General features: G+C 39.0%; 5 protein-coding genes and 3 long non-coding RNA genes across 9 annotated transcripts; 4 read left to right on the top strand and 4 right to left on the bottom strand.

The window, feature by feature from the left end:
* The first annotated feature begins 1445 nt into the window (after positions 1-1445).
* On the top strand, positions 1446-19774 carry LOC128202699 (uncharacterized). Its single transcript, XM_052903767.1, has 4 exons — positions 1446-1881; positions 13076-13219; positions 14736-14788; positions 15074-19774. The coding sequence occupies exons 1-4, from the start codon at positions 1807-1809 to the stop codon at positions 18384-18386; spliced, it is 3585 nt and encodes a 1194-aa protein (XP_052759727.1). The 5' UTR covers positions 1446-1806; the 3' UTR covers positions 18387-19774.
* Positions 19775-20695: 921 nt separating this feature from the next.
* Positions 20696-33548, bottom strand: LOC128202700 (sperm-associated antigen 7 homolog). The gene is made up of 7 exons (XM_052903769.1): positions 33396-33548; positions 32689-32756; positions 32474-32562; positions 32103-32187; positions 26243-26332; positions 22258-22408; positions 20696-22032 (listed from the first exon to the last, which is right to left on the bottom strand). The coding sequence occupies exons 1-7, from the start codon at positions 33472-33474 to the stop codon at positions 21902-21904; spliced, it is 693 nt and encodes a 230-aa protein (XP_052759729.1). The 5' UTR covers positions 33475-33548; the 3' UTR covers positions 20696-21901.
* A 4524-nt stretch (positions 33549-38072) lies between these two features.
* On the bottom strand, positions 38073-41524 carry LOC128245934 (collagen alpha-2(I) chain-like). Its single transcript, XM_052964155.1, has 5 exons — positions 41489-41524; positions 41011-41245; positions 40274-40912; positions 39124-40151; positions 38073-38087 (listed from the first exon to the last, which is right to left on the bottom strand). Exons 1-5 carry the CDS (start codon positions 41522-41524, stop codon positions 38073-38075), a joined length of 1953 nt encoding a protein of 650 aa, XP_052820115.1.
* A 35-nt stretch (positions 41525-41559) lies between these two features.
* On the top strand, positions 41560-44564 carry LOC128245933 (collagen alpha-2(I) chain-like). Its single transcript, XM_052964154.1, has 4 exons — positions 41560-41645; positions 42202-42418; positions 42687-43803; positions 43858-44564. The coding sequence occupies exons 1-4, from the start codon at positions 41560-41562 to the stop codon at positions 44562-44564; spliced, it is 2127 nt and encodes a 708-aa protein (XP_052820114.1).
* Positions 44565-62593: 18029 nt separating this feature from the next.
* Positions 62594-67358, bottom strand: LOC128245720 (uncharacterized). Its single transcript, XR_008263230.1, has 3 exons — positions 67230-67358; positions 66203-66276; positions 62594-65300 (listed from the first exon to the last, which is right to left on the bottom strand). It is a non-coding gene; the product is annotated as an uncharacterized LOC128245720 (long non-coding RNA).
* Positions 67359-72549: 5191 nt separating this feature from the next.
* On the top strand, positions 72550-87908 carry LOC128246482 (uncharacterized). The gene is made up of 3 exons (XR_008263260.1): positions 72550-72662; positions 83193-83386; positions 87773-87908. It is a non-coding gene; the product is annotated as an uncharacterized LOC128246482 (long non-coding RNA).
* Positions 87909-109182: 21274 nt separating this feature from the next.
* LOC128203213 (uncharacterized) lies at positions 109183-111244 on the top strand. The gene is made up of 3 exons (XR_008255895.1): positions 109183-109339; positions 110618-110791; positions 111120-111244. It is a non-coding gene; the product is annotated as an uncharacterized LOC128203213 (long non-coding RNA).
* A 261-nt stretch (positions 111245-111505) lies between these two features.
* LOC128245678 (uncharacterized) lies at positions 111506-143082 on the bottom strand. Of its 2 annotated transcripts, none has more exons than XM_052963901.1 (6): positions 143052-143082; positions 136632-136843; positions 136312-136390; positions 125062-125720; positions 116714-116923; positions 111506-115675 (listed from the first exon to the last, which is right to left on the bottom strand). In XM_052963901.1, exons 1-6 carry the CDS (start codon positions 143068-143070, stop codon positions 115340-115342), a joined length of 1515 nt encoding a protein of 504 aa, XP_052819861.1. In that variant the 5' UTR covers positions 143071-143082; the 3' UTR covers positions 111506-115339. The 2 variants fall into 2 exon arrangements, with proteins under 2 accessions (XP_052819861.1, XP_052819860.1); XM_052963900.1 differs by lacking the exon at positions 143052-143082 and adding an exon at positions 141902-142266.
* Positions 143083-144059: the final 977 nt, after the last annotated feature.

The following is a 144059-nucleotide window of genomic DNA, read 5'->3' as shown; positions in this document are numbered from 1 at the left end:
TGCATTCGCTTATATCTTGAAATATTGGAGCAATAGTTCAAAATACTAGTACTGGTCCGATTTGTCCTGAAGTTCTTGTGATTACTTAACAATTAATGCGTATATAGTGAAAACAGACCGTATTATCCACATACACCTAGGAGATAATTTGTGATGACACCCGGGGTTCCAGAGTTGTTGATAAGTGACCACTTGACCACCTGGAAATCTCTTGAACCCTGTTAGGGGCCCCAGTGTGACCCTTTCTGGCCGGAACAAATACCACATAATTGTGATTGTTATCTAATAATGACACATACATATGAAATAACATCATACACTGATTTGACTATACATGTATAGTAATGCTATGGTTCACATAAAACTGTGATCTAGAGATTGAGTGATTTTTGCTGTGATAAAACATCTGTGTTTTACATTATTTTGGTTTATTCTTTAATTCTGTTGTTTGTCCCTAAGAATTCATTTTAACAGAAACACACCATATCGACGTGACTTTAAATTATTCCAGTAATGCTCAGAATATTAGCAAACTACCTACAACCAAGTGGAAATAAACTTTGCAAATACTTCGGAGCACTTTTACAAAATTGTTAGCTGTTCTGTTCGTTTTTGCTTCCCAACACAATAACCTGTCGAGGTATATAAAGCTGGGAGTATAGGTAAATAGGCCCGTTGCCAGAAATGTTCTCCTAATTTGGGATAACATTCATTACATCAAGGTTTAGAACATTCGGCTGCGGCAGTTCCTAGCAGACCTGCATAAAACACAGATATAACGTTTTTTGCGATGCTGTTTTTATTCGTATAGAAAACATCAAGACTCGTATATTTAAAGAAACATCGCCAACTAAGCATACAAACCGTTCTTAGCTAGTTGATCTTCTGAGTTTAATATGAAACAGATCATCTTAAAACTGCAGGATAAATTAAACGTCAATTATTTAACTGAAATCATTAATAATACTGCGTATTATATCTTTTGAAAAACTAAAATCACGTGTGATTTGAATTACTATTTGGGCGATTTTAAATTCCTATAATAGTAAAATATGGACATAAGTCAGTTTATCACTCACGTAAACTTAGCTTAGTATGGCTGTTTCATTCTAAAGCGCCTTTGACACAGACACTTGAAGCGCTATTAAAGATGTAAAGCCCCGAATTTCTCACCAGAAAGCTGTCTATAAAGTCTGACATTCAGAACACTGTGAAATTCTGTTTATAGCCGAACAGCGCTTTCAGTATCACTGCGAAAATCACACAAAAAGCCTACTGAAGGCTTATCAGTAACCGATTTTCGCATTTCTCCGTGTACAGTAGCACAACTAAATATCAAAAGCAGCTGGAAATCTCCTGTATAAAGCGTCTAAAGCAAACCAAATTATGTAGCATCCCTGCGCACTGGAATCACGCTGGGAGAAACTCGATCCGCGTGTAAATTAAGGCCTCCCTATAAGGCATCTGCGTATTATAAGCCACATCTGGCTGGCAGCGCCACACACTATTGCCAAAAATCGGCGCGTTTACATCCTTGTATAAATAAAAGTGGCTTTTAGTTGCTGAGTCTTTTGTAAAATTGTTTTGGTGATATATATTTAGATGCTGAAAGTTTTGTGATTTTGGACAATTTTATTTTTATTATACTGACGTGTGAAGCTAGTATTCAAAGTTTGGACAATAATTCAAATCTACCAATTGACCCTTGTACACTTTAATTGTTAAGGTAAAAAGTACTTTTGAAAATGGAATTATTATTATGATAATCAAGGACTTGTTTAATGACTTATTAATTAGTCCGTGATAATGGCTCACAGGAGAAAGAGCTCCCACCCCGTGTGTAAGACTCGCAGGAACTTGGAATTTCTACAGGATGAGGAGGTACGTGGTTCTCTTCATAACTGCACGTGTGTTTGTGTTATACTGTATTCAGTTGATGTGTAGTTAACTGCTTTGTTGGGGTAAACGTAAATGTTCATATTCTGAATTGTTTAATTCTAAACTTGGCGTTGGACGAAACACCTGTATATGAAAGACAAACCTGTGGTGTTTTATATTACTTACTGACTCATAATAAATATATATGTATCGATGTGTAACGATGTAATATACCTAGGTTCAACGTGGTTAACGAAAACAATGGATGCAACACGGCACGTTTCTGATTTGAGATGGATACATCAATGTCTATGACTTGTATTTCAATTGGACACTTGAAGCAACTGTAAGCGCTTAGAGATTGAACCATCCGTTTAAATAAACGGAATTCAAAACCACATGCCACCAATACGTTTTCGTCCAACACAATCTTGATGAAGCGGCTATAATATAACGTTTAAACAATTCTGGCAAATACGTGGTAAAAAGCATCTAAAAAAAAAAGAAAAATACTTCTTAATGCGAGGTAAGGTAGCACCTCAAATTATAATGTTTAACTCCACAATACGAGGTTAGGCAGCACCTAAATGCGAATGTCTTACTCCTCAATGCGAGGTAAGGTAGCCCATCTGTGAAAATGTCTTTTACTCCTCAATACGAGATGAGATAAGCTAGCACCTACATGCGAATGCCTTACTCCTCCATGTGAGGCTAGGTAGTACATCAGTGTCAACATCTTTTACTCCCCAATGCAAGGTAAGAATGTTTTGCTCCTCAAGGCGAGGTAGGGCAGCAACCCAGTGAGGTTGACGTTTATCCTCAATGCGAGGTAAGGTAACACGTCAATGAACATGTATTTTTCTCCTCCATGTGAGGTTAGGTAGCTCATCAGTGAAAATGTCTTACTGCTCAATGCAAGGCAAGGTACCACCACAATGAGAATGTTTTTTTTCCTCCTAAATGCGAGGTAAGGTAGCACCCGTCCTCAAAAAAAAGTATTTTACTCCTCAATGCGAGGTAAATGCACCTTAGTGATAATGTATTTTATCCCTCAGTGCCAGGTAAGGTAGCACCTCAATTAAATTGCGCGGTAGGGTAGTACCTCAGTGAGGATGACGTTTACTCATCAATGCGAGGTAAGGTAGCACCTCAGTGATAATGTATTTAATCCTTCAGTGCCAGGTAAGGTAGCACCTCAAATAAATTGTATTTTACTCATTAAAGCGAAGTAAGGTAGCACATCAATGAGATTGTATTTTACTCCCCATGCGAGATAAGGTAGCATCTCAGTGAGAATGTATTTTACTCCCAATGCAAGATGAGGTATCACCTCACAGTGAAAATGTATTTTATTCCTCAATGCTGTTGATTCACTGTAGTATCTTATCAACAAACATCGATGTTTTGACCCACTTATTGTCAATCTTTACCACCCTTTCTGTTCCGACTGAATGCCACAACCATGCTAAATTTACTTAATTAGGAACGGAACGTTTTCAGTTATCTCTAAATGACCCATGAGTAGCACCATCTCACATGTGGTTTGGGCATGTTCTAAAACCTGGCCTGGCCTGGCCTGCTGACTCAGAATTTTCTGTCAGGCCAGGCCAGGCCAGACCAGATTTTATACATAATCATTATTGAGAGTACTAGCTCTAAATATATTGGAACACAACGATATACCTTTATTTAGAAACTAAACTGCATGTTTGATATAAAAAAACAAATGAAGTATGCATGCAGTTTTGAACAACTTGATGTTCAACTATATGAACTGTTAGATAGAATTTCTACATCTTAAAAACAGACAAAACATAAAATTTGTCACAATAAAATAAAAAAAATACAATATGTAAAAAAAAAAAATATTTATGTATGTACAACTTGAGTCTGAACACATTGATTTTAAGATTCGATTTGTAAACCCATTTATGTGCACTTAAATAAAGAAAATATCCGATTGGTATTAACAATATTCCCATGCACTCAATTAAACTTGTTTTTATTTAAAAACAAACAAACAAAAATACATCACATTAAACATGCAGTTAATTTCTAAGGAAATATATATCATTGTGTTCGAGTATATTCAGTGCTTGTACTCTCAATATGTATAAAATATGACCTGGCCCGGCACGGCCTGGCCCAACACCCGGGCCAGGCCAGGCCAGGTTTTAGAACATGCCTGTGGTTTGTTGCGAAGCAAGTATATGGCGCCCGAACCGGGTCATTATTACTGTTGCAATATATTCGCATTTATTTTGGGGTTGATGTGATTGAAGCCCTTTCATGTCTACGCTTAATTGCGATTAAATGCTCATCGCTTCAAACAAGCCAATCTAAAGATCTAAGTATTTTGGTGATTGGCGTAAAAGACAGAGTCGATTCATTTATTGTGAAGTGACGTCTTACTTAATTATATAATTATCTAAGTTTCTACAATAAAACCGGTTATAATCATAAATGGCAGTATCGGTCAGAAATATTTCACATTATTTATGTACGATATATAGTTATATATTATTTAATATAAAGGAAATTAAAAGATGAGAAATGTCCATCCCTGACCGATACATTATTTTACTGGCGCTTTCTTGAGTAACGCTAAAGGAATGGGAACGACTGTAGTCATTGCACTATTCGTCGCGAACTTCACAAACTTTCAGCGCAAATATAAAGCTCAATGTTCGAGGTAAATGTTGCCCAAATATCAAGGCAGTGTTACGCAAAGGTCAATGTCACGTTTGGATGCCAATGTTATCCTATACATATACATTTATATTTACAGCAGTGCCTTGTATCTCCTATTCGTAGTTACCATTACGTATCCATACCATTGGACTTGTTGTCACGCGTAATATCTGTGCTTCAGCTGAAATGTCCGGGTCAAATTTGGGAGCGATTCATTTCATAAGGGTATGACTTTGTGACTATCAATGGGATTCCATGGGAACTTGTGTCGCACATATCATGTGATCTTGGCCAAACACAAAGGTGTGATGCAGGTCAATAATCATTATTTCATAGAAATAATTTGTGTCATAGCAACAACTGTGATACTTTCAATGGGATTTAAATTTAATTTCACAGACTTGTTTCAATAATAGTGAACGGTTTGTCACACTAACATTGGTATTGTCAGCTAGCTTCAAGGGCAAGGTCGCACTTATCTAGAGGTAATGCAGATAAGCCCAATATCTATTAAATGTTTAATAATTGTACAATATAGAAAAGGCCGCATTTGATAGATTTGCCATATTTATATGACCACTCTCGTTTGAGAAAGCTGGGTTTCGAAGGGGAAACGTGCAGATTTCAATTTGATTCCAGTTCATAGTTTGGTGATTTCATATTCTGATACATGTCAAGTGACATTTTTATCCAAATTATACAAAAAAAATGAAGTTTTAAATAAAAATATGTAATTTCTCGTGAATGTGTCCGACTGTTTATCAAATACATGGAAACTCTTTCCAATCACAATTTGAATGAACACTTGTGTATAATATGTATTGTTTAACAAAAATTACAAATGTTATACCAATTTATATACACGTTGATGAAGTATGTTACACAAATATGTCCGTCCTTTTCATTTCAACGTGTGATTTCCTCACATATATGTTGTTTTTAATCGGATTTCCAATTCAAACAACTGCATTTAATCATTTTCATATACATGTACTCAATTTCCCTAACCTTATTAAACTAAGTGTGTTCTGATAAGTAAGCTTAATTCTATTTTGTCTCATAATCAAATATATTAACTACTGGTCATTGCATGTTGACCATTGCGTAAGCACTTTTCCGATGGCTTTGAAGAATTGTTTTTTGTGGTACCTTTTTCGCAAATAACGAGTTGTGGAGTTTTCTGAATTCAGACATTGTTCAGTTACAAGTAAAATATGGGGTATATGGGAAACAAATGATATACTTCGATGGCTATGCCCGCTTTCTGGAGGCAAGCAGACCAAAATCTGCCAGGAAATGAAACATCGCTCACAAAGCTATTTATGCCGGGATTTTGACCTGGATATTTTCTGCAGCGAACAAAGATAGAGGCTACATGTGAATACCTAAACAAGCAAGCCATCTGGGAATTATTTCTGTTACTAGGCAACCCGTTTAAGTAGTGTGTATTACCCTGATTTCCCCGCCGCTCCGATATCTTTCAAGACGCAAATGGCTGGGCTTATGAGTCAGATAAATGTAGAGCGTGATTTTACATTTCTCTGTAGGCACAAGACAGGTTTTGCAGCGAAATTTAAGATTAAATTATTTAAGGAACGTTACAGTAAATTATTTTCTTAGTTTGATAGTATACCTATGCTTTAGAAATTCTATTCAGATATATGGGATGAAGCCTGAAAGGTTGCCACTTGACGTTTGTTTTGTGGAATAAATAATTAATGTTGGGGAAATATTCGTAAATGTTTGGAACATCGTTTTTTTGCCTGTTTATTTTATGATATTTATGATTGATGACTGAGAGAGATTCTTGCTACAAGCAGTAATTGCGAAATATTATTTAAAAAAAACAACACGTTACTCTGCAATGAACATGAACTACAAAGTATAGAGCCTAGTACCATCCGTCGTCAAAAAGGCTAAACAATTTACAAATCTTGAAGTCTCTTCTGTTTGGAGCGCCCACTTTTTGGAAAAATATTCAAACAAATACTTATTATAGATAGGACTGATGGTTGTTTCGCTACTGTACTTGACGGAGTTCGCTCAAATCTTCAATTTTTTAAATGCAGATATGTTTTTCGTTTGTTTGTTTTTTAACATTCCAGACAGATTACTCCAAAACTTAAATGCTATGCTGCAATCCGACAGGCTATTAACATTGTGCATTATATTATCCCAAAACAAAATGCCTTGAAGTATTATAAACAAGTGATAGAGTTGGGGAGCATCCACGGGTAATTAGGTAAAAATCTGAGAATTCAAGGGCCCAAACTCAAGAGCGAAAACACGATTTTATTGATGATCCGTGTAGAAAAGATTGGTTAACAACAGTTAAAGGGAGGTTATAGCGATTTTGGTCAAATTTGACAACTCAAAGGCTGCGAACCGGCCGTTGATCTCAATCACTCGAGTTAAACTTTGTACTTAATTCTTTTCAAGATAAGTTAAGAAATGCTCAGGTAATAAAGCGTGCAATGTGATTTTTCTTTACATTTTGGCAAATGACATGACCCGCATGTTTCTCATACTACAATAATATCCCTATATGTATGCCATGCTACAACATGATCCCCATAATATATTTCTGCCATGCTACAACATGATCCGCATATGTCTGCCATACGACATGATCCCCATATGTCTGCCATACAACACGATCCCCATATGTTTGCCATGCTACAACATGATCCCCAAATGTCTGCCATACAACACGATCCCCATATGTTTGCCATGCTACAACATGATCCCCATATGTCTGCCATACAACACGATCCCCATATGTTTTCCATGCTACAACACGATCCCCAAATGTCTGCCATACGACATGATCCCCATATGTCTGCCATACAACACGATCCCCATATGTTTGCCATGCTACAACACGATCCCCAAATGTCTGCCATACGACATGATCCCCATATGTCTGCCAAACAACACAATCCCCATATGTTTGCCATGCTACAACACGATCCCCCAAATGTCTGCCATACAACACGATCCCCATGTGGCTGCCATACAACACGATCCTCATATGTTTGCCATGCTACAACACGATCCCCAAATGTCTGCCATACGACACGATCCCCATATGTTTGCCATGCTACACCACGATCCCCAAATGTCTGCCATGCTACAACACGATCCCCAAATGTCTGCCATACAACACGATCCCCATATGTTTGCCATGCTACAACACGATCCCCCAAATGTCTGCCATACAACACGATCTTCATATGTTTGCCATGCTACAACACGATCCCTAATTGTATGCCAAACACAACGATCCACATATATTTGCCATGCTACAACACGATCCCCATATGTCTGCCATACGACACGATCCCCATATGTTTGCCATGCTACAACATGATTCCCATATGTTTGCCATGCTAAAACACGATCCCCATATGTCTGCCATACAACAAGATCCCCCATATATCTGCCATACAACACGATCCTCATATGTTTGCCATGCTACAACACGATCCCCAAATGTCTGCCAAACAACACGATCCCCATATGTTTGCCATGTTACAACACGATCCCCATATGTTTGCCATGCTACAACACGATCCCCATATGTTTGACATGCTACAACACGATCCCCAAATGTCTGCCATACGACACGATCCTCATATTTTTGCCATGCTACAACACGATCCCCATATGTTTGCCATGCTACAACACGATCCCCATATGTCTGCCATGCTACAACACGATCCCCAAATGTCTGCCATACAACACGATCCTCATATATTTGCCATGCTACAACACGATCCCCATATGTTTGCCATGCTACAACACGATCCCCATATGTTTGACATGCTACAACACGATCCCCAAATGTCTGCCATACGACACGAACCCCATATGTCTGCCAAACAACACGATCCCCATATGTCTGCCATGCTACAACACGATCCCCAAATGTCTGCCATACAACACGATCCCCATACACCACGATCCCCATATGTCTGCCATACAACACGATCCCCATATGTTTGCCATGCTACAACACGATCCCCATATGTCTGCCATACGACATGATCCCCATATGTCTGCCAAACAACACGATCCCCATATGTTTTCCATGCTACAACACGATCCTCAAATGTCTGCCATACAACACGACCCCAATACACCACGATCCCCATATGTCTGCCATACAACACGATCCCCATATGTTTGCCATGCTACAACACGATCCCCATATGTTTGCCATGCTACAACATGATTCCCAAATGTCTGCCATACGACACGATCCCCATATGTCTGCCAAACAACACGATCCCCATATGTTTGCCATGCTACAACACGATCCCTAATTGTCTGCCATACAACATGATCCCCATATGTTTGCCATGCTACAACACGATCCCCATAAGTTTGCCATGCTACAACACGATTCCCAAATGTCTGCCATACAACACGATCCCCATATGTTTGCCATGCTACAACACGATTCCCAAATGTCTGCCATACGACGCGATCCCCATATGTTTGCCATGCTACAACACGATCCCCATATGTTTGCCATGCTACAACACGATTCCCAAATGTTTGCCATACGACACGATCCCCATATGTTTGCCATGCTACAACACGATCCCCATATGTTTGCCATGCTACAACACGATCCCCAAATGTCTGCCATACGACACGATCCCCATATGTCTGCCAAACAACACGATCCCCATATGTCTGCCAAACAACACGATCCCCATATGTCTGCAATGCTACAACACGATTCCCAAATGTCTGCCATACGACATGATCCCCATATATCTGCCAAACAACACGACCCCCATATGTCTGCCATGCTACAACGCGATCCCCAAATGTCTGCCATACAACACGATCCCCATATGTTTGCCATACACCACGATCCCCAAATGTCTGCCATGCTACAACACGATCCCCAAATGTCTGCCATGCTACAACACGATCCCCAAATGTCTGCCATGCTACAAATTGAGAACCCAAATGTCTGCCATACGACATGATCCCCGTATGTCTGCCAAACAACACGATCCCCATATGTCTGCCATGCTACAACACGATCCCCAAATGTCTGCCATACGACACGATCCCCATATGTCTGCCAAACAACACGATCCCCATATGTCTGCCATGCTACAACACGATTCCCAAATGTCTGCCATACGACACGATCCCCATATGTCTGTCAAACAACACGATCCCCATATGTCTGTCATGCTACAACACGATTCTCAAATGTCTGCCATACGACATGATCCCCATATGTCTGCCAAACAACACGACCCCCATATGTCTGCCATGCTACAACACGATCCCCAAATGTCTGCCATACAACACGATCCCCATATGTTTGCCATACACCACGATCCCCATATGTCTGCCATACCACACGATCCCCAAATGTCTGCCATGCTACAACACGATCCCCATATGTCTGCCATGCTAAAACACGATCCCCAAATGTCTGCCATGCTACAAATTAAGAACCCCAATGTCTGCCACACGACATGATCCCCATATGTCTGCCAAACAACACGATCCCCATATGTCTGCCATGCTACAACACGATCCCCAAATGTCTGCCATACAACACGATCCCCATACACCACGATCCCCACATGTCTGCCATACAACACGATCCCCATATGTTTGCCATGCTACAACACGATCCCCAAATGTTTGCCATACGACACGATCCCCATATGTCTGCCAAACAACACGATCCCCATATGTTTTCCATGCTACAACACGATCCCCAAATGTCTGCCATACGACATGATCCCCATATGTCTGCCAAACAACACGATCCCCATATGTTTACCATGCTACAACACGATCCCCATATGTCTGCCATACGACATGATCCCCATATGTCTGCCATACAACACGATCCCCATATGTTTGCCATGCTACAACACGATCCCCATATGTCTGCCATACGACATGATCCCCATATGTCTGCCAAACAACACGATCCCCATATGTTTACCATGCTACAACACGATCCCCATATGTCTGCCATACGACATGATCCCCAAATGTCTGCCATACGACATGATCCCCATATGTCTGCCAAACAACACGATCCCCATATGTTTTCCATGCTACAACACGATCCCCATATGTCTGCCATACGACATGATCCCCATATGTCTGCCATACGACATGATCCCCATATGTCTGCCATACGACATGATCCCCATATGTCTGCCATACGACATGATCCCCAAATGTCTGCCATACGACATGATCCCCATATGTCTGCCAAACAACACGATCCCCATATGTTTACCATGCTACAACACGATCCCCATATGTCTGCCATACGACATGATCCCCAAATGTCTGCCATACGACATGATCCCCATATGTCTGCCAAACAACACGATCCCCATATGTTTACCATGCTACAACACGATCCCCATATGTCTGCCATACGACATGATCCCCATATGTCTGCCATACGACATGATCCCCATATGTCTGCCATACGACATGATCCCCAAATGTCTGCCATACGACATGATCCCCATATGTCTGCCAAACAACACGATCCCCATATGTTTACCATGCTACAACACGATCCCCATATGTCTGCCATACGACATGATCCCCAAATGTCTGCCATACGACATGATCCCCATATGTCTGCCAAACAACACGATCCCCATATGTTTACCATGCTACAACACGATCCCCAAATGTGTGCCATACAACACGATCTCCATATGTTTGCCATGCTACAACACGATCCCCAAATGTCTGCCATACAACAATATCCCCATATGTTTGCCATGCTACAACACGATCCCCATATGTTTGCCATGCTACAACACGATCCCCATATGTTTGCCATGCTACAACATGATCCCCATATGTTTGCCATGCTACAACACGATCCCCATATGTCTGCCATGCTACAACACGATCCCCAAATGTCTGCCATGCTACAAATTGAGAACCCAAATGTCTGCCATACGACATGATCCCCATATGTCTGCCAAACAACGCGATCCCCATATGTCTGCCATGCTACAACACGATCCCCAAATGTCTGCCATACAACACGATCCCCATACACCACGATCCCCATATGTCTGCCATACAACACGATCCCCATATGTTTGCCATGCTACAACACGATCCCCAAATGTCTGCCATACGACACGATCCCCATATGTCTGCCAAACAACACGATCCCCATATGTTTTCCATGCTACAACACGATCCCCAAATATCTGCCATACGACATGATCCCCATATGTCTGCCAAACAACACGATCCCCATATGTTTACCGTGCTACAACACGATCACCAAATGTCTGCCATACAACACGATCCTCATATGTTTGCCATGCTACAACACAATCCCCAAATGTCTGCCATACAACACGATCCTCATATGTTTGCCATGCTACAACACAATCCCCAAATGCCTGCCATACGACATGATCCCCATATGTTTGACATGCTACAACACGATCCCCATATGTTTACCATGCTACAACACGATCCCCAAATGTCTGCCATACGACATGATCCCCACATGTCTGCCAAACAACACGATTCCCATATGTCTGCCATGCTACAACACGATCCCCAAATGTCTGCCATACGACATGATCCCCATATGTCTGCCAAACAACACGACCCCCATATGTCTGCCATGCTACAACATGATCCCCATATGTCTGCCAAACAACACGATCCCCATATGTCTGCCATGCTACAACACGATCCCCAAATGTCTGCCATACGACATGATCCCCACATGTCTGCCAAACAACACGATTCCCATATGTCTGCCATGCTACAACACGATCCCCAAATGTCTGCCATACAACACGACCCCCATATGTCTGCCATGCTACAACATGATCCCCATATGTCTGCCAAACAACACGATCCCCATATGTCTGCCATCCTACAACACGATCCCCAAATGTCTGCCATACGACATGATCCCCATATGTTTGCCATACACCACGATCCCCATATGTCTGCCATACAACACGATCCCCAAATGTCTGCCATGCTACAACACGATCCCCAAATGTCTGCCATACAACACGATCCCCATATGTTTGCCATACACCACGATCCACATATGTCTGCCATACAACACGACCCCCAAATGTCTGCCATGCTACAACACGATCCCCAAATGTCTGCCAAGCTACAACACGATCCCCAAATGTCTGCCATGCTACAAATTGAGAACCCAAATGTCTGCCATACAACACGATCCCCATTTGTCTGCCATACAACATGATCCCCATAGTTCTGCCATACAACGCGATTCCCATATGTCTGCCATACAACATAATTTCCATATGTCTGCAATAATTTAACATGATCCTCATATGTCTTGCATGCTACATACAGCATGGTCCCTATATATGTGTGTCTGCCATAATTACACGATGAACATAAATCTGTTTAATGTTATATACGTCTCCATTTTATATGTATAAAACGCTATTTGTTAATTTACTTTAATCTTTAGGACGATGACGAGAATCAGGAGAGGTCATCAGGTTCTGGAGACCACGACAACAAGGCGGTCGTCATGGAGACAGGCGGTGGTGAAGGTCAGCAGATCGTCCTACCCTCTGATCTCTTCAAGGATTTTGAAGCGGTGCGTAACAAGGTATGAACGTTCCATTCCCATTTTTACCAGTTCCACCTGTAGTTAACTACTACTTACATGATGATTTTGTCTTCACTATAAATAGGAAACAGAGTCATAGATGTTACAGAATATATGATTTTTAGCTCTACTGGCCAAAGGCCAGAAAAGCTTATGCGATGGTAATGTGTACGTAGTATGTGCGTCCGTGTGTGTGTAAACAATTTCTTGTGAACACGATACAGTCTTGATTGTGTTTCGATGAAACTTGTACACTATTTGGATATACATTAGAGCTCGGTTACTTTCGAAAACCACCCAGATCCGCCCATGCATGCCTAGATTATGGGCTTTAAAAGTATAAAAAAATCCGTGCGTCTGTAAACAATTGCTTGTGTACACGATACAGTCTTCAGTTTTGATTGTATCTCTATGGAACTTGTACAGTATCTAGATATCCATTAGAGCTCGGTTCCTTTCGAAAACCAGCCAGAACCGCCCATGCATGCCTAGATTATGGGCATTGATAGTATAAAAAAATGCTATTGTGTAAACAATTGCTTGTGAACATCTCGATGAAACTTGTACAGTATTTAGATATCCATTAGAGCTCGGTTCCTTTTGAAAACCAGCCAGATGCATGCCTGGATTATGGGTCTTGAAAGTATAAAAAAAATCTATTTTTAGCTAAGTCTGTTTTTAGCCAAGTCTACATGAGCGAAGTCTATTTTAAGCCAAGTTTACATGTAAAGTCACAATTGCTTGTGAATATTTGTTCAAATTATGCCCCTGGGGTCATTACTGGCCACGTCCCCGGGTTCACAGGTTTGGTATACTTAAATTGGGAAATATTAAAATCCTTTTTGTCTGAAACAGCTATGCAGATCCTTTCTATTTGGAACAAGGCTTTATTTAGTGGGCCACTACCATGGTTGTTCAAATTATGCCCCTTGGGTCAAAACTGGCACTGCCCCGGGGGTCACAAGTTTCCTAGAGACTTATTTAAGAAACATTTTCAAAATCATCTTGTTTCAAACCACAAGGCCCATACTTTTGATATTTGTTGTGGAGCATCATATGATGACCGTCTAGTAAAACATTTGAAATTATGCCCCTTGTGCAAAAGCTGGCCCCACCCCTTTTGACTTACATTTTGATTTTTAAAGCTACAGCAATGACATTTTGACCATTTGTACAGTTTTGCAAACGAGCATCAATGTTGTTCTCGGATGTCCTTGACTTTGACCTTTTGACCAACTTTTTTTTTAAGCTACAGAAATAAAAATTTTACCCTCAGATTACCTTTTCTTGGCACATATTAAAATAGTTCATGCAACTAATCTGCTAACAACACTTTCTGTCCTCAGATGTTGAACGTGCAGCGTTTTCAGCTAACCCAAACACTCATATGTACATGCTCTAGATTTAAAATGACCACAAGAGCCATGCCAGTAGAGCATAGGCCCTCTTGCGCCTCTTGCCTATGTTTCTTGTCGTTTGTTATTTTCTAAAAAATGATTTTGTATTATCTTTCCAGACGAAAATGGACACCACGGATCTAATGCGGAGGCTTCTTAAAGACTACCAGAGGTATTTGCAAGAAACTGTTTTCAAAACACAATTTATTCAATAAAAATTATTCAATGTAACTACAATTTGCTTCATTATTGTTTTCAATGTACCGTAATCATTAAACATTGTTGAGCAACATTTCACACTTATGACAAAATAAATGTTTCATTATTTTGTCATTAGTTTGCAATGTTGCTCAACCTTTCATAAAAGGTATCTTTCTTGCAAATAGTCACGACGGTCAGTTATAAACTGAATATACAGTAAAACGGAAGTTCATAATTGAATTTAAATCATTTTCAGCATTTCGAGCAGTGGAGACAAACCCCTGACCGTCACCACATCAGAGTCTCACATTGACCACGATATCCATAGCAACGACTCCCTGGCAACAAGCGTAACATCAATTGCCAAGGACGTTTCATTAGCAACAACGCGTGTGGATACTGATGATGATCAATACCAGGGTCTTGACCTTTCAGTGGGGACAAGGAAAATTACGTCACAGTTGTTTGACACTAAATCATTGGAGCTGGGGACGTTTGATCAACCTCTTGATCTGACGTGCACAAAACCAGAGGGCATGAAGGAGGAGCTACGCCCTGACAGTCCATCATCCACACAAATGGACATGAATGGAAGCGGAAATGAGTTTAATTATGTGTATGTGTACCCGGGCCTTTACCCGCCTGGGTCCGTGGTGAACTCAGTGGACGACCTTGACACACATCCGGAAATGACGTCACCAGTACCGGAACTCGTCTCTCCTGGGAAGATTCCATCACCTGACACCCTGTCGCGAGCGCAATATCTCGCCACCACTGAAGCATTGGAGTCAGCATACGGAGCTGCTGAGCGACTAGCAAAGAATCAAGTCTCGACCACTTCGTGCATTTATGAAAAAATGGCTTCTCCGCAAATCAAGAAAGAGATGGGAGAATTAGAAATCCGTCCGAAACCGTACACTCAATCCAGCCCCAATACTTACGCTCAACGAGCACCGCCTACGAAATCCGCTAAAAGTCGGGATTCTAAAAAATCTACGGAAATGAAGGTCATCTCTGAACACACCTCAGCCGGGGTCTACACAAGTGTGATGAAACTTCCTTGGAGTCGGCGTACCAGAACCAAGAAACCCAAACATAAGATAAAGCTGGAGGATACTCTGATACCGCAGTTTATGCTGGAGCAACAGTATCAGGAAGAAGGGGAGCTGCCCAGTCCCAAATCCTCTTCCGGATCTTACGAGAATTCCCCGTCTCATTGCTCAATGCAGGTCAGTTCACATTCCACTGTAGGGTCGCCCGCCACCTCACAGTCTGTCATGATGGTGTATCCTAACAGTGGGGGTAGCGCCTATGGAAAGCCAATCAGGAGGCGCGGCCGACCACCAAAACTGCCCATGTTGGCCAAGCTGCTTCATGAACAGCAAGGTGGGAAAAGGGAGAAGGCTGGTAAAGAGGGAGAAACTATGCAAGCGCATATATCTCATCAAGTACAGGCTAATGGCGGGGCTCTTGTTTACAACTCTGATGGGCAAATCACAAGCGCTTATGGAAACGGATTAACGATGCAACATCAGCTACCATCAACACAACCACAGCATCAACAAGAACAACCGAGCTTTTCCCCATCCCCGAATTCTGCTTCACCACTTGAGACAGCAATGATAACATCCGCACTGTCCATGCCTCAACTGCAGCCGGCTGTAAGCATTCCAAATATGGCACAAGCTCAGTTCCTCGGCCAGATTCCCCTTTCCCAACTGATGGGCGGACCCATACAATTCCTCGGTCAATTTCCTGCTAACGCATTACCATTCCCACCAGGACAATCGATGACAGCGTTCCACATGCCTATCCCAACCGGCGAACCACAAGATCAGACTGGAACAGGATCTAACGACGGTCAGAAACCAGAAAACATCCCTTCTAATTTACCCCCTGGGTTCCAGTACGCGTTCCAACCCATGTTTATACCTCACCCTGTGTCACTTCCGCAACAACCTCCGCCTCCCTCTACTCCGCCAACTATAGCGGCAGGGGAATTAACTGTCGAATCATCAAGTGAAGCCTCTTTTTCTGCAACAGAAGATACTTCTAGCATAATGTCGTCTGCTACAACTCACGTGATGAAAATGGCGAATTCTAGTACAGTCAGCACAATGAGTACTACGAGCATATCTAATACTGATTCTGGAGCAATTTACCAAGAAATGATACTGTCATCCAAGTCACTGGTTGACGTTAAGAGAAGAAAACGACAGACGGCAATTCAAATGTTGAAATCCAAATCCGGGGATAACAACTTCCTGTGCACCTCGTTCAGGATCCGTCCTCGATTGGTCGCCCAGGCGCAGGCGCAGAAAGAACGTCAAGCTGCGCAGGGAGAAAGAGAAGAGGACGAGGACGTTGGAGCAGAACTTATTGCAGGTCAAAAAAACTTGATAGTTCCCCAAAATGATGTTAAGTGTCATTTTGGGGAAAATAATACTAGTGATTGTGATGTTGATTTTGAAAGTATTCAGATTAAAAAAGAGGTTGACCCAGATGATGATGTTTATCAGGAGATAGAAGAACTTGAAATAAACAACATAGTTGAACATAAGGACGAGAATAACGTAAAAGATGTCAAGCCAACAGTGTTTTCTAAAAGGCTGGCACTAAAAGGTTCACAAAAAAGAAAGGCGAAGTTTTACGGAAGCAGGATAGTGAATGAAAAATCAGAAAAACCTACACCGCGGGAACTTGTTGTTGGAGGCGTAGCGAACATTAACAATAGTGCAGCTAACGACATGTTCCAAGAAATGTTCAACTGCAAAGTTTGTAACAACATAATTTCTGTCGATGAAATGGAGGCCCACAGTCTAGATCACCTAAAAAGTACAACATATCAGTGCCGGAAATGTGGAAAGGGTTATGGCGAAAGTGCTGTTGGGCGATCCACGAATCCAGTGTGCGAGACGTGCCAAGAGCCATTGGTCACTGTGGCTGCACTTAGTGACAACGGGATTAAGTCCGCTTTAAGTTGTGACGAGTGCACAGAGACTTTTAAATCATTGCCCGAATTTTATGAACACAAAACAGCTCACAGAAATGATCCCAACTCGCAGGGAGGTTTTGAGTGCGACTTCTGTGGGAAAGTTTACCAATACTACCACGCGCTACAATTTCACAGGAGGACACACAGAGAACGCCGCGTGCCCTGCATGGAGAAGTCGTGCGACATGAAGTTCCGCAGCCGAAAGGAAATGGAGAACCACTATGAAGCCAAACATCCGGACAAGAAGGAATACTTCCATTGCGTTTATGATGGATGTACGAAACGATTTCTCAAGAATTTTCACCTACAGGAGCATATTCGAGTTAAGCACTATAATATTAAAGCCTTCCAATGCCCCTGGCCGGGGTGTACGAAAGAATTTGCGGCCCAGAGACATTTAAAAATCCATCTTTTGATCCACCGAGACGAAAAGCCGATGAAATGCGACCACTGCGAGTACCGGTGCCGACAGCGGAGCGCTATGAACTGGCACATGCGCAAACACCCGGATGTACCGTATAAATACAAGCGCGCTGTCAAGTCACCGAGCGCCTCAAAGTCAGAGAGCGAATGAAAGGAAAACCAATCATCAGCTACTTGAAGATGTTCAATAATAATGACGAATAACTTTCTTCAGTTAGTGACAGTATACAATCACACACGCCTGTTACGCTTAATAGTCTTTGCTTTACTGGCATATACTATGGACTGGACCCAATAACATTATTTATCAGTCGTGGCTAAATTAATATATAAAACCATGCACTAGACAAAATTGAAGATGTCAACTCCAAATGGCCTAGAATAGTTTAGGGGTTAAACTACACGAAGGATGGAGCTCACAAAAGATGGATTTTTAAATGTCTCTAGGTTGCAAACATTCTGAAAACATTGAACGAAGGGAGGTTATATCGGAAATGTTAATACTAAATAGCTTTTTGGAGCAAGTCAGAGTATTTCCCCTTGTTAATTGCAAATGCGATAGCGGAAGTATTATATTGACAATCTTAGCGATCAAGTTGTTTTTACAGGAAAGTCATAACGAATGAATGATTCATTTTTTTTTTCATTTTTTTTTTAATAAAGTTATCCTAAACTTATTTGTTTTTCTCCCCATTCGAAAAATGATCCCCAGTGAGCACAATTTACTACATTTACAAGTTATGTTTATTCTTCAGCTGAGTAACTGACTGATAAGTTGGATTTATTTTAGTTAAAAACGATTATTATATTTGGATGACCTCAAATATAAAGTATGTTACATAGGGTGAGCCAAGGTATTTTCTTAATTTAACCTTTATTAATATTTTTTTTAAAAACAATATACAAAACCGACATTTAAAGGTTTATACAGATGAAAACTGTCAATCCTGTATAATAGGCGGTGGCCTGTTTGAGTACATGTATATACGGGAATCAAGCTCAAAGCTTAAGACTCATTTTAAGATTATTTCCAGTAATTATATTTATTACTTCATTTTTTTTTATGCAAATGACCCGAGCAAAGACAGATCTTTACAACTGTACAATAGTTTGATTTAAAAGCTCTCCACCTTGATTTCGAGGTTAATCATGGACAACACAATAAAATGCAGTTCATCGTTGTCCAATGCCCACAATCATCCTTCACGTTTTATGACGTTTTGTTCATCCATTGTAAAAGCCTTGATTTTTCATTTTTTTATTCATAATGGAGATAGTTTTCCAAAAAACTCCCTTAATACGCTTCAGAGCTTTTTCAAACCTTGCTTTTGAATAAAAAATGTTCTTGTCATGTGCTCCACTTGCCACGCTTAAGTCTCTGACTCTCATTGTTGAATGTTAAAAATGAAAGGCTTTTACGAGATGAGGTGAAGCACAATCCAATTTTATAACATATGCATACAATACAAAATATTATCAAAGATCTAGGCTGTACAATTGAAAAATAAATAAATGCATATGTTTGCATGATTTGTATTTTTTCCATATATGAAGGTTTACTACGCACATGTGGACGAAGGTCATTCTCCATGCGTTTATTTAATACAATGCCAACAATTCAATACATAAAGTACTCAGAATGCAACAAGAAGAAATGATAAACAAGATTGCTGTAAATAGTATCAATGCTCATCGGTTTTTGAACTGTCGCGCAAGGGCATGAATCGGCGATTAGTTTAGCCATAGTAATTGACTGCTCGACATACGCACATAGCAATTGAAAACAAGTGTATTAAGTCTCATTACATGTGTTTTATCTTTTAAAGATTTAAGTCAAGGTCAAAGGTGACAAAAAATGCATGATACAGCTTATGAAGAATAGACAAGCGAAAAACCTATTGGTACAAATTAACTAGATGTATTCTCTATTTGATACAGAAAGTAATTGTTGTTTGTGAATTCTGTATTCATACAAGATATGAACATGACGTATGGCTACATACACTGTAAAGACTCCATACTATCAGTTGAGTTGGAGAGCAGATAAGGTCAATTTTCACAAGTTCAGTAATGCAATGGCAAAACTCTAAATACTGAAGCAATCATGACAGTTATCGAACCTGCCATGGAATTATGCCTATAAATATCTTGACAAATAGGTTTAGTGGAGATTGAATGATTATTGGTCAAGTTAGAAGACAAACAAAGCCAATTTGGCCACGTTTGACAATGAAAGGGCCATGACTAAGGACAAACTGACGAACTCACACATCCCTGTACTGACTAAAGTGTTAAGACTGGTAACTGATCTTGTCCAATACGATACACACAAAAACCAAGTTAAATAAAGACCAGAGAAAAAACATAAGCTAAGCCGTTCACCTTGTGTGATCCCTGAAACGAAAACAAGAAATGAAAACTGTTAAAAAAGTGTTTTAAAAAAGTTTTAAACACTGGTGACTTACTTATATGTATTTATTAAAAACAAGTGCAAAAATCACATACATGGTTGTGTAATAATGAGTTAACAGTACCCATATGAATAATGGCATTATGCTAGCAAAAAAATAAATTTAACAGAAGGATAACTTATTGTTGACAGTCAAGAAGGGAATTCAAACAGTCACAAAACATTGGGTTACAACATGGCAAACATGACGGAGAGATTAAAATAATGACATTACAGCTGAATCGACATCAATGCAAACATGGGTCTTGTCTCTGGAAAATGGCACTGAATATGTATAAAAACAAAAGAGCCATTATGGCCCTATATCCTTCACCTGAGTAAAACTTCGATGGTGCTCTAGACATTTCTTGAATAAAAGGGCACCAACTCTGGGGTGACTACAGCGCTTTGGCTAGTTATCACATCCAAGGAATTGTGTCCATACACATTCTGTTTAAATTTGGTGATGATTGGAGAAAATAACTCATTGTCACTGTAAATAAGTTCAAGAAGTTTGAAGTTGGTATCTTCATTGATTGTTAAACAATAAAACAATTATAAAAATATATATCTGTATGATTTATTAAATAAATAAAAATAGTCATAAAAAATATTTACTATTTTTTAATTTTGATAAAAGGGCCAAGGATCATTTCTTCCAAAATATTTTGATATCAGACCAATTGTTTTCAAAAGGTCACCTAAGGAATATTTCTATGAAAATATTCCGAAATCAGGCAAGCGGTTTCTGAAAAGAGGATTTTCAAAGATTTGCCATGGAAACCCCAGTTCCGCATAAAGCTTTTTTATTGAAAGAATCTGGAAGAAGACCACCCAGAGAACATTTCTGTGGAGTCTGGTTGAAGTTATTCTGGTGGTTTATGAAGAGAAGCTGTTTGAAGGATAATGTTGACGACTGCAGGCTTGAGGGATGGACCGACCATGTCTGAACAGACAAACCGACAACAGACAATCACCCTATCACAATTACTCGCACTTAGCACTTTGTGTGCAGCTGAACTAAAATCATACAGTCTACCTAACACATGTAATCGCATTTGTGTTTTTGGATAGAAGTTCAGCAAGAATCAATAACTGGATGTTTATTTCATCGTTGGTTTAGTTCTACAGTTAAATTAGTGTCATACTTAATAATTATTTGGCTGTTCAACCAGTGTTAGAAGAAAATGCCAAGCTAATTCTGTAAACTATAATCCTCAACTATTACTATCTTGAACCAAATTGCTTATATCATCCGAAGACTGTTCAGTTTTTAACTTTTTCTTTGCTCTGGAGTCTGCTAATACTTGTTCTACTGTCCTCCTGTCACGCTTATTTTCACTTGATACTGAAAATATAAGAAAATTCAATTAATGATGTGAATTTTTAATGCATTAAATAAACTATATTCATTAATTCACAACGATGCACCCCTCTTTATAATTTTCCTTTATAACAGATGAATGACTAAATTAATGGACTGACATAAACTAATATAAGTTCTTTAAATCCTTACAAGCACACATACATAATTATACAAGTGACATTCCAAATTAGACCATTTATTTCCTACCAAATCCGTATGATCTGTTTGTAATAGTAGACTGAGCTGCATCTTTGGCTGCAGTGTCACCAATAAGGTGTTTGTATTTGTCCCGGTAGTTTGTGCTTGGTTCAACTTTTGATACAGTGGGTTTTGACTCGGCAGCTAACCTCTCTATAGCCTGTAAGTCAAACCAAACAAGAATTCACAACACTTGTTCATAGCTGAACGGTTTTAATGGTATATAACAAGTTAGTATCTGGTAAAATGTGGCTGTATAACACAACAAGAGCTGTCATAAGACAGCGCGCTCGACTACGCCGCTTTGACTTAGAAGTGAATACAATAACGATGTAATATGTGCCTGTCAAAACCAATAAAACAATCAAATTAAAAAGTTAACAAGAATCACGATGTGACAACACCAGGTTTTTAATGATTGGCAGAAGAGATTCAGTTTCAACTGCTTTCTTCTATGTTTTGTAACAGTGACCTTGATCCTAAGGGCCCCAAACACAATCCCATGAAAATCCTTCATAAACTCTTCCTACATATCAAGTTTGGTCACAGTATGTCAACCATAACTGAAACAGTAATCTATTATTAGTAACAGTGACCTTGACTCTAGGGGGCCAAAATGCAATCTATGAAAGCTCTGCATAAACTTGTCCTATATACCAAGTTTGGTCACATTATGTCAACCCTTACTCGAGTTATTCAGTACTAACCATATTTCTTTTTTTAGCAACAGTGACCTTGACCTAGACCATAGCTCTCGGGGCCCAAAACACAATCTCAGGAAAGGTCTCTATAAACTCTTCCTATATACCAAGTTTTGTCACAATATGTAGACCCTTACTTAAGTTATTCAATACCAACCCTTTTTCTATTAATAGTAACCTTGACCTTGATCGTAGGGGCTTCAAACACATTCCCATAAAAGGTCTCCATAAACTCTACATATATACCAAGTTTGGTCTCTTTATGTCAAACCTAGCTAAAATTATTCCATACATAAGGTGACTTTTATGCTGCACTCCCACCAGCACGCCCGAACAATGGCGCAAGTCATTCAAATAACTTGTTTTCCCTTTATGAAAATGATGTTAAGAATATAAAAATGTGCCTTTCAAAAGAAATTAAAATAAAATTTTAAAAATAAATATTCAAGGGCCATAATTTGTATTTAGGGTTAAAATGGAGTTATGTTTCTTGTTGTATGATGGTCGTCAATAATTTTGCATTTTATTAAGTGCATTGAATGAAAGGTATAGAAGTTTTTTTTATAAAAATCCCAACTTGCCCTTAACTTTAACTTGCCCTAAAACTTTAACCTAAGTCAATCAGGGGCCATAACTTGTTTTAAGGATAATATGGAGTTATGTAACCTCATTGTGTGATGGTCCTGAACAATTGTGTGAAGTATTAAGTCAATTGAATGAAGGGAATAGAAGTTATTAATAAATATCCCAACCTGCCCTAAAACTTTAACCTAAGTTCCATAGTCAATCAGGGGCCATAATTTGTATAAAAGATAATATGGAGTTATCTTACCTCATTATGTGATGGCTCTGAACAACTGTGTGAAGTATTAAGTCAATTGAATGAATGGCATTGGACTTATACGTGAAACTTTAACCGGACGCCGACGCTGGGGCTAGTAGTATAGCCCTCCTTATTCTTCGAATAGTCAAGCTAAAAATAAATAAAAAGAGTTTTGTATAAATTTTACCTTTTAAATCACTCTCTAACCCTAATAATGTTCAGAAATACAATTCCTCTTCTACCCTGACAATGTTAAAGAATACACAGACCCAGCAATGTTCAAGGATAAAACTCCCCTCTAACCCTGGTAAGGATAAAACTCCCCTCTAACCCTGGTAAGGATAACACTCCCCTCTAACCCTGGTAAAACTCCCAGTCCTCCCTGGCAATATTCAGGAATACAACTCCCACATTACCTAGCTAATTTCAGGAAAATCGATCAACTTGTATGTTGGCAATGTTGAAGAATACAAACCCTACATGCCCTTGCAATGTTAAGGATCACAACCCCCCCACCTACCCTGGCTATGATAAGGAATACAGCCACCCACCTACCCTGGCAACGGTAAGGAATACAACCCCAACCTTCCCTGGCTATGAAAAGAAATACAACCACCACCTACCCTGGCTATGTTCAAAAAGACAACTTCGCTCAAACCCCTGCAATGTTCAGAGTTACAGCTTCCCTCTCATCCGCAATGTTCAGGATTTCAAGAAGCCTCACACCCCTGGCAATGGTCAGAAACATAACTCCCCTTGCACCCTGGCAATGTTCATAAACAGATCTCCTTTCCCACCCTGGCAATGTTCATAAATAGAACTCCCCTCCCATCCCAGCAATGTTCATAAACATAACTCCCCTCCCACCCTAGCAATGTTCATAAACATAACTCCCCTCCCACCCCAGCAATGTTCATAAACATAACTCCCCTCCCACCCCAGCAATGTTCATAAACATAACTCCCCTCCCACCCCAGCAATGTTCATAAACATAACTCCCCTCCCACCCCAGCAATGTTCATAAACATATCTCCCCTCCCATCCCAGCAATGTTCATAAACAGAACTCCCCTCCCACCCCAGCAATGTTCATTAACAGAACTCCCCTACCATCCTGGCAATGTTCATAAACATAACTCACCTCCCACCCTAGCAATGTTCACAAACATAACTCCCCTCCCACCCCAGCAATGTTCATAAACATAACTCCCCTCCCACCCCAGCAATGTTCATAAACATAACTCCCCTCCCACCCCAGCAATGTTCATAAACATAACTCCCCTCCAACCCTGACTATGTTCATCAACCGAACTCTCCTCCCACCCTAGCAATGTTCACAAACATAACTCCCCTCCCACCCCAGCAATGTTCATAAACAAAACTCCCCTCCCACCCCAGCAATGTTCATAAACATAACTCCCCTCCCACCTCAGCAATGTTCATAAACATAAATCCCCTCCAACACCAGCAATGTTCATAAACATAACTCTCCTCCCACCCCAGCAATGTTCATAAACATAACTCCCCTCACATCCCAGCAATGTTCATAAACAGAACTCCCCTCCCACCTCAGCAATGTTCATAAACATAACTCCCCTCCCACCCAGGCAATGTTCATAAATATAACTCTCCTCCCACCCCAGCAATGTTTATAAACAGAACTCCCATCCCATCCCAGCAATATTCATAAACATAACTCCCCTCCCAACTCAGCAATGTTCATAAATATAACTCTCCTCCCACCCCGGCAATGTTTATAAACAGAACTCCCATCCCATCCCAGCAATATTCATAAACATAACTCCCCTCCCACCTCAGCAATGTTCATAAATATAACTTCCCTCCCACCCTAGAAATGTTCATAAACAGAACTCCCATCCCATCCCAGCAATATTCATAAACATAACTCCCCTCCCACCTCAGCAATGTTCATAAACATAACTCCCCTCCCACCCTGGAAATGTTCATAAACAGAACTCCCCTCCCACCCTGGCAATTTTCATAAACATAACTCCCCTCCCATCCTGGTAATGTTCATAAAAAGAACTGCCCTCCCACCCCAGCAATGTTCATAAACATAACTCCCTCCCACCCAAAATATTTTCATAAACATAACTCCCCTCCCACTCTGGCAATGTTCATAAACATAACTCCCTCCCACCCAAAATATTTTCATAAACATAACTCCCCTCCCACCCTGGCAATGTTCATAAACATAACTCCCCTTCCACCCTGGCAATGTTCATAAACATAACTCCCCTCCCACCCTGGCAATGTTCATAAACATTACTCCCTTCCCACCCTGGCAATGTTCATAGACATTACTTCCCTCCCACCCTGGCAATGTTCATAAACAGAACTCCCCTCCCACAGTGGTAATTTTCAGGAATACAACTCCCCTCCTGACCTGGCAGTGTTCAGAAACATAACTCCTCTCCCTGCAATGTTCAGCAATACAACTCCATGCCTACCCTGAGCTGGTCAGTGTGCCTGGCCTTCTCTGGATCCCACTCCTCTTCTCGCCTGTATGCCAAAAGTTCCTCGTCAGACGGTGCAAACTCCTGAACCATAGAGAAATCAACAATCAGTCAAACACAATCATCAAGCTGCAGTTAAAACATCTTAAAACTAATTGGTCTCTCACAGTTTTACTGCACTTTTCTGTACTCGAGATAAAAGATATACAAACATGTAACAGTAATTTCTTAACTCCTTGGAATCCCCTCCATGAAGGCTCCAGCTACAAGTATGTTGATCATCTATCTTGGATTTCCAGAAAACAATGCACACAATACAAAAAGATCACTCCCATTGGCATAAAACATCTTGCTAGGACCTTTCATAATTGAAAACATGTTCCTTTTCAATAGATTGTTTTAGGTTAGTTTGTTGTTGGGCTATTCCTGAGTCAGTTTAGCTAAAGGAATATAATAACAATGCAAAATATTACAGGATATTCCACAAGTGTTATTTTTCAATACAGAGTTGTTTAACCCCTAATTAAACACCATGTGCTGTATTATTAGATTTGTTGTAGGGCGTTATTATATATATGACCAACAGAAACTGAGTTCTTGAGAACACTCGTGTAGACTATAATGATCAACCTTGAAGGTAGTAAGACAGTTTACTTCTGGCTTGCAACTAAGCGCTCTTATAAAATATCAACTTTAGTAAAAAATCTTACTTTATTTCATTCCATGTCTTAGTGTTTCACAGCAAGTCAGGGTGATTTATAACAGCTTAATGGCCAAAATAACAACATTTATTGGCATGATTTTTTTTTAAATTAAAATGATAAAATCTCATTTTCATTTTTACCCAAATCAAAAAGTTACCCAAGTATGGCTTCCCAATGAGTTGGACAACCAATTACTGTAATTTATTAATAAACCAAAGTATCACACTGCAAAACATAAAAAATACATTTTTGATGTTGATATTTTTATTTTGAAAATTGAACATTTTTTTTAATGTTTTTCTTTTTTAATGTTGTTTGTGAGCAACACATTTTGGAAACAATTCTTTTTAACATGCCCTGACCTTTCCCTCATCAAATTTTAATTTCCTGTTCAAACTATCGGTGTTTGGTCATCTATGACTATGATTAAAAACTGTTGGCATCATTACCTCCCCTGCAGCCTACCCTGACATTACCATTGTTGTAATAATAACTACTGGTATATGAATTACAGCAGTGGTTTGTTGAATAAAAACAACATTTTTTTCACTTTAAATTCCTCAATATTTCATACAAGTACCATGATAATCCCCTGAAATTTATAAAAAAAACTAGCTCAAGGTTGACAGTGGAAAGCATCCATAATATTATGAGTGTGAAATTCCATGAAGGACCATGATGACCAAGTAAAAAAATTATTGTTATCAGAGTGTGTTTCTGTATTTATTCTTACATCATAAATGTAGATATTGCACAAAATTTTGCTGCATAAAAATCCCCTGGTGTAATATAAAATCCCCTGGAATTCAGACCAAAATCCCCTGGGAAGCCTCTCAGAAATATGGCATGTATGATGATTCCAAATATTTCTTTAAATCAAACTGAGGAATTAAGTATCATTTTTGTTTGTTTGCATCTTTTAACCTTCCCTTATATTTAAGCTTTTCTCAGTGACTAAATTCTGAGGTATTATGTAACATGTATAGTTTTCACAAAAACCATAACACAATGAGCTATTTGGGGGTAATTAAACTGATTTTTCAATGCACATTATATTGCAAACTACAAAGTTAATGCCAATGATTATAAATTGTTTTACAAGATCAAATATACAGTATTAACTTTCTATCAAAATTCTCAAATAATTTTGTCAAACAAATTACAGCTTAACTGTGAAATTTAGCATTCAAGTGCTAACAAAAGATCCGTCCACATATTAATTTTGGTGTGGTTAGGAAATTAAGTAATTCCATTGGCCCCTATTCATTCTTTTTTTATCCTTTTACAAATAAATATCATTGCATTTCTGACAAATGTGTGTATGTGTACCTTTTCCAATCATTGCATATTAGACAAGTGTGTATTGTTTACCTTTTCCAACATCATTGTGTATCTGACAAGTGTGTGTATGCATACCTTTTCCACATCATTGCATATCTTACAAGTGTGTGTATGTGTACCTTTTCCACATTATTGCATATCTCACAAGTGTGTATATGTGTACTTTTTCCAACATCATTGCATATCTCACAAGTGTGTGTATGTGTACTTTTTCCACATGATTGCATATCTTACAAGTGTGTGTATGTGTACCTTTTCCACATCATTGCATATCTCACAAGTGTGTGTATGTGTACTTTTTCCAACTTCATTGCATATCTTACAAGTGTGTGTATGTGTACCTTTTCCAATCATTGCATATCTCACAAGTGTGTATATGTGTACTTTTTCCAACATCATTGTATATCTCACAAGTGTGTGTATGTGTACCTTTTCCAACTTCATTGCATATCTCACAAGTGTGTGTATGTGTACCTTTTCCAACTTCATTGCATATCAGACAAATGCGTGTATGAATATCATGGTATATCAGACAAATGCTTGTATGAACATCATGGTATATCAGACAAAAGCGTGTATGAACATCATGGTATATCAGACAAATGCTTGTATGAACATCATAGTATATCAGACAAATGCGTGTATGAACATCATGGTATATCTGACAAAATGCTTGTACGTTTTCTTTTTCCATCATCATTGTATATCTGACAAATTTTATGCATGTATGTGTACGTTTTCCAACAACATTATATATCTGACAAATGTGTGTATGCATACTTTTTCCAACATCATTGTATATCTCACAAGTGTGTGTATGTGTACCTTTTCCAACATCATTATAAATCTGACAAATGTGTGTATGTGTACCTTTTCCAACATCATTGCATATCTCACAAGTGTGTGTATGTGTACCTTTTCCAACTTCATTGCATATCTCACAAGTGTGTGTATTGTGTACCTTTTCCAACTTCATTGCATATCTGACAAGTGTGTCTATGTGTACTTTTTCCAACTTCATTGCATATCTGACAAGTGTGTCTATGTGTACTTTTTCCAACATCATTATATATCTGACAAATGTGTGTATGTGTACTTTTTCCAACATCATTGTATATCTCACAAGTGTGTATGTGTACTTTTTCCAACATCATTGCATATCTGACAAGTGTGTGTATGTGTCCCTTTACCACATCATTGCATATCTGAAAATTTGTGTATGTGTCCCTTTTCCAACTTCATTGCATATCCCACAAATGTGTGTATGTGTACCTTTTCCACATCATTGCATATCTCAAAAGTGTGTGTATGTGTACCTTTTCCAACTTCATTGCATATCTCACAAGTGTGTGTATGTTTACTTTTTCCAACATCATTATATATCTGACAAATGTGTGTATGGTGCAATATAAAATCCCCTGGAATTCAGACCAAAATCTCCTGGGAAGCCTAGATCAGAAATATGGCATGTATGATGATTCCAAATATTTCTTTAAATCAAACTGAGGAATTAAGTATCATTTTTGTTTGTTTGCATCTTTTAACCTTCCCTGATATTTTAGCTTTTCTCAGTAGGCTAAAATCTGAGGTATTATGTAACATGTATAGTTTTCACAAAAAACATAACACAATGAGCTATTTGGGGGTAATTAAACTGATTTTTCAATGCACATTATATTGCAAACTACAAAGTTAATGCCAATGATTATAAATTGTTTTACAAGATCAAATATACAGTATTAACTTTCTATCAAAATTCTCAAATAATTTTGTCAAACAAATTACAGCTTAACTGTGAAATTTAGCATTCAAGTGCTAACAAAAGATCCATCCACATATTAATTTTGGTGTGGTTAGGAAATTAAGTAATTCCATTGGCCCCTATTCATTCTTTTTTTATCCTTTTACAAATAAATATCATTGCATTTCTGACAAATGTGTGTATGTGTACCTTTTCCAATCATTGCATATTAGACAAGTGTGTATTGTTTACCTTTTCCAACATCATTGTGTATCTGACAAGTGTGTGTATGCATACCTTTTCCACATCATTGCATATCTTACAAGTGTGTGTATGTGTACCTTTTCCACATTATTGTATATCTCACAAGTGTGTATATGTGTACTTTTTCCAACATCATTGCATATCTCACAAGTGTGTGTATGTGTACTTTTTCCACATGATTGCATATCTTACAAGTGTGTGTATGTGTACCTTTTCCACATCATTGCATATCTCACAAGTGTGTGTATGTGTACTTTTTCCAACTTCATTGCATATCTTACAAGTGTGTGTATGTGTACCTTTTCCAATCATTGCATATCTCACAAGTGTGTATATGTGTACTTTTTCCAACATCATTGCATATCTCACAAGTGTGTGTATGTGTACCTTTTCCAACTTCATTGCATATCTCACAAGTGTGTGTATGTGTACCTTTTCCAACTTCATTGCATATCAGACAAATGCGTGTATGAACATCATGGTATATCAGACAAATGCTTGTATGAACATCATGGTATATCAGACAAATGCGTGTATGAACATCATGGTATATCTGACAAAATGCTTGTACATTTTCTTTTTCCATCATCATTGTATATCTGACAAATTTTATGCATGTATGTGTACTTTTTCCAACAACATTATATATCTGACAAATGTGTGTATGCGTACTTTTTCCAACATCATTGTATATCTCAAAAGTGTGTGTATGTGTACCTTTTCCAACATCATTATAAATCTGACAAATGTGTGTATGTGTACCTTTTCCAACATCATTGCATATCTCACAAGTGTGTGTATGTGTACCTTTTCCAACTTCATTGCATATCTGACAAGTGTGTCTATGTGTACTTTTTCCAACTTTATTGCATATCTGACAAGTGTGTCTATGTGTACTTTTTCCAACATCATTATATATCTGACAAATGTGTGTATGTGTACTTTTTCCAACATCATTGTATATCTCACAAGTGTGTGTATGTGTACTTTTTCCAACATCATTGCATATCTGACAAGTGTGTGTATGTGTCCCTTTACCACATCATTGCATATCTGAAAATTTGTGTATGTGTCCCTTTTCCAACTTCATTGCATATCCCACAAATGTGTGTATGTGTACCTTTTCCACATCATTGCATATCTCAAAAGTGTGTGTATGTGTACCTTTTCCAACTTCATTGCATATCTCACAAGTGTGTGTATGTTTACTTTTTCCAACATCATTATATATCTGACAAATGTGTGTATGCGTACTTTTTCCAACTTCATTGTATACCTCACAAGTGTGTGTATGCGTACTTTTCCAACATCATTGCATATCTGACAAGTGTGTCTTATGTGTACCTTTAGCACATCATTGCATATCTGAAAATTTGTGTATGTGTCCCTTTTTCACATCATTGCATATCCGACAAATGTGTGTATGTGTCCCTTTTCCACATCATTGCATATCTGACAAATGTGTGTATGTGTACTTTTTCCACATCATTGCATATCTGACAAATGTGTGTATGTGTACTTTTTCCACATCATTGCATATCCGACAAATGTGTGTATGTGTCCCTTTTCCACATCATTGCATATCTGACAAGTGTGTATGTGAACCTTTTCCAACATCATTACATATCTCACAAGTGTGTGTATGTGCACTTTTTCCACATCATTGCATATCTGACAAATGCATGTATGGGTACTTTTTACATATCATTGCATAAACTGACTGGTGTGTACATCTGTACCTTTAACCTCATTACTGCATATTTGACAAGTTAGTGTACTTGTACTTTTTACAACAACAATGTACCTTTTTCCACATCATTACATATCTGTCTTTTTCTTCCAGGCCAAATGAGAAGGATGCAAGTCCAGCAATGTCTGCTACTTCATGCCTGTAACAAATATCTGTTATTAAAATATCTTAAATAAAACTTCCTGTAAAAGTATCTACAGGTAATATGAAAAAAGCAAGGTCAATTGAAATATCTAATATTATAAATAAGCTCCCCCAGAGTTTTTTACTGTATAGTATATACCATCTTAAAATGAATATAATAATTTTGTAAACAATTTTATAAAAATATTAATAAATATGCCCACAAAACTATGGACCAGGTAAATATCAACCAGCATTTTTCCAGTTTGTGGCGTTAATATAATTAATCTAGATGGGCGTACACGATCGCTCTATATGTTTTGTCCATCGGATCAAGCTGCAGCTTCTCCTGTCTGCCATCCTTGATGAACTCATTGATTTTAGATTGTATCTGGAAATTATAAAAATAAACAAGTTAAAAAAGGTCTAATAAGTTTTCATTATACTTTAAGATCAATTTCAATATAACTTTCAAAGTAATGTACTATATTATAAATGATCGGCTGAATTACAACACCTTTTCCCTGAATTCATGTAATTTCTTCTTCTCCACTTTCTGCTGCTTTTCAATCTGTTCTTGTTGAGCTAGAATCAGTATGAACAAAAATATCAATTTGTTAGTCAATGAATCCATACCACTACTGTAATGATATGATAAATCATAGACATACAAATAATAATTCTTTATTAAAAATAATATGTCTTTGCATAAACCAAACTTTATTAAGTTGCTTATGTAAGGGAATAGGGAACAATTTAACCATGTGGGCAAATTTGCCCCTTGTTTATATTTGGACGCACTTGTATGGCAATTGAGAAATTAAGAAAAAAGAATATTTTTATTGAAATGGCAACAGTTTTTGTTGAAAAGTACATAAGACATAATGATGAAGTTAATATTACTGACATATGATATCAACTCAAGAATTTCAAAACACTCTTATTCATTTAGCGATATTATGCTGCAGTTAGTTCAGGAAAATAATTTTCCTTTCAAATATTTTTTGTCATACCAGTAGTCAGAAAACATTTAAACTGTACATAGTCATGTTTGTTTCATTCTAAAATCACCGCTAATCAAAAATGTGAAATTGAATAATAACAATATTTCAGCTGAATGTCATTTCGCTTTTCAAATAAGTTCTAAATACTAAGCGTAAAACATTAATGGGTCGACTTTAGAGGTTACGAATAAGTAAATGACATATATTTGTATTCGTTTACCTTTCCTCTTCTTCTTCTCTTCAATACTGATTGACGGAGGCTTTTGCATCGTTCCCAAAATGGAACCAAGGAGATCCATAATGTGTTTAGTAACAAATCAAAAAGGAGAAAAACTATTGTCACTAACCCCAGTCAAAAACATTTGATAGTTAAGTAAGCCACATAGCTCAAATTGGACAAAACGGCCATAATGTACTGTAACGTAACGTATGACAACGGTAACAGTAAACTTGTTAACAAGCTTGTTTCTGGTCACACGAACTACAAAAGAAGGGGTGAGTTCAAGATACGAGATACAAGACTCTTTTATTTTAAAGTACTAAGAGTATATGATCTAAAAAAAAACAAAAACACATTAGCCCAATGAGCTATCTTGTATACAGATCAGAACAGTATACCAGTACAGTACAGTATGTCGAGTAAGGTGTTGATACATACACATGTAATGTGTGACTGTCCTACTTACTGTACTTAGGTATTATTATTATTGCAAATGGTATGTATTAAAATTTAATACGAAAACATAAGTAAACATGAATATAATACATCAATTTATCACATCAATACCTACAATACATTAATTTGTACCTAAATGTTAACAAGAAATGCCATTAAAATTAATGAACTGAGTACTTTTGTGAAAATCCATGGAAGCCAGTTATATAAGACTTCTGACAATTTTTCATTTAAGAATCAGATCGCAGATTTTTATATTTAAGCTCAAAAATTGATGTTTTATGCATTTTTCTGAAACCGTTAGGAACGGTGTAAGCCATAAAACATTAATTTTCGAACTGAAATATGAAAATCTACGATCTGATTTTTTTGTCAGCAATCTTATATCACAGGTTTGCAGATATTTACGCAAAAAAATTGCTCTTTCCAAGACAAAAAATAAAACTGTTGTAAAAATGGTATATCTGTGAGAGTGCAGCTATAACAACTTGATTACAGTATTGTTGTATAAGAGGCTATTAGGATTTGGCCGGCATAAGGATGTATTTTGACCCCAATAGAATCACGACCCCAAGTCATTATTATTAAGAAAAAGTGGCCCACGGGTCAAACTTGTCGACTGGCGGTTCATAATATTATGACTCCTGTACATGAAGTAAAATGATACCGGGCAGTTGTATCAACATCATCATTATCGGTGGTGGTTGTGGTTGTGGTGGTGGCGGTGGTGTTGTGGCGGTGGTGATGACAGTGGCAATATCAGTAGCAGTAGTGGTATTATCAACAGCAATAGCTGCAGTATTACCAGCTGTATTACTAAGAATTGAGAGCACACGTATTGAATTACCAAACATGTTGACCTAATATATTTTTTTAAACTACAATATCATGAACATAGTCGGTTCTGTTCGGTGGGGTTATATACCTATTTACAGTAACGATCATGGGGAGTCATGTTATTATCTAGGCCGTAGAGGGGGTCAATATTTTACAGAAAAGGAGTCACTCAAGGACAACGACCACGGTCGTGATTTATGTGGGTCAAAATATGTTTGCATTTGCAAAAACAAATCGCAATCTGTTATACGAAAGTGCATTTAAAACTAATCAGAATGTGGTCATGATGCTGTGAACAAAATTGAAGTATTGAAATGTAACATTCAGAGATTCAGTTGCGCCAGTATGATGTATTTTTTACAAGTTTCGTTTGTATTTTTAAACGTATACTTTCGAAATAGATATTTTTACAGTGAAAAACAAAGCTCTTAAAATGAATAATTTGTTATAAAACGCGAAACCAATAAATCTGACATTGTAAAATCAATATCGGCATAATGTACGTGAAGTTAGCGGTTTAGCGGCGTGAAGTTAGCGGTCAAGCGGCGTGAAGTTAGCGGCCTAGCGACGTGAAGTTAGCGGCCTAGCAGCCTGGCGGCCTAGCGGCGTGAAGTTAGCGGCCTAGCGGCCTATTTTTCTCTATTTCAAAGGAATTGTTAATGCGTTTTTTTTTGGAAAACAATGATAAATCAAAGGTTTTTTGTTCATACATTAACATAGCGGCTTTAAATTGTTTTCTTTTCAGAGCATTTTGCTATACGTAATTACAATGTGGTGACCATGTCCATTAAAAGGAGTTCCATACGGGCATTTTATCTTCGCCCGTGGGCAAGATAAAAATTCTCCCACCTCAGATAAGTAGATCCATTAATTCAACCATGCTAGAAATTCTTTTCTTGCATACCGGACGTGTGTTTCCGGTCATGTGACCAGTGCTGGAAAAACCCATCTTACATACCCCATGTAAGATGAGTCACGCGCAACAACGCGCCACTATTTATTTCATTTATTTCAGTATGGTTTATGAAAGATATAGTATGCCATTTCAATAAAGCGCAATCAAATATATATGTTTGCAAGACTTTTAATTAAAATAAAAAATAATTCATCGTAAAAAACGCTATTTTCAGTTATTTAAAATTACTGCGCTCTATGACGTCAGTAAACAACGTCGCACGCGCTTTTTGGTGTAATTGTACAAAAGTTCGTTTTTTCTACGTCATTTTCCCACAAATTCATAATTTTAGGTATGCAAGAAAAAAAATATCAATCATGTTTTTCCGTTCCGGATCGAAAAATACGACCCTCGGGCACGCTGCGTGACCGGTAACTCGGCAAGCCTCGTTACCGGCTTACGCACGTGCCCTCGGGTCGGATTTTTCTATCCTTACCGGAAACACATGATAGATACTTATAATCTTGCCCACGGGCGAAGATAAAATGCCCGGATGGAACTTCTTTTAATGGTCACCACAGTGTAATTGCCTCCCTTGTTGAAGACTGTCGTCTGTAGCGCATCATGGAAACCTTGTCTTGTGGCAATATTTAGAACGCTAGTTAATTATTTCTCGCTTTAAATGTCACCAGAAAACAGTTTTCACGCACATTTCAAGAAATAATGCTTCACTCTTCTTAGAACTATTTAAAGTCCGATCAGACCATTTACATACTCTGAATCAATGCGCGAATATCCATGACAACCACAAATTATCGCATATCCGTACGCAATTATTTTCACTAAGCACAAAAGAGTTCCAGCAAAAAAAAAATACATTTTTATTTAATTTTGTTTAACTGAGATGGGAGAAAAAACATTTACCATAGCCGCTCGTGTAAGATAGGTTCATCCCAACCCTCGCGCAGAGTGTTTTGCGGAAACTCGACCCTCGGGTCGGAATGAACATATCTTACACTCTCTTCCATGGAAGGTACTTATAATTCGTAATGGGTATATTACACGGAAAACAAGGGTAAGCATGTGATAAAAAGTTTTACTTTGAAGCGTTTTTCATTTTTTTTTTGTCCAAAAAAGTCGATCAAGTACTTCAGCGGCCTATAAGCGGCCTAGCGGCGTGATGTCAGCGGCTTGGCGGCCTAGCAACTAAAATGGTATCCTATTTCAAAGCCTGTATACATGCATTTGCTTCTAAAACAATGATAAATTTGAAGCGATTATCAACATATTTTTCAAAAAAGTCGACCAAACAGTAATTAAGCAATTTCAAAGCATGTAAACATGCCTTTTCTTCTGAAACAATGATATATTTACTGATTTTATGCACAAAATATCACTCTGAAGCGTTTTTCAACTTTTAAAAAACAAACTCGATCAAGCACTTCATCTGTATTTTGTTGATATACATGTATGCGTATATATTCTAGTGATAAAGCATCGTTGATTATGTTGTTGTCGTTTCTGTTGTTGTTGTTAGTTGGCTGCAATTGTAGGCGCAGTGGCAGTTGTTGTGGAGATAGTAGTTTTCTTTTTTTTCTTTTTTATGTTGTCGCTGTACGGGTATTAGTGGTATAAGTTGGAATAGTATTGGTTCTTATTGGTACCTTAATAGTTGGTGTATGCCTAGTCAAGGTAGATGAGATTGTGTTTGTTGCCGTCAGTTGTGTTTGCATAGACAGATGCACTGGAAAAAGTATTTCCAACGCTTTCAACGGCTAAATTTCGGGCAAGCAGTGAATACCGCAGTGCTAGAAGAGCTTTGGTTTAAAGATAGTTCTGTTCCGAGCTTGCCTGATATGGTCGGGCATTTACGATAGTGTAACAATTCACCATCGGGGACACAATCCGATAAAGATAAATATAGAGAAAATTTTAGTTTTAAAGCTATTTTAGTTTTCACAGATTAACCATCTTGACAACAATATTTTGTCATGGAATGAGTCAATTTAGATAAAAATTCATGTAAACCAGTCATATAAGACAGCTGACAAAACACTAGATTTCAGATTTTTATATTTAAGTTCAAAAAATGATGTTTTATGCATTTTTCTTAAACCGTTAGTAACGGTTTTAGCCATAAAACATTTATTTTGGAACGGAAATATGAAAATCTGCGATCTGACCTTTTGTCAGCAGTCTTTTATCACTGGTTTGCAGATATTTATGCAAAAATTTGCTTATTCAGACAAAAAATAAAAAAGTTGTAAAAACGGTTAATCTGTGAGAGTGCAGCTTTAAGAATTGGTGGTGGTGTTGTTGTTATTGTTGTTATAAAAATATGTTTTATTGTTTTTGTATAAGGCGTAGTTTTAAGAATATGTTATTAGTATTATTATTATTGTTATTATTATTATTATTATTATTATTAATATATTATTTTCTGATTTCAATCATATATGTCAGTGTTTGAAACTGTGAGGAATAGGATCCTATTTTCCCCAGACCTGTGAATAATATGATCTGGGAATAATTATAAAGGTCCTACAAAGCCTCATATGGCTGTGACAATAAATTTATTCTAAATGCACATTTGTTTTGTCTAAATTCATGTTAACCGTGTAGAATTAGCTTCAACTGTATCAACAGTTATAGCACTAAAAATGTTGGAATTATATATTTTATGTAACATATTTATGCATTTAATTCCACCAAAAATACTTCAGAATGTAGGAAATCGCTTCTCGCAAGACAATTTCCGTGTGTGTGTGTTTGGGGGTGTCCCCGGGCCCCTAGGCCGTTCTGCCTCGGTGTTTTTTTTAAGTCTGGCTACGGCACTGAATATCATATATTTGATAAGATATAAATAAAAATAATTTTAGAGGTGTCCGTTATATGGATCTTTACTCCAATATTGATACTGGTATATGTTACACATGAGAAGGAAATGTTGTTGTTTTTTTGTTACCTAAGGAAAATAAGGTTGATAGCTTTAAGTTTTAAGTATTAAACCACGATCAGATGTAAATAATCTTAGTACAATGCTGGACTTCATAATCAAATTAAAGGTTATCGGAAAAAAGCAAAGGTCAATCAAAGATAATCAAATTTACCTGATAGCAGGGACCTAAATACTATCCCAGGGTCTTCCATTTCACCTGTATCGTGATAGATATATTGTTTCTCTTAAGCACACGTGATGAATTTATGATGCAATACCGGGATAATGCATTTTAGTCTGGAAAATTTCGGTGAAATTTGCGGGTAGTTGGTTCGTCGAGTAACATGTTTTAGGAAATTCGGGTTTGAAATTGCATTTGTTTTCGTTAAAACTGTACATTTTCTTAAAGATTGACACTAACTCTACATGGAAAGTCCAAATATATAGAGTTTGGTTAAGATTTGATAAAGTTTTGGCCTCTTAAACAGGGTCATGTCGGCAAATACATGGAAATTCAGGGTCAAGTCGTCACCCTTTACAAAGATAATAAAATAAAAAAATAAAAACATTTTTTTTTGCCAATTTTCACAAGTTACAGTTACCACTGGAACAATATCACCACTGGGACCAATATCACCACTGGGGCCAATATCACCACTGGAAACAATATCATCACTGAGGCCAATATCACCAACTGGAACAATATCACCACTGGGGCCAATATCACCTCTGGGAACAATATCACCACTGGGGCCAATATCACCACTGGGAACAATATCACCACTGGGGCCAATATCACCACCTGGAACAATATCACCACTGGGACCAATATCACCACTGGGACCAATATTACCACTGGGACCAATATCACCACCTGGAACAATATCACCACTGGGACTAATATCACCAATGGGGCCAATATCACCACTGGGACCAATATCACCACTGGGGCCAATATCACCACCGGGAACAATATCACCAATTGGAACAATATCACCACTGGGAACAATATCACCACTGGGAACAATATCACAACTGGGAACAATATCACCACTGGGGCCAATATCACCACTGGGACCAATATTACCACTGGGAACAATATCACCACCTGGAACAATACCACCACTGGGAACATTATCACCACTGGAACCAATATCACCACTGGGGCCAATATCACCTCTGGGAACAATATCACCAATGGGACCAATATCACCACTGGGGCCAATATCACCACTGGGACCAATATCACCACTGGGGCCAATATCACCTCTGGGAACAATATCACCAATGGGGCCAATATCACCACTGGGGCCAATATCACCTCGGGGAACGATATCACCACTGGGACCAATATCACCACTGGGAACAATATCATCACTGGCACCAATATCACCACTGGGGCCAATATCACCAATGAGGCCAATATCACCAATGGGGCCAATATCACCACTGGGACCAATATCACCACTGGGAACAATATCATCACTGAGGCCAATATCACCACCTGGAACAATATCACCACTGGGACCAATATCACCACTGGGACCAATATCACCACTGGGAACAATATCACCACCTGGAACAATATCACCACTGGGACCAATATCACCACTGGGACCAATATCACCACCTGGAACAATATCACCACTGGGACCAATATCACCACTGGGAACACTAACACCACCTGGAACAATATACCACTGGGGCCAATATCACCACTGGGACCAATATCACCACAGGGACCAATATTACCACTGGGAACAATATCACCACCTGGAACAATATCACCACTGGGAACAATATCACCACCTGGAACAATATCACCACTGGGAACAATATCACCACTGGGACCAATATCACCAATTGGGCTAATATCACCAATGGGGCCAATATCACCACTGGGACCAATATCACCACTGGGGCCAATATCACCACTGGGAACAATATCACCACTGGGACCAATATCACCACTGGGACCAATATCACCACTGGGAACAATATCACCACCTGGAACTATATAACCACTGGGAACAATATCATCACCTGGAACAATATCACCACTGGGAACAATATCACCACCTGGAACAATATCACCACTGGGGCCAATATCACCACTGGGACCAATATCACCACTGGGACCAATATTACCACTGGGAACAATATCACCACCTGGAACAATATCACCACTGGGACTAATATTACCTCTGGGACTAATATCACCACTGGCACCAATATCACCATTGGGACCAATATCACCCTTGGGACCAATATCACCTCTGGGACCAATATCACCACTGGGACCAATTTCACTACTGGGGCCAATATAACCACTGGGGCCAATTTCACTACTGGGGCCAATATAACCACTGGGGCCAATATCACCACTTGGGCCTTTGGAAGCAATATCATCTTTGGACCACTGGGACCAATATTATCACTGGAGCCAATACTATTACTGGGACCAATATCACTTCTAAGACCAATATCACCTCTAAGACCAATATCACCACTGGCACCAATATCACCACTGGGGCCAATATCACCACTGGAGCCAATATCACCATTGGGACCAATATCACCTCTGGGACCAATATCACAACTGGGACCAATTTCACTACTGGGGCCAATATAACCACTGGGGCCAATTTCACTACTGGGGCCAATATAACCACTGGGGCCAATATCACCACTGGGGCCTTTGGAAGCAATATCATCTTTGGACCACTGGGACCAATATCACCTCTGTGAACAATATCACTACTGGGACCAATATCACCACTGTGGCCAATATCACCACTCTTGCCTTTGGGAGCAATATCACCTTTGGGGCCACTGTGACCACTGGGACCAATTTTATCACTGGAGCTAATACTATTACTTGGACCAATATCACCACTGGGTCTTCTAGGACCAATATCACCAATGGGGTATATGGGACCACTACGGCCAATATCACAATATAACTACTGAGACCACTGTGACGATTATCACCACTGACACCATTCTGACCAATATCACCACCGAGAAAAATACCATCAATGGGTCACCGGACCAACATCACTTCTGGGACAAATATCACCACTTGGCAACTGGAACCAACATCAGTACTAGGATACTGGGACCAGTAAGTATCATCAGCATTCGTAGCAATATCACCACTGGGACTATTATCACCACTTGGACCACATGGAATAATATCACCACTAGGGCCACTCATTCACTGGGACCAAAATCATCACTGAGGCCACATGAACCAATATCACCACTTGGACTACTGTCACCACTGCGACAACTGGGATCAATATCATCACTGAGGCCTCTGGGGCCCATATCACCACTTAATTAAAGCCACTTGGGCCAATATATGATTGCATTATTTAGTAAGTAGTTAGGGGTTTATCACTCAAAATTTATGTTTGTTATAAATGTGTATGTATTGATTTAATACGACGTTCGTATTACACCAAGAGCCCCTACATTGATATAAAGAGTAATTAATTTAATGAGCACAGAATTATATGAACTGCTAGAATAGTATATACTCATTGATGGTATTTTTCTCGGTGGTGATATTGGTCAGAATGGTGTCAGTGGTGATAATCGTCACAGTGGTCTCAGTAGTTATATTGTGATATTGGCCGTAGTGGTCCCATATACCCCATTGGTGATATTGGTCCTAGAAGACCCAGTGGTGATATTGGTCCAAGTAATAGTATTAGCTCCAGTGATAATATTGGTCCCAGTGGTCACAGTGGCCCCAAAGGTGATATTGCTCCCAAAGGCAAGAGTGGTGATATTGGCCACAGTGGTGATATTGGTCCCAGTGGTGATATTGTTCACAGAGGTGATATTGGTCCCAGTGGTCCAAAGATGATATTGCTTCCAAAGGCCCCAGTGGTGATATTGGCCCCAGTGGTTATATTGGCCCCAGTAGTGAAATTGGCCCCAGTGGTTATATTGGCCCCAGTAGTGAAATTGGTCCCAGTTGTGATATTGGTCCCAGAGGTGATATTGGTCCCAATGGTGATATTGGCTCCAGTGGTGATATTGGCCCCAGTGGTGATATTGGTGCCAGTGATGATATTGGTCTTAGAGGTGATATTGGTCTTAGAAGTGATATTGGTCCCAGTAATAGTATTGGCTCCAGTGATAATATTGGTCCCAGTGGTCCAAAGATGATATTGCTTCCAAAGGCCCAAGTGGTGATATTGGCCCCAGTGGTTATATTGGCCCCAGTAGTGAAATTGGCCCCAGTGGTTATATTGGCCCCAGAAGTGAAATTGGTCCCAGTGGTGATATTGGTCCCAGAGGTGATATTGGTCCCAAGGGTGATATTGGTCCCAATGGTGATATTGGTGCCAGTGGTGATATTAGTCCCAGAGGTAATATTAGTCCCAGTGGTGATATTGTTCCAGGTGGTGATATTGTTCCCAGTGGTGATATTGGTCCCAGTGGTGATATTGGTCCCAGTGGTGATATTGGCCCCAGTGGTGATATTGTTCCAGGTGGTGATATTGTTCCCAGTGGTGATATTGTTCCAGGTGATGATATTGTTCCCAGTGGTTATATTGTTCCAGGTGATGATATTGTTCCAGGTGGTGATATTGTTCCCAGTGGTGATATTGGTCCCAGTGGTGATATTGGTCCCAGTGGTGATATTGTTCCCAGTGGTGATATTGGCCCCAGTGGTGATATTGGTCCCAGTGGTGATATTGGCCCCATTGGTGATATTAGCCCAATTGGCGATATTGGTCCCAGTGGTGATATTGTTCCCAGTGGTGATATTGTTCCAGGTGGTGATATTGTTCCCAGTGGTGATATTGTTCCAGGTGGTGATATTGTTCCCAGTGGTAATATTGGTCCCTGTGGTGATATTGGTCCCAGTGGTGATATTGGCCCCAGTGGTGATATTGTTCCAGGTGGTGATAGTGTTCCCAGTGGTGATATTGGTCCCAGTGGTGATATTGTTCCAGGTGGTGATATTGGTCCCAGTGGTGATATTGGTCCCAGTGGTGATATTGTTCCAGGTGGTGATATTGTTCCCAGTGGTGATATTGGTCCCAGTGGTGATATTGGTCCCAGTGGTGATATTGTTCCAGGTGGTGATATTGGCCTCAGTGATGATATTGTTCCCAGTGGTGATATTGGTCCCAGTGGTGATATTGGCCCCATTGGTGATATTGGCCTCATTGGTGATATTGGCCCCAGTGGTGATATTGGTGCCAGTGATGATATTGTTCCCAGTGGTGATATTGGTCCCAGTGGTGATATTGTTCCCAGAGGTGATATTGGCCCCAGTGGTGATATTGGCCCCATTGGTGATATTGTTCCCTGAGGTGATATTGGCCCCAGTGGTGATATTGGTCCCAGTGGTGATATTGGCCCCAGTGGTGATATTGGCCCCATTGGTGATATTGTTCCCAGAGGTGATATTGGCCCCAGTGGTGATATTGGTTCCAGTGGTGATATTGGCCCCATTGGTGATAATGTTCCCAGTGGTGGTATTGTTCGAGGTGGTGATATTGTTCCCAGTGGTAATATTGGTCCCAGTGGTGATATTGGCCCCAGTGGTGATATTGTTCCCAGTTGTGATATTGTTCCCAGTGGTGATATTGTTCCCAGTGGTGATATTGTTCCAATTGGTGATATTGTTCCCAGTGGTGATATTGGTCCCAGTGGTGATATTGGCCCCAGTGGTGATATTGGTCCCAGTGGTGATATTGGCCCCATTGGTGATATTAGTCCCAGTGGTGATATTGTTCCAGGTGGTGATATTGTTCCCAGTGGTGATATTGGTCCCAGTGGTGATATTGGTCCCAGTGGTGATATTGTTCCAGGTGGTGATATTGGCCCCAGTGGTGATATTGTTCCCAGTGGTTATATTGGCCCCAGTGGTGATATTGTTCCCAGAGGTGATATTGGCCCCAGTGGTGATATTGTTCCAGGTGGTGATATTGGCCTCAGTGATGATATTGTTTCCAGTGGTGATATTGGCCCCAGTGGTACATTGTACTTAGATTATTTACATCTGATCGTGGTTTAATACTTAAAACTTAAAGCTATCAACTTTATTTTCCTTAGGTAACAAAAAAAAACAAAAACATTTCCTTCTCATGTGTAACATATACCAGTATCAATATTGGAGTAAAGATCCATATAACGGACACCTCTAAAATTATTTTTATTTATATCTTATCAAATATATGATATTCAGTGCCGTAGCCAGACTTAAAAAAAACACCGAGGCAGAACGGCCTAGGGGCCCGGGGACACCCCCAAACACACACACACGGAAATTGTCTTGCGAGAAGCGATTTCCTACATTCTGAAGTATTTTTGGTGGAATTAAATGCATAAATATGTTACATAAAATATATAATTCCAACATTTTTAGTGCTATAACTGTTGATACAGTTGAAGCTAATTCTACACGGTTAACATGAATTTAGACAAAACAAATGTGCATTTAGAATAAATTTATTGTCACAGCCATATGAGGCTTTGTAGGACCTTTATAATTATTCCCAGATCATATTATTCACAGGTCTGGGGAAAATAGGATCCTATTCCTCACAGTTTCAAACACTGACATATATGATTGAAATCAGAAAATAATATATTAATAATAATAATAATAATAATAACAATAATAATAATACTAATAACATATTCTTAAAACTACGCCTTATACAAAAACAATAAAACATATTTTTACAACAACAATAACAACAACACCACCACCAATTCTTAAAGCTGCACTCTCACAGATTAACCGTTTTTACAACTTTTTTATTTTTTGTCTGAATAAGCAAATTTTTGCATAAATATCTGCAAACCAGTGATAAAAGACTGCTGACAAAAGGTCAGATCGCAGATTTTCATATTTCCGTTCCAAAATAAATGTTTTATGGCTAAAACCGTTACTAACGGTTTAAGAAAAATGCATAAAACATCATTTTTTGAACTTAAATATAAAAATCTGAAATCTAGTGTTTTGTCAGCTGTCTTATATGACTGGTTTACATGAATTTTTATCTAAATTGACTCATTCCATGACAAAATATTGTTGTCAAGATGGTTAATCTGTGAGAGTGCAGCTTTAAAACTAAAATTTTCTCTATATTTATCTTTATCTGATTGTGTCCCCGATGGTGAATTGTTACACTATCGTAAATGCCCGACCATATCAGGCAAGCTCGGAACAGAACTATCTTTAAACCAAAGCTCTTCTAGCACTGCGGTATTCACTGCTTGCCCGAAATTTAGCCGTTGAAAGCGTTGGAAATACTTTTTCCAGTGCATCTGTCTATGCAAACACAACTGACGGCAACAAACACAATCTCATCTACCTTGACTAGGCATACACCAACTATTAAGGTACCAATAAGAACCAATACTATTCCAACTTATACCACTAATACCCGTACAGCGACAACATAAAAAAGAAAAAAAAGAAAACTACTATCTCTACAACAACTGCCACTGCGCCTACAATTGCAGCCAACTAACAGCAACAACAACAACAGAAACGACAACAACATAATCAACGATGCTTTATCACTAGAATATATACGCATACATGTATATCAACAAAATATATCTGCAATACTGGAAATAGCAATATGTGACAAATGTGACTCAGTTGTAAAATTTACCTTTTTTGTTAAAAAAAATGATGCAATTTTTGACCTGTGAGGAATGTGATTTCATGGTACATAAAAATCCAGCTTCGATCACAATTTCCCAGGAGCTGTGATATATATGTTCGAAATGTGTGACAAATTATATCTTATTTTTCCCAGCTGTAAAGAATTGGATCCTATTTTTCCCAGGTGGGAAAAAAACAAGGTCTTACAAGGCTTTGTTACCAATACCATAAACCTTCTTCTAAACGTATCACATATCGTCACTTTACATAATCAATAAGTCAACATTAAACGGTATGGTACCGTAGTTTGTAGAGTTTATTCTATTATATCTAATATTCAGGTTTTTTTTTCAAATATAGACATTCCGCCTCGATGGTTTGTGTACATTGAGGCAAATGAAGAAAGTCGAAAAGAGTTGTAAAATGTATGTTATGCAGGATACCGAAATAAAAGTTTATCACAAAAAACTTTTGGTCAGGAACTAGTACATGACCTCGCCGGTGATTTTTATAATTGGGCCGATTGTTCAGAAATTGTTGAAGTTAACGACGTGATTAACGACATCGTAGTTTACTTTTAAACGTCAACTTTTTGATGATGTACTCACAAATTAAAATATAAACAAGTACAGTTGAAAGAGGATCACAAGTGTATCCATTAAACTTCCAGAGCAGTATTAAACGAGTTGAAAGTTACAACGATGCCATTAACAACTTTATAAACTTTAATAAGGTTTTGACCAATCGGACCTTTATTGTTTACTGTACACATTATGAGCATTATGCGAATGGAGGAGAATTGTGATACATGGTGTCAATAATTAGTGGTTGCGTCTTTCCTAACTGTGGACTAGGCTGCCCCTTTGTCTGTAAAATTTCCTTTGTATGACGTTACAAATATGGTAAGCATGCGACATCGCCCTGCAAAACTAATAAGGATACAATGAAATTGCCTTTTAAACGTTGACTTTTTTGGTTTAACGAAGGTTGCAACTGTTTCACTTATTAATATTGGATCAACTGATTTGAAAGGGAATACGGGTAAAAAGTATATATCTTATGATTTTATTGATTTTACATTTAAAATGATTTCATGGAAACTGGAAATAAGTCATTTGTTTTGAACACTGCTTTAGTATTTGACATATTAGAGCAAGTTGTGAGTGACGGTTGATGCGTCGCGCCCTCATAAGTAGTTGTACTCTGGTGGGAGGTTCTCTGGAAGGTCGACCCACAGCCGGGAACCACTAGGCTCCGAAGTCACTACCGGTCGCTCAATCTCTACTACAACCTGAGGCATGGAAAAGTAGATACATGCATGAGCTATCTTGGGCTTATAAACACAGTGCAAATACTTCAAAATTGTAACGAATAACTAATAATGAGTAAAGCATTTGATAACATTACGAGGTATGGCCAAGGCATTACAGATTGACATCTTCCGAGTCCGTATTGTGCTGTTAAAAATGACTGTTGCAATGCTCAATACAGAGTTGTAATAGGATTAACCCAAAGTAATTTCGCAATCTCAATACCGAGTTGTAATAGGATAAACCCAATGTAATGCCGCAATGCTCAATACAGAGTTGTAATAGGATAAACCCAATGTAATACCGCAAAGCTCAATACAGAGTTGTAATAGGATAAACCCAATGTAATGCCGCAATGATCAATACAGAGTTGTAATAGGATAACCCAATGTAATGCCGCAATGCTCATTACAGAGTTGTAATAGGATAAACCCAAAGTAATGTCGCAATGCGCAATGCAGAGTTGTAATAGGATAAACCCAATGTAATGCCGCAATGCTCAATACAGAGTTGTAATAGGATAAAACCAATGTATTGTCGCAATGCGCAATGCAGAGTTGTAATAGGATAAACCCAATGTAATGCCGCAATGCTCAATGAGGAGTTGTAATAGGATAAACCAAATGTAATGTCGCAATGCTCAATGCAGAGTTGTAATAGGCTAAACCCAATGTAATGTCGCAATGCTCAATACAGAGTTGTAATAAGATAAACCCAATATAATGTCGCAATGCTCAATGTAGAGTTGTAATAGGATAAACCCAATGTAATGCCGCAATGCTCAATACAGAGTTGTAATAGGATAAACCCAATGTAATGCCGCAATGCTCATTACAGAGTTGTAATAGGATAAACCCAATGTATTGTCGCAATGCGCAATGCAGAGTTGTAAGAGGATAAACCCAATGTAATGCCGCAATGCTCAATACAGAGTTGTAATAGGATAAACCCAAAGTAATGCCGCAATGATTAATACAGAGTTGTAATAGGATTAACCCAATGTAATGCCGCAATGATCAATACGGAGTTGTAATAGGATAAACCCAATGTAATGCCGCAATGATCAATACAGAGTTGTAATAGGATTAACCCAATGTAATGCCGCAATGATCAATACAGAGTTGTAATAGGATCAACCCAATGTAATGCCGCAATGCTCATTACAGAGTTGTAATAGGATTAACCCAATGTAATGCCGCAATGATCAATACAGAGTTGTAATAGGATACACCCAATGTAATTTCGCAATCTCAGTACAGAGTTGTAATAGGATTAACCCAATGTAATGCCGCAATGATCAATACAGAGTTGTAATAGGATAAACCCAATGTAATGCCGCAATGCTCATTACAGAGTTGTAATAGGATAAACCCAATGTAATTTCGCAATCTCAATACAGAGTTGTAATAGGATAAACCCAATGTAATGCCGCAATGATCAATACAGAGTTGTAATAGGATAAACCCAATATAATGCCGCAATGCTCATTACAGAGTTGTAATAGGATAAACCCAATGTAATGCCGCAATGCGCATTACAGAGTTGTAATAGGATGAACCCAATGTAAAGTCGCAATGCTCATTACAGAGTTGTAATAGGATAAACCCAATGTTATAACGCAATGCGCATTACAGAGTTGGAATAGGATAAACCCAATGTAATGCCGCAATGCGCATTACAGAGTTGTAATAGGATAAACCCAATGTAATGCCGCAATGCTCATTACAGAGTTGAAATAGGATAAACCCAATGTAATGTCGCAATGCGCAATACAGAGTTGTAATAGGATAAATCCAATGTAATGCCGCAATGCTCAATGAAGAGTTGTAATAGGATAAACCAAATGTAATGTCGCAATGCTCAATGCAGAGTTGTAATAGGATAAACCCAATGTAATGTCGCAATGCTCAATACAGAGTTGTAATAAGATAAACCCAATGTAATGCCGCAATGATCAATACAGAGTTGTAATAAGATAAACCCAATGTAATGCCGCAATACTCATTACAGAGTTATAATAGGATAAACCCAATGTAATTTCGCAATCTCAATACAGAGTTGTAATAGGATAAACCCAATGTAATGCCGCAATGATCAATACAGAATTGTAATAGGATAAACCCAATGTAATGCCGCAATGCTCATTACAGAGTTGTAATAGGATAAACCCAATGTAATGCCGCAATGCGCATTACAGAGTTGTAATAGGATAAACCCAATGTAAAGTCGCAATGCTCATTACAGAGTTGAAATAGGATAAGCCCAATGTTATAACGCAATGCGCATTACAGAGTTGGAATAGGATAAACCCAATGTAATGCCGCAATGCGCATTACAGAGTTGAAATAGGATAAATCCAATGTAATGTCGCAATGCGCAATACAGAGTTGTAATAGGATAAATCCAATGTAATGCCGCAATGCTCAATGAGGAGTTGTAATAGGATAAACCAAATGTAATGTCGCAATGCTCAATGCAGAGTTGTAATAGGATAAACCCAATGTAATGTCGCAATGCTCAATACAGAGTTGTAATAAGATAAACCCAATATAATGTCGCAATGCTCAATGTAGAGTTGTAATAGGATAAACCCAATGTATTGTCGCAATGCGCAATGCAGAATTGTAATAGGATAAACCCAATGTAATGTCGCAATGCTCATTACAGAGTTGTAATAGGATAAACACAATGTAATGTCGCAATGCTCAATACAGAGTTGTAATAGGATAAACACAATGTAATATCGCATGCTCATTACAGAGTTGAAATAGGATAAACCCAATATAATGTCGCAATGCGCGATGCACCCAATGTAATGTCGCAATGCGCAATACAGAGTTGTAATAGGATAAACCCAATGTAATGTCGCAATGCTCATTACAGAGTTGTAATAGGATAAACACAATGTAATGTCGCAATGCTCAATACAGAGTTGTAATAGGATAAACACAATGTAATATCGCATGCTCATTACAGAGTTGAAATAGGATAAACCCAATATAATGTCGCAATGCGCGATGCACCCAATGTAATGTCGCAATGCGCAATACAGAGTTGTAATAGGATAAACCCAATGTAATGCCGCAATACTCAATACAGAGTTGTAATAGGATAAACCCAATGTAATGCCGCAATGCTCAATACAGAGTTGTACTAGGGTAAACCCAATGTAATGTCGCAATGCTCAATACAGAGTTGTAATAGGATAAACCCAATGTAATGCCGCAATGATCAATACAGAGTTGTAATAGGATAAACCCAATGTAATGCCGCAATGCGCAATACAGAGTTGTAATTGGATAAACCCAATGTAATGTCGCAATGCTCATTACAGAGTTGAACTAGGATACGCCCAATGTTATAACGCAATGCTCATTACAGAGTTGTAATAGGATAAACCCAATGTAAATCGCAATGCTCATTACAGAGTTGAAATAGAATAAACCCAATGTAATGTCGAACCCAATGTAGTGTCGCAATGCACAATACACAGTTGTAATAGGATAAACCCAATGTAATGTCGCAATGCTCATTACAGAGTTGAAATAGAATAAACCCAATGTAATGTCGAACCCAATGTAGTGTCGCAATGCACAATACACAGTTGTAATAGGATAAACCCAATGTAATGTCGCAATGCTCATTACAGAGTTGAAATAGAATAAACCCAATGTAATGTCGAACCCAATTTAGTGTCGCAATGCACAATACACAGTTGAAATAGGATAAACCCAATGTAATGTCGCAATGCACAATACATAGTTGAAATAGGATAAACCCAATGTAATGCCGCAATGCTCAATACAGAGTTGAAATAGGATAAACCCAATGTAATGTCGCAATGCACATTACACAGTTGAAATAGGATAAACCCAATGTAATGACTTTTTCCTTATTATAAATTATTAGTTTTGGGGACCGGAACACCTTCACCTTTATTCATATATATATAAATGCGGAAAATATCAAGGTGAAGGTGTTTCGCCCCCTGAAAATAAACGACATAACATCGTTTGTCCTATTTTACTTGACAAAGGTTTATGCTTATGGTTTAATTGCAAATCACATCAACAAAGTGACATTGTTGCTACGTAACAGACAACGTCAGAAATGATGCACGAATATTTTATGTTAGTTTAGGTGAAATAGTTATGTTTGGACAACCTAGCCGAATGTAATTTGAGTAGAATTTTAAAAGAGAAGCATCGAACATTTAGGCGCCGTCTTCGTATTATTATCCGAATGCTCACCTGCATCTGTCGTGTTGAGGAGTCTCCTTATAGTTCTACGACTGCGTAGTATTAAATTATCATCTTTTTGCCCTATGTTTATACATGTATACAGCTTCTTTCGATCATTTAATAAGAAAATTTTGCAAGCATATTTAATACGTGCGAAATATGCTGCTGTTGCTGCACTAATTGAATTTTGCCAGTAATGAGGGTGGTGGGGTGTGTGACTGTTGTGTAACATATTGCGGCGGACAACGTTCAAAACCAGCGTGCGTATAGATATTTATATGAATATAAATTTATATTATATTTACTAGTGATGAAACGATTATCGAGTACAATCGATTAATCGTCGCTGACAATGCTATGTCGGCGACAATCGATAGTACTTGTCCAAAATCGATGTCGCTACATATTATTTTTTTTGGTGACAAATGTCGAGTAAATGTCTTTTTTTTCTTTCCGGTAAATTCTCGTTGAGTTCATTATAACAAGGGATGTCACTCTCTTACACAAATGCCGTGAATGTAAACACTTTCACTTAAAACCGTATAAACTCTCCCAAAATATCTAATTGTTTTTAATTGTTTACATATTTCATAAAACCTTCTTCAATAACCTGTCTCTATGGTGAAGTGGGTCCGGTCTTACCTGCAAATACCGGGGGTCCCGGCTTGATGCCTTCTGCTTTCGAAACCTTTTTTGGTATCGTTTGTAATTACTAATTTACTTTTTTGTGAAAGTTTCATTAAATTAAGATATTCCAATAGAAATGTTGAAGATAGCAGGTTATTGAATGTTAAGCTGGTTCACAAAATATAATATGCTTTTACATGGATAAAATGCTAAGATAACTTACTTGATACGGTTTGCATCATTTTGCAATTGATTTGCAATTATTAAGTGTGTTGTGTTGTTATGTTTTTTTCGTTCAGTTATTAAAGAAAAAAAATGGAAATATACTTACTGTTGCTAAAAGCATGAATATAGCATCACACGTACTAATTCCAGGTTTAACCATTACTATCCGATAGTAAATCTAAATGCTTGGTCCGATTCGATTCGATTATCGATAGCAAATAGGGTCCGATTTTCAATCACTTATATTAACCTAATTTATATTTATATAAGTCCATAGCGTTTTAAAATTGATCCGCACGTTTTATTGTATTTATTTAAAGAAAATACTCTACAACATGGCACATACTATAGTACTGACATCAAACATACCCACTCGTCCAGCTTGACTTTTGACATGTTGTACTTGTGTTCCAAGTACCCACTAACTTTGTCTGAAAAGTAAACAAATGGGTTGTATACCTACACTATGCTTCAGCTCAGTTACTACATGCCCTACAGGCGCTTACATCTGTTTTAAATGTTGAGATGTCTTTGAAAACTAATCCAGGCGTAAACGAGTTATATGGTTTTAACTTTTTTTTATTTGTTTTTTTTTTGAAAGCTGATGTATTGACCACATACTGCATGCGGAGCGCATCATGGCGGCAAAGCTTGATCTCACCCCGAAGCAGCTCCAGTACAGCTCTTCCTTCCCTTCCTCCTGGTATGGCGGAGCTCTGCATAGGAAAGACAAGCGGGAACACTATATACAGTCGACTTGCACACTTATTGAATTTTCCCGGTAAAGCACCCGAAAACACATATTATTTAAATAGTTTACTCTTTGATGCCGAAATTGCAGAAACAAATATTATAAAGTACATGTATAAAGAAACTGGTTGTTGTGGGGAGCGAACCTACGCCGGAACATTCGAGAACGATTAGTGAATACACAGGTTGTACCCCATGATAATGGCATTCAACCAACCATGCTACAACCTTTTACTGAATCGCGTTTCTAACAGACTTCAAAGACAATATTTGAGCATATAACACCATCTGTTGAAGGGCTCCATCCATATTCCATTCAATATATATATAATTATATATATAAGTATCGAGACTGATTTTGATGACGCATCACATTGAAAAGATAATTGCGAGATGAGGTTCAAATCAATTGAAATATCTTGAATACCTAACATGACTTATGTTAGAACTGATGATGTTCTTTATGTGGTCAAAAAGTGTGGTTTTATTGGAAAATTGGTGTGCACGTACACTCTGTTAATTTATTTTTAAGTCAATGATGTTTCAAAAAGTAAACTGCGAATGATGCATGATTTGAAAGCAATAATACAATACGAAATAAGTTGTTGCAACATATTCATCGTTACCCACTCATCTACACTCCTCCATCTGCATAGCCGAGATTGTTAGCGTATATCACAGGCATCCCACAATCACCTTTTCAATGCTTTGGGTCACTAAATCAGTCTCGACAACAATATTCCTCCAGTCTCTGAGCACTTTCATTTCTTTGATTTTTGGAAATAGTCACGAATATGTAGACCGCAAGGAGTCGGTACTGACGACAATATTACGATACACGCCAATTTCAGCAACAATTATATGCAATTTATCACCAATTTACATCTTATTACACTTCACTTTTGCTTATCAAGTGTATTTCTCTTGATATTAAAGATTTATAGGTATATTTCATTACTACTCAATCAACAAGTCGCAAATAGAAACTGCTGTCTTAATTACATTTAGCCACCTCCCTATTGCCAAACTTGCAAAATGTGAGGAAGTTTCCATCACTAAAACCGTCTCAGGGCAGTGGCGAATGTTATCCTCATCAATTGAAGTAATATGACAACCATATGTTCAATTAATAAACATTTCCTGATCTCTTCAATGCTTTGTGTCATCAGTATCGGGACCCACTTTATCATTCCACTTTCGGTGGTCTGTGTCTCGAAACGTCCCTTCATTTTTTTTATAAAACACCATTTCGATTAGTCCTACATACATAATTACACCCAAAGAAGCTGAATCTGATAATCAGTTTCAGGTTTTCCAATTTTACTGCCTGTCATCCGTACATAAATACACGCTAAACTAGCTTGATCCGATTGTCTGTTTCAGGTTCTGCGGTTTCCCTGTCTGGCACCCAATTGCCTGTGATGATCTGTAATTTTAAGGCGTTTTGGCCAAATAACCCATTCTTCCGAGTTTGTTTACGGAACCTGGACTCAAATGGCATATTCAGCATCATATGGTGCAGTTGTACACATCTTTGCACATATTTCAGTTTTTGAAATCTTTTTACCACTTCTGAACATGTGTGTACTCGAAGAATTGCAGTTGACTCATAATTGTAAAACGATAAGTGAAAGTTATAAACGCCAGGAAATGGCATGGCTTGATCAACCGGACAAGATAAATGCATTTAATAGTAAAACATTGCCCGAAGTAGTGCAATGCAAATGATATTTCTTACCAAAAATAAAACCCAAAAATAAAACTTTTTAAAATAAAACAGTTTGGTTCCTATCAGTTAACCTGTCCCTGCATTTGTTATGAAAACACGTTCGATTAGTGTATGAATGCACGCAAAACTAGCTCATTCAGTCTGTTTCCAGTTTCACCGTCATCCAACAGACATTTTGAATGCTCGAACTTTGAATTCTCGAAGGAATGGAGAAAGCTAGTTTAAAAATAGGCGAAAGTTTTGAACATCAGGAAATGGCATATTTAATCAACTTGTCAAGATTAATGCATTTAATTAAATGTCATTTTTTGCAAGAAATAATGAAATGCAATACATTTCTTGCCAAAATTAACGCTTTTAAACAATTCAATTGTCTGTTAGAATTTAGTGTTCAATAAATATATATTTTAGTATAGTTCATTTATAATTTAAAGTCCCGTTATGTTAAAGTGATGTAAACATTTCTTTGTATGTGTTTACAAATGACTTCTCCGAACCCTTTTTACATAAAAAATGCATTTATCGCAATTACAACAATGCAACAAAACCGAAAGTTACTTTTTGTATAATCTCAATTTACCACGCACAACGTCATTTCGAAACTTGCATATATCACCTGACTTTCTGAATACCTAAAATTCTAAGTTGCTTAATATACTAATGATTAGCATTTTTAAACTTTAGTGTTTAACGTTTAGTGTTTAAATAGTTTTCGTTAATTTAAGCACATGTTGTTTTTCGCAATGTTGTTATGTTCTAGCATTCAGATAATATTTAAACATATAGCATGCTTTTGGAAAATATGTTTTTGAAGCTTTCTTTCGTGCTTTTTGATGGAGTTTATCAGTGAAATAACAACAAAATAAGGAGTGAGAATAACATCAACTTTCAGAACTACTTTTAAAATCCATTGTTGTTACTTCCCCTTGATCAAAACAGAACATCCACTTTGATCCAGAAAAGGATGCCAAATAGAATATTTAAAATTTAAAGAAATGTTACATAATGTAAAATAAAGATATATTTGGAAATTAACAACAAATTACAGACGAAAACAACTGTTCGAACATAAATATATAGAATATATTTGTTTATTTCAGTGTAAGATTGTATTTTATTTCACGAGTGTCATAGAAGACTGAATTTCCATGTATCATGAAACGCACTCTAAAACTAAGAAAAGTGTTTGATATCCAAGGATTATCCGCAATTGTTTTGCGAACATATTCGACCTTTCAAATTTTCATTCAATAAATGGCGGCGTAGTAACTTGGTTAAGTATTCATGCCCTGCTTAAAAATAAAAGTGTTTTCGTTATTTTTTGGCACATAGATGCACTAATAAAACATCATTGATTACTGTTCATAAAACCTTTGCACTAAAAATCGAGCGAGTAATTAACTGTAACAAAGAATATCAGAGGACTTTTTCTCAACAAACCGGAAATACAAAATTAACAGCTACGTCATCTGCTATTATAAATATAGAGTTTGCGTTAGGGGCATCCCACGGGTTACGGCGTAAAAAAACACCCTTTTCAAAAAAGTGGGTAATTAAAATACTAATAAAACTCCGAAAATAAGCTTCGTCACTCGTGTCTTTTATGACACTCGGGAATAAAATACGATCTTATATACACTAAAATGAACAAATATCCTCTCTCTCTCTCTTTATATATATGTTAGGAAACACTTTATTTTGTATGTTATTGTCATCAAAGTGTTCTTTTGTTGCCATGGTAACAACATTGAAATGGAGCATTTCACTTACATATGTCCGAATAAAGGCTTTAAACAGGTTTTTAAAAAAGGGCAGGGTACTGCAGAAAACTGACAGGGGTCTTAGGGAGAAAATGGCATATCGTATCGAGCTATGAAGAACTAAAACTATCCACATGACAAAAAATGTTAGAATTGGTGTTCTATGCGGACAGGAGGGTGCTAACAAAAATTGTTCGGGTGCAGCACTTTTCTTCAAGAACTCTGTAGTTACAGCCCTACATTATACATACTTAACACACTTAAAATATGCAGAACCAGTTGCATTTTAGCTCAGGTTCAAACAAAATATAAGTGAGAAAGCTCTACCACAGCATCTTAAATCATGAGTTTTTACACGGTATTTGTATGTTTCAAAACCATCACGATACAGTGCTGCGATTGCTAAGTCTACGATGCATTATAACCACAACTGCATTTCAACTGTAGAAATGAAATATATTTAATTGCACCTGCACAATGTAAATAACTGTCACCATTAATATTTAATCTTCGCATTTTTTTCATTAATGACAGCGAATTGTTTAATATCTTAAAAATATGAAACTACAAAACAGCTGTGATACTGATTGAATGTATAAACAGATACAAACACAATTCAAAAACAGACGGACGATAAAGTCATTTAATGCAATCGAAGTGTGTATGGAAAACCATAACTAGCTAACCTGTTAGTGTTGTACAGCTAAAAAAGGTAATAGGTGGCAGTTCTGAGCACTTTCAAGGCGATTTTAGTCTTATGATATTTATCTTACCAAAAAAGTAACGCGAATATTAACTTGTTAGCTTAACAGAATAAAGTTTCAAGAAATATTGAATCATTCTAATATGGCCTTCATATTCCCTTTGACAAAGTATTGGCAGAATGTTTTCCATTCAAAACCCATTTAAATTATCATTAAAACATCCTTATTAAAAAAAATATACCCCAGAACCGTTATTTGAAACAGACAACACGTAGGCGTCAAAAAGATGAAAGATGATATATGTATTGGAACTATAGTATTACGAATCAAAGCAATCATAGAGTGAAGATCTCAACCCTTGCATGCAAGGGCATTTGCAACCTGTTTAAACGATCATCCACTGATAACTACAACTCCTAGATAATTTAACAAACCAACACTTTCATTTACCACGGTATTATAAAACCATGAAGTAGCATTTCAAAAGATTGAATAAAGCTATTTCCATCGAATTGGTCGGAGTGGGTCGAAGCGGTCGGAGTGGGTCGGAGTGGGTCGGAGAGGTCGAAGTGGGTCGGGGTGGTCGAAGTGCTTCGGAGTGCTTCGGAGTGGTCGAAGTGGGTCGGCGTGGTCGAAGTAGTCGGAGTGGGTCTGAGTGGTCGAAGTGGGTCGGAGTGGTCTGAGTAGTCGGAGTGGTCGAAGTGGCCGGAGTGGGTCAGAGTGGCCGGAGTGGTTTGGAGTGGTCGGAGTTGGTCTGAGTGGGTCGGAGTGGACGGAATGGACGGAGTGGGTCGCAGTGATCGGAGTGGGTCGAAGTGGTCGGAGTGGGTCAGAGTGGTCGGAGTGTGTCGGAGTAGTTTGGAGTGGGTCAGGGTGTGTCGGAATAGTTTGGAGTGGGTCAGGGTGTGTCGGAGTAGTTTGGAGTGGGTCAGGGTGTGTCGGAGTGGTTTGGAGTGGGTCGGAGTGGTTTAGAGTGGGTCGGAGTGTGTCGGAATGGTTTGGAGTGTGTCGGAGTAGTTTGGAGTGGGTCGGAGTGTGTCGGAGTAGTTTGGAGTGGGTCAGGGTGTGTCGGAGTGGTTTGGAGTGGGTCAGGGTGTGTCGGAGTAGTTTGGAGTGGGTCAGGGTGTGTCGGAGTGGTTTGGAGTGGGTCGGAGTGGTTTAGAGTGGGTCGGCTTGGGTCGAAGTGGTCAGAGTGGTTTGGTGGGTCGGAGTGGGTCGGAGTGGCATTAATTTCTGGGCCGGAATTCATAAAATCCCTTAAGAGGTTATCTTTTTAAAATTTTCATAGTCAAATTAAAGGAAATGTTAAAGTGTTTTTTACATAAAAAGTCAATGAAAATTACAGACAGTTATAAATTCTGACATCCTAGTACCAGTGAGATACTTAAAGTAAAGAAGTGACTTAAGTTGGAAAATAAGTTAAAGCTGCACACTCACAGATTGACAGTTTTAAACGTTAATTTGAACAACTGCAATCTGATCTTTAGTCAGCACTATTGTAAAACTAGTTTCCAGACATTTACGCAAAAATTGGGTCATTCAAATGTCAAAATGGTCATTCAGCTTTAATATGCATTGTGAAAATCGTCCCTGAAGTTGCTGAACATGTGTCAAACATAGGCATTAGACAAGTACAACTAACTTCGTTGGCTCCTGTGGATAGATATTGTCATGCCAATAGTGTATCTAATAGTTTATAATTGGAACCAATGGCTAGTTTCTTTTAAAGACAATTGGCATTTATTAAGTTGTTTCAAATTGAATACAACTTGAAAGGAAAATTGTCTTTTTATTTGAAACCCCATTAACAATAACATTGCAAATTGATACTATTTATTGGCTGTCTTTTTTGCGACAAAATATAGATAGATGAAGTATATTTACCAATGTTCAAACTTTTGTCACAAACTGTACGATTTTGCTTAAAAATGCTTTTAGATGGACCCACTAAACATAGGTCATATAATCATATTACTTCTTATTTGGAATATAGGAGAAACTGATAAATTGTTTCTTACATTACTGCCGAGCTGTATCGATTATCTGTCATTGTTTCAGCAACAGGGTGAGGAACAGCCCAGACACCACTGTTAAAAATACCGTCACCAAGACGATGACGTTAATCTAACGACGCTCTCTTCTTGACGTCAGCAGTTTCTGTGCTTCCGTGAACATGTTCAAATGGTTTTAGTTGCTAGTCGAACGCAACATTTAAGTTGCATCACTATGATGTGTGTACAACCGGTAGTTACTGAAACATGGAAAGAAACGCACATTACACATATAATGCAGTTTATGAATTATGATATACGCAAAACTATAAGTTAAATCATAAATTTGTATTTCTACTGTCTACAAGCGTTCAGTATCATTTTTCGGGATTCCTTTCACTGGTCTTCGGAATGTTTCACACATTTCCATCGCATGCCTACATAGAGGCCAGACACCACTAAATAAATCCCATTTAAGTTATGTTGTCAACTGACCAATTGCATGCAAGATAACACTGATTTCAAGGGTTTCACGACCCCTTACCTCCTATATGGAGAGAAAGCTCCACTTGTGTACCTAACATTAAACAATGTAAGAAAAAAGTAACGTTTCTCCTAATAAGAATAAACTTGGTTGAACATAACAACTGTGTATTCGGTAAAATGACTATATCCGGGGTGCGAGGACAAACAATGCTGTGAAACTGTAAACAATAACAAGAATTACTTTGATGCAAAGCATAAACGACGTCGCGAATGTTTTTGTCACATGACTAAAAGGAAGCAGATGCATTAAATCAGGATACCAAGTTTAAGATACGGGGATATACGCATGCTATTGAACGAATTCGGATTTTCAGCTTTAGGTCACCACGACCTTGACCTTTGACCAACTGACATAGCAATAAGCATTTTTCATATATTGATCATAAACCGATTTCCAGCTGAAGGTAATCTTACCACGACATTGACCCTGAAGGTTCATATGTCGACCATATCTATTTATCTGATAGTGGTCCTAGACCATATTGATATGAAAAGTTCACTTCGACAAATTTTTAAGGGGTTCATAAGAGGTTAAACTTTATATGTTGTTGATACCTTTACTCCAATGTGAGAAATAATCTATAAGAATTAAATCATTGATAATTTAATGGACTTTTACTAAACTAAGATTTAGACACATGTATGTATACATATCTATACATATCTTTTTGAGTAAATATCAAATCAATTAGATTTACCTTTAATTGCTTCACAAATATACAAGACACAACAATTTTTATCTAAAGTCGGGTAAATGATAACAATAAACATAAGCTCAATGGGCTATTTTCTTACACGAATAACAAAGATACGTAACATATCAAAACATAACAATGAGCTTGTGACCTGGAAATAAAAGCATATAGTTAAAATAGGTGCAAATATGGGAACAAGTATTCACAAAACCTGTTCATAGTCATGCATCCACTTACAATAAAAGCACTGAAAGTGCTGAGGGACGGTGCCTCTGGTGTATGTGCAGAAAAATATACAGGGAGAGCTGCCTGGTTTCAAAATCGTTGTTATCAACTATTGACAGTTTGGTTATTTCAAGAGCCAACTTTCGTCATGCATGACTATTTTTTATGAATGCATGTTAAGCAAGCAATCACTTCGTACGAAGTTGCATACGAAGATTTCTGCGACCGTTTTATTAACGCTTTCGTACGTAATTACACTTCAAAATGGGGAAGGATCGGACGAAAATGTAAACAAACCGTAGATGTGAGTATACTAAAAAAAATTCGCAAATAGTGATTTGATCTGCTTCGCTTTTCGAATAATCAAAATAGATATTTACTATTTATTTTAATAAATATAGTGGGTGGTAACGTTTTGTCGACTACGGTTTCTACGGCATGGTTTGACCCGTTTAAACAGCTGTTTCCTGTGTCACATTGCAATGTTTTCAGGTAATGACACATTTCGATACCAACTATATTCATTTCTTATCGCTTGTATTGTGTATAATATTTGTTATGGCGTTAACATGCTAAATAATCACATCCCAAAAGGTAAATGTACTATTACGTTCGTTAATTCTTTGTTCTATGCGATTGAAAACCCCGGAAGTACCTATTTAAGAAAGAGTTTAGTTAGCGAATATTATTTGAACTGTTTCCTTAAGGTATGTAAGTTTCCACACTCAAATATGTTTTAATACACAATTTTATATACTAACCAGTATACAAATGATATTTGTCATTACAAATAGGTAGACCTTTTGTCAATTACAGTATCCTCTTTGTTTGTTATTGATATGATTTATTAAGTTTTTCATTGCAGGCAATCTTTTGAAAGAAAAGCTCAGACATCTAAGATACTGCAGCACTGAAAAGCATTGGGTATGACTGTATATCTCAGCGTATGATTAAACCAACTATTGCAAAAACTATGCAAACAGTAATCGGGGAGTAGGATTATTATTATATATTTTAGTGTTAGTAGACCCAGTCTTCCAAAAACAGATGCAATTGCCATTATAACATAGTATGAAATAAGAAAATACTTGCTACTGCTTCTTGCAAACTACCGATTTTTTACCAATATATGTAATCTTAATACAAAATATCACTGTCAAGGCAGGCATTTCATTTGAATTTGAGAAATGGCTTTTACAAAACGAATTTGTACTGTAGTGTTTTTTAATCTCTTAAGGTATATGTGTACTTTTACAAGAAATATTATCAAGAATTGTATTTGAAAAAAATGTTAGACCATTTCTTTTTTTATTTTACTAACAACTTTCACGTTTTATGGATAATAGAAAAGATGATGCATCTTCTATTTTACAGGTGCCCAACATAGAGTGTTTCTCTTTGCCTGCAATCAGGATACATCAACTGACCTTTGAACTGTGTTTTCCAACTTGGGATTCAAACACATGCCCTCTTGGGTAGGAGAAAGTCAGGCAAACACCTGTGGCTATATCACTATACTTCTTTAAGTCTTGCTCTATGAGTGATCATGATGTGAAATAAAACAAAATGCAGTCATCTTTTTGTTATATTAAATAAGTTATGAACAAATAAAATATTTCAAACATTTTATTAATTCGTTATTTTGAAAAACAGTATGAATAAACATACATGTATACCAATAGACAAACAAATAATTGGCGAAGAATGGGCACAAAAATATGAGAATATTGAAGTTGGAGATTTATTGTTAATATTGATTTTAATGTGACAGAAAATGCCCCAATTTGCCAAAAAGCATTGAATATCAAATGACAATGCTTGGATTTACAAAATCTGCCCAAATGAGTATAGATCTGTGAGTTGCTGTTTGGTATTTGTTCATAAAAGTCATGATATATAAATCAAAGTTTAAAAAAAATAATGTTGCAAACATAAAACAGTGGAGAATCTGATGTTATGTTGAAATGATATACTTGAATAAGCTATTTAAACTGTATATGAGCAGATTCTTATGGAAATATGAACTTTAAGTATTACTTTATTCCAAAATGGTGACCTAGAAGTTTTAGTTCCTTGTATTGGTCAATGTTATATTGTTCACTTAACAGCTTGAGGTAAATGCAAGATATAATACAGTCAAGTTCAGAAACTGCTCAACAGTTATAATAGTAAACCCTTCCTCTCAATATGGTGTACATTTGTGGGAAGTTATAGCAAATCCTTCAAAAGGTTAAAGAGACATGGAGCAGACACAATTTGTTACAGACGGACAGACAGATAACTGGAGCTAAAAGAATTAGTCTATTTCAGGAGGAGACATACTTAGCCAAATGGCTCTTGAGAAAAAGTCATTACAAATAATTTATAAAAAGTACAATTAACAGGCAGTCATAAAAGTTAACGTGAACACTAACTTAGGCTTAGATGAGCTGGATGAAAAATGTCTTAAACAAAATAATTGAGAAGTTGCCCAAAATGTTACAGCTACATGTAAGAAGTGAGCCAAGTATCAACAAGAGAGGTTTGTCAAACATTATGCCCCCACCTGAGCGCCATGTTGTCAGGATTATATGAACAATAGAATGAAATAAGCATGGACCGAAATGACAGCTGATTAGTCACTGACATTGGATGCCATTGAGGCAGTTTTAAGATTATGACCATTCAAAGTGTGAGGATAGAGTGTGTTATGACCATGACCTTTGACTCTATGACATCAAAATCCATGAGTCATCAGCTGGTCTACAAAAATCTAAATGTCAAGTTTGAGGGACATGGGTTCAGGCATTGACATGTTATCATACAGACATGCTTTTTTCAATCAATGTCACTGTGACCTTGGCCCGATGACCCCTAAAATGAAAGGGACTCATCTACAGGCCAGACACAACTCCTAAGTCAGGTTTGAGGGCCATGGGTACAGGCATTGTCAAGTTATCACTCAAAACATTTTCGCATTCAAGGTCACTGTGAACTTGACATTTGACCCAATGACTCCTAAAATCAATAAGCGTCATCTCCTTGTCGGGCCCAACTTCCATGTCAACGTTGATGATCATAGGTTCAGGCATTGTTGAGATATCCCTGAGAGAGGATTTGTTATCTTTTTTGCATTAAAGGTTATTGTGACCTTGACCTTGGCTTGATGACCCTTAAAGTCAAGAGGGGTCATCTACTGGTCAGGCCCAACCTTTATGTCAAGTTTGATGACCATTCAGACTGAATGGCATGATTGGTCCAGGAATTGTCGAGTTTGCTTTCAAGATCACTTTGACCTTGACCTTTGACCCCTAAAATCAATAGGGGTCATCAACTGGTAAGGCCCAACCTCCGAGTCAAGTTTGAGGGCCATGGGGGCAGGCATTGTTGATTTATCACTTGGACAACCTTTTACCATTCAAGGTCACTGTGACCTTGATCTTTGGCTCAATGATCCCCAAAACCAATAGGGGTCATTTACTGGTGAGGCCCAACTTCCATATCAAGTTTGATGATGAAAGGTCTAGGCATTGTTGAGTTATCACTCGGACAAGCTTTAAAATTAATTTACCATTCAAGGTTACTGTGAACTTGACCTTTGACCCGATGAGCCCTAAAGTCATCTACTGGTCAGGCCCAACCTTCATGTCAAGTTTGATGACCATACGTCCAAGAATTGTTGAGTTATCACTCGGACAAGCTTTGGTCTACAGACGGTAGACGGTACCGACCGACCGACCGACCGACATGTGCAAAGCAATATACCCCTCTTCGTCGAAGGGGGGCATAATAAAAAATGTTTTATTATGCACAGCAGTAATTACATTGACAGAGACATTTTTCCTCTGAAGTATTTATAAATTGAGTCAGTAGCTGAGTCCTTGGATGGCATAACAGTGTAGTGTGTTGGTTATAATTTTTTTTTTCCTTTTTAAAAGATATGCCAGCTTGTTTAAAGATGGTCTCTTCTTCCTGTATAGAGTCAACATTAAAGTCCACAGTAAATAGATTCATGTGAGTTGCACGAAGACAGAATTTTCAAGTTTAAACAATTTACAATGTTGAACTGATGTAAATAGTTGCTCAGATCACAGCAACTGAATCAGAATGAATCCATGGAGGTGTTGAAACAGTTTCTGTTTGAAGGCTGTTCAACTCAAGCACAATCCTTTGATATGAGATGGTGGCATAAACTGTTTTGTTAATTCTGTCCTTGAAAAGTCTTTGGTAGTCTCAAGTATCACCTTGAAAAATAGTTAAGATGAATTTTGTAGAGATTGGAAAGTCTATTGCTCTTTCGGTAACTTTCATTCTAGGTTCTGAAGTATTTGTGACATGGGGCTGAGTCTCTGAAACGAAAAACAAAAATTATTTAAGAGCAAAAAAAAACAATGATTAAAAAAAAATTGAGTACATATACAAAATATTTTAAATTTACACCTTTTAACAGTCACAGAATATTTCACAGAGCCACTTGTAAAATACGTATAATAAAACATCAGTTGTTTTCTCAGTTAGATAAAGGGCACAACTCAAAATCACTTAAAGTCGGATTTATAGACCTAATAATTAGGACCTATACATCATATACAAATATAATACAATAACATTAGTGTATTGTCTCTGACGTGACAGACGGCTATAATGATACCTTGAATTTGGTTCTTTGACAACAGACTTATCTGCTTGAAATCATTAAAAACCCTTTTTATTTCATTTGTTTTCTTTAAGGCTGCACTCTAACAGATTAACAGTTTTGATAATATTTTATCTTTTGTCCAGGAATGAGCAAATTTTGTGTAAACATCTGAAAACCAGCGATACAAGAATGCTGACAAAAGATTTTATCGCAGTTTTTCATATTTCTGTCGCAAATTAATGTTTTTGAAAAATGCATAAAACATCAATTGTTGAAAATAAATATGAAAACTTGCAATGTGATTTTTTCAGCAGTCTTATATCACTTGTTGCTATGCATTTTCACATGCAATGTTACATATATACAGTATCCAGTGATGTGGATCATTCCATATATATGCTGCACATCTTTAATATTATAATAATAGAATGTGCATCAAACTATATGCATGATAAGCTTAAAACTTTGTATTAAATTGAGATTTGGTAAAAAATATATGCTGTAAATACATACATAATGCACAATTTCCACTTGATTTCCTCTTGCGGTGTATTTACATTTATCTTGCTTATAAATAACACAAGTAAACCGGAAATATGGAAATTTAGTTACCGATCCAGAAACCTGCAGTTCTGTGTAACAATCCGTCCTACCTAGTTACCAGCATCTTGGATCCATGTCAAGATCTGAAATAAAAAATGAATAATCTATTTATTTATAAACAGGCTGTTTTCTTTCTGAAGCTTAAAATATGGTTGACATTTTTCTTTAAATGCAAGGTGGTTTCTGTTTTAATAAAGCCATTGCTTGAGCTGAAGTAGTCATCAGTCGTGGGGTTCAAGATCTGAACCTGTCCCACTTTTGCACCCAGGTTTACCGTACTAATATTATACTGTTCATGAGTGTGTCCCAGTACTAACCCACAAAGGTCAGATTGTTTGCAAATTAAGTTATCAGGAACAGTTTGTCGAGGTGGTTGAACAATTCAACTGCAAGCTTTAAGTTATTTTAAGTTCTACAGTTTGTCGAGCTGGTTGAACAATTCTACTGCAAGCTTTAAGTTATTTTAAGTTCTAAGGGCCTGTGAGCCAAGTTGATAGAGCACAAACTTGCAAACAGGGAGTCCCCAGTCCAAGTCCCATTACTAGCTGCAATGTTTTCAGAACTGCAAGAAAATTGAAAAAAAAAAAGTAGTTTGGGACAAACAAGTCTCCCAACTGTGACCAATAGAGCTTATGCTTACCTTCTGGCTGCTCTGGATATTTTAAAAAAAATACTTTTTGACCCATCCCACCCCCCGCATCGCCACCCCCAGGCAACTTTTAAATTTATAAGCTTCAATGTTGATTTATAATTTCTAAATACTATTAGAGACATGATAATCTTGTAAATATAAGTCAAAGCAAGTTATTGAAAAATGATAAAAGCTTTGACAGATGAAATGACAGATCAGTGTAAACACTTAGTCTAAAATAATAGACGTGTTATACGGGATTCTTCCAATTTGAAGGATTTGCCATATCAAAAATCTAAAAAAAATCCGTCAACGTACAATTATTTGGACTATGTAAACACTGTCATAAAATCAGTCTGTTTTTAGCTTGTTTGTTTTACCTAAAACACCGTAAAATTCATATACCATGAGTCTAATGGTTGGATAGTATTTCAGTATATATTCCAGTGTTCTTTTCACAACAAAACTCTTGAAATGCATCGAAATAAGAGCATTTTGTTTTTCAAACATTTTGACAGTTGTCGCGAGGTTGCGTCCCCTGAAAATTTAGGCAAAACGGCGTCTTAACGATTTGTTAATTTACTCACCGGGTTGCAGATTCCACAGAGTCGTCTTCTGTCTTGAAATTGGCAGTTGTTTTTGTTAAAATATGCCATAATAAATGAAAGATCTCCAATATAGAATATTTCTGTTGTTGTGGCGGTCATTTTTTAGTCTACGAAGTTCGTACGCCACCCTAAGAGCTTTCGTAGAAATGTTCGTAGATCTACGAAGAAACAGGTGCTTGTTCGTACGAAATTCTTAATAAAACGGCTAAACAGCCTGAGATACATCGTACAATGTTCGTAAGCAAAACAGACTTCGTACGAAGTTTAATAAAACTGGCCCTTATTCTAGTAAAGCTTGGAGTCCGGATTTATTCTAGCAAGTAATTTGGTTGGTGCCTAAAAAAGGAAAAAGTCCAATGTCATTAAATGTAACGGTCAGCTCGCGCAGGAAAAAATCAAGATGAAATAAATCATGCATTCTTAAGTAATGTATTTTAAACATATCCTTTGTGCTTTAGAATTATAGGTTTATTGCATAATGATTAATGTTCTTGTAAGCTATTGAATATTACTGGTGTTTTAAGTATTGAAAAACCGCACTCTTTCTTCGACCGAGACAGGCGGTAAATCGGTTTGTAACTTTTCAGCCTATTGCCCCTACTATGAAGGCTGCCCTGAGCGGGCACCGTTCAAAAAGTAAGATGGATTTGAGCACTGAACACAGTGATAACATCAACAAGCTTTCCCGTCTGTACGACCAGTCCACACGCGCACAATTCCGCTAGTTTACATACCACTATTAAATGTTAATACACATGTATGTTATTTCTCGAACAGACTATAGTATGAACCCCAGCCGATACCAACCCCCTTCGCATACTCTATTGAATATAATTGTGAACATAGAGTGTTTTCCGTTTGATGCTGTTTCCGGTCATTCCACCGGCGACCCCTTTCACCACAAGTTTTTATCACGGGCAAACTCAAACCGAAAGTATCTAAACTGAAATTCCTGCGATTTGATTGGCTGACGGGTTATCGTGTGAGCCTATGTACTTGTTGGGTTAATACAGTTTCTACATGATGTCATTGATAGTTTTATATGTAATGAATGGTCATTGACTTTTCAAGTTTACCCATTTATCAAAAATTAGATTATTTTAAATAAGAAAAAACATCCCCTGAAACATTTTTCCCGACCGTAGACCATTCATATTCAAAGCCTTCAAATATGGAAGGTAGCCAATTTGGAAGAGTCTACTCATTGTTACATGTCTTATTTTAATTGACACATGCCAGTAAATCGAAGCATGCGTATACCTTCCATCTTAATAGGTCTATGATTTCAAAAGAAGGCTGACAATCTTGATTTATGTAATCTCCTTGATTGCCTTAACTGATTCATAATGTTTTACGATTTAATGAAATAAGGTCTGCAACAATGGGTAGGTTCTTCAGAATAGGTGTAATTTACCGTTTTAGATAAAAGCGTGAAATGCCATGCATTTCATTTTAAATCGGTATGTTACGTCAGTTTTTATCCTCAGAACATTCTGTTCACGATGAATTCTAGAATAAACATAGGTGCGTATATTGATTGAAAGTGTCATTTCACTGTTTTAAGGGTATGTAGTAAATAGGTTATTACATTTCCATCCTCATGTGACGCAACAGTGTGTGTATACCACGTGATAAATTACGTCATATATGCTACGTCGGAAGGCATAAATTTGCTTAAAATGAAGACTTAAATCAAAGATAACTTTTCATTTACAACACCATTTTAAATGAAACAAAGGGCAGTCTATGCCGCTTAAAGAGCCCCGCATTTGTATCATTTCCGAAATTTGATGAGGTCATTAGTTTCATCAAACACTTCGACAACCTGTTTCCAAAATAATGTTTTGACAGTGCTCCGTCAGACGGCCGTATTGTGAAAAGGTTTGTCGAAGTGTTTTAAGAAACTAAACTCGCAATCAAATTCTGGTAAAATACCGAAGGTGGGGCTCCGTAAGCGGCGTAGACTGCGCTATGTTTCATTTAAAATGGTAAATAAATAGTGAAGTTATCTTTGTTTATAGTCTTTATTTAAATCAAAACATTGCCTTCCGACGTAGCATTTATGACGCAATTTATCACGTGGTATACACACATTGCGCAATAAATCTGACATATTCAGTCTGATTGAATTCAGTTCTTTTCTGTCAGTTCTTCTCTGTTCTGTTCCGTTCCCTTATCTTACATTCCTTTAAGTTCCATTCCGTTTTATCATCCCTCCTCTCTGTTCTGTTCCATTCCTTTCTGCCAGTTCCTCTCTGTTCTGTTCCGTTCCTTTCTGTTGGTTCCTCTCTATTCTGTTCCGTTCCTTTCTGTCAGTTCCTCTCTGTTTTGTTCCGTTCCCTTTTTCTTACATTCCTCTCTGCTCCCTTCCATTCTGTCAATCACTCTCTGTTCTGTTCCGTTCCTTTCTGCCAGTTCCTCTCTGTTCTGCTCCGTTTCTTGCTGCCAGTTTCTCTATGTTCTGTTCCGTTCCTTTCTGCCAGTTCTTCTCTATATGTTTCCTTTCCTTTCTGCCAATTCTTCTCTTTATGTTTCCTTTCCTTTCTGCCAGTTCTTCTCTGTTGTACTCCGTTTCTTACTTCCAGTTCTTCTCATGTGTGCATCGGTTCTTACTTCCAGTTCTTCTCTATCTGTTCTGTTCCTTTCTGCCAGTTCTTCTCTATTGTGCTCCGTTTCTTACTTCAAGTTCTTCTCTATCTGTTCCGTTTCATACTGCCAGTTCTTCTCTGATCTGTTCCGTTTCTTACTGCCAGTTCTTCTCTGTTCTGTTCCGTTTCTTACTGCCAGTTCTTCTCTGTTCCGTTCCGTTTCTTACTGTCAGTTCTTCTGTGTTCTGTTCCTTTCCTTTCTGTCAGTTCTTCTCTATTTGTTCCGTTTCTTACTGTCAGTTCTTCTGTGTTCTGTTCCGCTTCTTACTGTCAGTTCTTCTCTATTCTGTTCCGTTTCTTACTGCCAGTTCTCAACTATTCTGTTCCGTTTCTTACCTTCTTTATTCTGTTCCGTTTCTTACTGTCAGTCCTTCTCTGTTCTGTTCCGTTTCTTACTGCCAGTTCTTCTCTATTCTGTTCCGTTTCTTACTGTCAGTTCTTCTCTGTTCTGTTCCGTTTCTTACTGTCAGTCCTTCTCTATTCTTTTCTGTTTCTCACTGCCAGTTCTTCTCTGTTCTATTCCGTTCCTTTCTGCCAGTTCTTCTCTGTTCTGTTCCGTTTCTTACTGCCAGTTCTTCTCTATTCTGTTCCGTTTCTTACTCTCAGTTCTTCTCTGTTCTGTTCCGTTTCTTACTACCAGTTCTGTTCTGTTCCGTTCCTTTCTGCCAGTTCTTATCTGTTCTGTTCCGTTTCTTACTGCCAGTTCTTCTCTATTCTGTTCCGTTTCTTACTGCCAGTTCTTCTCTATTCTGTTCCGTTTCTTACTGTCAGTTCTTCTCTGTTCTGTTCCGTTTCTTACTGTCAGTCCTTCTCTATTCTTTTCCGTTTCTTACTGCCAGTTCTTCTCTGTTCTGTTCCGTTTCTTACTGCCAGTTCTTCTTTATTCTGTTCCGTTTCTTACTGTCAGTTCTTCTCTGTTCTGTTCCGTTTCTTACTGTCAGTTCTTCTGTGTTCTGTTCCGTTCCTTTCTGTCAGTTCTTCTCTATCTGTTCCGTTTCTTACTGTCAGTTTTTCTCTGTTCTGTTCCGTTCCTTTCTGTCAGTTCTTCTCTATCTGTTCCGTTTCTTACTGTCAGTTTTTCTCTGTTCTGTTCCGTTCCTTTCTGTCAGTTCTTCTCTATCTGTTCCGTTTCTTACTGTCAGTTCTTCTCTATTCTGTTGCGTTTCTTACTGCCAGTTCTCATCTATTCTGTTCCGTTTCTTACTGCCAGTTCTTCTCTGTTCTGTTCCGTTTCTTACTGTCAGTTCTTCCGTGTTCTGTTCCGTTCCTTTCTGTCAGTTCTTCTCAATCTGTTCCGTTCCTTTCTGTCAGTTCTTCTCTGATCTGTTCCGTTTCTTACTGTCAGTTCTTCTCTATTTTGTTTCGTTTCTTACTACCAGTTCTTCTCTATTCTGTTCCGTTTCTTACTGCCAGTTCTTCTCTATTCTGTTCTTTTTCCTACTGCCAGTTCTTCTCTGATCTCTTCCGTTTCTTACTGCCAGTTCTTTTTTGTTCTGTTCTGTTTCTTACTGCCAGTTCGTCTCTATCTGTTCCGTTCCCGTATGTTCCGTTCCTTAATGTCCGTTATTTTCTATTCCGTCCGTTTCTGTTCCGTTTCTGTATGTTTCGTTCCGATCTTTTCCGTTCAATCCCAGCTTTTTCCGATCCGTCCTGTTTCGTTTTCATGTGTTTGGTTAGTTCATTCAAATGTCAATGTTTGCATCACAATACTATGGCAAGATCAGGTTCGGGTTAAATGCAAAGGCTTAAAAACGTTCTCAATAGAAGGGGCTTCCATGCTCTGAAATATAAGAATTGTAAATTAAAACGTCTTCAAAATGGACAGACCAAATGCCTCATGTTAGGATATTTGACAATACAGTTTTGCTTTTTATAAAGAAATCTTTTTCCTTTTTTTAATGTTTCGATCGCATCATTATCTGTTTACTTAATACAAGTTAACGCAACTTCAAGGCGAAGCAAACAGGTGCATTAACTTCATAATTATGCACTTATTTTTTAGTGTACCTCTCAAGCGACCAGGCAAATATTGTCAATGTTTCACGAAACAATAGTACGTACTTTTTGACAAGATATTTCATATTCTAAGGTTACGCTTTTCATGTCATGTTACGATATTAATTCTGACATCCGCCACTTAACACATGTCTTCGCGATATCAAAGGCAAAAGCTATGATTGACGTTTTATGGCTGATGTATCATGCGTTGATGGCTATGCGGACCATCATGTCAATAGCCGGTCCTTAACCAATGGAGACCAAAACAAATAGTCGGAATTTTCCGTTGCTTTACGAAATCACGTCGGAAAAGAAAACAATCATCGGGAAAAAAACGGAAACTCCCGATCACGTCTTCGTCATTTATTCCAAGCGTTCGGACGGTTACGTCAATGTCCGGACATGAGTGAGACGTATAGCGCGTAATTTTAAGGTGTGTCGTGTCCGAGTAGAAGTTAGTGCTTTGTCTATCGGAGGTAGTGTGATACCGTAACGTACGGAAATAATCAAGATGAATACAAAGACGTGTTTTTTTGTTTTGGTAATATGCGGCCTCTTGGCTCTTCAGGTTTCCAACGTTGAAGGTATTATACATTATATATTAATGATATAAATGCTTAATTAGTGTGTGTGTATATATATGTGTGTGTGTGTGTGTGTGTGCGTGTGCGTGTGTGTGTGTGGTTTTGGTTTCTCTTATTTTACGTATCTAAATGATTTTGATTCACTTACGTCTGGTTTGAGTAGGTCTGAACTAACTGATTTAATAAAGTTTGAATTGCTGACTTGCTCGTGCATACTTAAATTATGAATGATCTGTTTTACCTCCAAAACCTTATCTTGCTAGTTCGAGAGAGGAAAAAGTAAACAAATATGTTTCTCAGTTGTTTCGGACAACAGCATGCCATGCAAAAAATACAAAGGTAGACATTGAGAAAGTGAAATGAAACGGTCAGCAACAGAACACAATTTCAAATCCAGTTGTTGTGCTTGTCTAAAAAGGGACAACTAAATGATAATATCATTGACTAGTATTAAAAAGCATAATCTTAAAGAGAAACTTTGTAGCGAATATGGAAGGAGTGATATGGCCGTTGATTGTACTCAATTGGAATTTCGAGAAACATGGGCCTTCTTGTAAATTTGTAAATACATGTTGAAACATTACACTTGCATGTTTTATTGAGGCCATTCCAAATTGATTCTATAGTTTGCTCCAAACCAACATTCCCGTCAAAGTGCCATAGACACCCTCATTTTAATTCTTTTTGCAACAAATGTATATCAGCTGACTATTTGCCATATTTATAAGGTTCATACGATCATTTGTGTGTTTAATTTCGATTGTTATAAATGTTTTGGGGGGCTGACAACCTTCCCGCCCATTGGTGCTAACAGTAGGTAACCATGTTTACCATTGCCGTATATGACTATATGTAATCAGTAATATATTGACGTTATGACAAGCAATTACGTGCGAGTTTGGACACAGAATGTCAACACATCATTTCACGTGGAGTTTAATTATTCAAGATGTTTACACATGATCCATGCATATGTCTGAATGCACAAGCAATTTGTCAACACATCAATCCGTCTTTATTTCTGTCAAGTAACACCATGATATACATGTGAAATACTCGAGTAATTTCAGCCTACCATCATAAGATAACAACAAATCCAATTTCGGTTACGCGATACTATTATTTTGCATTTTACAAAGTCAACACTTATAATATACAATTAAGCTCCCTTTGATTAAAAATACCTTTCATCAACTCGACTAAGCAACACTAATGATAATTCAGGCTGAATTTGCGTATATAATAGTTTTCATTGTACATATAAATTAATGTCGATACTGTTTTAAAAAGTTTATTTGTTTGAAGAAAAGAATGAGTGATTACAAACATATTACATACATACCATTAAACACTGATAAAAACAACAACAGCATCAATTATTTTATTTTTTAAATATTGAGTAAACGAACCTGTCGACTTTAGCGATTAACGTTACTAAGGATGATATCAAGTAGATCTATTTGCCCCCTATCTTACTCAAGTCTTTTATAATTCCCTGAATACTATTCTATAACCTCCTATAGAAGAAAATAACAAAATCAATACTTTTCAATGGTATTATTTTTGAAGTCTCAGTGAAGCACTTGGGAAACCGATTTACACATACAGCATGAACTTGCAACATGAGCAAAGTATGTCTTGGTTACAACATGCCTGACAAAAATGAAGCTTTCAGACGTGGTCGACTGGCCGAGGAAAAACTGAGATAAAACCCTCCTTCTAGTGAAAACTGAGAAACCTCTGCCCGTTTGTCATCCAGATTTACAAAATTTGTCTTGTACCACTAGATGTCGGGCCTCATCACCCATAAGCCCTCAAAGATGTCTAGAAAATATATCATTTTTATGATTCATGAATAAATACTTTATCAAGTTATACGAATGTATAATATTAATGGTTATGTTCTTTGAAGACAAATGAAAACAAATTGATCATTCATTCCCCAAAACTGAATGCCTTTATATTCATATGCGCACGAATCACTCGTGCTTAAAGTTCGCCACCTGGTGGTTATTTCATTATAAACAAGGGAAAATAATTTCATTCTAATTCGTTTTACTCAAACGTAGGCAAATATATTTATTAATTGTACCTATTTATACATAACGTGTAATCTAATAAGACAATGATTTTTTTTAAATATATTCAAGACCCAAACGATTTATAGATGCATGCTCAAATAAAAGAAAACAGGCCTTCATTGTATTCTGTGCTTGCCAGTATATTGTACTTCAGTTGTTTGACAGTACACATACATCTTATTTGTATTTCCACTAATCAATCAAACACTTATATAAACCCAAATTAACCGTTTCGTAACTTGAAAAATAGGGCGAGCCTTTACGCATTCCTGATATGAACAATTACAAGGTAAAACATTTTGATGCAGGTGATTTACACGGTGATAATTGTGTTCAGACATCCTGTTAACACGGAAATTGTGTGTTGACCATGGGGTCAAAAGTCGATAAGTGTCCGTGTGTGTGCGCAGTCAAGGAAATTTATCTCACTAAGCACTTATCAGGAGTCTAGACTTCATTGAAAAACTACCGCCGAAATTTGTATAAGGAGTTTTAATGTAATGTTCAATGCAATAAAGTGTTTGTAAACAATTTATTTAACATATGGTTCTTGATTAATCAGGGATATAAAAGAAACGTAACACGAAATGACGTTCATGTGACAATACATGATGTCGAGTTCCTTCTGGCTTTCCACGTGTAAACAGGAGATTTCGTGGTGTTGTAAACATGGACATATAAGTCCTACTATATAAACATAAGTTATACAGTTATATATTTCATGAACATAATTGTCTTAGAACGTAAGTCAGTGTAGATCTCACTCTTCTTGTTCGGGAGTTTTGGAAAAATCGTGTGATAACAATGTTTAGACCACCAAAGAACGCAAACTCCAAAGAACTACTTCTATTCATGTCGTTTTAACCCATATGGTTGATTAATCATATTATAAGCCAAAACAAAAAGCTATATTGTGTATTTGTTGACTTTTCCAAAGCCTTTGATTATAATGTAAGAGAGAATCTTTTGTTTAAAATACATAAACTCGGAATCAGAGACAGACTGTTTAACGTTATAAAATCAATGTATGGTCATGTAAAAACAAGAGTTCGACTCAGCTGTGAGCTTGGTAATATTTTTGAGAGCTGTTTAGGCGTACGGCAAGGTGAATGCCTCTCGCCATTTCTATTTTCAATGTATATCAATGATTTAGAAGAGGTTTTATATTTACAAGGAGCTAAAGGCATTGGTACAGACATGTTAAAAATTTTCTTGCTAATGTACGCTGACGACATAGTCCTATTTGCGGAGTCAGGTGAAGAGTTGCAATAAAATTTAAATATACTCAGTGAGTATTGTAACAGGTGGAAACTAAAGGTCAACATTGATAAAACAAAGTTTTAATCTACCGAAAAGGTGGAAGAATTCCTGCTAATTTACGTTTCTATTATGATGCTAATATCTTAGATATAGTCAGCCACTTTACGTATCTTGGCGTAGTATTTACGACAGGTGGTTCTTTTCTGCAAGCAACAACAACACTCGCTGGTGTCATATTGTAAATTGCACTTTTTTCATAATGTATAGTTTCAAAGAATTGCATATCTAAATGTACTTCGTTGATTATAATATGTTATTGTTTGTGAATGACATTAACACTAACACCATCACGTAGAGATATCTACACAAGAAAACTTATAGGAATATAGCTTAAACAGTATTTATTAAATTGTATTTATTTATTTATTTATTTTTTCTTTCTTTTTTCAGGCTTTCGTTCATTTTTATAACTGATCGCCATGTATATATGCAGAATATTCAATTTATCAATGATCAAGGGTCATTTTTGACTTATATCATTGTCTTTATTATGTGAACTGTTTTATACGAAATAAACTTTGTTCTGTTCTGTTCTGTTCCAAAGAGTGCGAAGCATTCATAACAGCACTAGTACTATTTCTTCAAAGATACTTACATAAAACACAAATAACATATTATCAATAATACTTGAAAAAGCACAATCATATTCTCATTCTTAGAACAGACAATTTCCGATAATCTAAAAATAGTTTCAACTACATTAACTGACCGATATTCTAAACATAGTTTCTACATACATTAACTGACCACATGTTTGTCCTCACCGCGGGAAAACGACCATCTGATAAGCTCTGCATTTTGAAAGGAATTATTGCTAAAGTTGTTCGTAAAATAAAATCATTTTCCTTAAACAATTAAAACGTTTATGTTCATAAAACTTTCCTAACGTATGGTTTCTAATCAAAGCACCGAAAAAACTTTAGAGCCGATGGAAAGAGGCATGCATTATAACTTAAAATACATGGGGATGGGGGATACGTCGACTGAAGTGATAAGCCGTGCACTTTGAATGGAATTATTGCTGAAGTTGGTTTGATGTATTATACTTTCCTATCGTATGGTATCTAATCAAAGCAAGGAAAACTCTTTAGAAACGATTGAAAGGGGTATGCATTGTAACATTAAATACACGGGGATGGGGGATTGCGACGATTGAAGTGACGTTAACATAAACAAAATGACACAAGGCGCCATAAAATAGATAAAGATATGTTTGTTTTCTCGCCCAATCTGGGCACAAGCGCTCTTGGCCATAGGCACAGTTTTCACTTTTATCTATGTGCCCTTCATTGATATATAAAACGGTAATTTGGCGTCAATGTATCTATTTAAACAAAAGTTACTTTCGATCCAAACGCTAGTACCGGAAGCAATATTGTCCTTATTGGCGGTGGCCTTCATTCAGAAGTGTTTAACGTGTCCAGTTTACGAGTATGTATATGAGACATTTGTTTCATATAAACTTGACATTGTTATTTGCATCATTTGATGAAACTTAGTTAGACGCTTGATACGGTAATGAAATAATGGCAGCAATAATTCACAATGACATTCATTAGAATTAATTAGAGGGTATACATCGTTGATGTATACATATCTACATGTTTATATTGCCGATAACATTTCACACTATATGTGCCGATTATTAGATACATGTACTGTTTCAAATTACAAGGTATCGGATCAAAACCGTTTTACGTTCACCTCGGCTGTGACTCGGCCTTAACGTTGGTTTGCTCCATTTTCTTACAATGTAAAACATAAAAAGATAGTCCTATTCAAGGCCAACATCAAAATATAGTCCTATTCAAGGCAAATATCAAAACATAGTCCAATTTAAGGCGGGTGTCCATATCTAGTCCTATTCAAGAAAGATTTCCAAATCTAGTCGTATTCAAGACAGATATACAAATCAAGTCCTACTCCAGGCAGATATCTACACATCTTGTCCTATTCAAGAAAGATATGCAAATCTAGTGCTATTCAAGGCAGACATCCAAATACAATGTATAATCCTGTCCAAGGCAGATATCCAAATATAGTCCTATTAAAGAAAGATATGCAAATCTAGTCCTATTCAAGGCAGAATATAGATCCAATGATATTATGCCTCGCTGTGTCAAGTATCTAATACCCAAGTCAAGTTATATTCAAGCTTACAACGCATATGCCGGCATCTTCGGGTATTTGATACCCCAAAACTAGTCTTTATTGACCTAACAACTATGCCTTCCTGCTTCATACAAACTGATGCCCAAATCGAGTCATATCCAAGCTAACTTAACACCCATTTCTCCCTTGTTGGATATAAGATATAAGCCTCCCTTTTTCAGGTATAAGAAGTACAAATCTAGTCGTATTCAAGCAAGCCTAGCGCATATGCATCTCCGGTTTCGGTTTCTGACATATTCAAGCTAACTTAACGTATATGCATCACCGGTTTGGGTAGCTGACCTATTCAAGCGAAACTAACGCATATGCATCCCCGGTTTGGGTAGCTGACCTATTCAAGCGAACCTAACGCATATGCATCCCCGTTTATGGGTAGCTGACCTATTCAAGCGAACCTAACGCATATGCATCCCCGGTTTGGGTAGCTGACCTATTCAAGCGAACCTAACGCATATGCATCCCCGGTTTGGGTAGCTGACCTATTCAAACTAACCTAACGCATATACATCACCGGTTTGGGTAGCTGACCTATTCAAGCGAACCTAACGCATATGCATCCCCGGTTTGGGTAGCTGACCTATTCAAGCGAACCTAACGCATATGCATCCCCGTTTATGGGTAGCTGACCTATTCAAGCGAACCTAACGCATATGCATCCCCGGTTTGGGTAGCTGACCTATTCAAGCGAACCTAACGCATATGCATCCCCGGTTTGGGTAGCTGACCTATTCAAACTAACCTAACGCATATGCATCCCCGGTTTGGGTAGCTGACCTATTCAAGCGAACCTAACGCATATGCATCACCGGTTTGGGTAGCTGACCTATTCAAGCGAACCTAACGCATATGCATCCCCGGTTTGGGTAGCTGACCTATTCAAGCGAACCTAACGCATATGCATCGCCGGTTTGGGTAGCTGACCTATTCAAGCAAGGCTAACGCATATGCATCACCGGTTTGGGTAGCTGACCCATTCAAGCTAGGCTAACGCATATGCATCCCCGGCTTGGGTAGCTGACCTATTCAAGCGAACCTAACGCATATGCATCCCCGGTTTGGATAGCTGACCTATTCAAGCGAACCTAACGCATATGCATCCCCGGTTTGGGTAGCTGACCTATTCAAGCTAGGCTAACGCATATGCATCCCAGGCTTGGGTAGCTGACCTTTTCAAGCTAACCTAACGCATATGCATCCCCGGTTTGTGTAGCTGACCTATTCAAGCTGACCTAACGCAGATGCATCACCGGTTTGGGTAGCTGACCTATTCAAGCGAACCCAACGCATATGCATCCCCGGTTTGGGTAGCTGACCTATTCAAGCGAACCTAACGCATATGCATTCCCGGTTTGGGTAGCTGACCTATTCAAGCGAACCTAACGCATATGCATCCCCGGTTTGGGTAGCTGACCTATTCAAGCGAACCTAACGCATATGCATCACCGGTTTGGGTAGCTGACCTATTCAAGCTAGGCTAACGCATATGCATCCCCGGCTTGGGTAGCTGACCTATTCAAGCGAACCTAACGCATATGCATCCCCGGTTTGGGTAGCTGACCTATTCAAGCGAACCTAACGCATATGCATCCCCGGCTTGGGTAGCTGACCTATTCAAGCTAGGCTAACGCATATGCATCCCCGGTTTGGGTAGCTGACCTATTCAAGCGAACCTAACGCATATGCATCCCCGGTTTGGGTAGCTGACCTATTCAAGCGAACCTAACGCATATGCATCCCCGGCTTGGGTAGCTGACCTATTCAAGCGAACCTAACGCATATGCATCCCCGGTTTGGGTAGCTGACCTATTCAAGCGAACCTAACGCATATGCATCACCGGTTTGGGTAGCTGACCTATTCAAGCTAGGCTAACGCATATGCATCCCCGGCTTGGGTAGCTGACCTATTCAAGCGAACCTAACGCATATGCATCCCCGGTTTGGGTAGCTGACCTATTCAAGCGAACCTAACGCATATGCATCCCCGGTTTGGGTAGTTGACCTATTCAAGCTAGGCTAACGCATATGCATCCCAGGCTTGGGTAGCTGACCTATTCAAGCTAACCTAATGCATATGCATCACCGGTTTGGGTAGCTGACCTATTCAAGCTAACCTAACGCATATGCATCCCCGTTTATGGGTAGCTGACCTATTCAAGCGAACCTAACGCATATGCATCCCCGGTTTGTGTAGCTGACCTATTCAAGCTAACCTAACGCATATGCATCACCGGTTTGGGTAGCTGACCTATTCAAACTAACCTAACGCAGATGCATCACCGGTTTGGGTAGCTGACCTATTCAAGCGAACCTAACGCATATGCATCCCCGGTTTGGGTAGCTGACCTATTCAAGCGAACCTAACGCATATGCATTCCCGGTTTGGGTAGCTGACCTATTCAAGCGAACCTAACGCATATGCATCCCCGGTTTGGGTAGCTGACCTATTCAAGCGAACCTAACGCATATGCATCACCGGTTTGGGTAGCTGACCTATTCAAGCTAGGCTAACGCATATGCATCCCCGGCTTGGGTAGCTGACCTATTCAAGCGAACCTAACGCATATGCATCCCCGGTTTGGGTAGCTGACCTATTCAAGCGAACCTAACGCATATGCATCCCCGGCTTGGGTAGCTGACCTATTCAAGCTAGGCTAACGCATATGCATCACCGGCTTGGGTAGCTGACCTATTCAAGCTAACCTAACGCATATGCATCCCCGGTTTGGGTAGCTGACCTATTCAAGCGAACCTAACGCATATGCATCCCCGGTTTGGGTAGCTGACCTATTCAAGCGAACCTAACGCATATGCATCCCCGGTTAAGGTAGCTGACCTATTCAAGCGAACCTAACGCATATGCATCCCCGGTTTGGGTAGCTGACCTATTCAAGCGAACCTAACGCATATGCATCACCGGTTTGGGTAGCTGACCTATTCAAGCTAGGCTAACGCATATGCATCCCCGGCTTGGGTAGCTGACCTATTCAAGCGAACCTAACGCATATGCATCCCCGGTTTGGGTAGCTGACCTATTCAAGCGAACCTAACTCATATGCATCCCCGGTTTGGGTAGCTGACCCATTCAAGCTAGGCTAACGCATATGCACCCCCGGCTTGGGTAGCTGACATATTCAAGCTAAGCTAACGCATATGCATCCCCGGTTTGGGTAGCTGACCTATTCAAGCTAACCTAACGCATATGCATCCCCGGCTTGGGTAGCTGACCTATTCAAGCGAACCTAACGCATATGCATCCCCGGTTTGGGTAGCTAACATATTCAAGCTAGGCTAACGCATATGCATCACCGGTTTAGGGAGGCGACCTATTCAAGCGAACCTAACGCATATGCATCCCCGGCTTGGGTAGCTGACCTATTCAAGCTAGGCTAACGCATATGCATCCCCGGCTTGGGTAGCTGACCTATTCAAGCGAACCTAACGCATATGCATCCCCGGTTTGGGTAGCTGACCTATTCAAGCTAGGCTAACGCATATGCATCGCCGGTTTGTGTAGCTGACCTATTCAAGCTAACCTAACGCATATGCATAACCGGTTTGGGTAGCTGACCTATTCAAGCGAACCTAACGCATATGCATCCCCGGTTTGGGTAGCTAACATATTCAAGCTAGGCTTACGCATATGCATCGCCGGTTTGGGTAGCTAACATATTCAAGCTAGGCTAACGCATATGCATCGCCGGTTTGGGTAGCTGACCTATTCAAGCTAGGCTAACGCATATGCATCTCCGGTTTGGGTAGCTGACCTATTCAAGCTAAGCTAACGCATATGCATCACTGTTAGGCTTACGTATGTAATTAAAATTCTAGACCTTTTCAAGCTTACCGTACGCATATGCATCACTGTTGTAGGTATCTGATGCAAAATCTAGTCTTTTCCAAGCTTACCTTACGCGTATGCATCATTGTTTAGATATATGACATAAACAGGTTTACCTTTCGACTATGCACCCCTGTTTAATGTTAGGTATTTGTAGCCTGACGCATGTACATCCCTGTTTCAGATATCTTACATATTTAAGCTAACCTTACGCCTAAATGTCCCCGTCCCTGTTTCTGATATCTGACCTATTTAAGCTAACCTTACGCCTAAATGCCCCCCCCCCCACCTGTCAAGTTCAGATATCTGATCTATTCAAGCTAACCTTACGCCTAAATGTCCCCATCCCTGTTTCTGATATCTGACCTATTTAAGCTTACCTTACGCCTCAATGCCCCCCCCCCCCGTTTCAGATATCTGACCTATTCAAGCTAACCTTACGCCTTAATGTCCCCATCCCTGTGTTTCTGATATCTGACCTATTCAAGCTTACCTTACGCCTTAATGCCCCCCCCCCCCCCGTTTCAGATATCTGACCTGTTCAAGCTAACCTTACGCCTAAATGCCTCCTCCCCCCTGTTTCAGATATCTGACCTATTCAAGCTAACATTACGCCTAAATGCCCCACCCCCTGTTCCTGATATCTGCCCTATTCAAGCTAACCTTACGGCTTAATGCTCCCTTGTTTCTGATATCCGGCCTATGCAAGCCAACCTTACGCCTAAATGCCCCATGTTTCAGATATGTTACATATTTAAGCTAACCTTACGCCTAAATGTCCCCATCCCTGTTTCTGATATCCGACCTATTCAAGCTAACCGTACGCCTAAATGCCCCCCCCCCCCTTGTCAAGTTCAGATATCTGATCTATTCAAGCTAACCTTACGCCTAAATGTCCCCTTCCCTGTTTCTGATATCTGACCTATTTAAGCTTACCTTACACCTTAATGTCCCCTGTTTCTGATATCCGACCTATTCATGCTAACCTTACGCCTAAATGCCCCCCTGTTTCTGATATCCGACCTATTCATGCTAACCTTACGCCTAAATGCCCCCTGTTTTTTCCTGATATCTGACCTATTCAAGCTTACCTTACACCTTAATGCATCTCCGTTTCAGGTATCTGCTACACATACGTGTGCCGCCGGCGCTGCATCTACAGTGCACCACGTTACGAGGAGTACGCCTTCCGCTACCTGTGGACAAAGGCGTGCGGACGCGAGGCTGTGCAGCGCTACGGCATGAAGGCCTGCTGCGTCACCTGGGGGCGCTATTAGCCTTTCAAGAGAAACAACTGGTGTCGTTGCATTGTAGTGAGTATGTTCACAATCCAGTTGCTCCAAACTTAGCCCAACGCCCGCTGAACTAAAAAAAAGAGATGTCATTAGTTAATCCATGTTAAACTTACCTGGTAAAACCATGTTAAATTTACCTGGTTAAAATCATGTTAAACTTACCTGGTAATGATGATTACGAATGTGCTGTATCGTGGACTGCTATACGCTTGGAAATAAATTCAATATGCACAAAAATGGCTTAATACTAAAAATAATATTCTAAAAAATATGAGGTATTTTTATCCATCTAAAATCAGCTGTAGAAATGTTAATGATCATACAGCTGATTGTTTTCTATTTGCTTGACATGTGAAATGTGGCATTGGTGTCCGTTTTATGCATTGACTTAATGCGATTTGTGCATGTATATTCAATGTATGTGAAGTTAGCGGCCTAGCGGCCTAGCCTGTATATTCACACGTTTACGAAATCAACCGCAACCGGAATGAGTCAGTTTTCTCATTAGGTAGAAGCTTAATCACGCTTTGAAATGTCAGTTCTTCAAGTAAATCAGTTCACTAAGTGTCTGGGGCACACACGTGGCGCTTAAGTTATTTCCTTTACCGTAGTCATCCATAATCATAACGATTCCAGTCATTATATGTGAGATGTCAGCAACATAGTTACAAAAGTATGTCTGAATAGGGATAAAATAATGAATGCTCAAGGACAAGAGCATTCTGTACAAGTTAACGTGATTTATTTTCGTTCTTACAAGACAATTTAACAAGGTTTCTGGTGTAAGACATGCTGTTTCCAGACAGGGAGTTGCTGTAGTTTCGGCATAACAACTCTAGTAAAACGCCGGAAAACCTGCCGACAACACGATTTCTACAAATGTGCGCGAGTGTAGAACTTAAAATTAGAGAACATGCTCATGGAAGTCGTGTCTATGTAAACCATGAATCTGTGTCTTATCAACAGATTGGCATTTATCAAGTAACTGAAAACATATTTTCAACATATATCCTTCGTCCGAATAGAAACTTTTTGCAGTTAAAACACTTAATCTACATATGTCTTTGTTAAATCGGCCAGAAAAAAAGTATTTATTCGACAAAGTTCCTGTAACGACATCGTACTGATCGCAACATTACAATTTCGATACTACGACACTGCCATGTTTTTTCTGATTTATTTACGCAATAATTAAAAAATCATGATTTAGACGTCATTGGCGAGGAATCTGGCTCCTCTTTGGTCTTTATTTTTGTAGAAAGTGTATTCTGTGGAATGCCGAAGTCGTCTGCATTTTTACTTTTTAGATTTAAAATGTAAAAATGCTCTGAAACGCACCCCAGCATTCGACATTTTGTCACATGGAGGGCAAATTCTTCTCTGCGAATGCACGCTGGAAGGCGATAGTATGTTGATGAAAACGCGATTGTACGATGATGAAAACGCGACAGTACGATGAGGAAAACGCGAAATCACGAGTTTACGATGGTGAAAACAAGAAAATACGATGGTGAAACACGATAGTTTATCGCATTATCATCATCGTACTGTCGCGTTTTCACCATCGTAGTTTCGTGATTTCGCGTTTTCACTATCGTACTTTCGAGTATCGCGTTTCAGATCAACACATTCACAGGCGATGGCCCTAACGGCATTCCATACTGTAAGACCTCAAACTTCTCTATGTAAAGTGTTATACTGTAAGCTTTCTCTTTGTCTCCTTAGTTCCTTACGCAGAAACATAAGGACTTGAATAGAATTTCTAGGTGCTTTTAATATTATAACACAATACCTTTTCTTATATATGTCTGGCTATAGCAAAGGAAACATTAAATTCTGTCAAATACACATGCTTGGTGGTCCAATACCTACAGCGACGACATACTGAATACGAACAATTCTTGGCAGATAAGGCATAAGAGTGTGCACAACTTTTGATAAGCGCCACATCCACCCAAACCTAAATTATTTAGTTTGAAATAGTGCCTTTTTCTCATCGATATTGCCACGGAGAACGGGGGCACGCGCCGGTAACCCCCCATCGACATAACATTTGACGAATAAATGCGCGCACTGGCGTATCAACCCGAGCGGTCAACAATCTACATTACTAATCTGCTCTAAAAGCTACGGAGGCTGCGTTTACCATGAGTAGCTTGCTAAAAGCAGTGCTGTCATGGGTAATTATAATGATTTGTGCGGTTAATATAATGCGATTAAGCCGCATTTTTGCTTAATAACGCAATTTTAGAAATAGAAAACGCAATTATTTTAATATCGACGCGTTATATAATCAAAGCGCTGATAGCGCTGCATGAACAGGGTTTTATACGGGTTTTCACCATTATGATTGACGATCATGTGTGTATTAATAAGGTGATGATATGTAGCACAGTGAATCTAAGAGTCCCCGTGAAAAAAACACAGGGGCCGCTCCAGGTTTATTGAAGAATGATGGTAAATGACAAATTAATATTTTATTGACAATAAAGTTAATGTCTCTGTGTAACCTTGCAAACCAGGATGGAGAATGTCACCAATCCCAACATAAGACTCCATCCTATGGTGTTACAATATGAGTTAGGCTTGCCAAGGGTTTATTAACCAGAGAAATAAAATTAAAATTGGTTGATAATCCAGGGTAAATTTAAAAGATATACTAAAACCGTTTCCGGTTGGTAATTAGATGTTGGCATAAACAAAGACTATACTAATCATTAAATTGAAAACGATCCTTTTCAGGGCCACTGTTAAAATTTGAAATAGTATTTTAAAAAGTTATATACATTATTTACATAAAAAGGGATTCTCACCCGGGAGGAACGATAAATAGATACTATGCAACAGCTGGTGAATTATTGAATACGGAACAACTTCGAAAATACAACAGACTAAAAAGAAATAGTTACTTAATTAAAATGATCAAAATTAAAATAATTGCTTTCAGACAATTGTAAATGAAACACCTTAACATGTTATTAAATTATTTTCTCATATTTACACCAAACCAGCAAAAAAATATAACTCAATTCATTTTTATGAAATGGAATTTAAAAAAAAATGCACAAACATGCGTCTTTACGACACTATAAAAAGTATATAAAATAAATTAAACAAAATAAGTCTTGAAAAGTCTTTAATTTAAAAACTGATTTTTTCCCCTTCTTTGTCTATATGGTCAGCAACTCTCTTCTATTTCTATATCGTCAGCTAACTCGTCAGCACTTTAATACGTGCCTGCCAAAATGGCGTGCGTTTGTTATTCCCACGTGGGTTATCACGTGATGTTTTAAGCGGGGGGGGGGGGGGACTGTGTGCAGGGGGTGAGATCATTGTGTCACGTGATGGAATGATGCGCTTTGAGTGAATAGTAATTCTTTGTTTACGTTTCGATGTTCATTCATTTTTGGCGCAGGGATACTACTTTAATATTATCTTGATCTAAGTTCAACAAATTAAATGATTCAAATAGATATTGCGTTTTGATTGCTTCTTGCTTTGTCAAATCTAGCTCGGTTATTGGAAACATAGCATGCAATATATATAGTCCGCACTTTCTCAAACTATATTTTTGGTGGTAAAGAGGCAGACGACACTTGTTTCTATTAATAGGCATTTTATGTTGTGAGTGTCGAGTTTGTGGCTACACTGAACAGGGTTGAAAAAAACAACAACAGAGTACGCAAATAGTTTTAACATGAACTCTTATTTAATCATATGTAGCGATGTTTGCATTTTGGTCGCGGCCGATGATCTAGAAAAATAAAATCTGGACCATCTGATTCTGCAAAGTTTTCCCCCCAGAAATGAATCCGAAAACCTATACGAAAATCAGTTTGTTGTTGATTATTTCAGCCTGCTACGATTTGTTAGTCATTTAATGCCGAATGGAGCGGAAAGGTGTCAAGATTTTTTCAGGTTGCCTCAGTAATTTCAGCCTAGAGGCTCGGTCATGTTGCGTTGTTTTAAACCACTGACATAAATCTGTTCATAGGTTGGGGCACTATTGAGGTACATCAATACATACAGGCATTATAGTATGTGGGTCATTCGATCCAGGGAAAATTTGCGCGAGGATTCTGTCATTGTAGAAAGAGACCTAAACATAAACTTAATTAGCAATTCCACAGCTTTTTGATGGATGCATTTTAATCAGCGGGCATACCCCTGTTGTAAATTAAATACGACCCAGTCATGTTTGAAATGAAGAGAAAAAAATTTACTAAAAATACCTGTGACAGTGCCTTGTTTACGAAACAAAAGTTCCAGATAAGATTTCATATGCAATTATCCCATACCATTTCAATAAGTATTTCAAGTGACTGATACTCCTGGAGCACGATAGTCTTTCAACTCTTTGAGCGCTTTGATTCACGTATGTGTTTAAATGTTTTATGTTTTCAGGATGCCAGAGGTCAAGGTCAAGGTTTCATGTCACTTTCATCACGAAGCACATACCATACACGAGAGGCGATACTTGTATTTATGTATGTGTGGTTATTAATGGTTTTCATGTAGTTTTGTGAGTTTTTGTGGTAAATTTCAGCCTTTAAATAAAATGCAAAAACTTTTCACTTGTTTTTTAATCTGTAATTGTTTCGTTTCATATCAGCAACATACGTTACATTTAGTTACAATAAATAAGTGCGATTTCTTCGAAATGTTAACGCTAGTAGTCTGGACAAGAATGGTGTAATGCAAAACAATAACTTGAAGAAAAATAGTGTTATGCACACAAAGCGCCTGGACGAAAATATTGCATTGCAAGAATTGTGTATCGTACACCTTTAGCCTGGACAAGAATAGTGTAGCGTATACCAAGAGCTTGTAGGCAAATAGTGTAATTCAAACATGTAGCCTTGGGAAAATAGTGTAATTCACGCAAAGAGCCTGTGGAAAAAAAGTGTAATTCACACATAGAGCCTTGGGAAAATAGTGTGATTTACGCAAAGAGCCTGGGGGAAAATAGTGTTATTCACACATAGAGCCTGGAGAAACCAGTGTAATTCCCACATTGAGCCTAGGGATAATAGTGTAATTCACACATAGAGCCTGGGGGGGGGAAGTGTAATTCACGCAAATAGTCTGGGAAAAATAGTGTAATTCTCACATAGAGCCTGGGGAAAATAGTGTAATTCACGCAAATAGTCTGGGAAAAATAGTGTAATTCTCACATAGAGCCTGGGGAAAATAGTGGAATTCACACACAGAGCCTGGGGGAAATAGTGTTATTCTCACATAAAGCCTGGGGAAAATAGTGTAATTCACGCAAATAGACTGGGAAAAATAGTGTAATTCTCACATAGAGCCTGGGGAAAATAGTGGAATTCACACACAGAGCCTGGGGGAAATAGTGTAATTCACACACATAGCCTCGGGGGGAAAGTGTAATTCACACATAGACCCTTGGGAAAATAGTGTCATTCGCACATATAGCCTGGGGAAAATAGTGGAATTCACACACAGAGCCTGGGGGAAATAGTGTAATTCACACACATAGCCTCGGGGGGAAAGTGTAATTCACACATAGACCCTTGGGAAAATAGTGTCATTCGCACATATAGCCTGGGGGAAATAGTGTAATTCACACATCCAGCCCGGCAGAAATAGTGTAATTCACGCAAAGAGCCTGGGGAAAATAGTGTAATTCACGTATAGAGCCTGTGGAAAACAGTGTAATTCACACACATAGCCTTGGGCAAAAAAGTGTCATTCACACATAGAGCCTGGGGGAAATAGTGTAATTCACACATAGCCCCTTGGGGAAATAGTGTCATTCACACATAGAGCCTGGGGGAAATAGTGTCATTCACACATAGAGCCAAGGGGGAGGGGGAAGTGGCATGCACACAAAAAGTCTGGACGAAAATAGTGCATTGCACTCCGATAGCCTGGAGGAAAATAGCGTCATGGACATCAAAATCTGGAATAAAATATTGTAATGCACCCCAATTGCCCGGGGAAGTTGTAATGCGCACCAATAGACCAGGGGAAAATTGTCATGCACACCAATAGCCCAGGGGTGGGAGGGAAGTGTCATGCACACCAATAGCCTAGGGAAATAAAGCTCCATACATACCAATAACCTTGGTGAGGTGTCATGCACATTAATAGCCCGGGAGAAAAATGTCATGCCCACCAATAGACCGGAAGGGATAGCGCAATGCACACCAATAGCCCGGGGGAGTGTCATTCACACCAACAGACCAGGAGAAAATGTGTCATGCACACCAATAGCCTGGGGGGGGGAATAGCGCAATGCACACCAAAAGCGTGGAGGACAATCGTGTACTGCACACAAATTGCCTGGGAGAAAAAAGTTTCATGCAAACCAATAACCCGGAGAAAAATAGTATAATGCAAACTGAATCGCCCGGAGGAAAATTGTGTTAAGCACAGCTATGGCCCGGGGGGAGGTGTCATGCACATTAATAGCCTGGAAGAAAATAGCGTTATTCACATAAATCGGCTGGAGGAAAATTGTGTAAAGCACACCTATGGCCCGAGGAGAGGTATAATGCATACTAACAGCCTGGAAGAAAATAGCGTTATTCACATAAATAACCTGGAGCAATATAGTGTAATGCACACCAATAGCCCGGGGGAAATAGTGCCATGGACATCAATAGCCTGGAAGAAACACGGAGATCAGTATGTAAACATTGAGATCAGTATATAAACACCGAGATCAGTATGTTAACACTGAGATCAGTATATAAACACTGAGATCAGTATATAAACACTGAGATCAGTATATAAACACTGAGATCAGTATATAAACACTGAGATCAGTTTATAAACACTGAGATCAGTATGTTAATACGGAAATCAGTATGTTAAACAAACTGTTCAATTTCCTCAATTAGTGTATCAGATTATTTTCGTCAATTATCGAGCATTGATTATTGACTTATTATGAGGTATAACCCTCTCTAATGACAAGCCATATAACCGTTTTCAAACGTGTTCGGATTCCCTGAATACACGTTAACGGTAGTTTTTACGAGCAGTGTTGACCGTTAAACGTGTGTTAGTTGTGAACGTTCCTCACATGATATATTTCTCAGTATTAAACAGTTAATCATGTTAAAAGAAGCAATCTACACGAAAATCATTATTTCACACTTGTAAACAATTATTCTATTTCTACTAGTTTTACTGGTAAAATGTTCATGGTAAAGTTGACAATAGCTAATGGTTTATAATAATATCCCGGCTATAGGAAGCCTAACAGATATGTGTTTTGAGGATTTGTATTCAACGGAATGCATATTTACCTTGAACAGATGTGATGGATACAGCCAGGAGAGTACAAACAAGAAGCGAGACGAGAAGTTTAGATGGCATTGTCCTGCACGTACTCATTTAGTTACAAACGTGATGATACTAATGTCTTTGCTTGCCCTGACTAGACATCATTGTCTTTATATGATATTGTTCTAAAAGTTAAAAATAATAAAAACAATCTGTAGTTGCCTATGTTTTTTTTTCAAATATGTTAATCGCCTAACGTGTTTTAAGTTTACGTATTGCTACGTGAGTTCCATGGACGTTTCATGATGCGGTTACTAATGAGTTAATTGCGTTTCACATCTCATTGGTGTATATACACTTATGACACTGTCATCTATAAACCACATATTACCGTTTGTGTATACGTGAATACTGTTTAACGAGCAATGACAAAGCACAGCCTACTGATTCGTTTGTGAAAATCTACGAATGCTAGTTTAACTCGTAAATTGGACGAATCAGTAATGGTAAGTAGTTCGAAGCGAAAAGCTTTGTGAGACCTTATTATTCCCGGATCATATTCTTCACAAGTCTGGGAAAAAGGCTCCTATTTTTCACAATTTTAAACTGTGACATTTATGATTGACCAAAATGGTGGTAAACAAGAGAATCATATCCTTCACAGATAGTGTCGATGACAGTGCTGTTTGATATATTTGATAATAACAATGCAATAATAATAATAATAATAATAATAATAATAATAATAATAATAATAATAATTATTATTATTATTATTATTATTATTATTATTATTATTATTATTATTATTAAATATTATCATAATCAATACACGGCTGAACTGAGGTTAAAGTGCTAGTTGAAAATAGTATTTTTGATATATTGTTATACAATAATTTCTTTTTCTCTGTTTCGAACATGATCAAATTAAATTTGAAAGTTTAACTTTGAGCCTGCTGAGTGCAAGTTTGATATTTTTGCGCACAGGCTTAACTTCTCATTAAGCTTATGCAACGTCATTTATAATATGTCCCCCAACGCCGAACACATGGTCGGATTGTGTCCCCGAGGGTGAATTGGTACACTATCGTTTATGCTCAACCATATCAGGCAAGCTCGGAACAGAACTATCTTTAAACCAAAGCACTACCGACACTGCGGTATTCAGTGCTTGCAAAAAATTTAGCCGCTGAAAGTACATCTGTCAATGCCAACACAATTTATAACAACAACCAAAGTGTCATCTACCACAACTACTATTACGGTGCCAGCAAGAACCAATACTATTCCTACTTACACCACTAATACCCGTACAGCAACAACATAAACTAAAAGCGCTGAAAGACTGTCGGTGATGTAACTGAAGCAAGCAGACACTACCGCTTAAACCTTTCAAATGAAAAGCGATAAATCAATTTCATTTTTTGATGAACTCTCGTTAACGTTGATTAAATGGGATAAATGTGATCATAATAATCACAAGTATATCGTCCCTACATAATCAAGTATCCAATAGCCTATAAGATTCTTCTTTCAGATTTCCAAAGTTTGAACCGCTTTAAGTCAGTTTAATGTATAGTTTTATGTTTGAAATGCTTCAATGTTAGCTATTTGACGTCACTTATAATAGTTTCAGTAAGCCTGTACATGCCTTCATTTAATTTGGGTCAGTTCAAGGCAAAGTCTGTAAAATGCAAATACAATACAAACTATATATATGCAAGATTCAAGGGATAGAATGAAAATATAACTTTTAATATGATGCTCTTTCAATGGCTGAAACACATCTACAAAAGGATAAATTTGTTTTCTAGGTGAATGACTGTAAAATACTTTTTCTTGCGAATTTTGAGCTACGGAGTGATTTTTTTTCTCGACATGAATAGCCCCACCTCCTTTTCTCTTTAAAGACACCCATCTGAAAATATATAAACACAATCGTTAGATTTTTGCCTTATAATACCTGGAAATACAGAATTAGAATTACGACGATCATTTGCTATCAAGTATTAATTTATTAGACACCAAATGAACCTTAAAGTTCTCGAAGCAGTGTGGTAGTTGGTCATACTTTAAAAGGATCGAACATGATATTGATTCAGTTAATTGTTAATTTTCATGTTATTAAATTGCTACAGTTTTTTCACAATTCGTTTCCTACTAAATTACAATTCATGAGCACCACAACCTATTCATTGGCACCACAACGTTCAGAAAATCGAGCATAGTGCAGCAAGTATAACAAATAAAGTTCTAAAATTTGTAACGAGGCAACCTTTTGTCAATAAAAAAGCCACACACATGTAAAGAAAATGCTTAAACCTAAGGTACGAGAACATTTCTCACAAAAATCCAGGTTTTTACGTTGTCCACACTAACGTCTAGCAAGTTATGCAAGTTCTAGACGATCAGATTTTAAATTTTATTCAGAACTTTTACATTTAGAACAACTCATAGCCATTCCTATGTGGAACTACATTCTCCAATTTTTAAAATTTACTCGTATAAACCTCTAATAATGAAAAATAAGAAACCATACTCACTGTTTACATCGATATTCCACTCATTGGCACTATAACGGAAGACGCGTTGGAGAATCTTCAACACATAACAAAATGTTATGGCTCCAATGATTGCCCGCCGTGCAGACTATAGATGTTCATCACACGATTTTCGTCTAGACTTTAAATGTACATTACACATGGTTCTACCATTCTTGACGAAACTATAAGTATACATAACACCATTTTCTTCTAAATTATAGTTGTACATTACAACACCCTACCATTACCGTCTAGGCTATATGTCCAGTTAGCCATTTCCGCCCAGACTTAGGTTGTACATTACACCATTCTCGTCCACACTAAATGTCCATTTTTCCATATCCGTCAAAACTTTAGGAGAACAAAACACCATTTTTGTCGAGGCTTCTGGTGTACAGAACACCATTCGTTTCAGACTACAGGTTACATTACACCATTTACATCCAGACTCCAGGTGAACATTACACCATTTACATCCAGACTACATGTCTATATAACACCAACTCGTCCAGACTAACCCAGACTACAGGTGGACATTACACCATTTACATCCAGACTCCATGTCTATATAACAACAACTCGTCCAGACTAACCCAGACTACAGGTGGACATTACACCATTTACATCCAGACTACAGGTCTATATAACAACAACTCGTCCAGACTAACCCAGACTACAGGTGGACATTACACCATTTACATCCAGACTCCATGTCTATATAACAACAACTCGTCCAGACAAACCCAGACTACAGGTCTATATAACACCAACTCGTCCAGACTAACCCAGACTACAGGTGGACATTACACCATTTACATCCAGACTCCATGTCTATATAACAACAACTCGTCCAGACAAACCCAGACTACAGGTCTATATAACACCAACTCGTCCAGACTAACCCAGACTACAGGTGGACATTACACCATTTACATCCAGACTCCATGTCTATATAACAACAACTCGTCCAGACAAACCCAGACTCCATGTCTATATAACACCAACTCGTCCAGACTAACCCAGACTACAGGTGGACATTACACCATTTACATCCAGACTCCATGTCTATATAACAACAACTCGTCCAGACTAACCCAGACTACAGGTGGACATTACACCATTTACATCCAGACTACAGGTCTATATAACAACAACTCGTCCAGACTAACCCAGACTACAGGTGGACATTACACCATTTACATCCAGACTCCATGTCTATATAACAACAACTCGTCCAGACTAACCCAGACTACAGGTGAACATTACACCATTTACATCCAGACTCCATGTCTATATAACACCAACTCGTCCAGACTAACCCAGACTACAGGTGGACATTACACCATTTAGATCCAGACTCCATGTCTATATAACACCAACTCGTCCAGACAAACCCAGACTACAGGTGGACATGACACCATTTACATCCAGACTCCATGTCTATATAACAACAACTCGTCCAGACTAACCCAGACTACAGGTGGACATTACACCATTTAGATCCAGACTCCATGTCTATATAACACCAACTCGTCCAGACAAACCCAGACTACAGGTGGACATTACACCATTTACATCCAGACTCCATGTCTATATAACACCAACTCGTCCAGACTAACACAGACTCCAGGTGGACATTACACCATTTACATCCAGACTCCATGTCTATATAACAACAACTCGTCCAGACAAACCCAGACTACAGGTGGACATTACACCATTTACATCCAGACTCCATGTCTATATAACACCAACTCGTCCAGACTAACCCAGACTCCAGGTGAACATTACACCATTTACATTCAGACTTCAGGTCTATATAACAACAACTCGTCCAGACTAACCCAGACTACAGGTGGACATTACACCATTTACATCCAGACTCCATGTCTATATAACACCAACTCGTCCAGACAAACCCAGACTACAGGTGGACATTACATCATTTACATCCAGACTCCATGTCTATATAACACCAACTCGTCCAGACTAACCCAGACTACAGGTGGACATTACACCATTTACATCCAGACTCCATGTCTATATAACACCAACTCGTCCAGACTAACCCAGACTACAGGTGAACATTACACCATTTACATCCAGACTCCATGTCTATATAACACCAACTCGTCCAGACTAACCCAGACTACAGGTGGACATTACACCATTTAAATCCAGACTCCATGTCTATATAACACCAACTCGTCCAGACTAACCCAGACTACAGGTGGACATTACACCATTTACATCCAGACTCCATGTCTATATAACGACAACTCGTCCAGACTAACCCAGACTACAGGTGAACATTACACCATTTACATCCAGATTCCATGTCTATATAACAACAACTCGTCCAGACTAACCCAGACTACAGGTGGACATTACACCATTTAAATCCAGACTCCATGTCTATATAACAACAACTCGTCCAGACTAACCCAGACTACAGGTGAACATTACACCATTTACATCCAGACTCCATGTCTATATAACACCAACTCGTCCAGACAAACCCAGACTACAGGTGGACATTACATCATTTAAATCCAGACTCCATGTCTATATAACACCAACTCGTCCAGACAAACCCAGACTACAGGTGGACATTACATCATTTACATCCAGACTCCATGTCTATATAACACCAACTCGTCCAGACAAACCCAGACTACAGGTGAACATTACACCATTTACATCCAGACTCCATGTCTATATAACAACAACTCGTCCAGACTAACCCAGACTACAGGTGGACATTACACCATTTACATCCAGACTCCATGTCTATATAACAACAACTCGTCCAGACTAACCCAGATTACAGGTGGACATTACACCATTTACATCCAGACTCCATGTCTATATAACACCAACTCGTCCAGACTAGCCCAGACTACAGGTGGACATTACACCATTTACATCCAGACTACATGTCTATATAACACCAACTCGTCCAGACTAACCCAGACTACAGGTGGACATTACACCATTTACATTCAGACTCCATGTCTATATAACACCAACTCGTCCAGACTAACCCAGACTACAGGTGGACATTACACCATTTACATCCAGACTCCATGTCTATATAACACCAACTCGTCCAGACTAACCCAGACTACAGGTGGACATTACACCATTTACATCCAGACTCCATGTCTATATAACACCAACTCGTCCAGACTAACCCAGACTACAGGTGAACATTACACCATTTACATCCAGATTTCAGGTCTATATAACAACAACTCGTCCAGACTAACCCAGACTACAGGTGGACATTACACCATTTACATCCAGACTCCATGTCTATATAACACCAACTCGTCCAGACTAACCCAGACTACAGGTGAACATTACACCATTTACATCCACACTACAGGTCTATATAACACCAACTCGTCCAGACTAACCCAGACTACAGGTGGACATTACACCATTTACATCCAGACTCCATGTCTATATAACAACAACTCGTCCAGACTAACCCAGACTACAGGTGGACATTACACCATTTACATCCAGACTCCATGTCTATATAACAACAACTCGTCCAGACTAACCCAGACTACAGGTGGACATTACACCATTTACATTCAGACTCCATGTCTATATAACAACAACTCGTCCAGACTAACCCAGACTACAGGTGGACAATACACCATTTACATCCAGACTACAGGTCTATATAACAACAACTCGTCCAGACTAACCCAGACTACAGGTGGACATTACACCATTTACATCCAGATTTCAGGTCTATATAACAACAACTCGTCCAGACTAACCCAGACTACAGGTGGACATTACACCATTTACATCCAGACTCCATGTCTATATAACACCAACTCGTCCAGACTAACCCAGACTACAGGTGAACATTACACCATTTACATCCACACTACAGGTCTATATAACAACAACTCGTCCAGACTAACCCAGACTACAGGTGGACATTACACCATTTACATCCAGACTACATGTCTATATAACACCAACTCGTCCAGACTAACCCAGACTCCAGGTGGACATTACACCATTTACATCCAGACTCCATGTCTATTTAACAACAACTCGTCCAGACTAACCCAGACTACAGGTGGACATTACACCATTTACATCCAGACTCCTTGTCTATATAACAACAACTCGTCCAGACTAACCCAGACTACAGGTGGACATTACACCATTTACATCCAGACTCCATGTCTATATAACACCAACTCGTCCAGACTAACCCAGACTACAGGTGGACATTACACCATTTACATCCAGACTACAGGTCTATATAACACCAACTCGTCCAGACTAACCCAGACTACAGGTGAACATTACACCATTTACATCCAGACTCCATGTCTATATAACAACAACTCGTCCAGACTAACCCAGACTACAGGTGGACATTACACCATTTACATCCAGACTCCATGTCTATATAACAACAACTCGTCCAGACTAACCCAGATTACAGGTGGACATTACACCATTTACATCCAGACTCCATGTCTATATAACACCAACTCGTCCAGACTAACCCAGACTACAGGTGGACATTACACCATTTACATCCACACTACAGGTCTATATAACAACAACTCGTCCAGACTAACCCAGACTACAGGTGGACATTACACCATTTACATCCAGACTCCATGTCTATATAACACCAACTCGTCCAGACTAACCCAGACTACAGGTGGACATTACACCATTTACATCCAGACTCCATGTCTATATAACACCAACTCGTCCAGACTAACCCAGACTACAGGTGGACATTACACCATTTACATCCAGACTCCATGTCTATATAACACCAACTCGTCCAGACTAACCCAGACTACAGGTGAACATTACACCATTTACATCCAGATTTCAGGTCTATATAACACCAACTCGTCCAGACTAACCCAGACTACAGGTGGACATTACACCATTTACATTCAGACTCCATGTCTATATAACACCAACTCGTCCAGACTAACCCAGACTACAGGTGGACATTACACCATTTACATCCAGACTCCATGTCTATATAACACCAACTCGTCCAGACTAACCCAGACTACAGGTGGACATTACACCATTTACATCCAGACTCCATGTCTATATAACACCAACTCGTCCAGACTAACCCAGACTACAGGTGAACATTACACCATTTACATCCACACTACAGGTCTATATAACACCAACTCGTCCAGACTAACCCAGACTACAGGTGGACATTACACCATTTACATCCAGACTCCATGTCTATATAACAACAACTCGTCCAGACTAACCCAGACTACAGGTGGACATTACACCATTTACATCCAGACTCCATGTCTATATAACAACAACTCGTCCAGACTAACCCAGACTACAGGTGGACATTACACCATTTACATCCAGACTCCATGTCTATATAACAACAACTCGTCCAGACTAACCCAGACTACAGGTGGACATTACACCATTTACATCCAGACTACAGGTCTATATAACAACAACTCGTCCAGACTAACCCAGACTACAGGTGAACATTACACCATTTACATCCAGATTTCAGGTCTATATAACAACAACTCGTCCAGACTAACCCAGACTACAGGTGGACATTACACCATTTACATCCAGACTCCATGTCTATATAACACCAACTCGTCCAGACTAACCCAGACTACAGGTGAACATTACACCATTTACATCCACACTACAGGTCTATATAACAACAACTCGTCCAGACTAACCCAGACTACAGGTGGACATTACACCATTTACATCCAGACTACATGTCTATATAACACCAACTCGTCCAGACTAACCCAGACTCCAGGTGGACATTACACCATTTACATCCAGACTCCATGTCTATTTAACAACAACTCGTCCAGACTAACCCAGACTACAGGTGGACATTACACCATTTACATCCAGACTCCATGTCTATATAACACCAACTCGTCCAGACTAACCCAGACTACAGGTGGACATTACACCATTTACATTCAGACTCCATGTCTATATAACAACAACTCGTCCAGACTAACCCAGACTACAGGTGAACATTACACCATTTACATCCAGACTCCTTGTCTATATAACAACAACTCGTCCAGACTAACCCAGACTACAGGTGGACATTACACCATTTACATCCAGACTCCATGTCTATATAACACCAACTCGTCCAGACTAACCCAGACTACAGGTGGACATTACACCATTTACATCCAGACTACAGGTCTATATAACACCAACTCGTCCAGACTAACCCAGACTACAGGTGGACATTACACCATTTACATCCACACTACAGGTCTATATAACAACAACTCGTCCAGACAAACCCAGACTACAGGTGGACATTACACCATTTACATCCAGACTCCATGTCTATATAACACCAACTCGTCCAGACTAACCCAGACTACAGGTGGACATTACACCATTTACATCCAGACTCCATGTCTATTTAACAACAACTCGTCCAGACTAACCCAGACTACAGGTGGACATTACACCATTTACATCCAGACTCCATGTCTATATAACAACAACTCGTCCAGACTAACCCAGACTACAGGTGGACATTACACCATTTACATCCAGACTCCATGTCTATTTAACACCAACTCGTCCAGACTAACCCAGACTACAGGTGGACATTACACCATTTACATCCAGACTCCATGTCTATATAACACCAACTCGTCCAGACTAACCCAGACTACAGGTGGACATTACACCATTTACATCCAGACTCCATGTCTATATAACAACAACTCGTCCAGACTAACCCAGACTACAGGTGGACATTACACCATTTACATCCAGACTCCATGTCTATATAACACCAACTCGTCCAGACTAACCCAGACTACAGGTGGACATTACACCATTTACATCCAGACTCCATGTCTATTTAACAACAACTCGTCCAGACTAACCCAGACTACAGGTGGACATTACACCATTTACATCCAGACTCCATGTCTATTTAACAACAACTCGTCCAGACTAACCCAGACTACAGGTGGACATTACACCATTTACATCCAGACTCCATGTCTATATAACAACAACTCGTCCAGACAAACCCAGACTACAGGTGGACATTACACCATTTACATCCAGACTCCATGTCTATTTAACAACAACTCGTCCAGACAAACCCAGACTACAGGTGGACATTACACCATTTACATCCAGACTACAGGTCTATATAACACCAACTCGTCCAGACTAACCCAGACTACAGGTGGACATTACACCATTTACATCCAGACTCCATGTCTATTTAACAACAACTCGTCCAGACTAACCCAGACTACAGGTGGACATTACACCATTTACATCCAGACTCCATGTCTATATAACAACAACTCGTCCAGACAAACCCAGACTACAGGTGGACATTACACCATTTACATCCAGACTCCATGTCTATATAACACCAACTCGTCCAGACTAACCCAGACTACAGGTGAACATTACACCATTTGCATCCAGACTACAGGTCTATATAACACCAACTCGTCCAGACTAACCCAGACTACAGGTGGACATTACACCATTTACATCCAGACTCCATGTCTATATAACAACAACTCGTCCAGACAAACCCAGACTACAGGTGGACATTACACCATTTACATCCAGACTCCATGTCTATTTAACAACAACTCGTCCAGACAAACCCAGACTACAGGTGGACATTACACCATTTACATCCAGACTACAGGTCTATATAACACCAACTCGTCCAGACTAACCCAGACTACAGGTGGACATTACACCATTTACATCCAGACTCCATGTCTATATAACAACAACTCGTCCAGACTAACCCAGACTACAGGTGGACATTACACCATTTACATCCAGACTCCATGTCTATATAACAACAACTCGTCCAGACAAACCCAGACTACAGGTGGACATTACACCATTTACATCCAGACTCCATGTCTATATAACACCAACTCGTCCAGACTAACCCAGACTACAGGTGAACATTACACCATTTGCATCCAGACTACAGGTCTATATAACAACAACTCGTCCAGACTAACCCAGACTAAATGTGTTCTACTATTGTCTAGACATTAAGTGTACATTACATCATTATTGTCCAGACTGAATGTGTGTATTACACCATCCTCGTCGTCATGATACTAGGTTTTGACATGAGGTGTACATCATTCTACCATTTTCGTCCAGACTATATTTGAACATTTCACAATTCCCGTCAAGACTATAGGGTCATTCTTGTCCGCTCGTTTCTAAGGAACCGCCTTTTGAATTCATGAACTCATTCTCGGATTTTTTCCTCAATGAAGTGAGTTAAAAAATTAGATTAAAGACAATTTGTTGGAACATTAACAGGATCGTCAACATGACTTAATTTCTACAACTGTACATTTTAAGATTGAAGAATGTTTACCTCGCGGTGTTGTGAGGGTTTGAATAGAACGTAACCCTGTGACAACGCACATTATCTGTATGAATATATCTGTTATTGTTTAATAGTTTATATATGTGTACTCATGGGCATATGGCCTTTATGCATTTGGAATAAACTATATCAGAATGTAAATATGTGATTGGATTAGAATATCGACGTTCGCGTGTACCATTTAAGGATTAAAATTCGACATGTTACATTTCATTGTGGTATGGTATTCAATAGGGCTGTTCAAAATGGGTGGAGTCCAAAATTTACAAAAAAACAACAACCATCGTTAAGGAATGAAAAGTGAATGTAAATATATATTAAAAGATGTTCTATACATATACATCAATGACGTAGACTGGTAGTCCATGATCATTTTCCATTATTTAACATTTGCTTGGCGGTTAATATACGCTTTTTTACTAGTTGAGATTTTTACAGTTACAAAATTAGTAGCAAAAGTTTATGGAAGAACTATTACGTTCAAATAATTTTACAACTATTTAACGGCTGGTACTCAACATATGATAATCATGTATCATGTAAAGTAATGAAATTATTTCTCTCAGCAAATGCTTTAAACACGTAAATAGAAAGATTCTTAACAAACCAGTGTGATCTATATTCAGCAATGATATGTTTAAACATATTTGGATTAGTACGATAACATCTGGAAAATATTTAGATGTCGTATTTGTGTACAGGCTGCATTCAATCAAGAAATGAAATTCGTCTTCTAAGACATAACAATATGTGCAAAGTGTTCGTTCCAAAATGGTATTAGTCCACCTACCAATTTCTATATTTAACCCATGCGACGATAATCTCAAGTTGCTCAAGCAATTCTGAATATGTGTACATTAACACACTAAAGATTAAGACTTTTAATTCAAATTAGAAATGTTTCTGTAAATTAAAGCTTTTAAGGAGTCAGACAATCTGCTTTTTAAATTTTGAACAAAAACGTCTTGTATTCTGTACTTCAACAATAACACAAAACGTGGAATATCACCAACTCCTTGTGCAAGCCAGACGTTATGAAATCCCATATTACTCAATATTGTTTTAACATGTACTGCCCAGTTTGGTTTATTTGGGAATTTTACAACATCATTAATCATTATATTATAGATGGTTCTTACATATTCATCAATGGGCATACTTAAAACTTTAAGCCAGTATTTAATTATATATATAATGCATTGCGACAGTATATCTAATCTGCCCGTCTCTGCATATACAAAGTCATTTTGTGTTGTTGTATTAACCGAAAGAACATATTTTATCAATTTGGTTTGTATCTTTTCAAGCGAGAATCGTTTTGAAAATCCTCAAACTTCTGAACCATATAATAAGATAAGTCTAATAAGTTCCAACTTATGTTCAGGTGTAATGTTAGTAAATGTGTTCAAATATGTGAGCAAAAGACTATACCTAAATATGTAAATTTACCTCCAGTGGTGTTCCCTGATAGAAAAACTGAAGGTTTAAAGGTAATCTACCCCTCTCGTTATAACAATTATCTTTGTTTTGATTTTATCAAAGTGACACTCTTATTCACAATCAATACATACATATGTATAACAAACATAAATTTTGACTGATAAACCTTTAACTACTTACTAAATAATGCATTTATGGAAAATATTACTTACTGGTAACAAGATTGTAACCGTGTATTTAATAGCTAAAAACGCAAAAATATTAAATCATTGGTGAATGCTAAAAGATTTACTGTGATCTACTATCGTCTCATAAGGCAGAAATACCGTGTTTTATGCACATTTCTTTCAAATAAAAATAGGTATCTTTCATAAGAACCATTGTTTTCGACATGTATTCATCTTTTTTTAGAATATTAAAACAATAATATTAATTGTTGTAAATCTTAGGTGGGAGTAAGAGTGCATCTTTTACCTTAAGTTTCCATTTGTTACAATATTCCTATAATATGTTCGCTTGCAGTTCTGCATAAAGTTCTTCCTCTAGATCGTCAATATACAGTGAAAATGATAACGGCGATAGACTTTCGCCTTTACGGACACCTAAATGACTTTCAATCACTGCACCTAGCTCATTTTGGTGTTTAACTCTTAAATACACATCCTCATCCATAGACTTTATTACTGAAAAGAGATTGCCCCTTTGTCCTAATATATACAGTTTATACCACATATTGTCTCGTACTATATAGTCAAACGCTTTTGTAAAATAAAACACACACACAATAACTGCTTGTTTTCATTAAGAACATGGTTAATAAATTTTGTAACTCAAAAAATGTTATCAACGGTACTCATTTTAGCTCTGAATTCAGCTTGTGCCTCGACATAAACATTGAAATATTCGGCCCAAGTTGAAAACCGACTATTGATAATATTTGTGAATAGTTTTCCCACAACACTACATAATGTTTCCAACTTCGTCTTAATTGCCCTTTTTATGTATTGGGACTAAAATTATAACACTCAGTCCATTTTTTTCCGGAAAATACACGGTTATTAATAGTTTATAAAATAGCTTTAAAAGAAAAGACGATAGTCTATGTTTGCCTTATATCAAACATGCATTAAGAATCCGATCTGGACCAGCACTTTAGCCCAAACTCAAGTTTGAATTACCTTTAAGAACGTCTTCCTCAGTGAATGGCAAATCTAGTTAAAGAAACATTATCTTTAATTCATTTTGTAAAATAGTATTATTAAAGTATAAAATGTCTTCGTCTGGTTGAAAACACCTATCATTAGGATCATAATTTGCCTGGAAGTAGGCTGTAAACGATTCAAGAGATAAATTGTTAGGAGTTGTTTGAGTTGTTCCATCTTTTAATAATTTCCAATATTCTTTTGCATTTTTATTTTCAGCATATATTAATTGATCCGTCCGCTTATTCATATTTAGGTAGTTATAACTTCGAACGTTTCTTTTATAAACACTTCTCGCCCGAATCGTTACAGCGTTATTTTCCTCAGTTGTATATTTTCTGTAATTATTTAAAGCAGTGTAAAATTACTTTCGTTCGTGTTTACACGTTTCATCGAATAAACTACTCCTAACACCAGAAGTGGATGGATTAACATAAGAATCCATTTCACGTGAAAACAATGGTACGCAAATATTATCGATACCCTTAATACAATTCGATAAATACAAATCAATTTCAGAATTACTTTCCGCTTGTTCAACTGATATTTCTAACTGATCCATAAATTGAAAAAAAAATCGGCGTTTAAAGTACTAACATAATCTTCTTTCTTTGTATAACGCCACGAACATGAATAATCAATATTACTGTGTGAATGACTTGCGTTATTTTCTATATTTCCATGTATATTTGATGACCGTTCTAGTGTAAATTTAATTAAGCAACTTCCTGGCTGCCCTTATTTTCTCTGGGTTGTCCCTATCAATAGCTATACGTTTACCCGCAAAACGCGTAACCTTACGCATATCTATGTCGACTTCAAACTTATATTTGAATGTTACCAGAATAGGTCTCTTTTGAACTACATGGCTTTTTTTCGCGACGGGACCTAGTCTCTCCGCATGCTCGAAGAACAATGAATCAGTGTCAACACCCAACTGTTCATATACAAAATCAATTGCTTCCTCCATTACTGAGACATTTATTACGTTCGCAAGGCCATTAAGTAGATTGCTACTCTTATGTTGTGATTCCATGTCTAAAAGTTTAGATCTGAGATATCGCAATATCTCATAATGCGAATCAACACGAGTTGTCGTGCTCTCGATCACTGTTGGTGAGAAGGCTATTGTCGATTGCAATTGCTCAATGCCTTGCATTTTGCCGAACATAACATTTCAATTTTTCATCCATACTCAGGGTCTCAAATGTCTCAAGCTCCACACTACCCACAGCTTTACATTAACGTGAAACGTTCAAATCGCAAATTGTTATAGCACATTATTAAATAACTGGTCGAAAGCGTGTTCAAGTATAGAAACATTACGGCTGTCTTCCCTGGGACTATTACTATATCTTGCACTGCCTGGTTTACGTATTGTGATACATATCGTATAACGCCATGGTCAATGCATTTTGCAACCTTACGTTTCACTTATGTTAGAATATAAAGTATAGACAGATTTGAACAACAACAACAACAACAACAACAATAACAACAATAACAATAACATAATAATAATAATGATGATAATATAAATTAGTCCGGACGTTGCCATGTCCAATCAAAATGCAGCGTGAAAAAACAAGAACGGCATAACGCCAACAGTTTCATGCAAAATGAAAGTCAATATTTCTCTAAAGAAAGAAGTGGGCAATTTAATTATTATTTAAATGACGTGATGAATGTCACGAATATTCGCTCTGTATGACCATATTGTTCTGAGGTGTTTTCCGTAAATCAGTGATTAATTACTGTATTTCAGATATTCTTCAAACCAAAGCCACCAATCCATCATTGACGCACTTGTTATTCACATCGATACGTTTGCTAAGACAATGGCAATTTAATCATTTTGTTTGTAAATGAAATGTTTCGTTACTTAAACTAAAATAAATACAGCCGCTATTGTGTTGTACATGTATCGGTATATTTACGCACTGTTATCCTTATTCTAATCACAACGATTTCCATTCATTATTTTACCATTCATGAATGGATAATTTCACTGCATATAATAAACCACATACAGTGGCGTAGTTTGAACAAAAATGAGGCTGTGAAAGCGGATTTCTTTTGAGTTTGGACGCTATTTATTTTAAGCATGAATTTTGGAAATGCATTTTGGTGTGTAATTCCAACAGGTAAATATATTTACGTGTACACCGAACTTCTTACATCTTGCTTTAGAGCTTTAGAGGTTATGTATGTCATTATAAGTTATAAGACCGCGACCCACAGGGCCTATAAGGAACCTTCAGCTTCAATATAATTCACCACATTACCATACAAGTATTACTTGCGACTTCTTCTTCGTTGCTGTTTATATTTTGTCGCCTTTATTTCCGAGCCGGCCGTCGTTATTACCACTCAATCACTGATGTTGTCGTTGTGACTCACATCACCGTCTAAGCTCGTCTCTTTGGCGTTGTTTTCAGTCTTTGTCTGTGTCATCGCCAAAATGTCTGCGCCCTACGTCATTTTTATCAACAGCCGTCGACGGAAATATCCTTTGTCGGCTTCCTGTTTTCCTACTACAGGTGTTGTTTGGTCTCCCCTCATCGTTGTTTCTACTCCTGTATTTATTGTTATTTGATAACACTTCTGTCGATGTGTACCATCTTAATGTCCCGTCGTTTCTTAGTAAATATTCCGTCTTAAATGCATGCAAACAGCGGTCGATCTTCGTGCAGCCATGTTTTGTTTCCACCCCCTTATAGTATAAGCTCCGCACGAATAATATGATATGACTATGATATGCAAATCCCGTAATGTACGCCTGTAGAGCTACCCTGTTTTTTAACGTGCATCAGTGTATAGCACTGTCACACAGGACCCCAATTTAACGTCCCTCCCGGAAGACGAATAGTATATTTTATAGTGGTGCGGCGGGGAATCGTACCTGCGACTCCAGGAATAACAGTAAATTGTGTTACCACTAGGCCACGGATCCGCCACATGAACTCTAACGGCGGTTGTGTAAGCTTAATTATACTCGCACTCGGGCCTTGTCCATTCGGCGAGTGCTCCGTTAAGATTGTTAGTTATTTTAGGTTTTTGGAGCATAGTGCACATACAGAATGTAACCCTGGTTAGAGCTACCCTGGTTCTTTAACGTGCACCAGTGTATAGCACTGTCATACGGGACCCCATTGAACGTCCCCCCCCCCGGAAGACGATTAGTATTTTTAGTGATGCGACGGGGAATCGAACCTTCTACCCCTGGATTGATAGTCAAGTGTGTTACCACTAGACAACGGATCCGCCACACTCAAATATCACGTGATTACAGTAAGGGAGGAGCTAGTAACTCTATCTTATTTGGTGTTCGTACTTACATGAACTATAAGCTCCTCCATATTTGTCATCACGTGATATTTAGGCGTGAAAGTTTAACCGCCCAAGCGTTAGTTTCATTAGTTGAGTTTCGGGCGGTGGTTAATCTTTTTGATTTTTGAGTTATAAAAGCAAATAAGATGGAATGACGTTTGTACACAAAATGGAAAACAACAAAACATAAACGTTTATGGCACTTAAGTTTGTTAATATTGTTGATATTTGGATTAATATACTTACCAAGATATGCTTACTGGGATGACCTCGTTAAGTTTCTTTTACTCATATAGACCAACAAAATATTGCACATTCTGGTATATATATATATATATATATATATATACATGTATAATATTATATATATTCCGTCCAGCTCGACATTCCAGCTGGACATTGAACATTTGCTATATAATATCGAATGTCGAGCTAGAATTCCGTCCAGCTCGACAATTCAGCACGACATTGAATATTTCCTATATAATATCGAATGTCGAGCTAGAATTCCGTCCAGCTCGACATTCCAGCTCGACATTGAGATTTGCTATACAATATCGAATGTCGATTGTCGATTGCCGATGGCTGAGCCAAATTCACACACATTGATTGGTTGTATATTATTATGAGCATATTAAAGGAAGAAACGTAAATGAGAAATAGTATTTGAATGTTGTCACATAAATATTTTAATTTGCACTGCGAAGTTGTCAACATGATTTGAAATTACACATCAATTCCAAATTTGGGATCATGACATAACCTTCAACTTCCCTTAGACATGCAACCCTTAAATGCCAATCTAAGATATTTCGCGCATGCGTAGATGACAGAGCGATCAATGAAAAATAAACGACTGTACCAAATCATTTCGACCCACAGTTTACTATCTACGAAAATAAATGTTTGTATTTTTTGTTAAATCCGTTCGGCATGATATAGTCACGAGTGTGTGAACACCGCGTAATAAATTACGTCATAAATGGTACGTCGGAAGGCAATATTTTTCTTCGAATGAAGACTTCACTGTAAACAAAGATAACTACTATTTCTTCACCATTTTAAATGAAACATAGCGCTGTCTACGTCGGGTACAGAACCGCTGCCTGATGGAGCAATGTTAAAACTTTTTTTTGGGAAACAGGTTTGTCGAAGTGTTTAAAGAAACTAATTACCTAATTAAACTCCGACAAAAAAAGGAAGGCGGGGCTCTTTAAGCGGCATAGACTGCCCTTTGTTTCATTTAAACTGGTGTAGAAAAAGAAAAGTTATCTTTGTTTTAAGTCTTCATTTTAAGCAAAATTCATTGTCTAAAGGCGAATAAGCGTTCAACAAAATAAATGTGTTTATTGTATGATGTTGCTCAGCAACCAGTGTTAAGTCATTACCGAAATGTTGTCATTTAACAATATCATTGACTAATCATTGTTTTCCTTGGATGCATATTAAACCTTTTCTTTTACCTGTCATCGATATATTGTCCAGGATGATTTGTCAAAAATTAAATTTCAAACAGCAAATAAATCACATGTATCTACGATAATGACGCGTCACAGTGGCAATGAAGCGTACATTCGACATAATGGATTATGAGAGAGCACGTGTGCTGGTTATTTAGCGCAAGACAGTACGGCTTAATATCTTGTCAGACGCGGTCGTAGGAAAAAGCTTGGATCCAAGATGAACAGTAAAGGTGTCGTTGTGCTTCTAGTGTGCTGTCTGCTAGCCGTACAGCTGGCCTCGGTGAACGGTAGGCTCTTACTACAGATATGTTTCATTCTTATCTGGAAGATAATTTCATGTGTTTTAAATAGTTGGGAATTATTTGAAAAAGCCGAGGAACTTCGTTCTATGACCATATATGTTGGAAAGAATGTAGTATTGAGGCTGTTGTTTTTTTTATTATTGTCATTAAAATAACTGTCAAAAGATTCAAACGTCTTAGAGTATGTATGGGTTGTTTTATCAAGAGAGACGTGACAGTTTTTTAGTTAGTTATCTTGTGTTGGCCACTTAATAAAAGGCTGAGTTTCACTGTGTACGTACATTTTGTGTAAAACGGAAGTTCTATCAAAAACAACGTGCTTCTTATTTCAGCATGTTTATGCGTTTTATTTTAGGGCAAAACAACGATTCAGTTGTTCCTTTTGCCAAAAACGTAAACACAGTATTTACACGTACGTTAGACGCTTCCTTAAATACGGTATATACACGTACATTAGACGCGTCCTTAAATACGGTATATACACATACCCTTAACGCGTCCTTAAATACGGTATATACACATACCCTTAACGCGTCCTTAAATACGGTATATACACATACCTTAAACGCGTCCTCAAATACGGTTAAACACAAACATTAAACGCGTCCTTTAATACGGTATACACACATATATTAAACGCGTTTTAAGCACTATATATCCGTGTGCGACAGCAATGAGAATTCTGCCATTTCGTGTGTTCAAAAATCTTCATTGGAGCCAAAAGCTAATAATAATGTGTGGTGTTATGTTTACTCACAGATATGTGTGATGTGTACGTGTACACGCATGTATTTGTGATGTGTACGCGTACACGCCGTTATTTGTGATGTGTCCGTGTACACGCAGATATATGTGATGTGTACACGCAGGTATTTGTGATGGGTACACGCAGGTATTTGTGATATTCACGTGTACACGCAGGTATTTGTGATGTGTACTCGCAGGTTTTTGTATTGTGTACGCATACACACAGATATTTGTGACGTGTACGTGAACGCGCAGGTATTTGTGGTGTGTATGTGTAAATACAGATATTTGTGATGTGTACGTGAACACGCATGTATTTGTAATGTGTATGTGTTCATACAGATATTTGTGATGTGTACTTGAACACGCAGGTATTTGTGATGTGTATATGTTCATACAGATATTTGTGATGTGTATGTGAACACGCAGGTATTTATGATGTATACGTGAACACGCAGGTATTTGTGATGTGTTCGTGTTCATACAGATATATGTGAGGGAGATGGAACATTTCAGGTAACTGCTACCGGTACGTCTGTAAGCGGCGATGTCAATACACGGCGCCAAACTATGATGAGTATGCGTTCCGGTACCTGTGGCCGCTTGCCTGCGGGCGGAGGGCCGTCGATCGCTGGGGAGTGAAGGCGTGTTGTCGGACGATGGGTCGATATTAAATCCATATTTCTAGACGTACGTTTTCTTCGCTTTGTACTGGGGTGGTTCAGAAAACATAACATTTTCAATCAATTGTGTTTGAAGTCTTCCCGTAGCTTTGTTTTTGGTTCAAGACAACACCATAGAAACAGTAAAATTGAAACAATTATGTACATGCTGACTCTTTCACTAGATGACATTCTTGTTTCGAACATAAACATGCAGGAAGTACTTGTATGCTTTACTGGTAGCGCTACGGTGATTTAAGCCTTAAACATGTACATCAAACCAGCGTCATGACCTAACCCCGAAATAAGGAAGTGCTAACCAAATTCTTCAATGTCATTCTCTTTCTCTCTTTCAGAAAATGTCAGACGGTTCAAGGTCAAGTGAAAACAAATAAATTCCAGCTAAACCCTGATGTTTAGAGATAGAGAATGAAATTGTTTTATTTATATCTGTACACGTATAAATTATTGGTTAAAGAAGTGTTCGTCATTGTGTTTTATTTTCGAAAAACAATACCTTGTCTTACAAGGAAAGGTCCTTGCCGTATTTCTATCATCACTTATTTCTTACATTCATTTTGATGAACCAGCAGTAAGCCGTTACTGATTTAACCAAGCACATCGATATATTTAAACAGTGTCTGGGCCAGTTTCCAGCTTAAAGTTGCCGTTCTGCTGCTCCGAGCCTGTCACATATAATTTAATAAATACTAACTTATCCAAAAATCAACTCGAAATATCGGGATGTTTTTGTTTTATTTCATCATAAATTACTATCGTATTTACAAATACAATTAACATTTAACAATTCATCACAGGTATTTGTAAATTCAACAATATCCTATTAAAACATAGTCATATATTCTTATCACGTACAGCAGTCTATAAATTCGTCGTTTTTTTCAGAACAGACAATCGAGATATGATAATATAAGTGTAACTTGGACAAGTCTTTATTTTATTTATACTTTACGCATTTGTTCACCTAACATGACTGTATATGTGTGTTCTTTTCCGGTAAATATGGTGTTTTATGAACAGTCAGTATGGCACCCCTAGGCCAGATCAGTCACGCGCAACAACGTGTTTCCCTACATGTATTTATATAATTATGTAGTTTATGAAAATTAATAGGGACATTTCAATAGAGCGCAATATGTTTTTGCAAATTGTATATTTACAAAACGAATGAAATCATCTTATAAATCCGCTGTTGCATGGGCACTGTTTGACGTCATCATTTAACTGAAATAACTACGCATGATGACGTCAGTAAACAACTTTACTTGCGTTTTTTGGTGAAATGCAATAAAGTGCGTTCACTTCGTCATTTTAATACTAATTAAACTTTTAAGGTGTGAAAGAAAAAATAACAATTATATTTATTATTGTACTGCATCTTTGCTTGGATTTGAATTTCCTTCAGATATAGTCATACCGTAGATGAAACAACTAATATGCATGTAATAAATATTCAAAAGCTTATATAAGCCACACTTATAGGAAATAACACACAATAACATGATTGAAACTCTTGACGTGAAAGGTGGCAACAGATGAATACTAATGGTTCATGTTATAAAACAATAGTTAGCAAACTTTTAGCTTACACGATCAATCATAATTAAACATAATAATACATTGTTCAGGAACATGTGATGACTTTCATATTGTTACGAAAACATCTGAATAGTAATTATTGTCTGCATCAGCGCGCACAAGCCACGAAATAATTAAATTAAATTTGTATTGTTTTTATGGCAAATGAAACGTTTTCTTGAAGATTTAGTAGGCAAACACGTAGCGAGTGATAGTTAGGGTAAAAACAATAGTATGATGTCAGTGATCATTTAGGTAATATAGTGCACATAATTTCATGGCGGTTTATAGTAAAAGAATTTGGATATTTTGATAGTCTACATCAATTCATTAATCCGAGGAACAATATGGCCGCCACTGTGTTCAAAAGTATATTAGGACAAACCATTGTATGACTAAAATTAATCCGACCCTTCGAAGCGCTGAGCAGTCGGAAAGTCTACAAGCTTCTTAATCGGCTTCCGCACGAGCCCTCGGGTTGGAATTTTGTACTCAAAAAAGGATTCCACAAATACTATCAAATCATTCACCTTGAACGCTTCTTAAAAGCTTTTAACTGTGTCAAGCTTATGTCTGACGTTGAAATATTATAACATGAACATAGAGATCATCCCATTTAAAGTTGTAGAAGAAAGGAAATGTGTTATATTATATCCCAAAAGTATTACAGATAGTATATAATAAAAATGGCGCCCAAGATGACCCCCAAACGTACAAAATATTGATCTAATGATTTTTTTTTCAATTTGCATGTTGATTAATCAAAAGGTATCTAAATGATATTGCTTTGATTAGAAAAAAAATATTTAAGTATTCCAACAACATTTTGAATAAAATCACGTTTAACATGGATTTCAAGATGGCGTCCAAGATGCTTGCCAAAATATCCCATAATAATAGATTTCTTTGAAATGTGTGCATTCGCAGAATCGTCAGAATTCGATTCATTAATATTGTTTGCCTATAACAAATATTATTGTACATAACCAGAGAGCATGTTTGACCATAACAATCTTAACATGGAGTCAAAGTTGTCGCAATATATTAGACAATAGTTTTGAAACTAACAAATTTGCATTTTGCTACGCGTTTTACACGATTCCATATGTATAACTAAAATCTTTTAATACAGCATGACAGAATATTCCATTTTACAATAATTTTAGTTAAAAAATGAAAATAGTTAATCTTTTAAAATGCTATTATTTAGAGGAAAGTACATTTCTACAAAATCGGATTCTCGGATTTATGTAAACGCCAAATTAAAATACTCCCGGATAAAAAAGCCTGTTCTAATAACCCTATTGTATTTGATGAAAAACATGTTAATGAAAGGGATGTTAGTTATCTAGTGGTAGGCATGCTTTCTTAAATACAATCCTTTCATAACACAGAAAAACACAAATATGGCACATGCGATTATTTAAATAAGACACTCAAAAATGTTATTGTTATGCAATTATATCCTTCTCCTATGTTTTTTCCAATCACCATTTTGAATATGCTTACCAGAATTGGTTAATAATACCTTATTTGTATTTCGAGAGATATATTAAAGAAGAGCATACTGGTTCAATCAATTTTGACAACAATAAATAAAGTGGGGGTTTAATCAGTATTAGCCGTATGCTCTTCCATATTATATCACACCGGACTACTTAAAGACTGTTCAACATTTCACTGAAATATAGAAACAAACAGATCCGGGTTAAACATACGCAGCAGGGTGACAAACACAAACAAACAAGAAACAACAACAACAAACGTTTGTAATATGTGGTGTTTACGATTTACGATAACTATCAGTTCAATATGGTCTACTGTACTAGGCTACATTCATACATATAACGATCCTGATTAAAGATGCGTTAAATACGACTGTAAATAGTCCGGGTAAGATTAAGAGATACAATTTATGTCACTGATTTAGTTTTCTATTCTGTTGTTAGAACATGGAACACATTTTTTGTGTTTTACACGATATTTTCATCGTTTATAACCGTTTATAAATCTATAACTCTATCAATTAATCACACAACCCTAATCATCACAAAACAGTCAATTTTGGTACATTATATATTAGTATTATCGCGAGAATGGTTACCTGGATTACTTTTCTTATTTTTTAAGCGTTGGTTTGCAATAGTATATGATAAAACCTTAATTGTTTGCTAAGTATATAAAGCACGTGTTTAATTCATACTGTCTTATGATGAAATTTATTTGCTGATTATTTTCGTGAAATTTTAATTGAACTTATGCTATAAGTGGAACGTGTTTCGAAAACAACTGATTACACAACAATATCAGAAATTTACAATAGGTGTTGTTTCAAAATCATATCATACACTGTTTATTTTGGGATTCGAAGTAAATGCTTCAAATCCATTTCTTTTATTTGGTTTATTGGTGATCATTGTACTATTATTTGGGTTTACTGCAACCTCCAGCTTTTCGCATTGTTCAATAGACGTTTGGTAAAAGAGAGCATAAAATGTCCGAAAAAAGCAAAACCTTGGCACTTGAGGTCATCATAGCAGAATAGAAGAATTAAATCCATTTCAACTAAATATTTATATATAAACGGTATTGTAACATAGTCTTAAAGGCGCACATAAGATATTATACAGATCAAAATATAAGCGATAGTTTGGTCCTCTAGTAACTGAGAATTTGTGGCCACGTCGCCATTAATTGTTTTCATTTCTAAAAACATGCATTTTTATCTATGCCTTTTATGGTTTTAATAATAAAATTCAAATAAATTTATCATAACAATGCATTAAAATCAAAAAGCATTTGTATAACCCCATATGTGCGCCTTTAATTATGTCATGGAATCCCTGTCAGTTCTTGGTAGAACCCAACACTGATGTCCGGAAGAAAGAACCCGTGTGGGAAACGAACTCTAAGTTTCCATAAACCTTCCTGAAATGATGTATGCTACATAAGGTCATTGCAAGAACATATAACCGTGTTAAAACCTCTGATTGAACGATTCCTCTGCGGCGCTGTATCCATCCGCACCGAGTTGTTCGGTCGAGCCAATACCGGAGCTACTTGACCTATCACTAAGTGTCTCATTTAGATGTTGCTTTTTGTTGAGCTGAAGTGTGGGTGGTTCGGTGGTGGGTGATCCTGGAGGGTTTGAGATCTGCCGTAGGCCCCTGGTGAAGTCCCTTTTCCCCTGTTCTACCTCCTCCTCGTAGCTGTACGCGTTGTTGCCGTACCAATCAGGCTCAGACTTGTTGTAGCGCAGGCTCGCTTGGCTCTCTGCCCCGCGTAGATCAACAGTGGACGGATGCGATCCAAGCTGCAACGAAAACAAACATTAAAACAAATGTTTAATATAAATTGATTCCAATTTCTAAGGGCTTATATCCCTAACACCACATTACTAATAAATCACGATGGTTTTCTAATTGAAACACGAGCTAAACTGAACGTTCCGTTGTAACCAGTTATTGTGCATTTTGTGCGTTTTGTTTGAAAACTAATGTTGATCGGTCATGACGATAGTATTTAAAGAAGGACAATGGTGTTCAACACTTTATGAAGCTTTACGACATGATTAATTTAACTTTAAGGCAAATATAATAAATACATGACTTCTGTCTAGCTAGTAGTGCTACCATTGTATCTGACTAATACTATAAACAACTAGGGATGCAATCGAACGGCATTATTGATATTCGAATGTCGGTAAAATTTCAAAGCACGAACGTTATATCGACACATGTGTTTCACATGTGTTTCACATGTGTCGATATAACGTTCGTGCTTTGAAATTTTACCGACATTCGAATTTATAGCACATATAGATAGAACATGTCGTTTATATCACCACGGCGATTTGAGACCACGGCGATTAGAGAAATAATGCACAGCTAAATTAGCAGCCAAGACATTGGTGTGAAGGTAATTTAATTTAACCAAAAATAACTTGTTTGATGCCACTTGACTTATAGCCAGTTGTTGTAAAATAACGGGGACTGTTTATAATACCTGACGATATATCCCTTATTGTCATATGACTCGGGTATAGTGTATTGATATCACATTCACGCCCCTGGCATTAAGGGCCACTGGTTGTAAAAACATGGCAAACGAACTTTATACACAATTGTAGGCAAACGATGTATTATTATTCTGTTTATTCAACAAAATAGTCATCGAATATTCTAATACCGATCTTTGGATTCGAATACGAATTATATATTAAAGTTATATCGAATATTTGAACATTCCTTTGCATCCCTTATAGCATCACAATACGAACAACATCTCGAACCCAAATTAAAAGAAATCGTGTTCGTTTTTAAAAAAAAAACATACTAAACTCGCATGGTACCTTAAAGAGTGGTTTGCCCTGCTTGTGGCGCCTTTTTGCACGTGTCACAAGTGGGATGATGAAGGCAAGGAGAACCACGATTAACACGAGCACGCCCGCGAACACGGCTGGTACTGCCGGATAGCCGCTGCCACCGCCAGGCCGTTCCACGTGTACGATAAACGCCACAGGATTGGACAATATGACACCATCATCGTTGACAAGGCAAACCTGAAAAATTTGAAGTTACTGTACCGAGGTGAACATTATGACTGCTGTACTTTGATTCGTCGAGGATGCATTCGCCTCAAGTGGATTTTTGCGGATTGGATTCACTATGCGCAAGCCTTGATTAACCAAATTCTGCCAAAATCCACTTAAGTACAGACCTTTGGTAAAGTTAAGAAAGCGTTAAACGATTCGTCGTTAACTTTTAAACATGACATATTTGATAAAATGCTAAAATATGTAAAATAAAACAACACAGTTACAACTGCAATAGCTCTCTCAAATCTTGATAGAAATACTCCAGGTCACAGACGTATCCATATCTTACTTCAAGAGCAGGAAACCTTTGATACTTGGCGACGATGGCGTTAACAACGTTGTCACTTTTACACAGTCGGCACATTCAGTATCAAATAAATAACCGTTCATTAAATGATTATTTATTTCTGGGGCATTCGAGTGATCTTGAATGCCCGGATGATAAGACAACTCCCGTTAAATTACCATTCTGACCGCGGCAGTCAAGATCGCATAAATGAGCCCGAAATAAATTTCAATTCTCATAATTACATGCTTTCCGCACTCATATTAATGAACCTAACTTTTCCACGAACCGCACCACACACACACACACACACACACACACACACACCCGCACCCGCACCCGCACACACACACAATTTTCTTAATACGCAGAAATAGATTAGTTTATGGTCCAGTTTTTATCACTATTTTCATCCTAAAACATTTAAACAGTAAATCTACACTTGTTCTCTACAAGGAGAAAGCCCATATCTAATATTGTTTTCCAAAAGAATTTGAGATAGTTATGCATTGCCCAACGGTCACCTTAACACAGATTGTAACGCGAGAGCAACACTCACACGAGAGATGTACGTGAATTTAGCGGCATAGCGGCCTAGCGGCGTGAAGTTAGCGGCCTAGCGTAGCGGCCTAGCGGCGTGAAGTTAGCGGCCTAGCAGCGTGAAGTTTGCGGCCTAGCGGCCTAATTGTTTTCTCTATTTCCAAGCAATTGATAATGCGTTTTTTTATAAAAACAATGATAAATCAAAGTTTTTTATTCATACAGTTACATAGCGGCCTTAAATTGTTTTCTATTCAGATCATTTTTCTATACGTTGTAATTTAAAACAATTATAATTAACTGTTTTATGCACAAGTTATCGCTCTGAAGCGTTTTTAACTTTTTTTTCTTCAAAAAAAGTCGATCAAGCACTTCAGCGGCCTAGCGGCGTGAAATTAGCGGCATAGCGGCCTAGCGGCCTAAAATTGAATCCTATTTCAAAGCATGTATACATGCATTTTCTCCTAAAACAATGACATATTAACTGTTTTTAAGCACACATTTACACATTGAAGCGATTATCAATATTTTTTTTCAAAAACGTCGATTAAGCAGTCAGCTAATTCAAAGCATTAAACATGCCCGTTCTTCTAAAACAATGATATATTTACTGTTTTTATGCACAAACTATAACTCTGAAGCGTTTTCAACTTTTTTTCAAAAAAGTCGATCGAGCACTTCAGCGGCCTAGCGGCCTAGCGGCGTGAAGTTAGCGGCCTGGTGGCCTAGCGGCCTAGCGGCCTAGCGGCCTAAAATGGTATCCTATTTCAAAGCATGTATACATGCATTTTCTTCTAAAACAATGACAAATGAACTGTTTTTATGCACAAATTAACACTTTGAAGCTATTAGCGATTATCAACAGTTTTTTTCAAAAACATCGATAAAGCAGTCAGCTATTTCAAAGCATTAAACATGTCTGTTCTTCTAAAACAATGATATATTTACTGTTTTTATGCACAAATTATCACTCTGCAGCGTTTTTCAACTTTTTTCAAAAAAGTCGATCGAGCACTTCAGCGGCCTAGCGGCCTAGCGGCGTGAAGTTAGCGGCCTAGCGGCCTAGCGGCCTAAAATGGTATCCTATTTCAAAGCATGTATACATGCATTTTCTTCTAAAACAATAATATATTAACTGTTTTTATGCACAGACTATCACTCTGAGGCGATTATCAACAGTTTTTTTTTTCAAAAAGTCGAACAAGCAGTCAGCTTTTCAAAGCATGTGAACATGCCTTTCCTTCTAATATTTTTATATATTTTCTGTTTTTATGCCCAAATTATCACTCTTAAGCAATTATAAACATTTTTTCAAAAAAGTCGATCGAGCACTTCAGTGTTAATGTTGAAAAAGGATTAATTTTAGTATTTTGCGTCATTTAAAGAGTGTTTTGCAAACGAACTATTGTGAATGATTTTTTTTTTCATTTTTTCGGCTTTGAAAACATGAATTTCTGAATTTTCCGTGTTGTTAGAAAAGACAATATTCAGCATATCACGCTCTGATGCGTAGTGTGGTAAGGGGAAACTAAATTACAGTTTAAATGGCAAAATGAAGTGTTTTGAATTTGAAGACGAGCTTTTTTTTTACAAAAACGACGGGAAACTTCGAACGATTTTGTCTCAGCAGAGCGATAAAAATCGAGTGAAATTCTAGCAAGATTACGTTAAATAATTAGTGTTCTGTAACATTTTACATCTTATCTTTGCTTTAAAGTCATTAAACTTGGAATCATCCGAACGTTACACAGGGTTTAAGCCTTGTATCCAGCACGTGTAAAAATATTGTTATACGCTTGAGGCTGCTCGGGGCTGTCCCGGGCATCCAGAAAACTAAAGTCGAAAAGTGGAGTAAAGTGATGTTTTTAGTTCACACTCAAAGAATAGTGTAAATGTTGAAAAAGTATTAATTTTAGTATTTTGCGTCATTTAACGAGTATTTTGCAAACGAATTATTGTGAATGATTTTAATTTTTATTATTCGGCTTTGAAAACATGAATTTCATGATTTTCCGTGTTGTTAAGTCAATAAACTTGTTATCATTCGAACGTTTCATATACTTGAAGCCATGTATCCAGCCCGAGTAAAAATACCATAAAACGCCCGAAGCTGCCTTGGGCTGCCCGGGGCTGCCAGGAGCTGCCCGTGGCTGCTCGGAGCTGCCAGTAAAATAAAATAGAAAAATGGACTAAAGTGATGTTTTTACTTCACACTCAAAGAATAGTGTAAATGTTGAAAAAGTATTCATTTTAGTATTTTGCGTCATTTAAAGAGTATTTTGCAAACGAAATATTGTAAATGATTTTTTTCATTTTTTCCGGCTTTGAAAACATGAATTTCTGAATTTTCCGTGTTGTTAAGTCATTAAACTTGTAATCATTCGAACGTTTCATAGACTAGAAACCATGTATCCAGCCCCAGTAAAAATACCATAAAACGCCCGGGGCTGCCCGGGGCTGCTTGGGGTTGCCAGAATGAAAACTAAAATAGAAAAGTCGAGTAAAGTGATGTTTTTAGTTCACACTCAAAGAATAGTGTAAATGTTGAAAAAGTATTCATTTTAAGAGTATTTTTGCAAACAAATTATTGTGAATGATTTTTCATATACTAGAAGCCATGTATCCAGCCCAAGTAAAATACCATAAAACGCCTGGGGCTGGATACATGGCTGTCAGACGCGTGAAATCAAAAAGTGGAGTAAAGGGATTTCTTTAGTTCACAAAAAAAGGAATAGTGTACATGTTTTTATATGATTCATTTTAGTATTTTTGCTTCAGTTGAAAGTGTGTTTTGCAAACCAACTATTGTGAATGATTGTTTTTTCATATTTTTTTATGTATTTTTTTGGCTTTGAAAACTGAAAACCGACGGGAAACTTCACACGAGTTCGTCTTAGCATATCTGCTAATCTGCCCAGCTGCTCAGCTTTTGACTTCACGCCGTCAGCTTCTAGACTGCTAACTCACGCTGCTATGCTGCTAGTCAGCTAGGCTGCTGACTTTACGCTGCTAGGCTGTCAGTCTGCTGGGCTGCTGACTTAACGCTGCTAGGCTGCCAGTCTGCTGGGCTGCTAACTTCACGCTGCTGGGCTGCTGTGCTGCTGACTTCACGCTGCTAGGCTGTCAGTCTGCTGGGCTGCTGACTTCACGCTGCTAAGCTGCCAGTCTGCTGAGCTGCTGACTTCACGCTGCTGGGCTGCTGACTTCACGCTGCTTGGCTGCTGGGCTGCCGACTTCACGCTGCTGGGCTGCTGGGCTGCCAGTCTGCCAACTTCACGAACATTTCAGAGTGATATTTGTGCATAAAAACAGTAAATATATCATTGTTTTAGAAGAACAGGCATGTTTAATGCTTTGAAATAGTTGACTGCTTAATCGACTTTTTTGAAAAAAATATGTTGATTATCGCTAATAGCTTCAAGGTGTTAATTTGTGCATTCAAACAGTTAATATGTCATTGTTTTAGAAGAAAATGCATGTATACATGATTTGAAATAGGAAACCATTTTAGGCCGCTAGGCCGCTAGGCCGCTAGGCCGCTAACTTCACACAGCTAGGCCGCTAGGCCGCTGAAGGGCTCGATCGACTTTTTTGAAAAATAAATAAAAAACGCTTCAGAGTGATATTTGTGCATAAAAGCAGTAAATATATCATTGTTTTAGAAGATCAGGCATGTTTAATCCTTTGAAATAGCTAACTGCTTAATCGACTTTTTTGAAAAAAATATGTTGATTATCGCTAATAACTTCAAAGTGTTAATTTGTGCATTTCAACAGTTAATATGTCATTCTTTTAGAAGAAACTGCATGTATACATGCTTTGAAATAGGAAACCATTTAGGCCGCTAGGCCGCTAGGCCACCAGGCCGCTAATTTCACGCCGCTAGGCCGCTAGGCGGCTGAAGTGCTCGATCGACTTTTTTGGGAAAAAAATTAAAAACGCTGCAGAGTGATAATTTGTACATAAAAACAGTAAATACATCATTGTTTTAGAAGAACAGGCATATTTAATGCTTTGGATTAGCTGACTGCTTTATCGACGTTTTTGAAAAAAAAAGTTGATAATCGCTTCAATGTGTTAATGTGTGCATAAAAACAATTAAAATGTCATTGTTTTAGAAGAAAATGCATGTATACATGCTTTGAAATAGGATTCAATTTAGGCCGCTAGGCCGCCAGGCCGCTAATTTCACGCCGCTAGGCCGCTAGGTCGCTGAAGTGCTCGATCGACTTTTTTGAAAAAAAGTTGAAAATCGCTTCAGAGTGATAATTTGTGCATAAAACAGTTAATTTAAAATTGTTTTAGAATAAAAGGTAAAGAAAAATATTCTGAATAGATAACAATTTAAGGCCGCTATGTAACTTTATGAATAAAAAACTTTGATTTATCATTGTTTTAAAAAAAAACCGCATTAACAACTGCTTGGAAATAGCATAATTAGGCCGCTTGGCCGCTAGGCCGCCAACTTCACGCCGCTAGGCCGCTAGGCCGCCAGGCCGCCAGGCCGCTAACTTCACGCCGCTAGGCCGCTAACTTCACGCCGCTAGGCCACCAACTTCACGCCGCTAGACCGCTAGGCCGCTAACTTCACGTACATACACGAGAGAAAAAACACGTTAAAAATGAGATTTGATTTGGGGTGGCTTCAACTCCAACTTTATAAACAATTCCTTCTCATCAACGGTTGGAAAAATAATACGAACTTCTCGTGAGTCGAATGTGTACAGAATAAAAGCTAACATGGGGTCACTTCTGACGTGTCGCCTACGACGCAACATGAGCACGAGTGCATTTCGCGCATTAATGTATGATGATGCTCGACGGAAACGTCCGAGGCGTTCCGCAGAACCGAGCACACACTTCGATCTCAAATATTAGTACCTGCACAATATGTATCCCTATTAGCTCTGTAAACGTTACGTTGCGGGCGTTTTCACTGACTGACGAAACTTGTTTCATTATATCAAGAGATAAAAAGACTATATTTGATGCAAAGCATAAACAACGCCGCGAATGTTTTTTGAAACCTGGCATTAATAAGATTCAGTTCACCATAGTTAGGGTGCTGGCCATGTTTGAGGGACCATTTCTAAGTTGAAGGCCTCTATACCAAAGCGTTTTGCAATTATAAATAGGAACCTGTACGTTCAGCTTACGGTCACCATCAACTTGACTTTGACCCACTGATCTCAAGATTAATGAAGTTCATAAAAGGTCATTAACAACCTACCTAGAAAGTATATTGAAAGGCATGCTATGTTCAACCGGGCCCGTATTACATAAACATAAGTAGATTTTAAATATCTTCACTTTTTTTTAAAGTCACATGTGTTTTACATTTTTAGAGAACCGGTGTGATAATGTACAAATACTAATTATTTTGCTAGGAAATATGAGTCATATGGACCTACATACCATCATTGACCGAGGCGTTAGCCATTAACATATTGGATTTAAGTACCCTTTGTACTGTGTTATGTCAACCTATAAGCACTGTTCTTTACGTTAAAATCTTGTCGTTGACATTTTCCAGCTGTCGACTGAATATAAATCGTTTCTCAACACTGTTCAAAGATTTTTTAGTGACAAAAGAAGAGTTATAATACTTTAAATCAATGCTAAATCACTTAATTATGGAGTCACCTTGAAGCGTGATGCACCATTATTATGTATGAACAATGAGCTTGAATTTTTACAATCATTATTCATAATGCAGTTTGCTAATAGCAATATGAATTATGAGAAAATGTAGGGTCGGATTTTTCTATCCGGAACGGACACACATGATAGATACTTTTAATAGCAAACCTTAAATAACATTTTTTTGGTGAAGAAAATACATACAAAGCGATTTTCTGAACATTTCACCAAAAAGCGCGTGCGATGATGTTTACTGACGTCATGACGCTCAGTGATTTGTATTTACTGCATACGTCAAGAAGTTCCTTCAGTATCACGTGGTTACTTTGTGTTGTTATGAGGATATATTTTTGCAAAGTCAATGTTTATGGAACTCATCTATTGATATCTCATAATTATGGTTACATTCAGTATATAATAAAATAAAAGAAAGGATTACGTCATAGCGCGTGACTCATCTGGCATGGGAGGTGCCGGATGGAGTTTTCAAGCACGGCTGACGTAACCGGAAATGCCTATCCGATGTGCTAGAAAACTCCATCTGGCACCCCTCCATGCCAGATGAGTCACGCGGTGAATTGCCATAAACATTAATTTTACAAAAAATAAAAGTTTCAAAATAAAGTATATTAATAACCCCTAAAAGACGTTATATTAAACGGCATCGCACGCGTTTTTTGGTGAAATGTACACAAATGCGATTTTCTATATCATCCCCCTCCCATAAAAAATGTATTGTAAAAAAATAGAAAAATATTAATCATGTGCGTCCGGTCCGGATAAAAAAATTTCTGGCCCTCTGGCGCGACGCGTATATTAATTAAAGCCATCAATGAAATAAAAGAAAACCATCTTTATCCGAAACATCGTGTAACATTTTGTTTTTGTACGATTAATGGTTCTAGTAATAGTAATGTGGGTGATACATTACAAATGGCCACAATGTGTGGTTAACTGATTTGAGCCACATTCTCTACATTATCAATCAGCAAACTGTATAGCTGTCATTCCAAATCGTAGTACATTTGTATAACTGGTATAAGTATAATGTGTATGCACATGGACAATAAAAATAATGTATAAGAAAAATGCATTGTTTTTCATCCGAAAATATCTACACTTTATGCACCAGTCAATTGTAACCACGCCCCCCCCCCCGGTCCGGGGAATAGCGGGAACTTTGACTTTCGGTCAAGCCAAGCCTGGGTAAAATCCCCCCTGCCGGGACGAACTGATGGTAAAATCCTAATGTCCCCGCACCACAGGGACTCTAGGTAAGGCCCAATTCTCCGCTATATTTTAAGAAGACAAAACCACCGCACTCACCGGCACTGCGGGGCCACCGGGAAGGTAAAAACACGGCCCATTTCCCCGGCTATCACCGGTATGGTATACCCCCGGACCTGGTGCATTAATAGTGTGTGTTACCGCTAATATGATTTCATCTCGTTACAAATGATTCAACTATTCTAAAACTTACCATTTTAAGGCTGACCGCCGTTGAATAATGTAGAACTAAACCAAGTACTTGATCAAACAAAGTACATGCTAACCAGAGACCTGTGATGGATCGGCTATTGCTTTATAGATCAACTACTAGGTGAATTAAAAATGCAACAACACTACTTGTACTTACGAAAAAATCAATCAAACTGTGCTCAGCAAGAATTTCTGAATCATCCACAATAATGTAGCCTTCCTTGTCGACAGTAAACGCGGTCGTCTCTTTCACAACGAAATGTTCAGCTAGTGGATCAGAGCGCACTGCCTGTGCCTCGGCTTCTTGTACGTTCCTTTTCTGTCTTATAAAAACACCTATTCTATTTTCTGCATCATTAATTAGATCAAGCTCGTTTCGGAAGGCTTTCTCTGGATCAAAGTCAGGATTATGTACACCAATGTCAACACCGCCATTATCACGGTTACTGTAACTGTCTATACCGACAGTTTTATCGATATTTACTGGATAAGCGTTGATGTTAAAGTGTTCTACTGCATTTCTTTTATGGACTCTATGGTCAACAACCTTATGATGAAGGTGTGATGAATGAATGAGGTGAATCTTGCTGTGTATATGTGGGGCGGGTTGAACATTTTGTGGAAATATTTTTACAATCGCTGTATCTGCTATCTCATCTTGTACATAGTCGCTCTGTTCGTCGGTCAGTGCCGGGCTGCCCGGATTCGTGATCGTGTTTCTGGTTGGCACAAAACTTTGGCGAGTTGTTGCGGGCTCGCTGTCCTTTTCGCTTGTTAGTTTTGCTGTTTCCCCCTGTGTGTGAGTCCCGGTGGTTTCTGAAAAATATATTCATCAATGTATACTTATCGATCACAAAAAGCAAGCTGCGTTTCAATATACTTACTATCTTTGGAAATATATTACTTGGACTTCCATACACTATGTTTTGTTGGTCAAATAAATCATGTTGTTTATTCAATATACTATATAAAGTATGTATTTCAACTATTTATATCCAGCTCAAGCAAGCCGTCAGTTTCAGTGTGGTGTCGGTATAAGCGACTTTACAAGAGAGCGTTTATTACACGTGATATAATTAGGCTTGAGGGCACATACATATTTGATGAATCAGTTTTAGGTTTCTTAATAAACCTATTTAAGATATTAAATAAATGCGATTTAAAGAAATCATGTACACGAAGTTACAAAAAATCGTATCTTCCGTTAAATGTCAATGTATTGTTATAATATTTGAAATGCAGTCATTTTAATACATGTATACATACATGCATAGAAATCCGCGGTTATGATCACTAAAACTATCATGCGCGTTTATGTATGATTAAACAGTATAGCTTTGTAAAGTCGGTTCAAATCAGCTTCATGGATGCGTACAATGCTTATCTAACCTCACGTACAGATTTATTACAATTAACTTTCATTTACATCCATGTATGTCGGTATCCATCTGATACGATAGATGTGACTCAAGCGAACCAATGCAAACTTAACAGTTTTATTTTACCTTATCTAATTCAAAGTAAAATCATTTGATTTTCTCTTTTATTACTCAATACATTTTCACTAAGTATTCCTAAGAAACACGTTTATCATGATCTATCCGTTTAAATTGGTTGAATGTTTTGAATAAATTTCAAAGATTACATTTCTTCATTTCAGAACAAAATATGCAGATTGTCAACAGAATGCTTACATATTATTACGAATTCATGAAAGCTTCAAGAGCCATATCTATGTCCATTTAGTACGAAAAAAGAGATAAAGCAGTTTTACAGTGCAATTAATCAATTACATTTGTGTATTAAATAAAACTTTTTCCATAAAAACAAAATTAACGGCAGCAGGATTCCAAATTTGGAACCTTTATATCGTTAGACGGTGAAATATAAGGTAATAAATATGGGTTGTCATTTGAATTTCCAATAATATCAAAATTCAACTTTAAATTTAAAGTTGTTTAAAATCAAAATAATCCTTATTTTATTAAAAGTACACACTATGTGTTGTATGTACGATGTGTCTGTGTTGCATGTACGTTGTGTCTTTGTGTAAAGTGCTGTACGTGCGGCTTGCCGGTGAGCAGTGTGTTGTATGTACGGTTTGCCGGTATGCAGGGTGCTGTATGTACGGCTTGCCGGTGTGCAAGGTGCTGTATGTACGGCTTGCCGGTGTGCAAGGTGCTGTACGTACGGCTTGCCGGTGTACATGGTGCTGTACATACGGCTTGCCGGCGTGCAGGTTGCTTTATATACGGCTTACCGGTGTGCAGGGTGCTGTATATACGGATTGCCGGTGTGCAGGGTGCTGTATATACGGCTTGCCGGTGTGCACGTACGGCTTGCCGGTGTGCAAAGTGCTGTACGTACTCCTTGCCGGTGTGCAGGGTGCTATACGTACTCCTTGCCGGTGTGCAAAGTGCTGTACGTACTCCTTGCCGGTGTGCAAGGTGCTGTACGTCCGGCTTGCCGGTATTTAAAGTGCTGTACGTACTCCTTGCCGGTGTGCAAGGTGCTATACGTACTCCTTGCCGGAGTGCAAAGTGCTGTACGTACTCTTTGCCGGTGTGCAAGGTGTTGTACGTACGGCTTGCCGGTGCGCAAGGTGCTGTACGTACTCCTTGCCGGTGTGCAAAGTGCTGTACGTACTCCTTGCCGGTGTGCAATGTGATGTACGTACGGCTTGCCGTTGTGCAAGGTGATGTACGTACGGCTTGCCGGGGTGCAAGGTGCTGTACATACGGCTTGCCGGTGTGAAAGGTGCTGTACGTCCGGCTTGCCGGTGTGCAAGGTGCTGTACGTACGGCTTGCCGGTGTGCAAGGTGCTGTACGTACGGCTTGCCGGTGTGCAGGTTGATGTACGTACGGCTTGCCGGTGTACAAGGTGATGTGCGTACGGCTTGCCGGTGTGCAAGGTGATGTACGTACGGCTTGCCGGTGTGCAAGGTGCTGTACGTACTGATTGCCGGTGTGCAAGGGGATGTATGTACTGCTAGCCGGTGTGCAGGGTGCTGTACGTACGGATTGCCGGTGTGCAAGGTGCTGTTTGTACTCCTTGCCGGTGTGCAAAGTGATGTACGTATGGCTAGTCGGTGTGCAGGGTGCTGAACGTACGGCTTACCGGTGTGCAAGGTGATGTACGTACGGCTTGCAGGTGTGCATGGAGCTGTACGAACGGCTTGCCGGTGTGCATGGTGCTCTACGTACGGCTTGCCGGTGTGCATGGTGCTGTTCGTACGGCTTGCAGGTGTGAAAATTGCTGTACGTACGCCTTGCCGGCGTGCATGGAGCTGTAGGACTGGCTTGCCGGTGTGCAAGGTGCTGTTCGTACTGCTTGCCGGTGTGCAAGGAGCTGTACGTACAGCTTGCCGGTGTACAAGGTGCTGTGCGTACGGCTTGCCGGTGTGCAAGGTGATGCACATTCGGCTTGCCGGTGTGCAAGGTGCTGTACGTACGCTTGCCAGTGTGCAAGGTGATGCACGTACGGCTTGCCGGTGTGCAAAGTGCTGTACTTACGGCTTGCCGGTGTGCATGGAGCTGTAGCTACGGCTTGCCGGTGTGCAGGGTGCTGTACGTACGCTTGCCAGTGTGCAAGGTGATGCACGTACGGCTTGCCGGTGTGCAAATTGCTGTACTCACGGCTTGCCGGTGTGCATGGAACTGTAGGTACATCTTGCCGGTGTGCAGGGTGCTGTGCGTACAGCTTGACGGTGTGCATGGCGTTGTGCGTACGGCTTGCCGGTGTGCAAGGTGCTGTACGTACGGCTTGCCGGTGTGCATGGAGCTGCACGTACGGCTTGCCGGTGTGCCTGTAGCTGTAGGTACGGTTTGCCGGTGTGCAGGGTGCTGTACGTACGGCTTGCCGGTGTGCAGGTTGCTGTACGTACGGCTTGCCGGTGTGCATGTAGCTGTAGGTACGGCTTGCCCGTGTGCAAGGTGCTGTACGTAAGGCTTGCCGGTAGACATGGAGCTGTATGTACGGCTTGACGGTGTGCATGGTGCTGTACGTCCGGCTTGACGGTGTGCGGGTGCTGTAGGTACGGTGTTCCGGTGTGCATTTGAGCTGTACGTACGGCTTGCCGGTGTGCAACGTTCTGTACGTAAGGCTTGCTGTTGAGCATGGAGCTGTTAGTACGGCCTGCAGGTGTGCAAAGTGCTGTATGTACTGCTTGCCGGTGTGCAGGTGCTGTACTTACGGCTTGCCGGTGTACATGGAGCTGTACGTACGGCTTGCCGGTGTGCAAGGTGCATTACGTACGTACGGCTTGCTGTAGAGCATGGAGCTGTAAGTACGGCCTGCCGATGTACAAAGTGCTGTATGTACTGCTGCAGGTGTGCAGGTGCTGTACGTACGGCTTGCCGGTGTGCATGGAGCTGTATGTACGGCTTGCCGGTGTACATTGAACTGTACGTACGGCTTGCCGGTGTACATGGAGCTGTATGTACAGCTTGCCGGTGTGCAAGGTGATGTATGTACGGCTAGCCGTTGTTCAGGGTGCTGAACGTACGGCTTGCCGGTGTGCAGGATGATTAACGTACGGCTTGCCGGTGTGCAAGGTGCTGTGCGAACGGCTTGCCGGTGTGCAAGGTGATGTACGTACTGCTTGCCGGTTTGCAAAGTACTGTACGTATGTCTTGCCAGTGTGCAGGGTGCTTAACGTACAGCTTGCCGGTGTGCAGGATGCTGTACGTACAGCTTGCCGGTGTGCATGGAGCTGTGCGTACGGTTTGCAGGTGTGCAAGGTGCTGTACATACGGCTTTCCGGTATGAATGGAGCTGTGCCCATGGCTTGCCGTTTTCATGGATCTGTAGTTACGGCTTGCCTGTGTGCAGGGTGCTGTACGTACGCCTTGCCGGTATGCAAGGTGCTGTAAGTACTGATTGCCGGTGTGAAAGGTGATGTACGTAATGCTTGCCCGTGTGTATGGTGCTGTACGTACGGCTTGCCGGTGTGCATGGTGCTGTGCGTATGGCTGGCCGGTGTGCAAAGTGCTGTACGTACTGATTGCCGGTGTGCAAGGTGCTCTACGTACTGATTGCCGGTGAGCAAGGTGATGTACGTAAGGCTTGCCGGTGTGCAATGGGCTGTACGTACGGCTTGCCGGTGTGCATGGTGCTGTACGTACGGTTTGCCGGTGTGTATGGAGTTGTACGTACGGCTTGCCGTTGTGCAAGGTGCTGTACGTACGGCTTGCCGGTGTGCAAGGTGCTGTGCGTACGGCTTGCCGGTGTGCAAAGTGCTGTACGTACGCCTTCCCGGTGTGCTGTACGTACTGATTGCGGTGTGCAAGGTGATGTACGTAAGGCTAGCCGGTGTTCAGGAGGCTAAACGTACGGCTTGCCGGTGTGCAAGGTGATGTAAGAACGGCTTGCCGGTGTGCAAGGTGCTGTGCGAACGGCTTGCCGGTGTGCAAGGTGATGTACGTACTGCTTGCCGATGTGCAAAGTACTGTCCTTATGGCTTGCTGGTGTGCAGGGTGTTGTACGTACAGCTTGCCGGTGTGCAAAGTACTGTACGTACGGCTTACCGGTGTGCAGGGTGCTGTACGTACGGCTTGCCGGTGTGCATGGAGCTGTGCGTACGGTTTGCCGGTGTGCAAGGTGATGTACGTACGGCTTGCCGGTATGCATGGAGCTGTGTCCATGGCTTGCGGTTGGATTGATCTGTAGGTACGGCTTGCCGGTGTGCAGGGTGCTGTACGTACGCCTTGCCGGTATGCAAGGTGCTGTACGTACTAATTGCCGGTGTGAAAGGTGATGTACGTCAGACTTGCCCGTGTGCATGGTGTTGTACGTACGGATTGCCGGTGTGCATGGTGCTGTGCGTATGACTTGCCGGTGTGCAAAGTGCTGTACGTACTGATTGCCGGTGAGCAAGATGCATTACGTACTGATTGCCGGTGTGCAATGAGCTGTACGTACGGCTTGCCGGTGTGCATGGTGCTGTTCGTACGGCTTGCAGGTGTGAAAATTGCTGTACGTACGCCTTGCCGGCGTGCATGGAGCTGTAGGTACGGCTTGCCGGTGTGCAAGGTGCTGTTCGTACTGCTTGCCGGTGTGCAAGGAGCTGTACGTACAGCTTGCCGGTGTACAAGGTGCTGTGCGTACGGCTTGCCGGTGTGCAAGGTGAGGCACATTCGGCTTGCCGGTGTACAAGGTGCTGTGCGTACGGCTTGCCGGTGTGCAAGGTGAGGCACATTCGGCTTGCCGGTGTGCAAGGTGCTGTACGTACACTTGCCAGTGTGCAAGGTGATGCACGTACGGCTTGCCGGTGTGCAAAGTGCTGTACTTACGGCTTGCCGGTGTGCATGGAGCTGTAGCTACGGCTTGCCGGTGTGCAGGGTGCTGTACGTACGCTTGCCAGTGTGCAAGGTGATGCACGTACGGCTTGCCGGTGTGCAAATTGCTGTACTCACGGCTTGCCGGTGTGCATGGAACTGTAGGTACATCTTGCCGGTGTGCAGGGTGCTGTGCGTACAGCTTGACGGTGTGCATGGCGTTGTGCGTACGGCTTGCCGGTGTGCAAGGTGCAGTACGTACGGCTTGCCGGTGTGCATGGAGCTGTGCGTATGGCTAGCTGGTGTGCCTGTAGCTGTAGGTACGGTTTGCCGGTGTGCAGGGTGCTGTACGTACGGCTTGCCGGTGTGCTGGGTGCTGTACGTACGGCTTGCCGGTGTGCATGTAGCTGTAGGTACGGCTTGCCCGTGTGCAAGGTGCTGTACGTAAGGCTTGCCGGTAGACATGGAGCTGTATGTACGGCTTGACGGTGTGCATGGTGCTGTACGTCCGGCTTGACGGTGTGCGTGTGCTGTAGGTACGGTGTTCCGGTGTGCATTTGAGCTGTACGTACGGCTTGCCGGTGTGCAACGTGCTGTACGTAAGGCTTGCTGTTGAGCATGGAGCTGTTAGTACGGCCTGCAGGTGTGCAAAGTGCTGTATGTACTGCTTGCCGGTGTGCAGGTGCTGTACTTACGGCTTGCCGGTGTACATGGAGCTGCACGTACGGCTTGCCGGTGTGCAAGGTGCATTACGTACGTACGGCTTGCTGTAGAGCATGGAGCTGTAAGTACGGCCTGCCGATGTACAAAGTGCTGTATGTACTGCTGCCGGTGTGCAGGTGCTGTACGTACGGCTTGCCGGTGTGCATGGAGCTGTATGTACGGCTTGCCGGTGTACATTGAACTGTACGTACGGCTTGCCGGTGTACATGGAGCTGTATGTACAGCTTGCCGGTGTGCAAGGTGATGTATGTACGGCTAGCCGGTGTTCAGGGTGCTGAACGTACGGCTTGCCGGTGTGCAGGATGATTAACGTACGGCTTGCCGGTGTGCAAGGTGCTGTGCGAACGGCTTGCCGGTGTGCAAGGTGATGTTCGTAAGGCTTGCCGGTTTGCAAAGTACTGTACGTACAGCTTGCCGGTGTGCAGGATGCTGTGCGTACAGCTTGCCGGTGTGCATGGAGCTGTGCGTACGGCTTGCCGGTGTGCAAGGTGCTGTACGTACGGCTTGCCGGTGTGCAAGGTGCTGTGCGTACGGCTTGCCGGTGTGCAAAGTGCTGTACGTACGCCTTCCCGGTGTGCTGTACGTACTGATTGCGGTGTGCAAGGTGATGTACGTAAGGCTAGCCGGTGTTCAGGAGGCTAAACGTACAACTTGCCGGTGTGCAAGGTGATGTAAGTACGGCTTGCCGGTGTGCAAGGTGCTGTGCGAACGGCTTGCCGGTGTGCAAGGTGATGTACGTACTGCTTGCCGATGTGCAAAGTACTGTCCGTATGGCTTGCTGGTGTGCAGGGTGTTGTACGTACAGCTTGCCGGTGTGCAAAGTACTGTACGTACGGCTTACTGGTGTGCAGGGTGCTGTACGTAAGGCTTGCCGGTGTGCATGGAGCTGTGCGTACGGTTTGCCGGTGTGCAAGGTGATGTACGTACGGCTTGCCGGTATGCATGGAGCTGTGCCCATGGCTTGCCGTTTGCATTGATCTGTAGGTACGGCTTGCCGGTGTGCAGGGTGCTGTACGTACGCCTTGCCGGTATGCAAGGTGCTGTACGTACTAATTGCCGGTGTGAAAGGTGATGTACGTCAGGCTTGCCCGTGTGCATGGTGCTGTACGTACGGATTGCCGGTGTGCAGGTGCTGTGCGTATGACTTGCCGGTGTGCAAAGTGCTGTACGTACTGATTGCCGGTGTGCAAGGTGCATTACGTACTGATTGCCGGTGTGCAATGAGCTGTACGTACGGCTTGCCGGTGTGCATGGTGCTGTACGTACGGTTTGCCGGTGTGTATGGAGCTGTACGTACGGCTTGCCGGTGTGCAAGGTGCTGTACGTACGGCTTGCTGGTGTTCAAGGTGCTGTGCGTACGGCTTGCCGGTGTGCAAAGTGCTGTACGTACGCCTTCCTGGTGTGCTGTACGTACTGATTGCGGTGTGCAAGGTGATGTACGTAAGGCTAGCCGGTGTTTAGGGGGCTAAACGTACGGCTTGCTGGTGTGCAAGGTGCTGTGCGTACGGCTTGCCGGTGTGCAAGGTGATGTAGTACTGCTTGCCGGTGTGCAAAGTACTGTCCGTAGGGCTTGCCGGTGTGCCGGGTGCTGTACGTACAGCTTGCCGGTGTGCAAAGTACTGTACGTACGGCTTGCTGGTGTGCAGGGTGCTCTACGTACGGCTTGCCGGTGTACATGGAGCTGTGCGTACGGTTTGCCGGTGTGCAAGGTGATGTACGTACGGCTTGCCGGTATGCATGGAGCTGTGCGTATGGTTTGCCGGTTGGCATGGAGCTGTAGGTACGGCTTGCCGGTGTTCAGGATGTTGTATGTACGCCTTGCCGGTGTGCAAAGTGCTTTACGTTCTAATTGCCGGTGTGCAAGGTGATGTACGTAAGGCTTGCCGGTGTTAATGGAGCTGTACGTACGGCTTGCCGGTGTGCATGGTGCTGTGCGTACGGTTTGCCGGTGTGCATGGAGCTGTACGTACGGCTTGCCAGTGTGCAAGGTGATGTGCGTACAGCTTGCAGGTGTGCAAAGTGCTGTACGTACGCCTTGACGGTGTGCAAGGTGCTGTACGTTCTGATTGCCGGTGTCCAAGGTGATGTACGTACGGCTAGCCGGTGTGCAGGGTGTTGTACGTACGGATTGCCGGTGTGCAAGGTGCTGTGCGTACGGCTTGCCGGTGTGCAAAGTGATGTACGTACGCCTTGCCGGTGTGCAAGGTGCTGTACCTACTGATTGCCGGTATGCAAGGTGATGTACGTACGGCTAGTCGGTGTGCAGGGTGCTGAACGTACGGCTTGCCGGTGTGCAAGGTGATGCACGTACGGCTTGCCGGTGTGCAAGGTGCTGTGCGTACGGCTTGCCGGTGTGCAAGGTGATGTACGTACTGCTTGTCGGTGTGCAAGGTGATGTACGTACTGCTTGCCGGTGTGCAAAGTACTGTACGTACAGCTTGACGGTGTGCATGGCGCTGTGCGTACGGTTTGCCGGTGTGCAAGGTGATGTACGTACGGCTTGCCGGTGTGTATGGAGCTGTGCGTATGGCTTGCCGGTGTGCATGTAGCTGTAGGTACGGTTTGCCAGTGTGCAGGGTGCTGTGCGTACGGCTTGCCGATGTGCATGTAGCTGTAAGTACGGCTTGCCGGTGTGCAAGATGATGTACGTAAGGCTTGCCGTTAGGCATGGAGCTGTATGTACGGCTTGACGGTGTGCATTGTGCTGTACGTACGGCTTGCTGGTGTGCGGGTGCTGTACGTACGGCTTTCCGGTGTGCATTTGAGCTATACGTACGGCTTGCCGGAGTGCAACGTGCTGTACGTACGGCTTGCCGTTGAGCATGGAGCTGTTAGTACGGCCTGCAGGTGTGCAAAGTGCTGTATGTACTGCTTGCCGATGTGCAGGTGCTGTACGTACGGCTTGCCGGTGTGCATGGAACTGTACGTACGGCTTGCCGGTGTGCAAGGTGCTTTACGTACATACGACTTGCCGTTAAGCATGGAGCTGTAAGTACGGCCTGCCGATGTGCAAAGTGCTGTATGTACTGCTGCCGGTGTGCAGGTGCTGTACGTACGGCTTGCCGGTGTGCATGGAGCTGTATGTACGGCTTGCCGGTGTACATGGAACTGTACGTACGGCTTGCCGGTGTACATGGAGCTGTATGTACGGCTTGCCGGTGTTCATGGAACTGTACGTACGGCTTGCCGGCGTACATGGAACTGTACGTACGGCTTGCCGGTGTGTATGGAGCTGTGCGTATGGCTTGCCGGTGTGCATGTAGCTGTAGGTACGGTTTGCCAGTGTGCAGGGTGCTGTGCGTACGGCTTGCCGATGTGCATGTAGCTGTAAGTACGGCTTGCCGGTGTGCAAGATGATGTACGTAAGGCTTGCCGTTAGGCATGGAGCTGTATGTACGGCTTGACGGTGTGCATTGTGCTGTACGTACGGCTTGCTGGTGTGCGGGTGCTGTACGTACGGCTTTCCGGTGTGCATTTGAGCTATACGTACGGCTTGCCGGAGTGCAACGTGCTGTACGTACGGCTTGCCGTTGAGCATGGAGCTGTTAGTACGGCCTGCAGGTGTGCAAAGTGCTGTATGTACTGCTTGCCGATGTGCAGGTGCTGTACGTACGGCTTGCCGGTGTGCATGGAACTGTACGTACGGCTTGCCGGTGTGCAAGGTGCTTTACGTACATACGACTTGCCGTTAAGCATGGAGCTGTAAGTACGGCCTGCCGATGTGCAAAGTGCTGTATGTACTGCTGCCGGTGTGCAGGTGCTGTACGTACGGCTTGCCGGTGTGCATGGAGCTGTATGTACGGCTTGCCGGTGTACATGGAACTGTACGTACGGCTTGCCGGTGTACATGGAGCTGTATGTACGGCTTGCCGGTGTTCATGGAACTGTACGTACGGCTTACCGGCGTACATGGAACTGTACGTACGGCTTGCCGGTGAACATGGAACTGTACGTAAGGCTTGCCGGTGTACATGGTACTGTACGTACGGCTTGCCGGTGTACATGGATCTGTACGTACGGCTTGCCGGTGTACATGGAACTGTACGTACGGTTTGCCGGTGTACATGAAACTGTACGTACGGCTTGCCAGTGTACATGGAACTGTACGTACGGCTTGCCGGTGTACATGGAACTGTACGTGCGGCTTGCCAGTGTACATGGAGCTGTATGTACGGCTTGCCGGTGTACATGGAGCTGTATGTACGGCTTGCCGGTATGCAGAGGTGTGTGTGGACGATTTGTCTGTGTGCAAATGCTTGGTTCAAGCTTAAATAAACATTCCGAATAGTGACGTGTTAACAGACACCTAATGGAGAATGTTAATCGTAATGCAGTAACCATAAAATGGAACTGATGACCAAAAAGGGAGATAGGGCCAGTTGTGGTACATCGTTTGGCGAGGAGTTACCTGTGCTTGTTGTCACCTGCACATTCGGATCCTCAGTGACGGTTGTATCCGGGCTGGTATGCAGTGTGCTCAACTTGTGCTGAAATTATCGTCACATTTGTCATTAGAATGAGTGGTTACTCTGTGAAATACTAGCAAAGCTAAATTATTTCAAATGGAGGGCCCAGTATAACATTTTGCAATATTAGATATTTTAGTGATTAATAGTGTACAGAATATACTTCGTATATATGTCGTTCAAGTACTTAAAAGCAAACGACACAGAATATATTAAAAAAAACATCAATTAATTCGTTCGTTAATTTCTAGTCAGTGCTCACCGTCGTTGGCACCTCCGTTACTTTATGGTACGTGATCCTCAGGAACCCTCCGCTTCCTTCCGCCGAGGCATCCTGTGGTGTATCTTCCGGTCGCGTCTCCGTCTCCATTGGCACGCGCACCCCCGGCAGTGCATCGTGAAAGATCCGGCCCGAGAGCACGTGATGTTCAGCCTCCAACACGTACGGGTAGGGCAGTTTTGCGGACGCGGCAACTGAGATGTTAAAAGCAATATAGTTATAAAACAAGATTTGTCTTTCAAATTCCCTAGAAAGATGGTAAAGGAGGCAATCTGTCAGTTCGGTAAAAGCAGCCATTTAAAACTATATTTCCACATGTAAATCCAGTTGGATTCTGGTGAAAGAAACTATCGTGAAGATACACTTGTTTTAAGTATTGACCTAATTTTCCTGGTATGTGTTGCGTGTTTTACTAAATACCGTAATACCTGGTGCGTCAATTATCCATTACCGGCGCACCAGCTAGTGTTACTAAATACCGTTACCCCTGGTGCGTCAATTATCCATTAACGGCGCAGCAGCTAGTGTTACTAAATACCGTAATACCTGGTGCGTCAATTACCCATTACCGGCGCACCAGCTAGTGTGCTTCAATTACGGAATGAAATTGCTCCCGGTGGTAACAATCGTGTTTTAGTACGCGACGTCCGCGGCCAGAAATGAAACACGATTAATGTAGATGCCATTACGCAAAAGACGAAGATGGGTGCATAAGCTTCCCGAGTAGTATTTCGAATTCTTTTTCACCCGATGAACGCCGAAAAAAGGGTTAATATATAAGCCCAAATAAGAATAATATTTACTTTCTTTAGCACATTCGAAGGCAAGTTCATTTTTGAAATATATATTTTAATTTTTATTTGCCACTTTTCTAGGATATTTATTTTAATGTGATTGTGTTACTGTACACACAGGTAATAAATGTATAACTAAGACTATACATAGTTGTACTATATGTTTAAGCAGGTAGGAGAAAGGATAAGGAAAACATTTGAAGGATATACAGACGAACCTAGTCTTAGTATAGTCTTAGTACAGTTCGTCACCGCACACACAGTTCGACACGATCTACATAGTTCTTGCAAAGATGAAAGGACATGCTCACACCGCATATATTTTTTTTTTGACAAAAAATGATGATTTTGTAATATACGAGTTCTACTTTAATATCATTTTAAAAAACGATGACTCTTGTCCATTTATTTGCATTAATAACAAGAAAAGAACGATAGCCCCTACACATTGCCTTGTTTAACGAATATACTTATGAACCACTCGTTGTTAGATGCCCAATAAATTATTTAACGTTTCAGCTTTTAAAATCAAAGCGCTGATAGCGCTGCATGAACAGGGTTTTATACGGGTTTTCACCATTATGATTCACGATGATGTGTGTATTAATAAGGTGCTGATATGTAGCACAGCGAATCTTAAAGTAAGAGTCCCCGTGTAAAACAACCACGGGGCCGCCCCAGGTTTATTAAAGCATGATGGTAAATGACCAATTAATATTTTATTGACAATAAAGTAAATGTCGCTGTGTAAGCAAACCAGGATGGAGAATGTAACCAATCCCAGCATAACTCCATCCTATTGTGTTAAAATATGAGTTAGGCTTGCCAAGGATTTTTTAACCAAGGAAATAAAATAGAAATCGAAATTGCTCCCGTTGGTAACAATCGTGTTTTAGTACGCGACGTCCGCGGCCAGAAATGAACCACGAGTAATGTAGATACCATTACGCAAAAGACGCAGATGGGTGCATAAGCTTCCCGGGTAGTATTTCGAATTCTTTTTCATCCGATGAACGCCGAAAAAAGGGTTAATATATAAGCCCAAAATAAGAATAATATTTACTTTCTTTAGCACGTTCGAAGGCAAGTTCATTTTTGAAATATATATTTAAATTTCATTTGCCACTTTTCTAGGATATTTATTTTAATGTGATTGTGTTACTGTACACACGGTCAATAAATGTATAACTAAGACTATACATAGTTGTATACCTATATGTTTAAGCAGGTAGGAGAAAGGATAAGGAAAACATACCAATTTATACGGGTTTTATACGGGTTTTCACCATTATGATTCACGATCATGTGTGTATTAATAAGGTGCTGATATGTAGCACAGCGAATCTTAGAGTAAGAGTCCCAGTGTAAAACAACCACGGGGCCGCCCCAGGTTTATTAAAGCATGATGGTGAATGACAAATTAATATTTTATTGACAATAAAGTAAATATCGCTGTGTAAGCAAACCAGGATGGAGAATGTAACCAATCCCAGCATAATTCCATCCTATGGTGTTACAATACGAGTTAGGCTTCCCAAGGATTTTTTAACCAAGAAAATAAAATAGAAATTGGTTGATCATCCAGGGTGAATTTAAAATATACACTAAAACCGTTTCGGGTTGGTAATTAGATGTTGGCATTAACACAGACTATACTAATTATGAAATTGAAAACGATCCTTTTCAGGGCCACTGTTAAAATCTTAAAAAAGTATTTTAAAATGATATATACATTATTTACATAAAAAATGGATTCTCAGCCGGGAGGAACGATAAAAAGATAATATGCAACGGCTGGTGAATTATTGAAACAGCATAGAAACACGAAGCCTTCCTCCCCGTAAATGTGAGGGGTTTAATAATAGAAAATGAAAATATAAAAAAGGGTGAATGCTTGTGCTATTCCCAACCAAGAAAATGAAATATATATCAAACTTTACTCATTAGCAAGAGTTTATCATCCATAATAACAAAACAACTTCGAAAATACAACAGATGAAACATAAATAGTTTCTTAATTAAAATGATCAAAATTAAAATAATTGATTTCAAACAATTGTAGATGAAACACCGAAAAAAGTTATTAAATCCGTGATATTTTCTCATATTTACACCAAACCAGCAACAAATATAACTCATTTCATTTCAATGAAATGCCTTTTTCAAAAATAAATACACAAACATCCGTCTATACGTACACTATAAAAAGTATTTAAAATTATTATAATAGTATTACGTTTCATTGTTCATTCATTTTTGGGCGCAGGGATACTACTTTAATATTATCTTTATTTAAGTTCAACAAATTAAATGATTAAAATAGATATTGCGTTATGATTGCTTCTTGCTTTGTCAAATCTAGCTCGGCTAATGGAAACATAGCTTGCAATTAATATAGTCTGCACTTTCTCATATATTTTCACTATATTTATGGTGGAAAAGAGGCAGACGACACGTGTTACTATTAATATGCATTTTATGTTGTGAGTGTCGAGTTTGTGGCTACACTGAATAGGGTTGAAAACAACCCTGTTCAAAAATTGCAATTGCTTTGAAAGGCTTTGATGAACAAACATTCCGCGAAAACAGTGTTTTACAGATTAAGGCTGCACTCTCACAGATTGAACATTTTGATTTTTTTGTCTTGGAACGAGCAAATCATTGCGAAAATCCATGGAAACCAGTTATATAAGACTGCTGACAAAAATTAGACCGCATATGTTTATATTTAAGTTAAAAAATGATATTTTATGTAGCCTAAATAATTATTTTTCGAACGGAAATATGAAAATCTGCGATCTGATCTTTTGCTACGCAGTCGGGCTGTAAACCATTTTGCGGGCCTTTGCAGATGGTAACGACCTAAAAAAAGGTGTATTAACCCTATAGTGACTTCACATATAATAATCAATCTCGCAAATATATTGGCCGTTTGTATTAAAGTTGAATAATAACTGTTTGGACGTCAAGAACATACTCCCCCTGATAACTGTGCTGTAATTAGTATGCGTGAATTTGCGGTTCTGCTAAAATTACACAATATTTTAAAATGTAACATTCGTTTTTTATAGTGAAGCTGAGATTTTACAGCATGCATGAATCATCAAAAATAAAACAATACAAAAGAGTTGCATGCAGACGCCAACGCTCGTCCGTTAGTTCAGGAGCATAAATCAACACATACTTTCGCCAGGTAGTTAATTCGATGAAATATATTGTTCTAGTCTTTAAGATTCCTATTCAGTAAGCGGAGCACCCTTTAAGATTCCTATTCAGTAAGCGGAGTACCCTTTAAGATTCCTATTCAGTAAGCGGAGCACCCTTTAAGATTCCTATTCAGTAAGCGGAGCACCCTTTAAGATTCCTATTCAGTAAGCGGAGCACCCTTTAAGATTCCTATTCAGTAAGCGGAGCACCCTTTAAGATTTCTATTCAGTAAGCGGAGCACCCTTTAAGATTCCTATTCAGTAAGCGGAGCACCCTTTAAGATTCCTATTCAGTAAGCGGAGTACCCTTTAAGATTCCTATTCAGTAAGCGGAGCACCCTTTAAGATTCCTATTCAGTAAGCGGAGCACCCTTTAAGATTCCTATTCAGTAAGCGGAGTACCCTTTAAGATTCCTATTCAGTAAGCGGAGCACCCTTTAAGATTCCTATTCAGTAAGCGGAGCACCCTTTAAGATTCCTATTCAGTAAGCGGAGCACCCTTTAAGATTCCTATTCAGTAAGCGGAGCACCCTTTAAGATTCCTATTCAGTAAGCGGAGCACCCTTTCAGATTCCTATTCAGTAAGCGGAGCACCCTTTAAGATTCCTATTCAGTAAGCGGAGCACCCTTTAAGATTCCTATTCAGTAAGCGGAGCACCCTTTAAGATTCCTATTCAGTAAGCGGAGCACCCTTTAAGATTCCTATTCAGTAAGCGGAGCACCCTTTAAGATTCCTATTCAGTAAGCGGAGCACCCTTTAAGATTCCTATTCAGTAAGCGGAGCACCCTTTAAGATTCCTATTCAGTAAGCGGAGTACCCTTTAAGATTCCTATTCAGTAAGCGGAGCTACCTTTAAGATTCCTATTCAGTAAGCGGTGTCTTAGTCTTAATCTGTTTTAATTAAAGGTCAACATATAAACATCGTCACCTTGGCTGTCATGCATGAAGTATTGGAAGGTCTTATTGAAACAAAAACAACACAATCTTAAATGTGTTAAAATATATTTAAATCAAAAATCTATTCCAATGACAATATTTCATCATGACATACAAAGAACCAAACAAAATGCAATATACTACATGTACGCATGTCTATGAACAAGGTGGATATTTACTTAATAAACTATGGATTAACTAATCCGATCGGACATACAGTTTTAATATGTATGCACATGCGGACATTTTTTGTGAAATGCAAACTTATGCAGAAGTTATTTAAGAACATGCAAAATGTATACGAAAGTAACATACCTATAACGCTGGATAATCCCAGCAGAAAACATAGTTGTATGCACAAGTGACGAAACATCGTTCAATAATATATATACCTAAAATTCCGCACTTAAGATTTCCCTATCTCGTATCTTTAATTTCGGACAAAACTCCTGGGTCAAAATGTCTGCGTTGCTGAGTTTATGAATTCAGAGATTATGCATATTTAAGGGTACTCTCAGTATCTGTGTGACAGCGCTTATTAAACCAACACTCTTGCTATCTGAACAGTCCGACGCCAAATTCCATATATCCGTAGTGTTTTCGACTTTCGATCTATAAGTTAATTTATGGAATGGCCTAACATGAAACAAACGATGATTTTCTTACAAACACTATAAGTATTCTCTTAATAATTATCTCATCGTTACAGGCAGACGTTTATGTTATCATGTACTCTCATATCTGTATTAATCATAAAATAAATAAACTTTTGCAAATGCTTTATCTTCAATGTAGCCGACTTGATGTGTAGTTATGTCTTATCGATTAGATAACTGTGTGATGTCCTGATAGTTGGTGCTCTTTCGAATGCACGTAGAATGAATGTTATGCTTTGAGAAGTTTTCTACGCTTTCTCTTGATCTGGGTTTTTTATTAAACTTCCACTCATTATTTAACAATTTTAAAAGTATATAATATCACTGAACACTGTGTATAACGTCCATCGTTTTATCCCACTTATGTCGAAAAGTATTTCAATATAAAATCCAAACTCTGAAAATAGTTTCCCTTGATTTAACTAAATACAGTTTAATTAGTATAATATTTCATAACGGTATTGAACTTAATCAATAAAATGACGAGTATCTGTCAAATGTATTTCCGGACCGTTACACGACCGTTACTAAGATAATTGTATAGTTAACACCCCTAGGGCCCTTAAAATGGGATGGTATATTGAATGTGAAGATTGTATAATGTTTAATCATCAATACAGTTTACTATGTATTAACGCTTCCGGTTGACAAACGATCGATAATGAACTTAAATGTAGCTATTTAAATGAATATAGAAAAGGGTTTATTGAAAGACAATTATATCGATCTCCTTTTTTTCTCATTTCATAGAAAAATAATAAATTAAACCTGATGATAACAGTATAAAATTCATAAAAGTATGTAAGTACCTGAAGTATGTTGTAACATAATGTACTCCCCCATAATGTACTTTTTGTTTGATAGTTTGACAATACATATATACATCATTGTTATACATGTTAAATCTACTCATACTAGTAATATTATACTACATTTATTAATTTGAAAGCATGATAAATATGCATGGCTAAGTTAGTATATTTAGCAATATCAGAACCATTAATTCAACAAATTTTGTCTTCTCCAATATTATTTATCAATACACATGTATAATTTATGTGTTTCATAAGCCATTCTTCAAAGGTAATCCACAACGAAATGAAATTCATCTTCTAAAACATTGGATAAAATACACTTTCTATCTTGAAGAGTTATTTGTTCAGGCTTATGCCAACTTCCCGCTTCAACTTCACATCTATGAGATGAAACTTTTAATATACATATGTCCTGTTTCTGAATTTATTTATATTAACTTTTATCAAGTATGGTTGCAGTTCAAAATTACAACACATTGTATATGTTCTTGCGTGTGATAAGTTATTTACCTCTGACAGCCCGGTTTGTATAAATGTATCATGTTATATTGACTTTAACAGGGATAAACATATGTTCTTATTAACAACATGTTCATGTAACCAAGAACTATGCAATATACTGTAAAAGAGTGAGTACCGTTTTAGCGCATGAGTTACAAGTTGGCCTTTTTTTCTAAATTTCGACACATTTGACCAACAGTCGAAACCCGTTGGCTCGATATTCCAGGGACCGGCCCAAAAACTTCGAGCCTCGTGAATATCGAGCCAAGCGGGAATGCTTACTGAATGTGTATTTTCGTTGATTGATACCTTAAATACGTGAAGTTATCTACCTACGTTATCTCCACTAGAGTCGAGCAATTATTCGACATATAGTTCCCGTAACCATATCGTACTGTTTGCAATATTACACATTCGATACTATGCCAATGCCATGTTGTTTTTTTCTGATTTGTTTACGCAAAATAATAATAATAATAATAATAATAAAAAAAATATATA

The sequence above is a fragment of the Mya arenaria genome, chromosome 9, assembly GCF_026914265.1.
Source record: "Mya arenaria isolate MELC-2E11 chromosome 9, ASM2691426v1".
Lineage (NCBI taxonomy): Eukaryota > Metazoa > Mollusca > Bivalvia > Myida > Myidae > Mya > Mya arenaria.
This window is presented reverse-complemented; position numbering and strand designations above follow the sequence as displayed.

Coding starts and splice junctions, on each gene's coding strand:
- LOC128202699 (XM_052903767.1), top strand. CDS start 1,807: ATGGCTCACAGGAGAAAGAGCTCCCACCCCGTGTGTAAGACTCGCAGG. Junction 13,220..14,735: donor TTGAAGCGGTGCGTAACAAG/GTATGAACGTTC, acceptor TTATCTTTCCAG/ACGAAAATGGACACCACGGA. Junction 14,789..15,073: donor CTTCTTAAAGACTACCAGAG/GTATTTGCAAGA, acceptor AATCATTTTCAG/CATTTCGAGCAGTGGAGACA.
- LOC128202700 (XM_052903769.1), bottom strand. CDS start 33,474: ATGGATCTCCTTGGTTCCATTTTGGGAACGATGCAAAAGCCTCCGTCA. Junction 26,333..32,102: donor ATGTAATGATGTGGAAAAAG/GTACATTGTTGT, acceptor TCTATGGTTCAG/GAGTTTGCACCGTCTGACGA. Junction 22,033..22,257: donor AAACAGATCATACGGATTTG/GTAGGAAATAAA, acceptor TTATATTTTCAG/TATCAAGTGAAAATAAGCGT.
- LOC128245934 (XM_052964155.1), bottom strand. CDS start 41,524: ATGGTGTCAGTGGTGATAATCGTCACAGTGGTCTCA. Junction 41,246..41,488: donor TAATCGTCACAGTGGTCTCA/GTAGTTATATTG, acceptor TATTGGTCCCAG/TGGTCCAAAGATGATATTGC. Junction 40,913..41,010: donor TGGTGATATTGGTCTTAGAG/GTGATATTGGTC, acceptor TTGCTTCCAAAG/GCCCAAGTGGTGATATTGGC.
- LOC128245933 (XM_052964154.1), top strand. CDS start 41,560: ATGGGTCACCGGACCAACATCACTTCTGGGACAAATATCACCACTTGG. Junction 41,646..42,201: donor GTACTAGGATACTGGGACCA/GTAAGTATCATC, acceptor TATTGGTCCTAG/AAGACCCAGTGGTGATATTG. Junction 42,419..42,686: donor TGCTTCCAAAGGCCCCAGTG/GTGATATTGGCC, acceptor TATTGGTCCCAG/TGGTCCAAAGATGATATTGC.
- LOC128245678 (XM_052963900.1), bottom strand. CDS start 141,959: ATGTTTCGTCACTTGTGCATACAACTATGTTTTCTGCTGGGATTATCC. Junction 116,924..125,061: donor ACAGTTTGATTGATTTTTTC/GTAAGTACAAGT, acceptor CAAATTTTTCAG/GTTTGCCTTGTCAACGATGA. Junction 115,676..116,713: donor AGGGCAAACCACTCTTTAAG/GTACCATGCGAG, acceptor TTTTCGTTGCAG/CTTGGATCGCATCCGTCCAC.